Source organism: Pteropus medius, unplaced genomic scaffold (assembly GCF_902729225.1).
Source record: "Pteropus medius unplaced genomic scaffold, Ma_sr-lr_union100, whole genome shotgun sequence".
NCBI lineage: Eukaryota > Metazoa > Chordata > Mammalia > Chiroptera > Pteropodidae > Pteropus > Pteropus medius.
Genome location: NW_024354499.1, coordinates 5,604,556 through 5,719,332, shown reverse-complemented (window position 1 = coordinate 5,719,332; position 114,777 = coordinate 5,604,556). Strand labels below are relative to the sequence as shown.

Here is a 114,777-nt window from a genome sequence, read left to right as displayed (position 1 = left end):
CCGCAGCCACTTCCGAATAAAAATAATGCTTACATTTCTTTATGTAAACTCAGACTTGGAAACTATTCATCACAAAAAGTTTGAGAGGCTCGCTGCACCCCCAATGTCTAGCTGCTTCACTGCCCTCAGAGTCTTTGCAAAGGTTAAATGAGTAAGTTGTCAGCAGGTTTATGTGCCGAAGGCAACTAACCTGCTCCTAAAAGTTAGAGCTCCTAAAAGTTATTATTCTTTAAAACTTTATAGTGAAGTATAATATGTAGTGAAGAAAAGAGCGTATTATCATTAAGTGCACAGTTTTATGAAATTTTCACAAACTAAACACATCCCTGGTATCTGGATTCAGATCAAGAAATAAATTATTACCAGCATCCCCAGAATCCATTTCCCCGGCCAGTTACCAACAGCCTGAGTTCTAACAGCAGACATTAGTTTTGCCCGTTTCTTATGTAAATGAAATCATATAGTAAGTACTTTCATTCAACATAATATCTGTGAGATCTATGTTATGTATGTAGCTGTTCATTCATTTTCATTACTGTATAGTATTTCACTATGTCGCTATACCATAATATATTTTAACCATTCTATTGATGGACACTTGAGAGTTTCTAGATTTGGGCTATTATGAATAGCATTGCTGTGAATATTGAAAACGTCTTTTGGTAAAGTTAAGCATGCAGTCCTCTTGGGTATATACTTGTGAGTGGAATTGCTGTATGATGGGTTATTTGTATGCTCCGCTTTAGTTAATATTCCCTAATAGTAGATAGTTCTATAGTGTTGTACTATTTGACACTGCCACCAGCAGTGAGTGAGCACTCTGGTTGTTCCACATTCTCTCAATTGGTAGTGTAAGTTTTCTTTTTTTTTAAATTTTATTCCGCTTTATATAATGGCATCTTATTGTAGTTTCAATTTGCATTTTCCTGATGATTAATGAAATAGAACACCTTTTCATGTATTTATTGGCCATTTCAATAACCTCTTTTGTAGAGAACTTGTTCAGTCCTGTGCCCATTTTCCTATTGATTGTCTGTCTTTTACTTATTATTGTTATTATTCTTTATATATTCTGGATATGAGTCCTTTGTGAACATTTTCTCTTACTCTCTTCCTTGCTTTTAAAAGCTTTAACATTTTTTGATATGTAGTGTAAAGTAAGAAACTAAAATGTCTTTGCCCAAACGCCTATTGGTTATCTCAATATTAGAAATGATTCTATTACTCTTTATTTCTTTATGCTTGTTTTATTATGTTATACCATGCATAAAAATTCAATATGTTTCTTGGTCCTAATTCCAGATTCCCATGAGAGAATCTGATTGGCCCAGCTGTGCCCCAAAGATAGGGTCTCATTGAACGAAATTGAGTTTTGAGGCCACACCCCTGTGCATGAGGAAGGAGGGTGATTAAATAGATTATGAGCAAAAAAGATACCCCAAAAAAGGCAGTGATCAGTTTCTTCTGGAAGCAGTAAACAGAGTGTTGGCCAGAAGACAGTAAGTAGTGGCATGTTTGTGAGCAGAATTACATCCCACTTGCCTGGAGGAATGAGTCTACTTCCTGTTCCTGTGGAATTGTCAGATATCTGCCGGAGTTTATAAGAGTTGATTGGCTTATGTGGACTCTAATTATTCAGCATCCATTCCTTCATCTAATATTTGCTGAACATCTGCTATGTACCAGGCCCTCTGCTTAGTTCTCTCTAAGTGCTGCTCTAAAGGAATTACTATTTTCAAATATTTGTAACTACAATGGTGACAAAATACTGACCCATATTACAAATATGCTATGCAACCATTAAAAATGGGGAGATAAACATACACGAATGTGACCTTGACTTTCTTCTGCTGCTTGGATGTCTGGTCAGTTATATTCTCATCTCATCAAAGATATTCTAACATGCTAGATTGGGCTAATTCGAGTTGGAAGCTGGTTAAGTATGCTTCCAGCATTCCCTCCTGAGAGGGCTCTGAGTTAAAGGTGGCTAAAAGAGGACTTGGTGTGAGATTTGGAAAGCAGAATGGGAGTCTCAACCACTCCCCTGGAGAGATCTCCATTGTTAGACACTGTGACAGACAGATGTGCCCACAGAGATGCCAGCTAGTCCTCAAGTCTTTAGTGACTCCTCTCTGATCAGCCTACAGTTCATTCCAGACCTTCGCTTCCCCAGCTCCTCCCACCTTCCGGCAAAGTCTCATTCCTATAATAACTCCCTTATTTCCATAAGGCTCCTGGTGGCTCTGCTCCCCTGAATGAAGTCTGACTGATATACCTTATCATAAAGGGAAGCATACAGGGAGGTGGTTAAGAGTGTGGGCTCCGGATTCAAACAGCCAGGGGTGAAGAATAACAAAGATAATCCACACACAGCTTTTAATATAATGCATGACACACAGCTACCACCCAAAAGACGTTATATAATAAGTAATGGCTCCTTCAGTGCCTGAGACATAACTTCTATTTATCTTTAGTTGACTTCCTGTTGGATTTCCACTTTCCTCAAGCCATTGTAACCAATCCACTGAAGAATTCTAGGACAGCACTTCTTGAAGTGGGGCATGATTGGGTGAGGGAGGGAGGGGAACTACCGGTCAGCCTTCCCTTCTTTCCCCATATGGAGAGTCCAGTATGCCCCTCTATAGTGGGCGTGTCAGTGCTCCACAGCTCCATGGGTCCCTACTTGCACACCTGCCCTCCAACCTCCTCCCCGTGCTTTCTCTCCCAACAGCCATGGCTGCAGCTCTTCTTTGCGGGACTGCCCTCTGCCTACTGGAGCCCTTTCCCTGTTCAAGAAGAAAGCCTGGGACTACATTCTTGGAAAGCCCAGCTCATAGGCTTATTATACTACAGAGCTCCCTGGGGACCAGGCTGAAGCTATGCCTGAGAGTGCTGGGCTTCCTCTCCTTTCTTGTCCTGCCTTTCCCATTCTGCTCACCAGTTTCCCCTTCGTGCACTTCCTTAATAAGTCACTTGCATGTGAATCCTCACTTTAGGATCTGCTTCTGAGAATCCCTTTCTAAGACATAAACCCTCTAGGGCTTTTTGAATATATGCTTCTCCACCTCACCTTCAGAGGGAAAGTGCAGAGACGGCAGAGGAGGAAAGTCTGACATTTAGGTCCCTGCACTTCCAATGGGCTCTGTTGTCTCCAAATAGGTGTGCCTGGGAAAGCTCATGGACCTTTCAAAGTTGGATCTGCCCGGGATCATCAAGGATGGGACTTGGCTAGGTGAAGAGAGTGAAGGGTATACCAGATAGAAGTGAGGATCTAGTTCCACCATGAACTAGCTGGGTGATTGAGTTAACTAGTAGACTAGCTATAAAAAAGGAAGGATACTAGTATCTGCCTCATAGGGCTATGATGAGGATTAAATGAGGAAATCCATGTAAAGCCCTTAACCTAGTACCTAGCATATGGTAGGCACTCAATTAATGTTAGCTTTTATTATTGTCCCTTATTTTCTTATAGTACTTTGTGGGTGCTTCTATTTCACCTCAAATTATTGTCTTGTATGTATGTATCTGTCTCCCACTTTATATAGTGAGACCCCGATGGGCAGCAGTCATCTTTGTGGAATACATAAACCCCATGTGGGTAAGGCCACATGGGGTTGATGTGGGTAATTGTAGATGCCCAAAATTCTGTAAATACTTGTGAAATTAAACAAAATTGACCAAGGGCATGAATGGGAAGCAAATGACAGAGAGAGAGAGAGAGAGAGAGCGAAAGAGAGAAGAGAAGAGGAGAGGAGAGGAGGAGGAGGAGGAGGAGGAGGAGGAGAAAAGAGGGGAGGGGAGGAAAATATTTTTTTCTGAGGGTGCTGCAGCTTTCATGGTTGGTTTGGGGGCAAAGTACAACCCAGTCCTCAATGATGAAGGACCTCGTAGAGACTTCAAGCCCACTATGAACTTCCTTCACCTAAGTTCAAGTAATATTGTGTTTGAATCACTCATATGTCACATCCTATAAGCCTTGCATTTATTTCTCTTTCTGTTCTCTGCGTATCACCTTTGAGTACAAGGACTTACATCTCTGAAAGCCCTTGTCTTTTTTTTTTTTTTTTTAGGTAGGCAACTCTTGGTTGACCTCACAGATTGCAAGGAACTTGTCAGCTTACAATTCCTTATTTTTTATTTCTTATTTACTTTTTACACCTACAGCACCTAGGTGGTCTCCCATCCAAGTACTAACCAGGCCCGACCCTGCTTAACTTCCGAGATCAGACGAGATCGGGCTTGTTCAGGGTGGCATGGTGGTAGACTGAAAACCCTTGTTTCTTAATCGCCCCTCCCCAAGAGTCATTTGGCCCTCATTCTTACTCATGTTCAAGGGAAAGGAAATAAGACGATATAGTAGGAGTACTAATTAGCTTTAGAGTCAGCTACACTTGGATTTTAATCTTGGTTTTGGGCCAGCTTCAACAAGTTCTTAACTTCTCTGGGCCTCAATTTCCTCATCTGTAATTTGGGGGTAATTATATCACCTATCTCACAGAGTCATGTATGGATTAGAAATAAGGGATGAAAAACCCTTTGCACTCTGAGATACAGCCCAGGGGAATAAAGGAGCCCCACACAGAGAAGTAAGCCTTGCAAGTTTTAATGTTTTGTGAGTGGTAACAGAGCAGTCTTAAGGAGATTCCCAGACGACCTGTTCTGACTTTAGAAGCACTTCCTGTGGACAATGGAGGGCCCTGCCTCATCATACTCTGGCTTGCTAATCCACATCTGCTGGAAGGTGGAGAGAGAAGCCAGGATGGAACCTCCAATCCAGACGGAGTACTTCCGCTCTGGGGGAGCAATAATCTGCAAAGAATAAATAAAGTGAATCATGATCAGTCCCTAAGGAAATAGGGAAGGTGGTCCAGGAATCATCTCATTACACTGCCAGGCTGCCATGGAAAAGGACAGCCTCCATGATCAGAAAGGAACAGGGTAAACCTTGTGGTACATTGGACTATCGCTCAAATGTTCGCTCTCTTCCATCCCCCCTCTAGGAAGAGCGCACTGATCCACCCTGTCACTTTGGCTAGACCAATAAAATGTTAGCAGACATGACCCAAACAGGAGCTTAAAATACTCTTCAGGCATGCAGTTGGGCATGCTCTCTTGTGCCTCTGCCATCTTCCTGAGAAGAGCTTCCCTTGATGGGCTGCTGGCCCTTTAGCCTGGGTCCCATGATGAGAGATGTGGACCTGACCTGAGCTGGGTGGACCTGCAGAGATGCCTTGGCAAGCCTGACTTAGCTTAGCTGACTCCCAGCTGAACTACAGATGCACGAGCAATAAATGCTAATTGTTACACACCCTGAGATTTCATAGTTGTTTGTTATTCAGTAATAGCTGACCAGTACAAACACCTATAAGGGGAGTATGTTCTGTTCTTGCCTGGAGTTTGTATACATGGGTAGCTCAGGCTGGGCTTCCTCCATTCCTGAGTCTGAGCCAGCCTACTCAGACCCTGTCTTGAGCTTCATCTATATTGTATCTGAGTTCTCAAATTCATACATACATTTTCATTCTTGCCACGGGAGTCTGGAGCTTAGCCTTCAGAAATTGGTTGTCCTGTCAAACAACTTTGAACGCTACCTAAAAATGGATCTAGCAGGACTGTGATTCTTCAACTAATTTCCCAATTTTTGAAGGGTCTAAGAATCTAGCGCTACAACAAACCAGAAACTAAATCGACTTTTTGTGTCCTTAGAATCTCTCTACATATTTCCTAACTTACAGAGATCACAGTATTGCAGAATAAGAAGGGTCTTTAGAAGTTATCTTATTCAGGCAGACAAAAGTCACCCTATCACTCCTTGAACAGATACCTCAAGGAATGGCACAGGCACATATTTTATTGCTAGGCAGTTCTAGTTATGAGAAAACTCTGGGTTGTCTTGGGCCAGAGGTCCTCGGCTTCAGCCCCACCTGTACCTGATATCTCTTCTTCCATATCCCGAGACTTGCCTCATCTCCCCCAATTCCTCTACACAAATCCTGCTATCCAATATACACACACACACACCCCCCCGAGCACCTTTGCTCACTCTATGTCCCCTGCCTGGGGTGCTCTTTCTCCTCCTTTTATCTTACTTAAGTTGCCCTTTCATTGATCATGACTGCTAATAGATCCTAAACTCCTTGAAGGCTGGCACATATTGTTAAACTCAGGGCAGCGGATCACAAATTGGGACATGCTTTAAATCACTGGTGTTCGTTTATCAGTAGAGGTGGTGGGAGTACCTCAGCCCTGATGAACCAGAATCTGGGGTGAGGCTGGTATGCTGACACAGGGTCCTGATAAAAAGCCCCTGCTTCAGGCCTGGCAGGATGCCCCCCATGTGGCAGGCCTCAGTAAGCGTGACTGCTCCAGGGGCTCGGCTGCGAATAAGAGCCCGCAGGTTCTCACCTGTTTCCGCTTTGCTTCCCTGTGCTGAGCACTATCTGCTAGGCAGTGGGAAGGCCTGGGACAGCCTTCCTGTGTGAAGAAGGTTCTTAGAATACTGACAGAGAATATACTTCCTCAGATCAGGCCTACTCCTCAGAGACCAATTTTATTGGGAGACTTTGTAACTGTCAACCTATTTGTTATCTCTATTCTATTCCCCATTCTTTTTCTAAACCTGCTAGCAGCAAAGTTCCTAGAAGCCCTTAAAAAAGACTGTATTATTGATAGCCTATGGACCAGAGGCTGGGGAGAAGCAGTAAGACAAGTGGGCTCCCATTCTATTGAAGCCTATGAAGTGAGAAGCCCTGGGGAGACACCGTGTGGGGAGGGCTATGGCCCAGCTGGGACAACAGGCTGTCCAGGAATCAAGGAAAGTCTCTGTGAATTCTAACCAGCAGCCTGCCTCCTGGCTAAACTTTCTCTCTTTGAAACTTCCACCCTCTTCTGGGGTAACACTCAAGTCCTTTTTAAAGTTTAGAGATGCTGAAGTGTTGCCTCCTTTTCTTCCCCTCTATTTTCTTCCTCTTGATTTCCTCCTCAACCTCCTCAAGACTCTCTTCATCCCAAATTCTTTCACCCTCTTCTCATACGACATCATGTGATTGTGTTTGAGAGCTCATGCTAAATGTGTGTCCAGCTCATCAGTGCCCAAGGAACACAATCCCCCAAGATGAAATCTGGCCCAGACCAAGATGGTGCTGAACCCAAGAGACCACTGAGCTACAGGCCTGGCAGTGTGTCTGAGCATCTGACAAATCATTATATGAAGAACGTAATGGAAAGAACTGGGTCAAGAACCACCTTGATCTTCATGGTACTGGGGGCCAGGGCTGTGATCTCCTTCTGCATCCTGTCAGCAATGCCAGGGTACATAGTAGTACCCCCAGAGAGGACATTGTTGGCGTATAAGTCCTTGCGGATGTCAATGTCACACTTCATGATGGAATTGTAGGTTGTTTCATGAATTCCAGCAGACTCCATGCCTAGTGGAGATCACAATATCCATCCAGTCAGCATACATCACCCAAAAAATGCCCATACCTCCAGCTCCTCAAGTGATCATTCTATTATTGCAACTATGCTAGTTCAGCCCCTTAATCAACTCACTAAATGGATTGCAAGACCAGGCCTTCTAACTGGTCATCGCCCTGTTCTGAATGATCTTTCACATTGTTGCCTGGGGTATATTTCTAAAGGAACATTTTCATTATATCATCTTTTTTTCCAGCTTTATTGAGCTATAATTCACATACCATAATATTCACCCTTTAAAAATGTACACTTTCGTAGTTTTTAATACATTCACAGTGTTGTGCAACCACTGCCGCAATGTAATTTTACATTTTTAACAGCCCCCAAAGAAATCCCATAGCCATTAGCAGATACTCCCCATTTTCCTCTTTACCCCTTCCCCAGCTCTAGACAACCACTAATCTACTCTCTGTCTCTATAGCTTTGCCTATTCTGGACATTTCATATAAGTGGAAACATACACGGTGTGGCTTTTTGTGTCTGGTTCCTTGCATGTTTGCAAGGTTCATCCACCGTTATAACATGTGTAAGTACTTCATTCTCTTTAATTGCCACATGATATTTCATTGTATGGATATATCCATCATATCATCTTTGACAGTCCTCCATTGCGTACAGGTTGACATTTAGCTACCTTAGCCTGACACCAAGATCTTCCTGCATGCCAAACCAGTTCATCTCCACCTACCTGGCCTTCTCTATTTTAGTCTTTTGTCCATGTGATATAATTCCGCTTAGTAGATTGAAGAATCTTTCTAAAATACAAACCTGACCTTGCTACACTGATACCTAAAAGCTTTCAGGGGAGCTCCATTGCTGATATGATTAATCCCCACGTTCGCTGTGTGGCCCAGCCATTCTCTCCCATTTCCCCTGTATGCAAACACACAACACACACACACACACACACACACACACACACACACACACACACACACACACACACAGAATTCTCTCACGGTGTCCTAAATAAAACATGACCTTTCACATGTCCATATCTTTGAACATACCATTCCATCTGCCTTGTATGCCATTCTCCACTGTGCACTCTTTCCATCCCCAGATACCCTAAAATGATACTCATTCTTCAATGTCCTGTTCACATATTCACATTCTCTAAGAAGCCTTCCTTGTCCAGTTTGCTACTTCCCACTACACTGTATACCAACATTTGCTTATAGGCCTATCTCTTATACACCCCTCAAGAAAGTAGTTGTCCTTGTATTATTCTCTTATTTAATCCTCGTTGCAACTTTATCTAGTAGGTACTATCATCACTGTCACTTTATAGATAAGAAAACTGAGATTTGAAGAAGGTAACATGTCCAAAGTGACAGGGCTTTGAGAGGCAGAGTCAGGAGTTAAAACCAGGTCTGACCCCCGAGTCCATCTGTTTACTACTATAAATTTCAGCCCCATGGCCTAATGTTGAGTGATCCAAGAAATGTCTTGTATATTAATTTCATTCTTAGTTTCATATTATATTCCTTCTCCTGCTTTTTCTTTATCTTGATTTCTTTACCCTTTTATTAAAAATCTGATTTTATCTAGTCGTACTGTTAATGTATTTTTGCCTCTTCTTGGAAAAATATGGGCTATGTATAAACAATAAACGAAGTGTGTGTGACTCCTGATGTTTCTCTTCCTATCCTCACTCACCCTTCCACCCTCCCCACTCTTGATTGGCAGGGACTGGGCAGCACCTCACCAATGAAGGAAGGCTGGAAGAGGGTCTCTGGGCAGCGGAAGCGCTCATTGCCAATGGTGATGACCTGTCCATCTGGCAGCTCATAGCTCTTCTCCAGGGAGGAAGAGGAGGCTGCTGTGGCCATCTCATTCTCAAAATCTAGAGCCACATAGCACAGCTTCTCTTTGATATCTCTCACGATTTCTCGCTCGGCTAGAAGGAGTAGAAATGACAGAAAGCAGACACTTGGTTCTATTAGTTTGGTTGTCCCATTTTGATCTCCACGAAAATCTCCTTCTTACTTCTACTCTGGATTCAGTTTTAGGATGAATGTTAATTTTTTTATTTCTCTTCCTAAAGGGGAAGTTCAAAGTCTTGATTCTCAAGTAAAATGTTGCGCAAGCTTTTCTCCTTGCTGTCTTCACTCTGCCCTGACAATGCTGCAGACCTTCCTGAGGGCCTTGCAAGACACACTTCTGGTCTGGATGTAAGCTTATATGCTGTGACCTTTAGACTCTGGGACAGCCCCTACCTAAAACCCCGTTTTGCTCAGAGTGGCCACTGAGGCATGACACTTTCTCCTTAGATATTCAGACTTTATTTGTTCCATGTGTCCTCAGACAAATCATCAATGCCCCCAGGTAATAAAATGCATCACCAGGTCTTACTACCATTCAGCACTGTTAAAAACTAGCTCTGATCCTGGTGTGGACATGGACAGAGGTAGCATGTCCCAGGGGAAGGAGGAAATGCTGTGAAAGGGCACTTAAGGGGCCCATAAGAGCTCTTCTTACAATAAGTAGGCCTAAGCCTTGTCTCCATCCCCAGGGCATTTTGGTCGGGAACCTTCCTCCTTAAATAAGCCTTCCTAAATTATCTGGTCTTATCTAGAGGTCCAGCCCCAGCCTAGGGCCTTCCCATCAACCCAAATAGAGTTTGAGGACACAGAGCTACAGACTTTTCATCAGTCCTGAGAACTTCTCGTGGAGATCAGATCTGGTTCTGAACTGATCTTGGAATCAGACAAGAGGCTGGATACCTGTGGTCACAAAGGAATAGCCTCTCTCTGTGAGGATCTTCATGAGGTAGTCCGTGAGGTCGCGGCCTGCCAGGTCAAGGCGCATGATGGCATGGGGCAGTGCATAGCCTTCATAGATGGGGACGTTATGAGTGACACCATCCCCTGAATCCAGGACGATGCCTATGGTCAGAGGGGATATGACCGATGAAAGTCTTTCTTGTCTCATCTGGGACCAGTTCCCAATGATCTCCAACTGCCATATTTTTCTTTAGCAGCTGAGAAACACTATAATATTGTTATTTTATTATTATTATTATTTAGTATTGTCCTGGTGTTCTAGACAATGCAATAAGACACAAAATGAAAAAGAGTATTATTGTCAAAAGGAAACAGAACTGTCATCTGCCGGTTATATGGTTATATACCTAGAAGACCCAAGAGAATCAACTGGAAATGATTATAACTAATAAGATGATTCAGTAAGGGCTAGATGGAAAAATAAATATCCAGGGACTAGTAGATTAGTCTTGTACAAGGATGTTGATCACAGCATATTTTATAATAAAAAAGAAAATGGAGATAGCATAAAGGTCGAGCAGTAGACAAATGGTAAAATAAACAAATAAATTATGGAACCATATACAATGACTACCACATGGCCATTAAACATGATATTTACAACATAAAATCAAGTGCAAAGCACAGGATTCAAAACTGTATATACCCTGTACTTCCCTATCACTGTCTCTATCACCTACAGTGAAATTATCTTTTACTTTCGTTTCTCCCCCACTAGACTGTTCACTCCATAATGGTAGGGTCTGCCTTGTTTATAAGTGTGTGCCCACAGCTTGGTGCAATGTTTGGCACATGGCAGGCAGGAATGGAAAATATTTGACGAATAAATGAATGGACAAATCACTGAATACATGAATGAATGTTTGAATGATGTTCATGGAAGCTGTGAAGTCCCTGCTAAACATCACTTATTTTGAAGCTTCCTCTGTTTCTTTAAGCACCTTTCTATACCAAAGACACATACTTGCATAGTCACCATCACAGGTTTTGCTGCTGCTGTTTCATGAGCAGAAATATTCCGATATTTTTGGAAAGTGTATGTAAGTTCCTGGACTGACTACTGTGAGGGAAATGGTCCTTGCTGGATGTACTAATTATGGTTTGTTCATGTGAACTCTTTCCAGCTACACTGGGCAGATTCACATCCACATGGTTTCCCCTCTGTTATCCCTATGCGAGGTTTTCCTTGGACTTTGGCTATTCATTTGATTCTTCTGAGCAGAAACCTCTGCAGGAGCCCAGCTTTCCCTTCCTCCCCTTTAAGGACGATTACAGCAGGGCTACCCACCGGTTGTGCGACCAGAGGCGTAGAGAGAGAGCACAGCTTGAATGGCAACATACATGGCAGGGACATTGAAGGTTTCAAACATGATCTGAAAAGACAATGAAGAATTAAAGACTGTCTGGCAGAAATCACAGCACCTCTTGACCCAAAGAATGGTTTGCAATCTTTTTAAGGGCAGGAACTATGTCTATTTACCCTACTCCCACCCCCTACAGAGCCCAACATTGTCCTAAAAAAATTCTATTGCATTGATGCATGAATGGGAGAAAGGATCTGGCTGAACATCCATGTTGCATATTTGAGCCAGTGCTCAAATCTGCCTGGCCTCTTACCTGGGTCATCTTCTCCCTGTTAGCCTTGGGATTAAGGGGTGCTTCTGTGAGCAGGGTAGGGTGCTCCTCAGGTGCTACCCGCAGTTCGTTGTAGAAGGAGTGGTGCCAGATCTGTTTGGGACAAAAGTCAGATGAGTCCAGGAGACTTCCAGTGGGCTGGAAAGTCCCCATTGACATGTCCGTGCTGTGGAAGTGTGGTACAATGTTCTCAGGGTGGGCTGGGTCTGGGGAGGAGAGCTGTCAGCCCTGAGAATTTCTGATTGACCTTTAGAGGTTATATTCCTTCTCAGCAGAGCCCAGACAGGATTCAGACCTGGGGCCAACACACGTAGTGTATTGATTATTTCTATTAGACCTTCCCTCCTCTTTCCATTGGACTCTTCTCCCTTCTCTCCCCTGCTTTGTGCCCAGTGCGGCCAGACCCATTGCATTTCTTAGTGTTCCTTGCTTCCTGTCATCTGATTATGTTTGGCTGATGGATGGTACCAGCAAGAGTTGGGGAGTGAACGGAGGGAGAGCAGTCAGGGTGCTTCTCCTGGCAATGGTGGCCCTTCATCGGGTAGCCCCTCCTCCAGGACTCCAGCTCTCACCTAGTTCTAGTGACATTCCCACCTCTCACCCTCACCTCCAGTCTTAGGGGTGTAAGAGCTTCCCTCTGTTGCTAGTACCTGGGTGCCTCAACATCCCTTTCTGGTTCCCTAACTCTGTAAGTAGTCCTTCCTTAAATTAACTCACCAACCCCAGCTCAGTGTATACTGTCTCCTGCTGAAAACCTGACAGATATACTTGAACTTCTATTGTTGCTATTGATTGAGCTGGTGTGCCTTGGAGCAGGGTTTCTCAACCTCAGCACTTTGACATTTCAAGTTGGATAATTCTTTGTTGCGGAAGGGTGCTGACCTGTGCGTTGTATGATATTAAGCAGCATCCCTGGCCTCCACCCGCTAGATGCCAGTAGCACCTCTTCAGCTGTGTGACAAGTGAAAATGTCTCTAGACATTACCAAATGTCGCCGGGGAGGCAAAATAGCCCCAGTGGAGAACTACTGTTTTAGGAGAAGTTATTTCTTCCCTCTGCATCCAGTTCCCTCTTCAGTGATCCCAGACCACAAAAAGAGTTTTTTATTTTTTTTACTTCAAAGGTTTTTGGTTTTTTTTTTTTTAAATTTCAGAGAGATTTTATTTTTTATGTCAGAGAGATTCAGCAAAGAGTGTCAGGGACCTAAGGGCTTTGATCTCTTTAGAGGTGGGGCACAGGATCATTTGATTCCATCGTACCCATATGTTAACAGATGTCTGGCTTTGTGCTAAGATGGTGCTAAGTGTAAGGATGCCAGGCATGAACCAGACATGGCCCATAGATCCTACTTGCAAAGTCTGGAGGGGAGAAAGACAGACAAAAAGACAAAATACAAAGACATCCACATTTTATGTGAAGGTTGAGGAAGCAGTAGTTCGTTTCCTAGGAGATTTAGGTAGACTCAGAAGGCAAGGAAGGTCTGCACAGGATGAGGAGGCCATCTGAGGCAGAGCAAAAGGCACAAGCGGGAGGTCCTGGAGTTTGAAAGGGTCACAAAAGACGCGAAGGAGATGGCAATCAGTCTTAATGAGGTGATGTCAGTATATCTTCAAATGTGGGCCCCAGGCGCCTTCTATCAGCATCACTGGGAATAACTGCTCCAGGTGGGTACAGGTTCCTAGGAGTATCCCAGAGCCATAACTCAGAATCTTTGGGTGTTGGACCCAAACATCTGCATTTTATTTCATTTTGGGGGGTTTATATAAAGTCCTTTGAAAATGAAGGATATTAATAATGTTAAAATTGGAAAAAGTATTTTTAAGAATAAAAATCCTCCATATTTCTATCACCTAATAATAAACTGTTAATAACTTGCCATTTTTCTTCTTCCTAAATTTTACTTCTATGTATTTTCAAATTTATTACTGTTGCTATTCATTTATTTCATATACTTTTATTTATTATATTATTATTATATTTTTATGTTCCGTTTCATTTTCCTCCACTTTTCAGTTAATATAACAGAAATAATTTTCTTTTTCATAGTAAATATTTATCTTTAACAAATTCAACATTTATTTTTAATGCTTACACATCATTTCATCATATACTATTACCTATTTAATCATATTACTATTTGTGATATCTTCGACTTCTGTTTTTAAATAATCCTGTGATAATCATCTTTGTACATATTACATTTTTTTCTATTCAGGATATTTTTCAAAGAAAAGAATTCTAACAGTGGAATTACTGGGCTAAAGAGTATGGCAATTGGAAGACTTTTTGATTTTTATTATCAACAAAGAGGCTGAATTACTCTTTACTCCAGAAGGATAAAGTGCCTGTCTTACCCTAACCTGTATTCAGCATTCTTGCTCTTAAAATATGAAATAATTTGATAGATAAAAATAATACCTAGTTGTTTCACTTTTAGTATTTTTATTTCAAATGTATTTAAACAATTTCAAATTTGCAACTTTTTATCATTTTTTTTGGCAAATTATCTGTTCATATTCTTTGGTGGCAACTGTATTTTTAATTATCAATTTGCATTAGCTATTGATATTAATCCTTCACTGCACTTTTTGTGAATATTTTTTGCAATTTGTTGTTTGCCTTTTAAATTTGGTTTTATTTAAAAAAATAAATTTAGTTTCATTTTTCACATGCTGAAAGTTCTGATTTTTCAGAAATCGTATTTGTTGTTCTTTTTCTCTATGACTTCTTTTACCAAAATTTGATAAATACTCACACTATACTGTATTTTTTTTATCACTTGAAATTTTTATATTTAACTTTTATATTCAATTGATATGTGTTTGGTAAATGGTATGAGGTAAACGCAATAAACAAAGATTACTCACCCCCCAAATAAGTAATCAGTTGTCCCAGAATAATTCACTGAATAATATTTTTTTCCTCTCTGGTTTGGAAGTTTCATTTATCATGTAAATACATGAAAATTCTCTTTACCTTTGTGCTGGTACCAGTTTTAATTTTTATAACTCTATATTACATTTTAATATCTGGACATGGCAAGTCTCCTCTCATAGCTTTTCTTGTTCATTTTGTTTTAATAAATTTTTCCTTATTTCTTTCTCCAAACATACTTTATGATTATCTTGCATAATTAAAAATTGTGATTCTTTTTTTTGGTCAAACTCATAGAAGTAGAGAGTAAAATGGTAGTTACCAGGAGGTAGGGGAGAGGGAAATAGACAGATGTTGGTCAAGGGTGCAAAGTCTCAGTTATGCAGGATAAATAAGTTCTGGAGATTTAACGTATAACATGGTGATTATAGGTTACAATACTATATTGTGTACTTCAAATTTGCTAAGAAAATAATTCCTAAGTGTTCTCACTATAAGAAAAAAAGTCAGTATGTGAGGTGACAGCTATGTTTATTAGCTTGAATGTAGCGACTGCTACACACTGTGTATGTGTGTATGTATATGTTTCGGATCATCAAATTATACACATTAAGTGTATACAATTTAAAAATTATGATTTTTATTGAAATAGCAATGAGACAATAAATTAATTTGAGAAGATTTGACAACTTTATCCTATTCAGTTTTTCTTTTTAGGCACATCATATATTTTTAGGGGTTTCTTTAAAGAGTTCATATTGTTACTACTGTGAATAAAATGTTTTGTCTGTTATGTTTTCAAATTAGATATTGTTAAGAATATATGACTAGTATGTGCCATTTGTTGAGCATTAAGTATGTTCCCTGCCTTGGGGTTATACTAAGTATTTATCTCATTTGATCTCCAATGCAACCTAATGAAGAAAGTATTTTTATCTCTGCAAATAAGGAAACTGAGGCTTGGAGGGAAGGGTTTGCAACCAGATCTCCTAGTCACTGGCTCCAGTGTCTTTGCTCTTCACTGTTCCACTGTGTGAAGTGAAAGCTATTGCCTTTTATCTATTTATCTCACATCCAGAGTGACCGAATCTATGAGTTAGAGAGAAATATAGTGAATTACAGATTTCAAATCAACATTCTTTATTCCCAGGGGCGGTCTTCTCAATAAGCCCTCTATTACATTTCAAAAGGCAGTCACTGCAGAAACAAGAACTCTCAGCCAACTGTCAGCAGAATTTATCAAAAGGATATAAAAAGGCTCTATTAGCATTTTGCACACATGATTTTGTTGATCACAAACCACCATTTAAAAATTCCTCCCCCTCCCCCCACACCCTGGCCTGGTATTTCTTACACACACACACACACACACACACACACACACACACACACAATGCTTCTAGAAACCTCTATAGATTCCTGCTTAAAAATTTCATTAGAGAATCATCATAATAATATAGCATCAATGCCACTATCTGAGGTCATGACAGGGAAAATAAAAGGAAAAGAAGCCATTTACCTCTCTAGGGACAATAGTAGCATTTGAAAGAAGGGATAAGCCACTGGCTTAGAGTGAAAGCTGTGTGAAAAGATGAAGCTGGGAATTAAGGCAGAGCCAGGTCCTCAGAGGCCAGATAGGGAGTTCAGAACCTACTGTTGGTTAGTGAGGACCTACAAAAAGTTCTTGAGAAGGTGAGTGACATAACCTGATCTGTTTTTAGAAAGATAAGCTTTGCAGCAGTGCAGAGAATTAATTAGGTGGGTGAGGCAGGAGACAAATCAGTCAGGAAGTCACTGCAGTAGTCCAGTGAGAGAAGATGGCATCCTTGATTGGAAAATGGCCATGGGATGCACAAGAAGGAAAAGAGGATGTGAGAAGCATTTTAGAGGAAGAGTTGACAGGGCACAGAGGACTGTGGGATATGAGGGGCATGATGATGTATTATCATTAAAATAAGCACGTTAAAGGAGAAGTCCACTGATACCTTCTCCATGTCATCCCAGTTGGTGATGATGCCGTGTTCAATGGGGTATTTGAGAGTCAGGATTCCGCGCTTGCTCTGAGCCTCATCCCCCACGTAGCTGTCTTTCTGGCCCATTCCCACCATTACACCCTACAAAGCAAAAGAAGAGAAACGTGAATTGGCTGAGGGCTCACATTAGAAGGACTCAGGCATCAGAGGGTCTCCAAAGAAAGATGAAGATAGGAAAAATGTCCTTCTTCCCCAGGAAACAAAATAGCAGGAGACAAGGGTAAGGGAGATACCAGTGAATGAGGAGATGATGGGGAGAGAAGGTGGAGGGTTTCTTGTGGGCTTGTTTCTCTTCTCTTTCCTAAGATAATGTCCTTTTCTGAGAGAGAATAGGGCCCACTCATACATTTCCTCCCCTTACTTTACTAACCACACACACACACACACACACACACACACACACACACACACACACGACTTGTACTTGCCTTCCTCAGATATCCTGTGCTCGAACTTTACACCTCCAAATCTTTGCTTGTGTTGTTCTCTCCATGTGCCGAGATCCTCCTTAACCTTAGTTACCTTTTTTTTTTTTTTTTTTGCTACAAACGATTCCTGTTCCCTAGTCCCTTCATTCATATTTATTCTCTCCTTCCTCTGTGCTCCCCTGGTGAAATATTTTGCCTCTATTCCAGCTTGTGATCTCAAATTAGTTGTGGGTATATCTTCACAGAATATAAATTTCTTAAAGGCAAGGGACTTGTTTAATCACATATATTTTTAAAAGTTTTTTTTCAAACCTAGAAACCCCAAAGACTTAAGCCAGACATAGTAACATCATTGAGTGTCTGATGGATGTTTTAGAATCTGGATATTTCTATTTAAAGGGTCTTGCTCTATTAATCAGAGAGAGGCCACCCCCACACACACACACACACACACACACACACACACACACACACCACGAACAGCGTAACGTAGTCTCCACAATGCAGTGCTTACTCCTAGTGGCTCAAAGCCTTGTATACAGATAAGCACACACCTGGTGGCGAGGGCGGCCTACGATGGAAGGGAAGACAGCCCGCGGGGCATCATCTCCTGCGAAGCCGGCCTTGCACAGGCCAGAGCCATTGTCACACACAAGTGCAGTGGTCTCCTCTTCACACATGGTGAGTGTGGCCAAGTGAACCAGGAGCTGGAGCACCTTGGGGGTTGGGGGAGAAGAGAACTAGTCAGCCACTTGTCAAAATCATGTTGGAGACAGTCTTCTTGACTTAGGGGGGCTGACCCCACCTGCAGCCAGGGCCCATTTCCAGGAGAAACAAGTGTGTACCTGGCTTCCCAGTCTCTGGCACTTGGGCCTCTTCCCTCTACCTTGCTGTTATGGGCTAAATGGTGTACCTCCCAAATTCATATGTTGAAGTCCTAACTATATTTGGGGATAAGGCATTTAAAGAGGTAATTAAAGTAAAAATGAGGTTGTTAATCCAATATGACCGTTGTCCAATGGACTAATTTAATAAGATGGGTGACTCAATAAGAAGAGGAAATTGGAACACAGACATGCACAGAGGGAAGACCAGGTGAAGACACAATAAGAAGGCAGACATCAAGCCAAGAAGAGAGGCCTCAGGAGAAACCGAACCTGCTAATACCTTGATCTTGGACTTCTAATCTCCAGAACTGTGAAAAAATAAATTTCTGTTGTATAAGCTACCCAATCTGTGATATTTTGCTATGGCAGTCAGAGCAAACTACTGCTTCTTAAAGATCTGAAGTGGCTACAATGCTTTCATTCAATGGAGAGAATCTCTAAAAGACTTGAAGGTTAGGCAAGGAGTTGAAAAAATGTGCGGTATATATAGACCATGAATAGACAATTGACAGGAAGTCCAAATACCCAACAACTACATGAAAAGATGCACAGCTTCACTAGTTATCAGGGAAGTGCAAATGAAATAAGACCATTTTAACCCAGTGTTAAAGATTCAAATTTTTTATGATAGGCGTTGACAAAGGTGTGAGAAAACTGGCACTCTTTAACTAGAGAAAGACGCAACCACACGTCTTGGGGTAGTTTGGAACTACCCCAAGGTCTAAATTCTGGGATACTGTACTGAAGTTAAGAGAGGAGCCAGGCCTATCTTTAAGGACTAATGGCCAGGTTTCTAAACCATTCTACTGAGCGAACAAAGCGAGTTGCCAAATAGAATGTATAGCATAAAACCATTTGTATGAGTTCTTTTTAAAACAAGAAAACAAATATGGTGTATTTTCCATGATATTCTATTTGTGGATATAAACACATAGCAAAAGAGCTCTGGAAAAAAGTCTGACTGATCACCATGATTACCTCTGGAGGTAGAAAGTGGCTGGGGGCAGTGGTGCTGAGTTATAGTTATAATGTTTTAAATTTTTAAAAGGAGACTTATTCATGAATAGTTTATAATTAAAACCAACTTAACATGTCATTAAGAAAAAAAGATTCAGTAGTTATAGGTGAAACATACAATCCTAAGGAGGAAGGGGCAGCCTGAGAGGAAAGGAAAGCAAGAGATGCACGGTGGGACCCACTGCCTCCTGATGCTTCGGATGGAGAAAACAGGGAAGTCCTTCTTCCAGTGCTGATAGCTGAATGGAACGGCTGTAAATTGAATGAGGGAATTCATTTTTCCAACATCTGTTGTGGGTTTTCTTTCTTTGGGGGAGGTTAAAAGATAATATCTGACAAATCCTTGGCACTTAGTGATAGCGGAGAAGTAACAGACACTCAGGAGGCAGTGAGCAGATTGCCTCTTAGCCTGGGAACACCTGGGTGGCACAGGGTGGATGGGAGTGGGAAAGGTCCTAGCTGAAGGGTTGGGAAGGCCGGCTTTCAGGAGTCCAGAGAAAAGAAGCACCAGGCATGGAAAGAGAAGGTGGTGGCGAAGGAAGCCCCAACCAAGCTTCATTCAGAATGAGCAACCACAGGAGGGGAAGGAGATGAGTGCTAAGGAAACCTATGACTTTGGCCCTTAATAGCTTTATGCTGAACATGGACAATGAAGATGATGACCAAAGCAAAGAGGAGACAAAGCCATGAGCCAAAGTCAGAAAGGGCAAGTAGAGACTGAGCAAAAGCTTATTAACAAAACTTTAAGGGTAAAAGAAAGCCCTTTCCTGTTATGTTCAAAGCAGGGTTCATACTTCCTCTCCCTTCTGGACCATTAGACGAAGGGTCTGGAACACCCTTCTCCCTACCTGTTTGCTACTCTTAACTTCTATCACCTGCCAGACTTCTGTGTTGACACTGCATCTTCATGAGGCCTCTCTAGCCACTGATCCTAGTGGCCCCTCTTCTTTGCCCCATGGCACTTCAAACTTGCCCAAGCAATGATCAACTCTGCATATCCCGACTCATTTGCAGCTCTATTAAGGAAGGAGATGGAACTGTCTTGTTCCCCAGCGATTCTTCAGTGTACCTAATACAATATCTGGCACAGAGTGGGCTCTTTAAACATTTGTTATCAAAATGAAGGAGTGAATGAATCAATGGTCGTCAAGGAGAAAGCTTTTCGGAACAACAAGGATAAAACAAACAATGGTGAGAGAAGATCAAGGTCTGAGGTAAACTGGAGATTGAAGGAAAACACCTAGCTGCTCAAAATGATACTGTCTCTGGGTCTGGACAGTCTCTGGATTGCAGAGAAGATTCCCAACCTCCTACAATATTGGAAGAATGGAGAGGTGGTGAGATGTTAGAAGACTGGAGATGGGCAAATGTTCAACATTTAAAAGGGAAAAAAGGAAGATCTCTAAACCTCAGATAATCTTGATATGCAAGTTTGATACGCATTATTAAAGAAGCAGTGATTGCTTAAATTGGTAATGGCTTACCAAGAGCAAATGTTGTCAGGGTAGCAGCCCTCCCTTTCCTCTCACTGCTGGGCAGAAGGTGGGGGATGGTGAGCTTAACTTGATCTTGACATCTGACAAGTTCTCCTGTGATATCCCTTTTGATAAAGCCGTGTGGGCTGAACAATAAATCAATTAGGCATATTTGTAGCTGCCTGAATTACTGTCTCTGGAAGGTATTAATTGATGGGTCAGCATCAACCTGGAGACAGCGATATGCCTCAGGGCTCTACTCTTGTTTTTCTTTCTCATGTGACATTATAATAAATGAGTTGCATGAAAATATAGAGCACATATTGATCAAATTTTCAGATAAAACAGACCTGGGGAGAAAGTAATATTAAATATGTTGAATGGAAGAACCGAAACTTAGAAGAGAAAATAAGCTGAATCTAGTAAGATTAAATTTAATAGAATAAATATGACGTTTTGCATGTGAGTCTAAATAACCAAACTGTGAAAGTTCTCATTCAGCACCTGTGAGCAGGTCCTGGGGTCTCATCGATAGTCAGCTGCATTCTGAGGCCAGGATAAGTGCTAACCTCACCTCTAGTTAGAGTACTGTGTCCAGTTTTGGGGGACAGACCTGCTGGGAAAAGTGTGGGGAAGTGGGCTTGCATTCACTGCTGACGTGTCAAATTGTAATACTTTTTGGAAGAGGAATTTGGAAATGCTATTCAAAAGACTTAAAATGTATATATCAATATCTTTTGATATAAAATGTATATATCCTTTGACTTCATAAAGGCACTTCTAGGGATTTATTCTTGGGAAACATTCATGGGTGACTTCAAAGATTTGGCCAAGAACTAGTTTATCATAGGTTTGTTTAAAATAACCAAAATCAGAAACAACTTTAATATTGAAAAAGTTATTGAATAACAAATAAATTATTTTGCAAACCAATTGCCAGAAACCTCCATACAGTGGAGAGAGCAGAATATTTAATGCAGTGGAAAAGTTACAGCTGCTTTATTAGGTGAAACACAGCAGTATTTCAGTGTTTCCAGTGTTGAGTAAAAAAAAAAATGTATTTTTAATTTTAAAAAATTAGGAGCCCTTCACGTATATTTAATCTTCGTAAAGTCCTGAGGGAAGATATTTTTATCTTCGTTTACAGATTTGGAAACCAAGTCTTAGAGAATTGAGAAGAAACAGCCCAAGTTCTCCTAGCTGGGAAGAGGCAGGGCTGACATCGCCAGGACAGGTTCCAAAGCCTGAGCTTGTACCTTTCGTCACCACCTTTGTGAAACTGCCATAACTTCTCCATGTTTGGTGTTTTCGCATCTGCCTCTCTATCTCTTTAGAACTGTTAGCATCAAAGCCCTAAAACAAAAGGGTCTATGTTCTTTCCTCTCTCTGAGCCTCTGAGTCTCTCCAATGCCTGGATTACAATTAAATTTATGTTTATAGCCCCTGCCCCATCTCACTGTTTAGCACATAGTAGGTGATCAATAAATGTCGAATGACAATTCTACCACGTGAGTGGTGCCTACCCAGACCTGGTCTGCGCTGCCCCTGGTTTCCCTAGGTCCCCACAGTCCAGTCTCATGACAGCTTGGTTACATGGGCCTGATTTAGAACCACACAGGAACCGTTTTCTCTTTACAAGCTGTTCAGTCAACGGTTATGCCTCCCTGTTCTGGCAGGGGGTCCACCTTGAGGGGAATGCGACCTTGAAAGCTAGAAGGTGGCCAAGAGGCAAAGCCACACCCCGTGACTATCCCACTCTAGGGTCCCCTCAGGATCTCTCTCTTGCGATTTATAGCTCAAGCCTGTCTGGCTTTCAGTGAGCCCTTTTGTCTCTCTCTGAGTTCTCCCCCACCTCCCATACAGAAAGAGGGCGTTGGACTTTGTTACCCAGCATCTGAGACAAGCCACGAAATGACATAAAGCTGTCAACAGTACCATTCTGCAGCGCTTTGGGTGAATTTAAATCTGCTTTCTCAAAGGTGGTACCAAAGGAAAAGTGAGAGAAGCAAGGGAAGCGAAGGCGGGGTTAGGGCTGCTGGCCTGGACCGAAGCCTCTGCGGGGCCCCACGCTGCCCTGGGAAGAAGGGCTTTGCCATGGAGCCTGACTCCTCCGGAGTGTCTCTGCGGGGCGGGGGGAAATTCTACACCTTCCTCAGCTGTTTGCTGGTAACTTGTGGCTAGACTTGAGTGTGTCAGCTGAACCAGAGCCAAAGTCACTGTGGTTTCCTGGGGTCACAACTGCTTTATACTTGCCGAAAGCAGAGTAAAGTGTTCCGGCTCTGTCAGCTGGTACTACATCTGGGCTTCGTTGAGGATTTCACAAAGTTAGCTACCTGCCCCTCCCCCACCTCACCCCAAAGGTGGCCAAAAACCAAAAACATATTGAGTGCAAAGAATTTGCTCACTCACTCATGTCCCTACCCACCTCACAAGCAAGTACGAGGACAGAGGCTTTGAACCCACTCCCTGTCATTCTGAAGGTTTGGTGTCAGAGTTCCTTCCACCTCTCTTTTCTTTGCCCTTCTCCTCCTCCAGGCATCCCCTTCCTGTAGCCCAGTTCTTTGTCTCCTTCTCTGGCTTTCAGTTTCCTCAACTATGAAATGGAAACCATAGCATCTATCTCTTGGGGTGATGAATCAAATGAAATAATGGAAACGAAAGTGCTTTACAAATTGTACATCAGGGTTGGCAAACTAAGGCCTCTTTCTGTGTGGTCCATGAGCTAAGAATGGTTTTGACATTTTTCGATGGTTGCCAAAAAGCCAAAGAGAAATATTTCCATAACTCAAAGAGTTATATGAAATTCACATATCAATATCTACAAATAAGTTTTATTGGAACATGGCCATGCTCTTTGTTCATTTACATACTGTCTTTGGCTGCCATTGCTATGACAGAGTTGAACAGTTGCAACAGAGACATTTAGGTTCAGAAAGCCTAAAATATTTACTATCTGGCCCTCTACAGGAAAAGTTTGTCCATCCCTATAGTAAAAGTCTGCAAAAATAATACTTTTTATTTTCTCTCTTACTCTTCTCCGTCAAAACTTGCACCCAGGATGAAGTCTGTCATGCTGAAAGGAGCTGAATGATCCACTTCACAAATCAATGGTTATTAAAGCCTGAATTTATGTTAGTTTCCAAAGTCAGTTTGGAAATTAGCAGAAAGTTTAAGCCCTAAAAGGAAGGCCCGTCAGATGGTGAGACTTCAAACAATAGTGGGGAGACCTTGGAGGTGAGGGCTTCCAATGACAAGTAAGCAGCTGCCAATTATAATTTGCACACACACATATTCACATGATCAAAGAGCCTGGCAGAGGGAAATCACTTCATGAAAAACATTCCTTCAGTGAAAAATTCTAGTACTACCTATAATTAACTTCAGGGTATCTAGACTTGGTAGATATATATATATATTGATTAAATTTAAAATGATTCCTGGTGAGTGATATTTCTGATCCTCAGCATTCTGCTATTTGGACCTGCTCTGCTGGCTTTTCTCTGGGCCTCTCATTCATTCCCCTGGCTCAGTCCAGGACCCCCTCCTAGGCTGCAGATAGGCAGAGTCAGCTGCCTGCTGGGCATCTACACCCCATGCCCCCTGGCACCTCAACTCCACTTCCAAGACTGCTGTCCCCATCGCCACCCTCTAAACTGGAATCGCCCTTCAGAGAATCATGCCACCCTCCCTAGAGCCTACACCCAACACCCTGACTCCTCTCTCCTCCCTCCCAACCAATCCCTAGGCTGTCTTAATTCTATCTCCATACCACCCTGCATGACCAGTTCAGTACCACTTACACACAGCAGTAGCACTCTTGCTCTGTTCCGGTCAACTCTCCTCACAGCTGCCAGAGAAATCTCTTCAAAGGACAGATCTTTTCCATCACCTTTCTGGAGTTCCCCGTTGCCCAATCTTTTGGTGTAGTATATACAAAACCCTTATAATCCAGTCTACCTGGCCCTCTGATATTAGCTCTCCCTGTTTCCTGCCTTGAAGTCTAAATTCAGTAGAGTCGAGCCACTTAAAGTGTCCCAAAGATCATGCTTCCTCTCTACTGGGACAATCTCAACTTCGGGACCTCTTCCTCCAGGAAGCATTCCCTGATAACCCCTGGGCTGAGTGAGAAGCTCCTCTTGGAGCCTTTTCATACATTTACTTGTTCTATGGTTCTCACCTGTTTTTCTGCCTTACGCAATGATTGCAGAAGTCCCAAAACTGTCCCTAAGAAGCTGAGACAACGTCTGACCCATAATAAGTGCTCAATAAACGTTAGCGGAATGAATGAAAGGAAGGAGGAAAGAAATAGCACCTCAAGGTCAGAATGTCATACCACCTATCTTGGTTTCCCAGGCCAGCATGTAGAATCTCTCTGCTCTTGGCAGTTTCTCCAGCACCCACTCCTCTCTGTCACAAGAAGCTCTCTTTTCAGCCCAAGGGATAATCTAAAAGTCTAAACCATTTAAATAATAAAAGCAAGCACTTAAGAGCCTTCCTGTGTAAAGTGTGGTCCCAGACCTACAATCTCAGCACCACCTGGGAGGTTATTAGGAATGAGAATTAGCGGGCCCCAACCCAGCCTCCTGAATTGAAATCTGGGGTGCGGTGTATGCCGTCTGTGTTTTAACCAGCCCTCCAGGTGGTTCTTAAAGTTTGAGCACTCAGGGACAGTGCTGAGCCGAGCCCTTTATACATATATTGCCTCATTTAATCCTCACAACAGTACTGCCAAGTAGATAGTATTACTATTACTCTCATTTTACAAGAGAGCAAACTGGGGTTACTCAGTAACTTTGGTAGCTGGCAGTCTGCCTCCAAGGCCTGCTCCACTGCACCAGCTTGCCTCAGCCATAAAGAAATGTTAGCAGATTGATCACAAAGTGGAAACAGCCCCTTATTGTCATTTTCCTCTTAATTATTTGTGTGTGTGTGCGCGTGTGTGTGCGCGCGCGTGTGTGTGTGGGTGTGTGTGTGTGTGTGTGTGTGAAGTGGGGTGTGTGTGGGAGAATAATTGCATTGACATTGACAGGTGGTTTCACAGGTGGGTGTGAGTCTTTTGGACAAGTCACTTCGGTAGGCCTCAGCATCCTCATCAGAGAATGAATTAGATGGTTCTACGTTCCTTCTATCCCTAAAACTGCTCCATGCCACAGAATGCTCGTCCCTATGCTATCCCTAACTTTAAACATCCCCCAGTGACCCTGGAGTCTTCAAAGGATGAGAAAATTCTCTGTTCACCTAAGCCAAGCACAAATCGGAGGACAATGAGACCCGCAGGAAACTGAATACACTCTTATTCTGAACACAATCATCTCGCCGACACTGGACGTCATTGGCTTTGATACAAATACCCTGAGAAGAAGCGGGCTTTCCAAAAAGCATCTGCCCCCCTTAAGCAGTCTGCCAGACATTTGGAGTCATGATGAAGGATGTGAGAGTACAGACGTGCACTGCCCTTGGCAATCAGGGCGAGTAGAGACCACAGTGCAGATGTGATATTCTACCCACCACCCAGTTAGTAGGGCAGGGAGCGCTGTTCCGGTCTGCCCCTGCCCCAGGATGCCCCACGGCCAGAAATGCCTTTTACTGGCAGGCAGCAGTGTATTTGCAGGCACTTCTGCCCACCGAGGGCCTCGACGTGTGACCTGGGCCAGTGTCACGGAAGCCAGGCCAATCTAGAGATGCTCCTGCACCCAGGGGGCCAGGCAGCCCCAGGAAGGAAGAGCTGCCAGAAGCTGTATGGTACTCACCAAACGTATGAGAAGTCCTTCTCCCAGTGACTGAGGGCTGGTGTGTCTTGGGCAAAAATACCAGAGCAATATAAAACCCAGAGGCGGATCTTCTTTAAACAGAGTCCCTAAAAAGGCCAGCTGACGGTGTGTTAGCAATATTACCATATAAGGTGTTTTTTTCAATAAATCGGCCTTGAGGGGTGGAGAAGGGGGTTGGGTAGAGTGCATTATCATTTGAAAAATGTATGCAAAAGGACTTGAGTGGCAACAGCCCTGGTGCTGGAGGATTTGTTCCTTTTATGCTGCACTTTCATAAACAAAACTCACATCAGGCCTTATAAGCTGCCCAGAGTGAGGCCAGATGTAGCTCGGCTCCTGGAAAGAGAACCATACCAAGAATGGCAGTGGGCCTCCTCCCTCCACACCTCCCTACTAAGGCCCTGCTATGTGCCATCTCGGCTGGCCTGGGACACCCATGCAGTGTCCCCAATGTGGATGCAATTGTACCTGGTCTGGTGCAAGCCCAGGACAGCTAAAAGCTCAAGAGAAATGTCATCCATGCCTGGGAAAGAAATGTCCTGTGTCCTACTCACCTACTGCCCCTCACACAAGCTCCTAAGCCCTGGCTAAGTCACCTGGGATCCCAGGACACCTTAAGCTGTCTCTAGAACTTCACTGTCTCCTACCGTTTTCCCTTCCTTACTGGATTTCCTCTACCAGTCCCTAAATATTGGGAATCACAGAGCAAGAGAGCTGCCTTGGAGTTAAGCACACCTAACAAGACTCATGCGCTGGTAGAATTTTTCACAGTCCTGTGGTTCCTGCTCTTTTTATAATTCATGTATTCTTCCTGGACAGCTGCTATATTTCCCATATCATCAGCTACCACCTCTGTGGCAATGACCTTCAACTCCATATTCCCACAGTCCAACTACCTCATGCCCAATCCAGACTAAAATTACCAATTGTCTATGGGACATACCCACCCAGAGAATGCTGCAAAACTGAACCCTTGTCCCCTACCCTCAGTGCTGGTGTGCCTCCTGGGTTTCCTACCTGAGTCCTTCCACTTGGCCCTTCAAGCTAGAAACCCCCAGTCAGTCTAGACGCCTCACTCCCTCTCACGCTCCACAACCACCTGGGCACCTTTCCTGGTGGCCCTCCCCTTAGAAATGTCTCTCAGCTCTGTGTCCTCCCTTCCGGCCCTCCTGGTCCATCCCTGCTGGCCCTGCCTTGCTTCAGGCTCTGGTCCTGTCTGGCCTGGAGCCATCACAGCTTCCTGACTGGCCCTCCTGACTGCCCCATCTTTAAACGCAGCAGTTCCCAAAATATAATCCTTGTCCCAATGGAAGGCAGCATCAACTTGACCTGGGACTGTGTTAGAAGTACAGATTCTCAGGCTTCACCCAGATGACCCTGGGGGTGGGGCTCAGCTATTTGTGTTTTAAACCCCTCCCCTGCCCAAGTGCCCAGGATACCTACCCTTCACCAGAAGAAGCATGCATCATGCATTGAACACCTGCTTAAAGTGTCCTGGGACCCCAGGTGACTCAGCCCAGGGCTTAGGAGTTTGTATGAGTGGTAGCAAGTGAGTAGGACACAGGGCATTTCTTTCCCAGGTGTGGATGACATTTCTCTTCGGCTTTTAGCTGTCCTGGGCTTGCACCAGACTAGGAACAATTGCACCCACTTTGGAGACACTATATGAGAGTTCTGGTGGATTCCGGTGTTCTGGAACAATGGCTTGGTGCAGGTCTGTCTTCCCGTTAACCGAGAACTGAGGGGTGTGGCTAAGGAGTTCCTGCTGCTGAGAGAACCCCCTGTGGGGACACTGTAGCTATCATGGCACATACTTTCTCATCTTTTGACCACTGTCCTGCGTGCTTAGCACTAGGACTAAAGTCCAGGACTCCTGGGAAGCTTCCCCGAGCCTTGCAGGTCCCTGAGCCTTGCAGGGAAAGTCCTCATGTGGTGGTTTGATGGGGGCATGCGAAGCGGACACTGAGGTGGGAGCTGTCCAGCAGGAACAGATTTGTCAGTCCTGGCTGGCAGAGGCAACTAAGAGTAGTACCAAGATGGTGATCTCCCCTCCAAGTCTCCCACCCTGGGCGGGGATGGGGCGCCAGTCTCCTTTGCCCTGATCAGGGGTCCAGAGGGGCATTGTTTCCCTTCACTGTGGCAGGGTTGGCTCCACTCCCTTCTAATCATTCAGCACTGAGGCCAGGTGGACCTTTGCACCTTGGTTGGTGCAGTAAGCTGATAAACAATAAAGAGCCTGTAATCAAAGGGAATCTGTTGTGACTCAGGGTCCACAGAGCTCAGAGAACAGAAAGGAAGGCTGTCTGAATAAACCGGAGCCCATAGGAAATGCTTAGGGAGGTGGAGTCTGCCTTGAGTTTGATAGAGAGAAGGAGGTAGGGGAGGTGGCAGGTTAACCCAGGTGCCAGAAGTACTCATTTTTTTTCTAGTATGAGCAAACCCACCCTTAGCACTTTTTTCCCCCTGGTTTCAAAAGTCAATGCAAAAAAATTCAAAGAAGGCAAAAATGTTCATTTTAAAAAGCAAATGTCAGTCTCCAGCCATGCTACCCTGAACAAGCCCGATCCCGTCTGATCTCGGAAGCTAAGCAAGGTCGGACCTAGTTAGTACTTGGATGGGAGATCACTAGGAAGACCAGGCGCTGTAGGCATAAAAAATAAAAAAACAAGGGATTGTAAGCTGACAAGGTCCTTGCAATCTGTGAGGTCAACCAAGGGTTGCCTCACCTAAAAATAAATAAATAAATAAATGATATAAATAAATAAAAAATATAAATAAATAAAAAGCAAACGTCCCTTACAACCTCACACAGGCCTGAGTCAGAGATGGCCACTGTTAACAGTATGGTGTGTATGCTTTCAGATTGTTTTCAGATTTTTCCAACGTTTTTATATTACTTCATAAAAATAGGATTATGTTATAACATATGTTTTTACAACAGTTCTGAAACTCGCCATGTTTTTTCAATAATATTCTCGGCTGTCTTTCCAAATCACTTTAGGTAATTTTAAAAACCCTGCCATAGTTTTCTATAGTAAGCATATACCATAAATTATTTAACCAATATCCTATTGATGAGTTCTTGGGTCATTTCTAATTTTTTACTTACACGAACATTGCTGCAATTTCATAATAAAACTTTATATGCACCTTTGTGCATGTGTGAGTATATTTATCTGGTAAATTTCTTAAACTGAACTGTTCGTTAAAGCAAGAACATTTGAAATATTGATGGAAACTGCCAAGCCGTCCTCCAAAAAGTTTGTACAAGTTTACACTTCTGCCAGCAGTATGTGAGACCACCTCTCCACACACTCTCAGACACTGAGCATCGATGTTTTTTGTCCAGTACATTTGTTTATAACATGTGGAAACTTGTTAATTTTCATATGACTCACCACCTAAGAATTGTTTACCTTTTTTCCTGATTATAATAGTAATACGTCAATGGTTTAAAAAAAAAGAAAAAAAGGAAAATGTGAAATAGGTGTCAACTGAGCCACTGTGCTCAGCTGGCTCTCCTTGTGCCCAAAAGAACCATGTGGAACATTGGCAATTATTCATCTTTTCAATTTTTCCTAATCTGAAAGGAGACACTTAGCATCTTCCTGTTCTAAAATTGAAATTTGAAATTATTTGGTAACTAATGAGAATGAATACATTTGGCCTTTATTAACTTTTTTGTCTTTCTCTGAGAATAGCTGGTTCATTTTTCTCTTAGATTTTTCACCTTTTTCTTTTTGAGTTATAAGTGTCCTTGGCATAGTACATTGGTGATATTATCAGCCTTTTGCCTGTCACAAAGGTTGCAAATATCCCCCCATCCTCGATTTAATTTTTGCCTTTTGATTTTGTCTGGTATCATTGGCTTTATTGAAGCTTAATCAAATGTCTTTCCTTTTCAGTGTTTGAGTTTCTTAATACCTAAGGAAGGCTGAGCACTTCTTATTTTATTTTTAATTGTGGTAAAATACACATAACATAAAATATACCATCTTAACCATTTTAAGTGTGCAGTTCAGGAGTGTTAAGTATATTCACTTTGTTGTGCAATCTCCAAAAATTTTTCATCTTATGAAGCTCAAACTCTGTACCCATTGAACAATATTGCCACTTTTCTCCCTCCTCCTAGCCCCTGGCAACCACCACTCGGTTTTCCAACTTTATGAATCTGACTTCTTTAGATACCTCATGTGAGTGGAATCATGCGGTACTTGTCTTTTTGTGACTGGCTTATTATACTTGTGTAATGTCCTAAAGATTCATCCATGTTGTGGTATGTTTTAGAATTTCTTTCCTTTTTAAGGCTGAATAACATTCCATTGTTTGTATATCCTACATTTGCCTATTTATTGATTCATCTGTTGAAGGATATTTGGGTTGTGTTCACCTCTTGGCTATTTTGAATAATGCTGCTATGAGCATGGGTGTACAAGTATCTCTTTGAGACTCTGTTTCAATTCTTTTAGGTCTATATCCAGAAGTGTAATCTCTGGATCATGTGGTAATTCTATTTTAAATTTTTGAGGAACACCCATACTATTTTCCACAGTGGCTACACTGTTTTACATTCCCACCAACATGCACAAGCGTTCCAATTTCTCCACATCCTCACCGACACTTGTTATTTTGTTTTTTGGGTTTTTTTGCTTTTGTTTTTGGATAGTAGACAACCTAATGGGTGTGAGGTGGTATCTTATTGTTTTTTTAAAAAATTAGAATTTATTTTTAAAATTGCTTTAGGTTCACAGCAAAATTGAGCAGAAAGTACAGAAATGTCCCACATCTTAACCAACTCCTCTGCAACATGCATATTCTCCTCTACTATCAACATCCCCAACCAGAGTGGTATATTTGTTATAATCAATGAGCCTACACTGACACATCATTATCACTCAAAAGTTATAGTTCAATTTAGGGTTCACTCTTGGTGTTGTACATTCCATAGGTTTTGACAAACGTACAATGACATGTATCCATCATTATAGTATCATGCAGAATAGTTTCACTGTTCTAAACATCCTCTGTTCTCCATTTATTCTTCCCTCTTCACTCACACCAACCCCAGGTAATCACTGATCTTTTACACTCTCCATAGTTTTGGTTTTTCCAGAATGTCATGTAGTTAGAATTGTACAGTAGGTAGCCTTTTCAGATTGGCTTCTTTCACTTGGTAATAGGCACTCAAGGTTTCTTCATGTCTTTTTATAGTTCGATAACTCATTTCATTTTAGTGTTGAATAATATGCCATTGTCTGGATGTACTTCAATGTATTCATCCATTCACCTATTGCAGAGTATCTTAGTTGCTTCCAAATGTTGTCAGTTATGACTCAAGCTGCTCTTAACATCTTTGAGCGGGTTTTCGTGTGGACATAAGTTTTCAACTCATCTGACTAAATACCAAGGAACGAGATTTCTGGATCATATGGTAAGAGTATGTTTAGTTTTGTAAGAAGTTTCCAAATTGTTTTCCAAAGTGTCTGTACTATTTGCATTCCCACCAGCAGTGAATAAGAGTTTTTACTATTCCACATTGTTGTGGTTTTGATTTGCATTTGAGCAATTCTTTTTAATGTCAAAAAATTTCTCTCACTTGACAGTAGATCTTTTAATTTCTTTGAGGGAAAGAAATAGTGAATATTAGTTATTCAGATATTCTTTAAATAAAATTTTTGTCATTTTATTTTCATCAATATAGAAATTGACTTATTTCTTCTGATTTAAAAGGAATACTCACTCAAAACATTTCAGAAAAAAAATGTATGAAGTAGAAAATAAAAAACTCCCATCATCCAGATAACCACTATGAACGAAAAATTTTCCCAGATATTTTTCAATGTAAATACACATTTAGAAAAATGGTATCATACTATAACACTGCTTTATATATTACATAATTTATTTCAATGTTTATTATCTTTCATTTGCCACTAGAACATCAACTCCAGGAGGGCAGTAATTTCTTTTCTTTTTTGCTCACTGCTGTATCCCCCATGCTTAGAGGAGAGCCTGACCCATGTGGGCACTCAATAAATACCTGCTAAATGAAGAAATAAATAAATCGTACCTTTACCACTTAAAAATGTCTTGGAATTCTTTTTTCTGTGTTCATTAATGTAGATTTTCAGCACCACCTATTTTATTGACTGTACATATTTCAATGTGTTTATCAAACCAGTCCTTTATGGATTGATAGCGTAAGTGGTTTCCAATTTGTCACTATTATAAATGATACTGTAATAAATGTTTTAATTTGTTTGTGTACCTGTGAGATTCTCTCTTTAGAGCATTCCAAAAAGAGAGATTTCTTGGTCAAGTAGAATGCACATTTTAATTAAAAATCATTTCGCTAAGTCAAATGTCCAGAAAGTAATTGCAATTTATTCTCCCGCTCAGGTATGAGAATATTAATTTCCTGACAATCCAGATAGAGAGCATCAAATCTTTTAATCTTTGTTTAACACTTAAAAAACAGTGCTGCACTGGGTTCTAATTTTCATTTATTTGCTTATTAGTGAGTTACATATCTTGTTTCTCGACCATTTGTATTTCTTCTTTTGTGAATTGCCTGTTTCTGCTTTTTGTATCTGTATTAGAGTTCTTAATCTTTTCTTATTGATTTACAAAGTTCTTTATATATTAAAGATACTAATTAACCTTTCGCAAGTCGTAAATGTTGTAAATATTTATTCCTAGTCCACCATTTCTTCCCAAATTATTTTCACTGTTTCTTTTTTCAAACAGAACTTTTATCTATTTTTTAAAACTGAGAGATAACATACATACAGAAAAATACACAAATTTTAAGTGCATAATGAGTCTTTACACCCACAAAACCACTACTCAAATCAGGTTTCCATGTAACTTCTCCCAGCCAATAATACTCCCAAGGTAAATGCTATTCTGCTAAAGTTTCAACTTTTATCATAATAATATGTCTTATCCTTCATGGTATCTATCTTTAGAAAAGCATTCTTCAACTCATAATTATGTAAATATTCACCTACATCTTATTCTGGCAGATTTAATTATTTAATTTATTATATTGAAATCTTTAATTCAGCTGAAATGTATTCTAATGTATTTTAAATGTATTCTAAACCATGATATAGGGATCAAACTCTCCTGTATTCTCTATTCCCTCAAGGGCTAATACTTAACACCATTTATTAATCATCCAACATCATTTGTAAATTAGTCAACACCATCTCCATGATTTGAAATGTTCCCTCTTTCTATACTCTGCTATCTTCTTTTGTCTGTTTATTTCTGAACCAGTATCTCACCATTTTAAATATAACTCTAGATTTTAATTATCTGCTGAAGTAAATATTGCATCAGCACTCTCTTTCAAATATTTCTTGGTTAGTATTGCTTATTTATTCTCTCAGGAAAACTTTAAAATCATCTTGTGAAATTTCGTCACTACATCCCCTGACAAAGTTGAGCTCTTATTGGATTTGCAGTGAATTTATAACTAATTTAGAAAATATTTATAACTTTACATTGTTGGACTTTCCATTTGTGTCTTCCCATTTATTTAAAACTTTATGTTCTTCAATAATCTTAAAGTTTCCATCATATGGATCTTGCACAGTTCTGGTTTTTTAACTAGGTTTTTATATATATTTTTATGCTACTATATGAACATTTTGATGTATTTTCTGATTACTGACAAATAGGAAAATATATATACATATAGGTACACAAATAATACTGAAGTATGTATTCTCCCACTATACTATTAAGAGCCCATTAAATATTATTCAATATAATATGCATTATTTTATATTCAGAAAGTATTACTTCATTTTAGACTTATTAAGAGTTATTAATTGGGAATTGGATTTAATAAAATGTCTTTTCAGTATCTCGATGATCCTCTTTCTAGGATAAAATATGGAAAAAACATGTTTGAATACCAGAGAACTACCAATGAAGACAGGATGTGAGAGGCCAGGTTTCTAGAGAGAAAAATCTCTTTTGGGTGAACCTGACATTCTAATCCATTTTCCTCTTGAGGCATCTTTCACTGTTAAAACAGCACAGGAAATAAGTCAAGAAGTTGAGCAAGAAGCAGTAACTAAGGGACTGTGAAAGTTATCAGCGCTTTTGTCAGACTTATGGGGCTGGGGAGAAAAATAATGAAGTTCTATATGAACTTTACATATAGTGCCCACCGTGGAAGAGGGGCACTGGTAAACACTCCAGGCTTTCCACAGGGACCTGTGATGGTTGATTTTACTGTCAACTTATCTAGGCTACAGTATCCAGATATTTGGCCAAATATTAATTTAGATGTTTCTGTTAAGGTATTTTTTAGATGAGATTAATATTGAAATCAGTAGATTTTGAGTAACACAGATTATCCTCCATAATGTGGATGGGCCTCACTCAATCAGTAGATGGCCTTAATAGAGAAGGACTGATGTTCCTGAAAGAAGAGGGCTTCTGCCCCCAGACTGCCTTTGAACTCAAACTGCAACTCTTCCTTGGGTCTCCAGACTGCTAGCTGCACACACACGCACACACACAGAGTACTGGTTCTATTTTTCTGCACAACCCTGACCAATACGGTTCCTTTAAAAAAACTATGTACTAAGAGTAAGAGCAAGCCAGAAATAGAAAAGGACTTACAAAGACTGAACACAGCTTTGTATAAGTTTAATTCCAGATTGAGATAAGGTGATCTCTAACTACCTGCCAAAATCTAGAGTGAACATATATGAGAGAGAGAGAACAAAAATTGTCTTAAAAAAGGAGAAAAAGAGAAATTTGCGATCATAATGGACGATTTTAACACAACTTTCTCAGTAACTGAACAAGGAGAGAAAAATATCAGTAAGGATACAGAGGATTTGAACAAGGGGATTAAAATTTACCTGTGTACAGAATGTTGAGTGAACATTCTTTCTTCTGTTTCCCTGAAATTGTCGCTATGGCCCCAGCTGCAAACATCAGGCTCTAGGAGATGGCTCAAAATGGAGGCCAACACCTCCCCTAGGGGTTACTGAGGAGCAGCTTTACAGTGGGCCCCACCCGCTAGGTGTCCATGCAGGAAGCCCCAGGAGCCTATCTTCATTCCAGGAGACAGGAGTAGCTTGGGGGGCAGGATGATGGGGGAAGAGGGACTAGAAGGCTTTAAAAGCAGGGGTGGTAGCCTCCCTCCTGGATGGTTCTTTTAAAAGTCAAGTTGTACTTGAAACACAGGCCTGCTCACTCAGAAGGGCAGCTTTTAAATGGAAAGCATTTTGTGTTAGGGACTCAGCTGAGCCTGGGCTGTTAGGATCCTCTGCCCATCTCTCTAGGCAAGACAAGGATGTTCCCTTCAAGACTAGAATCCTCAAAGGGCGATTCGGTGTGAACTACAGGCCTCAGGCCTCATTATTTTTACTATTATTGCTATTTATTATTATCGATAGCTGCCATTTATTGAGTCGTGTCTACATTCTACACGTTTTACTAGGCCCTCTGTATACATTCTCTTATTTAATCCTGGTATTATTCACATTTTATGGAGTTGAGGACTTTGAAGGTGGGGAAGATAAGACACTTATTAAAGTGACACAGGCAGTAAGTGAAGAAGCCAAAAATCCATCCCAGGCCAGTCTAGCTCCAGAGCTTGTTTTCATAACCTCAGTATCCCCCAGGACTGAGGGAAAAAATACACTTATAACTTGGTATTAGCCGAGAACTTTTAGAAGCATCATTTGTAGTGTTCTAAAGTTGAGGTTCTCCCATAACAACATAACTCCATAATTTAGAATTAGTCTTAATTTCAAAATGTTACCATAAATGCAGGTCCTGGTTTTCCTACATGCGGCGTGAGAATTCTTAGGTAACCAACATAACCTTTAACAAATCAAATGAAGCTGTGAAAAACCAAAATAGGAAGAGGCCACTCAGGACCTCATAACAGTTAAGAATACATTTTTCACGGTCTTAAAAATACTTTACTTCGATAACACCTTGTGGTGAGAATGGGATCTGGCAACACGGTCAGACTCCAGAAGAGGCTTTTATCTTGAGCCTTTGTCTTGGAAAGTGAGTTTGCGTGGGACCAAACACTGAATAACACCTAGGAAGTTCACTTCCTTGGGCTCTCACAAAACAGTCAAGCGCCCCAATTTTTGTAAATATGAGGCCAGTCTCTGACTAGGACCCAATTATGGCCCTTCAATGCCCAGACGAGCTAAATAAAGCCCTTACGGGGGACTTTTTGCCTTTGGAGTTCTTAACAGTTCTCCTGAATGGTGAGCTTCTGTCTTCGGTTTTATTTTCCGTTTTATTTATTGATTGTATTTATTATTTATTTTCTTTTACTCTATGGACTTAGCTCTGTTTGGCGATACCCAGAGTCCAAATCTGTGCCTCTCCTAACTCAAATTAAAGGTTTATTTTTTTTATTGGTCATTTTACCCAAATTCTATGCCAGCTCTTTAACAAGTCGTGCAGATCCAGGATTCTCAGATCAGCATTTGATATAAGGAACAGATGGGCTTGGAAGAACAATTCCACCACAGGTCACTGCCATAATTTTTGTGCTAAAGTGGCAAGAATAATATCAAATTGTCTGTAACTTCCATTGACCTTTCCTCAGTCTGCACCATGGACAAATTGATTCAGTGCTGCTGTTCTACTTCATGGGCCAGAGCTGGGGAAAACAGCTTTCCTGAGGGCCGATCCAGGCTGAGTTCTGGCACCAATGTTTTTCCACTTGTTAAGAAAAAAAAAAAATCCGATACTATCTTTGGATAAGCTGGCCGCATAGCCCCTTGCTATAAAAAAAAAAGGAAGGGAGATACTCTTTTTACTCTGATGATATGAATTTATTTTCTTGGACAAGGGATGATCTGTATATAAATGTACCCTGCTAGCAAATTAGGACAGAATGAAAGCCTACAGATCAAAACCTTTAATGTTAAAGTAATTGCCTAGGTAGTTATTCCTGTGTTATTCCCAAGTACATAAATAAGGAGAAAACCACACTGTCCAAAACTTGATTTCCTGAATTTGCTCATACAGAAATCCTTTGTGGTTACTGCAAGTTCCTTTTCTGCTTAAAGTGGAAATCAATATAGTAAGTGGGCCAGGAGCTCTCATACTCCACCTGGATGAGCTGTGCTAACACAAAACAAAAATGATTTGAAAGTCGAGAACTTTGGCTCTTACTCAGCCACCAATAAAGAATGGCAGCTGCATCCCAGGCACTTGCCAAAGATTACAATTCCGAGTTCCCTGTAACTAAATATTTGGTAAAATGTCACCAAAAAGAAACTTGGAGTTGTTTATAATCCATGCAGTCCATCCGAGCTCTCAGATATGGTAAAATGCATCCCTAGGTTCAACCAGATTAGCAGCTGGCTAGGATGTGAGCTGAATTATATTGCCCTCACCCCTGCACCTGAGTTTCAGCAGAATTACTTCTACTATACTGTGCTTTAGTGAGATGCCATCTTTTATATGGAAAAACAGAACTTTCTATGTGCTATTTGCTTATTACACAAATGTTTATATTACTTATGACATCACACATCATGTGGCCCATCCACGGTAGAAATGTAAGTGATCCTGGTTTACATTTTTTCCTCTATTACTGGATCCATTTTGTTGTATCCCTGTATTCTATATTCCTTTGCCCTTATGTTCAATTTATGTCCTCTTTGTAATATTTTACATATCCTGGAATGCCTTTCTACTAAGTATCTGAAGGCTAGGATGGGGCTTGGCACTTAGCAGGCATACAGTAAATATTTGTTGAAATAATTAAAAGTGGAGTACAAATAAATTATAAAGAGTATAAATTAAATTATAAAAGAAGAGTATAAATAAATTAAAATGAAAACATTTATTTCTCCCTTACTGGGGTTCCCGCAATACTTATGCATAAAGTTGGTGCTCATCCTGTGTACACTCATCAGTTATGAAGAAACTGCTCTTGTTATTTCATGGGCTTCTTTATCTTACTCAATTATATTTTCTTTGAAGCCAGGGAGCATAATGTCTACTTCCTGTGTACTTTGAACAGAGCTCTGCACACAGTAGATGCTCAATAAAAACAAATTAAATAAATAAATGACCCATAGCCTGGATATGTGACCCACCTTTTTTAGGATTGAGTCAACTGCTATTATCCAAGCCAGTAGCACCTGGTGATCCCATTTATATATTTTTAGCTTGCTCACCTTGGGTCATACTGCCCATATGACACAAGTGGTAATGGTAGTCCCTAGGTTTTTCTCCCATGCACCTGTTAGAGACATCTGTTGCTTCAGCCTGCCCAGCATCCACTCTCCCTTCTACTGTTAATGCCATCATGATTTTTCTTTGGAGAGTGAATGCTCCCCCACTCTCAGTGCCTGTGGTTCAGATGGGGTGTAGGTATATGACTTGGGCCTGGCCAATCAGAGCATTCCATTCCCCTGGCCAGTGATTGGTCCTAGGATGACTCATAATCAGAGCCTGTCCCAGTCATTCAATTCCAGAACTTTTGTTGGAACTGTTAGACACAGAAATTCTTTTTCCTGCTGGATTTTCCAAGACAATAGGGTACAAACCTATAGCTGTCAAAACTACCATATTGGAAAAAATCTAATTAAGTGAATAAACACAGAGCATATATGAGCCAGAGAGAAATACAAAATGAGTCTCAATGACAATGGGCACTAGATCTTGCTGTGCCTGAATACCAGTTGGAATTGAGTTTTCTTTCAGTGCAATGAAAAGGATTCAAACTAGCACAGCATTCTGTTTTCATTATGTGGTCTCTTCCTAGGCGATGCTAAAGTCCCAAGTACCATAATTAGAGGCCTTGTACTTACAGAGTAACACTGGGACTGAGAACTAAAATATTTGTGTCAATGTATCTTGAGCTTACCATGGTTCAATTAAAAATAATTTAAAACTCCAAAGACATGGAAAAGGTGTATAACACTAGGCTGGGTGAGAGAAGTTCTAGACACAGGCGCTTAAACATAGTGAGCAAGGGTGTTAAGAGCTGTTCAAAGTGGCAAAAGGGGCAGTGCTGTCGACGGTATGGACTGTATTTTGATGGAATTGTGCTTGAGTATGATGTCATTGGCTTGTTTTAAGGTGAAGTGAGGTGAAGAGAGAAGACTGCCAGGGATGGGGGAGCTAACTACAGGGAATGACTTAGGAATGTCTAAGAATAGTCTTACTTCTTTTAGCCTAGGTGATATTTCCACTTCTTTCACCCACAAAGAACCCATTACTATTTGTCCAACACAAGTAAGTAACATCCTAGGTTCTTAATCAGGCCCAGGAAAAAGACAGAAATAACTCTGAGAGTTCTTTTTTGGAAGAGGGTGAGGTGGGGAAAAGTAAGCCTTCCCTAGGACCTGATCACAGAGGAGACTGGCTAAGCCCAGATAGTTACATTAGACTTCTTCAGGCCATAAGCACAGAAGTTTTCTCTTCATTAGGTCAGTTCTTTCTTAGCTCGTCACCCTCCAGGTTTGGTCCAAAGAACTCTGCTAGCTCTTGAAGGCAAGGTTTATGTTGAATGGGTTCCCATGGTGAGGTCATCTTCGTGGAAGGTTTCCATATATGACATGCTTCTGCTGCTGTGCCCAAGAGCATTCCCAAGGCTCTTCACTGATGCTGTCCAAGAATAAGGTTTTGGCTGGACTCCCACATTGGAGGGAAGTGGAGCTTTGGTTTCTGAAAATAGTAGAATTGTTCTCTCTGTCCAATTATAAAAGCAATACAAGTTCCCTGTAGAATATTTGGAAAATTCAAAAAAAGTATAGCGGGGGAAAAAAGATCACATCATAATTCTATCACCTAAAGATAACTAATAATAATATTTTGGTGTACTTATTTCTCATGGTTTTTATGAATGCATGTATCTATGTATATTTTAGGAGGATAGTATTGCATCATGGTTAAAAATGTGGTTTGGAAGTCTGACACTACTCATTTAGAGTTCTGTGGGCTTTGGCAATGTAATCTCATTAAGTCTTACCTCCTTCAACAATAGTTTGTGAATTCTTAATCTAGTACTCCAACAGCATAATATTATTTTAATTTATAGGTTTATAATGAGTTAACTGGTAATAAAATTTTCCCCAACATTCTTCTTTCAGTTTCTAAAAATGGTTATTTCATTCATTCCAGATTAATTTTAGAATAATCTTTTCAAGATAAAAATAAATATTTTTGTAGACTTGCATTTAAAGTTATTAAAGAAGGATTAACATCTTTAAAGAATTGTCTTCTCTCATGGAATATAGCATATCTGTCTTTTCATTTATTTTCTTCATGTCTCTCTGCAAAGCTTAGTAATTTTCTTCATGTAAGTCCTATACATTTCCTACTAATTTTGTTCCAAGGTAATTTATAGTTTTGGTTGCTAGGGTGAATGAGATTTTTTTTACTCCCTAATCACAACTGGCAATTACCTATACTAGAAAGTTATTTTAAAAGTTATACATATATCACATGTATATCTTTTGCTGCTCTCTCGTTAGGTCTGTTTTTCATGATTACCTTCAGATTTCTAGGTAGATATCTAGTTTGAGCCAAAAACTGTCTCCTTTCCAATAGCAAACTCTTTATCCTGCTTAATTACAGTGGCTAGTTATCCTTTCCGGACACTGTTCAATAATAGTAGTTAGAATGGGTCTGTCTTGTCCCTGACGACATTATCTCTATTAAAATTGATGCCGGGTGTTGTTTCAGAAGATTTATTTTATCCTGTTAATGAAGCTTCTTAACTTTCCTAATTTATTAGGGGAGTTTTTAAAATAAAAAATGTGTTGATTTTCATTTTCCAATACTTTATTATCTATGAGAGATTCCTGGGTCTGATTTTTTCCTTTGACCTACTTCTGTGATGCATTACGTTAGTGGATTTCTTTTATGGGGCCATCAATAACTTCTCAACAAACTCACCAAATGCATAGTGGGCTCTGGAGGCAGACAGACCTGGGCTGCCTTCCTAGCCCACCATTTACTAGCTGGGGGGTTAGGGACAGGTTCTAAATGGGGATTAACAATAAATGCTGGCAGTTATGATACATTTCCTTTCATATATTGATGAATTTGTTAGCGCTTTACTTAGGGTTTTTGCAAGGACCTTGTCATCTTACAATTCCTTATTTTTTAAATTTTTTATGCTTACAGCACCTGGTCTTCCTAGGTGGTCTCCCATCCAAGTACTAAACCAGGCCCGACCCTGCTTAGCTTCCGAGATCAGACGGGATCAGGCTTGTTCAGGGTAGTGTGGCCATAGACCAGAGTTTCAGTTTTGCAAGATGAAAAGTTTTGGAGGTCTGTTTCACAATAATGTAAGTACACTTATTTAATTAATATGACAAATTTTAAGTAATGTGATTTTTTTATAACAATAAAAAACGGCGTAAGAATTATCTGTTCCTTGAAAGTTTGAAAGAATTTATTCATAAAAGCATGTGGAGATAATACTTGCACATTTTTCCATTTCTTCATTGAATATTGATTTTTCAAGCCTTCCAGTTATTTTAAGATTTTAGTTTCATTCATATATATATATATATATATTTTTTTTTTTACCAGAAAAATCATCTACTTTGTTGAGTAGCAAATTCATTTAGCCTAGTTCTATATAGGACTTTCTTATCATGTGCATTTATTGTATCACCTTGTTCATTTCTAATTTTTTTTCCTCTTTGGCTACTTGCTTTTTCAAAGAATGATATTATGAATTTATCTACCAATTCTATTTTAAAATTCAGTCATATTTGCTTTAGTATGTCTTCCTTCATGGCTTTTCTAGTATATTTTGGTATTCTTTTTTCTAATTTGAGTCATATGCTTAATTTATATCTTTCGATTTTTATTGAATAATTAAAGCATTTAAAGTTCTAAATTTCCTCCTCTGTTCAATTTGTAGAATTTCCAGAAGTTTTAATTTGTGATACTGCATTATCACTAAATAAAAACAAATGGCTATATATGTAGTATTTATTTTCTCATGCTTTCCTTCTTTTACCTTCAAAAAAGTAACTTTTAATAATTAACTTGTTAAATTTTAAATTATACAATCTTTAAAATCATTATTTAATATGTGTCTACATTTACTTCTCTGTTTCCCCCATGAAACCAAAGCTTTCCCACTTATTAACTGGGTGACTTTGGACAAGTCTGTGCATTTATTCTCTTATTGCATGTCAGGCACTATTATTGGAGCTGAGAACACAAGGTGAACAAAACAAAGTTGCTGTTTTCAAGGAGTTACTTAAGGAGTTACATAAGCTAGAAATAAACCAACAGGATGACTTTAGCAAATGACAGTGCTGTACAGACAGTAAAAGAGCTGTGGTAGAATGATGGGGTGGAGATGTTTTAGAGGGGTTGCCAGGGAAGACCTCTGCTAACTGCCAGATCCCATGGACTCATCTTGGTCCTTAGCCCAGAAAACCTCTCCGGAGCCATTTGACACCACTCCTCTCCTTTCTTTAAACTGTTGCCTTCCTTGGTTTCTGCAACAAAATAGCAATGTCATTATCTTCTGGTTTCCTTCCACCTTTTGTGAGTTCCCCCTTTAGACTTTATTGCTGGCACACCTTCCCTTGACCACACGTTAAATGAGCCTGCTAGGCAGGTGAACCATCTATCCTGGCAGCTGGAAGGAGAACTCAACTACTGGCTCCCTCTGCTGAGAGCTCTTGCTCGTATTCGGACCTTCGGCACAGGTTATACTGGGTGATAGCACAGGCCCAAGATATGATGTCTAAGTCAAGGCGTTAAGATGCCTTCCCACAAGGTGAAGATGGAGCTTCTCAAGGTTAGGGCACAGGTCCAATTGGCTTCCTAACACATGATTCTACATCAAGTACAGTATTTCAAGAAAAAGCTAAGCAAAGGAAAGTAAGGAAGTGCTGATGTAAAGGCATTTAACACAGTCTAGAAAGCAAACATGGTCCCTACCTCTACATTACTTGACAGTTCAAAGACATGACTCACATAAGAAAATACTGCAAAACAGCAAAAAACAAAACCAACCAAAGAACACCACACATCAACTTGTGGGAAACAGGCTATAAATGCCATGGGAGTTCAAAGAAGTAAGCCCTTGGAGAGAATTGACCAGTGAGAGAAGACACTGGAGGGTGAACTTGAACCAAGCCCTAGGGGAAGCAGGTTTGATCACCGAAGGACACAAGAGCCCTGGTTATGCAGAGAGACAGGGCTGGATTCTGGATCTGACAGGCGTAATGAATGATACTGGAAACATCCTGTAAGCATAATGCTCTGTTCTAACCCAAAGTAGTCTAAGGTTAACAAAAAATTCAACCCTGGATGAAGGAGTGAAGACTTCTGTAAGGAGGGTCGAAGTTTTCTTCCTCTTTCATCTCAAGAAGCAGTTGGAACAACAAAACTGGGAGGTTCAAATCAGAGTGGGGTAGAGCCAAAGGATCAAAGACAGTGCAATCTCTAGGTCCTGGCTCTGCTCTGAGTCTTAGGGGAAATGAGTAGAAATTTGGGATGTTTCTTCTGGCTCTTGAGATTCTGTTTTCCAGCTCAGAATATCAGGGCAGACCAGACAAGATACTTGGAGCTGAGGCCCAGCTATTGATAAGAAATGTGGATCTGCCTGAAGAGTCCTCTAGCTGGAAGTTAGATGGGGTAGAAGTCTAATAGGTGAGAGCCACTGACCTCAGTTCTAACATTTCCAGAGATACAAATAGCAAACACCTTAAGCCTTTATAGCAGCTTAAAACGGTAGATGTATTAGACTGACCTTATTGTATAGATTATAAAGAAGTTTGAGAAGTTAAGTGACTCGCTGGTGAATAAATAGCTGGGCCTAGAAACAAAGTCTTAAATGTTTTATCTGGCACTTCTTCTTGAAAGTATAGGTTCCAATGGTCCTGATCCAAACAGGCCTTCTCAGTGCCCCAAGCAAAGCTCTTCGCAGAAACAGGCCTTGACTCAGAAGTACCAGTCGGGGCTCATAGGCTTGAAAGATTCTTGGTCAAACTGGTCTCTTTGTGGAGTTAAAACACTGAGATACTGGGGGAGTGGGGTTGGGGGGGCACAATACCTATTGACAAACTGTTCTATAGGGACCAGCATCTGGTCTGGTCCTAAAACTGTTTTAAAATCCATTTGAAACAGACTAAAGTTATTTACTGGGCCTTCATGTCACTAAAGCTTTGTTCTTGGCAGATTCCATTCCTTTCAACACCCACATGAAAAATACCTCCTTCCCTTGGGGTAACTGAAATCTAGAAGAAGCAACCAACACTTAAAGGGGATATGTATTATGATTTTAAAAACCAAGGTGCCAAAATGAGAGTTGAAACCCTTGCCTCTCAAGCTACAAATATCCACAACACTACCTCAACTGGGGTCTGCTTTTCCTCAAGCTGCCTTTTAAGTATGTGAAAATGATCATCTGTAAAAACCCAGCCTGGCCCCAACCTCCATATGAGCTTCTTTCCTCTGGTTTCTTGGTCTGATTTCCTTTTATTTGCAATATTCCTTTCCTCCTTTCTTTACATCTCTGGTGTCTTCTCTCTTTCCCCTGACTTCCCAGCCTTCCTGCTTCTTTGTGGGCTGGCTTGATACCACAAGAGTCTCTCTCACAGAGGTGGGGTAAAGAGAGAGACATTGAAACCATGCAAAGTGCTTCTGCCATGGCTAGACTACAGCAGGTACAAAGAGGGCATCTGCAGACTGATTTCGTGTGCCCATCCAGCCACTGAGCTTTCTTGTGCACAGGTGCAGAGGCAAGGGGATGTGGCTGTTGATAAACAGTAAGTGATCAATGTGGTTGCAATATATGATACATTTAGTTCACTTTGGTTCAATGAACAGTTGCTGATTATCTCCAATGTGCAGAGACTAATAAGAGAGCTCACCATTTGTAGGTATAAATGACTAGTGCAGTGGTTTTCAACCTTAGTCACACTTGAGACAAAAACAAAATAAAACAAAAATAATTTCTGAGGTCCCCAGATCTCACTGGTGTGGGGTAGAACACAAGTATCAGTATTTTTTTAAAAGCTTTTCAGGTATTTGAATGTGTAGCCAGGGTTAAGAACTTTATGTGACCATATGTAGAAAGTTCTGAATAAAGACTAAATTTAGGTTTTAGGCAATGGAAAGCTTTTGCAAGTTTTTGAGCAAGAGAGGAAAGATGAGGATGGCTATAATGTGGGAAGTTTCTCCTGAATGTACTAGGCAGAACAGACTGGAGCCAAGAAATACTGAAAACAGAGAGGCCTGGTAAAAGCCTATTGTGATAGTCCAAGTAAGGGGTAATAAAGTCCTAAACTAAGTAATAGCACTGAAAATGGAAAGAAGGGATGAATTTCCTGGAAAGTATGAGGCCGGGTAATGGGAGGACTGTCAGGCAAGGTAGACAGCCCAGGCTGCCTTGCAGCCACAGTAGGAAAAGGAGGACAGTGACAGGAGAGGCACTCTTCCCTATTTGGCCCCACATTCTCTCCTACGCCAAAACTACAGAAGAAAGAATTTCCAACATCTTGGAGGTTAAGAACCCAAGAGAAGAGCAAGAATATAGGGACTTGGCTCTTTCAAGGGAAAAGTTCAAGGACCACCAAACTAAGTGATAAAGACTGAACATATTCGGGACACAAAATTTTGAAATGAAGCAAACTCCATACAATTGCAGACTTTTTTCCCCACAGATTTTTGATATGAAAAGAAAGTATTCCTCTCCTCTTCAAGTTTACTCGTCTGTGCCCCCATCTAAGGGGTCACGAACACCATTATTTCTAGGCCACCTTAGAACACTGGGCTCAGCTCATAGAAAGAAAAACGCAGGATCCACTGTAGCTGTAAACATCTTCCTAGATGTTGCCTAAGTTAGAAAAGAATAGTCAACACAATAAAATTGGTAGGGTGGGACGGCAAGGGAATGTAATTATTTATTTGGAGTGTAACCTGGCACTCCAAATAAAGGCTCTATTATTTTCTTCTGAAAGCTTTTAGGGCATAAGGAGGAAGTGAACGGGATGACCCACTTGAGACAGCACCAAAAGAACAGATGACTTCACAGCCCTGGCTGATGGCAACAGGCAGACAAAAGGCACTGAACCATTAAAAGTGAACTGGGACACACCTTCAATGGTAGTATATCTCAAATTCCATTTCCCCTCACCTTTCCCCAGACCACCAGACCTTTTAGTTAGCCTGTTTAGACAATATTTGATTAAACAGATTGCTCTAGAGCACGCATGTGCGCGTGCACACACGCACATGTAAATAAATTAACTGTTATTTTATTGTAGAGGAAAAAATATCCTGAAATATTTGTTAAATAACAATAATTCCTGACAAAAATCACTTTTCAGGGTTTTCAAGCCTCAACATCTGGTCAGTCATAGCGAGCTGTCCCTGGCCCTTATAATAAACCATTGTCATACATCACAGGAAAACCCAAAGATTTTCTGAATGGCTTCCAAATTTCTGCATAGATGCCCTTAATTAGTCCAAAGGTAGACAATAAACGAGTTGGCAGAGAAAACAGAAGGAGAGCTGAAAGAAAATAATGTTAACTGTTGGTGACTCTAGATCAAAGAGTATATGAGTATTCATTATACCATTCTTTCATCTTAGTTTTTTAGTTATAGGCAGACTGAAAAGTTGCCTTAGCATGATAGTGCTATTTTCCAGAGTTGCCAAAATACATATTCAATTATTTCTTTTCAAGCTAGAAATAGAAAATCAGTTCTCCCCTAGGTAATACTCATTTTCTATTCTGTCTAAAAAAGCTTCCAGTACTTTCTGGAAAGTTTAAATTAAGGGGCTACAGTACACTGATGTAGTTTTATAGTTCTTGACAGGTGTTTGAGTCAAACTCTCATCGAAGGTCTGTGATGGTCACTGCTCTGTCCACAACAGTCACGTGGCTGCAGCTCTGTAACAGGGAAAAAGAAAGGAAAAGTTTGGAAAATTCTGAAAAGTCATTTTTTAAAATTGCTTATTTAACATGCTCATTCTGGCTAGTGGTTCCCAACCTGAAACCACTGCTGTTTAACTGGTAGCTATAGTAAGGAGTCTGGGGATCATTACTTTCGCCAATCCCTACCTGTAGCTTGAATCAACATGGGCCCATACGCTCTCATTTATTTTTCAAATGTATCTATAGTTTAGAGTCATTCATAAAGTATACATTTATCTAAAAGAATTGCAGACAATAAAGCACATCTACTCTCACATGAGAAACGCTCACTTTTGGTATGCAAAAGGGGTCTTTATAACTGAAAACCTGGGCATTCTGGGGGCGTTGTGCAGCCTCTGTCGCAATATCCTGGTACCTAGACATTTATTACATTTAAGGAAGACTGACCTATTTTTTAATAGATTTGTCAGAAAATTCTTTCTCATTCTTAGCCAAAAACTGTCATTCTACAAGGCCTTAGTTTTAGTTCTCTGTGTCATAAGAAATATGCTCAATACCTTTTTATACAACACTTAAAGTCAGTTCTCAGATTCTCCCTTGGGTTTCTCTTCTAAATAGCCGCAGTTCCTTTAATGTGACAAGGTTCTGAGTCTCTTTTCCATACTATTCATTTTTCAGTGAACCCGAAAGAAATAATAATACGCCATGGCCAGCATGGAGAGAAGCAACACCATCACATTAGATTTGAGGGGCAAACTGAAACACACTGATCTTATCACCAACTGAAACTTTTTATTCAATGCAACTTAGAGGGAAAAAACTTCCTAAGAAGGTCATAAAAATCCCTCTTATTTAAGCATAATTCCAGAATCAAAAATACTTTACCCATCTTAAGTGGCTTTTTCCCTTTGAATTCAGATCTCTTATTGAAATACGCTTAGCGACTCATGATGAAGAATAAAACTAACACTTAATAAGCCAGCTCACTGCACTAGATAGTTTCTGTACATTATTTAATTTAATCCTCTCGATAATCCTATAAAGTAGGTGTTATTATTATCATCCCCATTTACAGAGGAGAAAGCTGAGGCCCAGGAAGGTTAAGTAGCCCAATCAGACACACAGTCTTTAAGTGGCAGAGCTAAGACTCCAATCCGTTCCTATCCCACACTGCTTCCCATGTATGTCCTTATTAGGAAGAGCTGGAAAGCTGAGTGACAAGGCTAATCTATGTGTGTCATCAGCTCTGTCTTCTCTGCTTGAGGCACAGCCCCCGATTTCGTCTAACAGTTACATACACAGAAGAGAGGTGGATCCTTGCTGTGTGGATGAAATCCCTTCTGGCGACAAGAAGAAATCTCTTCTAGTCCATGGTCAGTTAATTTAAAGAATCCAGTTCTGAAATAAAAAAAAAAGCAGGCCCAGAATCAAGCAAAGGAGGCCTCCCAGACCCTAACACACACACAGCAAGGCAGAGCTCATTTTGGGACAGCTTCAAAAGTACGCTGGCTCACATAGGTCTCTTTTCTGGTGAATGAATCAGAATTACAGAATGACTCATCACTGCCACCGCGCTAATTTTGCTGAGAGATTTCATAGTAAATAACAGGATTTAGAATGAAAAAGAAGTTAACACTGAGATAATCTGTTTGATTTTGAAATTCTCTAGTCTGACGTCAATCTCTTGAAATTCCTACTGCTTCAAGTCAAACACTTCAAATTTCTTTGTCTTTTTCTTAGAAAAGCACCTAAATTGTTGCTTGGATATCTTTTTAAATAAGCATAAAACAGATTTATCAGGATATGGGGCTTAAAAAGAAGTCTTGTAGAAAAACCAATTAATACCACAATCTATATATTTTATAGAGAACAAAGGGCCTAAGAATAGAGACCTTATCCTCTGAAGCTTTTCCCCCACTATCTCCTTGTAATGCCCTGAACTGCATCCTATATACTTACTCCTGGAACTTGGGGGAGCAAACAATGGCTATTGACTCTGGCAACATCATCTGGTAGGAGCAGTGAGTATGTAGGTCAACACTGGAGAGGAAAGCGGTCTGTGTGGGATGAGTCTGAGAAGAGAAAAAAGTAAGAGACACCCTCAGTGAGAATATTCAGCCATGAAGGAAGCTAGAGTCAGATAGTTCTCAACAGCTGGACATAATGTCTTTCTTAGCTATTTGCAGCCATGAAGAGTATGCCTGAAGTTCGTAATAAGTAATGAACTTCCTTTCTAGCATTGTAAACAAGTTTAACATAAGTGTGTGAAGAAACTCATAATTTCTAATTGACCATGACTTACTTGGCTCCTCACAAGCTCTCTCTGTACAATATCCCATTCTGGAATAGACAGTACATGCTGCCCAATACTTCAACATGATAGAAGTCAAGGATGTAACAAACCACAGTTAGATGAATGATTCTTCTTCCTGATAGAGGTGTTACATGAGTCTGGGGTTCTAAAGACAAAAGTGGCAAAAGCTATCCTATGGATAAAGCATATTATCTATGAATATGAGAGGCAGGGGGGTGACTGGGATTTCAGTGGGTAGTAGTTAAATCACACAAAGGACTCAGTCTTGTTTGGGAAATGGATCAAGATATTGAAATTTGAGGGTAATTTGTTAAAGCACCATCTAAATGCGCATTCGAGTTCTTTCATTTGTTTTCAATTATTTAATGTGTTATTGAGCATATTCTTTGTGTACAAATGAACAACTACATAATGACTTATGTTCACCTTAGAGGGGGTGTGATCTTAGATAACAAGAATGGAAAAAGAAAGACCCAATATGTCTCAAAAAGACCACCAACTTTCACTGACAGAAAAGCACAGAGAACAAATAGGTATACTTGACAGTGTTTTCAAACCTGCTGTGCAAAAAATGAAGCTCTTGGGTAGCTTTTCAAAAGCACAGGCTCCTGTGCTCTACCCTGGAAATATCCACACTGAAGGGAAAGTAGTTTTCTTCTTTAAAAAAGCTCATTAAATGATTCTTATGTGCTGCCTCGTCTGAGAAACACCACTCCACAGAATGCTGTGACGAGCTCACTGCAGAGCAGGTCTGTGGGACAGGAACATTTTAGCTGAGTGCTGACAGGAAGTCTGCACACAGGTCTTCGTGGGGCAGGTAAGAACGTTGGTGACCATAAGGGAAAAGTTTTCGACCTGATAATAATTTGATCTTATAGACTGCTAGGGACAAATGGCCTGTGCCAACACATTTCACCCCACAGTTAGAGCCAGGAATTCTAAATAGGAGCAAATGAGGCCTACACAAGCTGATCTAAGTCTCTGATCTAGAATGGTTGGCTAGGACAATATAAAGACACACAGCAGGGGCTCAATAAATAATTGTTAAACTAAATCAAAAAACCTTGCCTTGAGCCTTTGCTTCCCTCTTTCTCCTTCCCTTCACAGTTGAGTTTCTTGAAAAAATAGTTATGTCCACTGTGCCCACCATGCTGGAGACAAGAGAAGGCATTTTTGTGAAGAGAAAACAATACACCAAAGGAACAGAAAGGAGCAAGGGGAGTGAATGCTGAGGGCGGCCTGGGCACCCAAATGGGAGTGGACTGGCCACAGTAGAGCACTGCTGGCTAAGTCAGGCTGAGAGTACATGGAGTTCTCGAATACTGGGTTGGGGGTTACACAATAGTTGGTGATCGATACAAGACTATGCAGTGCTTTTGACCAGTGAACCTGATTTATAGCTGGCAATATACAGAAGGAAGAATTCCTCTTTTGTATTCTTCTCTTGCCAATTATAAGATCTAAGCATACTGTGTGGTCTGCTATTTGTTTTTAATCCCAGGTTAGGAAGGAATAGTACAGAAATATCATGAGGAAAAAAAGCTGAGACGCTATCAATTTAGGCTCTAAATTTGTTCTTAGGTAGGCCCTCAGTAATATTAGAAATCTTTTTATCCATTTGTGGCTCAGGTCTACCTGAAGTCTAAACAGTAATTATTCCAGACTTTCCCCTATCTACTCCAGTTTCAAACCCACTCTGGCTCCCTCCCGCTGGGCAGTGGATCTAGAAGCCAATCTTGTTGAAATAAAGACCTCCTCAACCCCTCCAAATAAACCTCAAAAATCCCTCTGTGTCTTTCTTTTTTCCTTCAATTCTATCTCAGAGGAATGTTTTCTCCCCCATATAAACATCAATGTCCTTATTGTACTTTTGATTTGATACATTCCTACCTCCACATTACCTGTCTCTCCTGCCCTCTCACATCTCTTCCACTGACTCACTGGGCACTAAAAACACATTCGACTATACACAAGAATGTAGGTAAACCTTAAATATGTTAAGCAAAAGAAGCCAGACACAAAAGAGTATATATTATAAAATTCTATTTATGTAAAGTTCAAAACCAGGCAAAATTAAACTATCACATTTAGGTGGTAAAACTATAAAGGAAGCAAAGGATTTCCAGAAGTCAGGAAAGGGATTACCTGTACCACGGAGGAAGTGTGGCTAGGCAGGAGCAAGGGGTGGGAGTGTGCTTCTGGCAATGTTCTTTTTCTTGACCTAGGTAGTGTGTGTACATAGATGTTTGCTAAATGATTCATAATTCAATTTATGTACTTTCTTATGTATGTTGTATTTCACATATATAAAGGTCTTGGAAAAAAAAATCAAAACAAAACACATGGTCGAGGCTTTCCCATGAAAACATAAATCAAGCAAACTTTCTCCCAACCTGGCTACTCCTTAAACCACCATCCCATTTCTTTACTTTCAAGCTGAGTATTTCAAAAAATTAGTGTGCATTTCACTATCACCACAACCTCAATCCCCATTACTTCTTAAATCTTTATAATCTACTCCTACCACTGTTTAAAACCCACTAAATCAAGGTCATCAGTGACTCTGCCAAATTCAACAGGCCCTTCCAGGTCTTTATCATTCTAGAGCTCTCTGCAATGTGTGATATAGTTAATATCCTGAGATTTCTTCTTAAAATATTCCTCCTCCTTTGGCTTCTGTGCCTTAACACTACCCTCACCTTCCTCTTACATCTCTTTGCTTCATTACTGCGTACTCCCTATGATCCCCTAAGGAGCCTGTACCACAAGCTGCCAGTGAATCTCTTCTTGCTCTCAGTTCTGAGGCTTCCCACATCAGCTTTATGCAGAGGTCTCCCAGATCTCTTTCCTGCCTTGGCTTTGTTCCCAAGTTCCAGCCACATTTCCAACTTCCTGATAACTATCTCCACCGATTTCCTGTCTCACCAGTACCTTAAATTCAACATACTCAGAAGTGATCACACCATTTACCCCATTTCCAATACACGTTCTCTTCTTTGAGCCCCTGTTTCTGCTTATGAGATGATCACTGCCACTCCCATGAGTCAGGCCAAAAATCTCGAAGTCATCACTGACATTTACTCATCATCCTCTCTTACTCATACTCCCACAACCTCTGAAATCCTACATTCATCGCCTCCTTCCCAAATGCTATGCCATCACCCACGCTCTCATTATTATGAGATTTTATCACCACACTGATCTCTTAAATGATCTCTCTGCCTTGACCTATCTTAAAACTACCTTTATTATCAATCTTCTAAAGTATAGCTTTGATCATCATTCATTGATCTATCCAAAATGTCAAATCACTATGTTGTACATCTGCAAATAATATAATATTGTATGTCAACTACACTTTAATTAAAAAAAGAAATCATCATGAATACAGAGGAAAAAAACAAAAAAACCTTTAAGAGTTCTCTACTTACCAAAAAAGAGAACTATTCTGCCTGTTCACCCAATGTATCATTTTAATGCTTATCTACTATCCATTTCCTGATAGGAACCTCAAACTCCAGCAAACTGGACCACTCAATGCTCTAGGAACACAGTCTGCCTATTCCAGTGCTTTCCCTCCATAGGGAACTCCCCTTTACCCCATTTGTAAAAATTCTAGTAAACTGGTATGACCCTCCCCTCCTCTGAATTCCAGTGCTCTCTTTGCACCTCTTGAGGCACTTGGCACATTCTGCCTCACATGAAGAGTTATTACTCGTCTATGTGTCTAATCTCCTTTATAAGACTAAAATCGTATCTTACTCAAATTTGTATCTCCTGACAGGTAAGGAACAAGTTTTCTATCTCCCACATACTATAATAGGGGACACACAATAGAAGGCAAATATTCATGTAATTAAACTGAAAAAAAAATGACAGAGGCACAGGAATTTCTCACATTCTAACATAGAAGCTTGTGTAATCTTCCCAAATCCAGAAATGAGCTGACTTGTTTGTATGTAACCCTGTCACATAAAATGAAAAGCAGCTCAGTCTATGAGAGTGAAGGATTAAAAAGGAATAGCAAGAAAAGTTAAGAAATAATCTTTAGAGATAGAATTATATTTTACCTAATTATTGTCAAAAGACTACATAAGATATGCAGACACTTAAAATCACCTATATTGGGGGCCCCTCTGGATTACATAAAGGTATATGTTACTTTAAGAAAAACAAATGCAAGCATCTGATTAATTTCCTTGGCTCATGTAAAATATTGTGATTTATATACTTTTAGGAACATATATACTATACATGAAGTAGATGTAGTCAATGTGTACATCTATTCTAGGCTAACGTCCCATCATCATTCGTACTCACAGAGAAATTGTAACTTTAGGAAAAGAAGTTTATTTTTATTAAAGAAATTTTTTTAAGTAAAAAAATTAAAAAGCCCTAAGTAGTTCCCAAAAATCAATACCAGAGTACAAGCAATCAAGTATGGTGGGGAAGTCAAGCCTGAATCCAAGAGAGGGAAAAATAATCATCTAAATAATCTGAATATGATTTACTTTGCTTAAAGAAAGAAACTAGCAGTGTGTTTGTAACATTGTGAGAGAAGAGACCGATCCTTAGAGAGCTTGGAATTGCTTACATGAATCCAGCCCAGTGTGATGAGGCCCTGCTGATCCTGTATGAGAAAAAGCTCTTCTTCATTCTCGGTGTTACAATAATCAGATCCAGCACTTTGCTTGGGGATGAGAACATGAGTGATGGTAAATTCATTCCTCATCTGTTAAAGGAGAAAACAGCTTGTCACAATTCCCTGGAGCTTATGCAACCCCACTCTGTCACAGCAGTGGCAAATTAAACACCCATGAAAGAGAAGGCCTTTCCTACCCCAGTCTACATCTTGCTCCCTGAGTCCCTCACCTCAGTGGTTCACAGACTTGGCTGCTCATGTGCACTGCCTGGGGCTGCTCTGCAAAGCCACAGATACCCACAGCCCTGGGGAATTTCCTGCTGCAGTGAAATGGGTTTACTCATGGTTCTTAACAAGTTCCACACATAGTACTTCTCTTCCTTTGCTCATGTCTAAAGTAATTTCCCTTTCATTGTTTCTTTAAGTCTTTCTCATCCTCTAAGGCAGTCTAATTCTATTCCACTTCATTCATTTGTTCATTAAGGAGTTAGTAATGGGTTCTGTAAGTGCCTCCATTCAATGATTTTTCCTTCTTCAAAAATTCCTAGTCCTCTTATTGTACATACTATCTGTCATGTTATTTATCTTTTGGTGTATATCTCCCATTTCTCCGGAGCGCTCAGGTACTTTGTGTGGACATGTGCTATGTGTCTTACATATTTCATATTTCCAGGTCCTACCATAAAGCAGGTTCTCGAAAAATGATATAAAGGTGATGAATGACTGGATCTCCCTATCAAGTTTAGAATTAGGTATTTCTTACTGCTAGCATTAAAATAATCAGTTCAATTCAATGGACTCTGAAAATCAATGAAATACAAGGTCACCAAATTCAAAGTGACACTGCATTATGCTGTCCATAGTCCCTTCAGTGCAAAGAGTAACTGACACTGGATATCTTCTCTGAGAGTCACAGGAAGCCAAGGGGAAAGAAAGAGTCTCAGCTCAGGAAAGCATTTTTACCAGTTTCCCACAGAGAATTCCACATGTCTCTACTCCTCGTGCAGTGTTGGCACTGGCTAACTGGAGAAACTGCGGGCAGAGCCTCCCGGGTACCACCACGTGGCGCAGTCCATCAATCGTAGGAGCTGTAATGGAGAAACAGGAAAAGTCTGAGACCGTGGGCAGAGCCTCCCCAAGTAGACTCAGAGTTGGCAGCCCTGAGAGAGCAATCACTGGGAACACCCCAACTTCGGGCAGTGAGTGGGAATTTCATCCTAAATGACAGAGAAAGAGGATTGTAAAGTCTCTTCTCCAACGTCTGGCAACAGCTGTTTGGGAGTACATTATTTCAAGAAAAGAAGAGGGCCTGTAACCATTCAAGTTAAGATGGGTAAATTTAAAAGACGTTTCTGAGTTATTCAGGAATTCTGACACCATCTAATATAAATGATTTAAAATAAACCTCATTCAACTAAATTTTTATTTTTATTTTAAATCTCTTTTATTTTAGAGAAGAATATCAAAGAATATGACTTTCAAAGAAACACACCAGGCTATATTCTAGATAACAGGAAGTAATTTGGGTAACTACTTACTTCTGAATTTATTTACTTAGAAGAAAATTAAAATGGTAAAATGAAACAAAAAACATACTCTGGTCCTCAAAAAGGCACTCATGAACAAAGCAGCTCATAAGCCTGGTTCAGAATGTCAAGAATGAACCCAGGCCCTGAAATCTAGGGGGAAACTCCATAAGAGAGCCAGCAGGCTAAAATCAGAGGGCATCTTTCACAGTCACATTTTCTTAAAAACAAAAAACAAAACAAAACAAACAACTGAAAAAGGATGTTCTGCTTCTGCACATTCGACAGCAAGATCTGAAATGCTAGAGGGGTAACCACTTCGGACCAGGAGCCAAGCAGTCACATGGCAGTCTGATGACAGTATGTGAGGAGTCCGGATTAAGGTTTGGCACAGTCCTTCCCTTTCAATTCAATAATCACTTACCAAATGCATATCAAGTAAACACTGTGCTCAGCCCACAAGGAACACAAATAGGAATAAGACCCAAGCCCTAACCTGCAAGAAGTTAAAATCTAGTTATTGACAACTAATTACACTATCAGGTAATGATCTCCACTATATTACAGATAGTAAGACTTCTGAGAGTTTTAAGAACAGAATCAATCAAATTGAAGGGAAGTGTACCTAGAAAAACTTTAAGAAAAGCAGGGAAGGCAGAGATAGAGAAAGAGGATTTTACCTTCTGGGCAAATGTTAACAAATCTCCTTGGGTAAGACAGTCCAGGGACTATTTTGGGAACATGAGAGTCCAATTTGACCAGAGTACAGAAAATGTATGAAGGAATAGTAGTGAGAGACAAGTCTCTCTTGTGAGAAGAAACTCTAAAGGCCGGGCTTCAGAGTCCAGCACCCTTTGCCCACTCTTACATTGTCCTCTAAGTGGATCTTCTGCAAAGCTGACATCCTTAAATGCCTACCTGAAAGGATATTCCTATCCAAAAGTATCTATTCTAATAATCAAAGTATACTCATCATTTTACAGCTATTGTTATTTTCTCAGGTAGTCAATCAATGGTGAGAGGAGGAAAGACTGTCAACAGTTTTTATGGCTAGAAAGAATTATCACCAACTACATATAATATTTACCTTCACTAAGCTCCTTAAAGATTAGGAATGCTTTCAGGGCAAGCACAACTCAGTAGGCACCCCGCCCTCTCCCTCTTAAAGTTAGTTGTTAAAGTGCAAAGTGGTGCAATAAATTTCAAGTTTTCTTTACAAAAGGCTAACAGTGGTCTCTCATTCAGTGAATATTTCAAATCTCTATATAACTCTTAAAAGCTGAAGGTGTGACTTTCAAGGATATTATTAGCTCTTTAGAAAATCAGCCTGGGCCAGGGTAAATAACATGGCTTAAGCAAAGGCCACTTTCATAACATAGCCAGTATTATAGGACACAGTATGGCAATGCCGATAACATGCGTTTCTGTGACCAGAGCCTAATGAGCAGAATCATGGAGGTAATCTTAGGCTGAATCCCCTGGAATGTCATCCCACTTGGTTGCAGCTGAGATGGAAGAGGACATGAGCAAAAGGACTCACTACTTTCTGAGTTGCTCAATGCTCCAGGTTTCAAGGACCTGTCCACCACAGGTGGCTTGGCAGGCCTTACAGTTGTATTACAGTCCGAAGGCTGTGTGGATGCGACAGGTGCTGTGGGGGACACATCTAGGGAGGGCTTCTCCAAGTCAGGCACAAGCGGGCCGGCTAGGCCAGGGTCCACCTTCCCAAATTCCTGTACAATTTTTAGTCGCTCTTTTTCTAGCTCCTGATTCCGGATCATCTCCTCAAAGGCATGGAACTGTTCCTGCTCCAACTGTTGCTGCTTCTGTTGTGCTACCCTCTCTCTCTCCTTTTCCAGCTCCTGCTGGATGGTCACATTCCGGGCAAATTCCTCTGCTTCCTTCTTCTACAAAGAAAGAATAGGAGTTAGGCTAACACTACACTCAAGCGAATGCATACCTCAGGAGGACAAGGCTTTTACAGGGGGAGTTCCCAAAATGTATTTTTGCTCTGGCCTGATTTCCTAACACAGAATTCATGCTTCCCTCAGTACCTATACACACACAGAAGAGTCACCACTCCTGTCTATCTAGCCACTGCATAACTATTTTTCAAGGACAGTTAAAGCACCAATCCTCTCAGTACCCTTCTCGATGACTCTAATTAATGCATTTTCTTCTTTACTGAAATCTTGATGCAACTTATTGTCTGCACCTCATAATTAGTATCATATGCAGTTTTATTCTCTAACTGTGCCATGTATACATTCTATCCCAAGTGAGGCTTTAAAACAGGACCAAATCCAAACTTATAGCTGCTATGTTGGGTGTCTCTACTGAATTTTAACCTCCGAAAACGAAGCCTCTGAAATTTTTCTGGTGATCAGTTCAATATAGTGTGACATTTTTAATGAACAAGAAATTCAGGTAATAATCTCTTTCATTAAGGTTTTCACTCACTTGGCACCTTAGAAATATATGCCCCATAGCTGTTCACCCCTCTGCTGATTTTTACCATCAGAGTCTAGAACAGAGCTCAGCAGAGTGCTACAAAATAATGTGGAAGTGCTTGCAGTGTGTATTCACATCTGACACAGACCACTGACGGTGCCTTGGGATTTTCTCCACATGCCTGAACTGATTCTTCCTAAAAAGAATCATTTGAAAATGGCTTGGAAAAAAAATCAATTATTTCAAACAGTTATAGCCTGTTTCAGGTATAACCAAATGTGAATCAAGCCTGCCAAATTATCTAATCTGAAAACCTATATTTTACTGAGAATTTCCATTGTTCTCAGGTTCTTGCTCTAGATACAGCAGCCAGGCAATATATTTTGTCCCTAAAGTTGCCCTCATGGATAAGCAGGCTAAATCTGTGTTAGAATCCTCAGCCTAAACACTTATGTTCTGTTTTTTTGAGCTTCTGGCCTTTGCCAAATAAAGTAAAGTATCACATTCAAATCACATGATCTGCCGAAATATTGTTTTATAATCCCAGGGCACAGCCTAAGAAACCAAAATAATTTCCTTTTTTTTGTTGTTCTATACTTACTTTTTCTTCATTATATTCGGTGTATTCTTTGGTATATCGTTTTAACAGCTCTGCCTTCAGCTCTTCTGCTTTGGGAAATGCAATCTCCTTTAATTTCTGAGACACACACGAAAAACTGAGAATTAGAACAATTCCCAGCTAATTAAATAGAAAAGTAAAAAGAAGCCTTAAGTCAAATTTACAAAAGCAACGTTTCTGAAAGTGATTTAAAATACCCCCTACTGTACCATATCTGTTATTCATACTGATTAGGTGAAATGGCCTCATTTCCTTTTGCAGGATTTGATGCTCAGATATAGACACTATTACTTTTACCTTGAAGTTAGTGTGTGCCGCATTGAAGCTTTTAGATGGGAAACGGTGAAAGTGAAGACCCACCTTTACTGTGTCTTTCTTTTCAGGAATGACAGTCGATTTGTAATCTCGATGCTTTGGTAATTTCTCAATAAATAGCCTAAGGGAATAGATCAGAATGATTAAGATACAAAGAAAATGTCCACATGTTCGAAAGACTCCTAAGAAGTGCGACTCCCTTGTTCTGCAGCCACTGCTTGATGAGTTTCCAGATGTGCAGGGGAGAGGTGACAGGCACACCCAGACAGACCATATTCCTCAAACCATCTCTAGCCCTGTAAAGAGCAACAGTGTTTTCCTCTTCTCCCAAATCGGGCCTGCAGCAGCAAGCACCAGACTCTACAACAAAAAAAGATGGAAAAAAAGAAAAGCCTATCCTGTGCCCCAAAATATATCTCCAAAGAGATTCTTTTCATGATGTGACAGTGATAGGCTTCCAAAGGAAAGGGCCTCTGTCACAAATCATTTTTCAGAGAACCGTTTGGCAGCCAATGGCTAAAAGACAGCCCATGTTCTGTTTCTACTCCTACCACTGTGTGACCTTTAATTTTTTGGCTTTTTTCCTTTGGGATTCATGTTCCTGCAAAGAAGACTGAGCATACTGAGAACGTGTGTAATATGTGCATGTTACATGTCTAATGTGCACTATGATCTCTAATGAAAAGTGTTTAGAGAAGCATAAGTGCTAGATTTTCTCTTTCAATTCTTGTCCTTGGCTGTAAAGCTCAGTGGGAAAAATAAACTGACCCAATTCACAGACCTCTAACATTTAGGATGTCTACTTGGGGACATTGAAAATGAATGGAAGTCCAGTATCCTGTCAGAGCCTGACAGTATCCTGTCAAAGTGGCAAATTCAGATTTCACTATCAGCAGGCCAGCTCCAGTCTACTCTTTTAACCACCACACAACACTGCCTCCACATGGCTCCTGGAATGTCCACGACTATTGGACGGGTTCTGAACAAAGGGGTCTTTTAAGAGAATTAGTTTGTAATAAATACAAGCCAAGACCCAAAACATATAAATTGAGGTTAGCTTGCCCACAGCCCTAAAATACTCTGCTGTAGTTGAGATTAACTGACTCTTTTCCATTTTCTGCCTATGGGCAGGAGAAAATGGAGGAGGAAGCCTCAGTAAAGGGAAAAGAAGGTGGCTTCCCTCAAAACAAACCCTGTATAGATAAGATTTCCTCCTTCAGTTCTATATTTGACATGTGAAAATTTTACTTCAATCGAATCTGACAAGACTCCTCAGGCAGGGAGGAATTCTAAAATCGAAATGATTCTAAAAATCTTCCCTTTGGGTTTATGAAAAAGATGTAAAACAGTTTCCTTGCAGTCTATATTTAAAAGGAGTACAGATTTATTTGTTCAGTCATAAAGTCCTAAGAGGATATTAAGATAAAAAGACACAGTTCTTATGTTTAAGAGACTTATAATTCAGTAACTCTTTCGCCTTGACATCAAAGACGAAGGTACACATTCACTTTAGCAGGCTGAATGTGCTTCATATTGAAGCCTGAATCCGCCAAGAAAATCCATGTCATATAAACCACCACACTTTATGTTCACTTACACTCTCAACTTGAAGAGATAGACTGTAATGTCCCTGAGGCCAGAGATGACTGTCTTATGCTTCTTAGTATATTCTTCTAAAATCAGCACAGTGCCTTGTATAAAGAGGCATTCGATAAATATCTAATGAATAAAATAGACTTAAAATCTCTGGATGAGCTGAGTGAAGGAAAAAAGTATAAAAAAGTATATATAGTATTCTACCTCATATGTGAGAAAGGATAAAAATTATATATATGTATATAGATATCTATCTATTTACTCTATCTTTAAATATCTAAAGAAACATAGAAAGTATATACAGAAACCAATAAAAATAGAAGGCAGGGGAAACAGGGTGGATGAGACAAGAGTGGGAGTGAAACTTGTCACCATAAATCTTTTTATATTATTTAGACTGTGAAGCATTCGAATCGAGTTTATAAGTAAGGATAAAACTTCCAGACCTGTACATGAATACTTTCCCTTGTTTTCAACAACTGTTGTCCATTTTCTAAATGGGGACACATGGGAAGAAGGGTCTCTTGAAAGAGGAGAATGGGGAAAATAACCCCTTTCCAAACTGGAGGAAACAGAGCTTAGTGGTTAGGAGAACAGGCTCGGGAGCCACCATGTCCAGGCTCAAATCTTGGTTTGGTGAGTTACTAGCCATGTGACCTATGGCAAATTACTTAATCTCACCATCCCTCAGTTTCTATACACACACACACACACACACACACATATATGAGAATAGAAAATATTACCATTGATAGGGTTGCTGGTATGCTTAAAAAGATAAAAAAAAAAAGTGCTAAGCAAACATAGCTAACATCTACTATGTGTTTACATGGTTGTTTTTACACATAAATAAACAAAAAATGTGAGCAAGAAGAAGAGATGAAGATGCTAACACCGGGACTAGAAACGTTCTAGGCACAGAATAGTTATGGCCCAGATGTACACTGTTCTCTAGGGTTATATCTGGCTACAGCCCAGAGTGAGGGAACGTGCCAAAGCAAATTAAGATGCATTGGCAAAAGCACAAGCAAAACAACCTAATAGAACAATAGAAAAACAAAGATAAGGAGAAAAGGTTAATATAAAAGGTGAATAAGTGACGAGGTGGCCGAGTGGTTAAGACGATGGATTGCTAAAAGGTGAATAAGTTTATGAAATGGTACTCATAACAAAAGAAACTGAAATTAAGATATCATTTTCATCCATCAGATTGGCAAGGACTTAGAGGTCGATTATAACCAGTGTAGGCAAGGGTGTAGGGAAATGAATGTCCTTATACACTCCTAGCAGGACTGTAAGTTGATATTTTTTTCTTAGGGGAGGGAGGCAGGTGGGAGACAACTATTAAGAACTTTAAATGTGTATATCCTCTAAACTCGCAATTCCTTTTCTAAGAATTTATCCTACACAATAGTATAAAGATATATATATAACTATTCAAAGAGCATTGTTCATAAAAAGTAGGGAAAACTGAAAACCTAAATGTCCACCAATAAGGAATTATTTAGTAAGTTATGGTGTACCCAAATGTGATAAGCAACATAATCATTCATTCATCCATTCAACAAATATTTATAGAGCATCTACTAAGGCTTCAGGCATTATTGTAAAGGCTGGGGATTTGACAGTGAATGACAGTCACGAATTCTTCTTCAGAGTGTATATCACAGTGGGGAAACAGACAATAAACAAAATAGAAAATATATAGTAATCAGTGCAAGAAAAAGTCATTAATAGGGAAGGCAAACAGGAAGTGATGGGAGGATTGAGATTTTAGATAGGGCTGCTAAGGGTATCACTGGGAAGGTGGCACTTAAGTAAGGACAGGAAGAGAGTGAGCCATGAAGAGATCTGGGATAAGACTGTTCCAGGCAGAAGAACGAGCCCTGAGGCAGAGTGAGATAAACCATTATGAGCAGATATGGAAAGACAGGACTGTTAAGAAGGCAAGTTGTAGAACAGAATATATTGTATGACTTCATTCATGCTTTGAGAAAAAAGGATAAACATGTGAGTCCACGTGCTTACACGGGCATAAACATTTTCTTGTACACACAAGAAACATAACAGTGGTTATTTCCGGTGGATGAGACTTTTCACTTTAATAGTTCCTTTGCTATATGTTTTGGGAAAAAAAAAAAGCAAAAAAAAAAACGGTTTTAATCATGAACAAATATTGTGTATAAAAATAACTAATTAAAACGTCAAGTGGAAATTATATAACATGAAAGTATTAAGGACTCTCATTTCTTCCAATCTTTAAAAAGTTAATCAGAAAAGCATAATCATAGATGAAAACTCTCTTTAGTTTATAAGTCCCAGTCCTAGCTGTGACCATTTTCAGTGCAGGTGACAGAACATTTTCAGAAAGCAAGTTGGTGTTATAGGAGGCTCACACAGCAGACAGGAATTGCTTAAGTCTTCTGCAACTCCCTTCTAGTCAATGACCATAAAAAGCTGTGAAAGAATCCACTGCTTGGATGATTGTCTATGCTCATCATGAAAATATGTACTGCTTTAATATGATGGATATCCTTCTATACCAGGGTCTGCAAAAGGCAAAGCATTCCTACTTCAGGGAAAATCTCTCAGGGGGTAAATGTGCTTGAGATCATCAAGATGCCTGAACTGCTCCTGGGAAAAGAACAAACATGCCTTTTAAACTTCTGAGTTAAAGGATCCACAAAAGATCTAGAACAGTGACTCAATAGTGGGGGAGGCAGGGGAGTGGAGAGGTGAATGCCTGCCCTACTCCTTCCTCTCTCCTCAGTTTAATAATTGTCAAAGTGAGCCATTGTTACTGACAGGAATAGACCAAGTAAAATGCAATAGAAAGACAGGCCAAGAATACTAAGCTAGAACTTTTTTCCTACTCTTAGGGTTTGTCACTTCACAGAATCAGGGTCCTGAAGATATCTGCAAGAAAAATGGAGGTAGCTACTTTTATTGATTCAGGTCACACTAATCCAACAAAATCCCAAATTAAACCCTAAATCTAACAAATAAAATAAATGAGCATCTATATCCCATCCCCTCTTATGCAACTCTCCGCCAGGCCTCATCCATCATATTAAATGGTCCTATTAGTGAAACCACATACAGGGACAGACTCTCCATATGTCTTACCGTTAACACTGACATTCATGTCACTCAAAGTAACACCAAATCACAGAAAAATATCAACTGCTTGAGAATCCATGTACTCTTAATCCTATCCCCTCTTGCCTATTTAGGAGTTTATTGCTACAGTTAAACTCTCTTTTCTGTAACATCAGCCTATCCTTCTCCATCAGCAAAAAAGTATGATCTAGAATTTCCCATCTTAAAATATACACCACACATTCACATACTCCTTGTCCCCCTTCAATTACTTCTTTTTCTATTTTACTTCCTATCCAAACTTCTACAAAGAGATGTCTACACAATATGCCAGGTCTTGGCAAACTATGGCTAGTAGGTCAAATCAAATTCACTACCTGTTTTCTTAAACAAAATTACATTGGAACACAGCCATGCCTACTTGTACATATATTGTCTATGGCTGCTTTGTAAAGCAGAGGTTGTGACAGAGATTAAATGACCTGCAAAGCCAAAAACGTTTACTATGTGGCCCTTTACAAAAAGTTTTTGCTGTCTCCACTTTCTTATTGTCCATTCACCTTTCAACACACACTAATCTATTGTCTCTCTAACCCTTCTAGTGAAATTGCTTATCAAAACCACCAATGACTTCATGTTACTATACCCAACTGTTCACTCATCTGACCTATCTGACCTATCTGACCCTGCTGGCTCCTCTCCTGCGAACACTGACCTCTTTTGGCTTCTACGACACCACTGACACCTAGACTTCTTCCTGCCTGTCAATTTTCCTTTAAAGTCTCCTTTGCTGGCCCTCCATGTACTAACCAATCTCAGGCTCAGTTCAAGGCTCCTTTTTTTATTCTACAGTCTCATTATCAAGGATTCTTGATCCTTTTATGTGCTGTGGATCCTTTTGGTATTTGATGAAACCTATGGACTCCTGAGAACAATTTTTTAAAGGATAAAACATAAACTGCAAAGGATTATAAAAGAAACCAATTCTACTGAAATACAGTTTTCAAAATATTAAAAAACTGCGGTGTGCTTCTTTATTAATGCATTTATTAATGTATTATTAATGTATTAAAAAACAGGATCTAGTCATGGGTGTAAATGCTACCTTGAAATATCAGCAACAATTGTAATGTGATATGAAAATATCTTGCTTTTTATTGATGACAAAATTACAAATACAGGCATACCTCATTTTATTGTGCTCTGCAGATATTGTGTTTTCATCAATATTGAGGCAAGATCTTTAACCAGCAAAAAGATTACAATTAGCTGAAGGCTCAGATGATGGTTAGTATTTTTTTAGCAATAAAGTATTTTTAAATTTAGGTATATGCACTGTTTTTATTAGAAATAGTGCTATTGTACACTTAATAGACCACAGTATAGTGTAAATATAATTTCTATATGCACTGAGAAACCAAAATATTCATGCGACTAATTTTATTGCAAAATTCACTTTATTGCAGTGGTCTGGAACTGAATCTTCAATATCTCCAAAATATGCCTATATTACTACCACTGTCATTTGAGTCCTATATTCAAAATTGAAGAAAATGCTAAATTTTAATTAGAGGTTAGTAAAAATTAAGAAAAGTTTTCCCATTCAAGTTCATGGATTCCGAGTTCTATCAACGAACCTCTGTGCTAGAAGGTCTCAGTGGTTCTCAGGGCTTCAGAATCACTGTATACTGAGGATTCCTGTGTTTGTATTCCCAACCCAGACATCTCTGCGTTCAGACTGGTACATCCAAGCTCCCACTGGACATCTCAACTTGGATTTCTTACAGATATCTCAAATTTAACATCTTAACAAGTCAAAAAAACAAAACAAAAAAAACCAAAAAACCCCACAAAAACATAAAGATATTATACATATGCAGTGTGGAATCTACCCACTACCCAACTTCTTTCGATACCACTTTTCCCATCTCGATAAGTGGACCACCACATCCTAAGTTACTCGAGGTCAACCTTAATACCACCTTTCTCAAACTTTTTAAAATAAGTCCCATGGTGTTTACCTCTAGAACACCAAATCCATCCACTTCTTTTCATAATTCAGCCCTGCTTGCCTCTCTAACCTCATCTGAAAGTCATTCTCTCTCCTTACTTGCTACACTCAAAATACAATGACCAACTCTATTGCATCTTTCAAGTCTCTGTTTAAATCTTATCTTCTCAGACAGACCTTACCCTGACTAGATATTGAATTAGATATTGGTTATTCTCTGTCACAGCACCTTCTCTGTAGCTTTCATAGCACTTTCCTCATTTTGTGACTATGTATTTATTTGTTTACCTGTTTACTGTCTTCTCTCACAACTAGAAAGGTACACCAATGAGGGCAGGAGCCATTTTACTTACTACGTATCCAGGACCCAGCACAGTGCCACATAGATAGTAGGTCTATGTGATACATATTTGTTGAATGAATATGGTCCTTGCCCTTGAAGCACTTTCTGTGTAGGGCAACAGGACACAGAAAACCCTTTAGAAAATATCTGGTAGAGTGATTCCACAATTCTACTGAACTTTCCCAAAGGAATTATACCCCTGGGTCTCATTCTGGGAGAACTATCCACAAGATTACTGGAAATATACAAGAATACTATTTCTATCAGCAGCGGAGTATATGAAGAGGGCCAGTAGCCAAAGAGACTTCTCAGGAAAATAAATTTTGTGTCCACTGTGTCTAGGAATGAAAAACTCAAAACAGCAAAGAGAGGCAGAAATGTAATTATGATTATATGAAATTTTATCATCATTGAGATCACTTGATAAAGTATGATGGCATGGACGGAATGACAGATTTTTGAGGAAATAGGCACCATTTCTAAAATTAAAAAATAAAACAAAACAAAAAACAGTCCCTTTTCTCCTCTCTAAAATTACAATATGAATCCTAGGCTGTTCACTCTTAATACCCACTTTTCTTTAGAGCATTGATTCTCAACTGGGGCGATTTTGCCCCTCAGAGAACATCAGGTAATGTCTGGAGACATTTTTGGTTGTCACAACTGTGGGAGAGGAGGTGCTACTGGCATCTGGTGGATAGAGACTAGGGACAATAAAAATACCCTAAAATGCACAAGACAGATATCCCCCTACAATGTCCCCATGACAAAGAATTATTCAGCCCAAGATGTCAATGATATCGATGCTGACATACTCTGCTTTAGAGTAGTATGTGATCAAAAACTTACTGTGATATAATTGATGTGCATATATCATCTCTGGGAGGACATACAGGAAACTAAGTGGGAATGTCTCTAGGAGGGAAATTGAGGGTTTGGGGGGAAAGAGGAATAGTAGGAGACTTTGCTTTTAGATATTTATACCCTTTTGTGCTTTCCGAATTCTGCACCATATGTACGTGTTATCTATTCAAAAAACAATAATAAAAAAAATAGTCAGTGTGGCTTAAGGCTATGATCTCAAAAGACTACTTTCAACTCAAACAACACTATCAAAAAAAAAAAAAAAAAGAACAGGACTGATGTTGTAGAATGAATACTGAATTTAGAGTTTGAAAATCTGGGCTTTGTCACTCCAAACTGTGGAACAAATCATATCACTAAACTCTGAGTTTGTTTCCTTATTTATAGAATGGGAGAATACACAAGAATACTACTCAATGTACACAGAACTGTGAAGATCAAATGAAATAACGCAAGTGAAATACTCTATGAACTATTCAGATTTAGAGCCATACAAATACATTGTAATCATTATTATCTTTTAAAAGGTCCTGGTATTACAAAAGAACAAGTCTGGGAATTAAACATTATTCCTTCTTATATTACACATCATTTCATGATCATGGGGACTTTAGAAGTTGTTCCCTATTAATTGTACAGAAATCTTCCATTTTTGCTGCCCACCCTGAGATGCTAAGCAACTCAAGGGAAAGGTCTTATGATAAGCCACACAAACTGTAGGTGGTCAATACTTATTTGATGATTTGCATGATTATGATAAAGGTTAAGGAGAAAAAACTTTTTCTTGAATCATTCAATTTACTAGAGGTGAGGAATTTTTGCTCTGCTAAGTCTCAGCATTAATCTTATGATTGGCTGCCTTAATAGGGAGAGGACAGGAAAAACATTCATCAACACAAAACATATGTGGTTTAAGCACCAAGTCTCTTACCTAACAGCTGGGCCATGTGGGCACAGGCCAAAGAGCTAGGTCTCTTACTCATGAAACTATTGAGTCATTAAAATAACACTTTTGAATGTCAAAGACAGCCAATAAGTAGGAGCTGCCAGAAAAAAATGATTAATGATAATAATGTAAAGTTCTCTAGCTTTAGCAATTCTGAGCAAATGAGCACAAGAGCAAAATGAGTGAGGCATCAGTCACTGAAAATAAAAAGGTAACTGGAGGTGTCTTACGTGATATACTTGTTATAGAGGATGAAGGCATGTTCAATGTTGCCTTCCTCAGAATAAATGGATGCCATTCGGATAATCTCAACTCCAGAGCGGAAGTACCGACGGGGTGGAATGTCTTCATTTATCTCCACCGCACTACCCATCTGGGAGAGCGCCCTCACCCGGTCTTCGGGAGGTAGGCTCACATCTCCATGGTCAGACATCAGGACCAAGAAGTTCTAAGACAGAAAAGAGAAAAAAGAGGGCATCAACACCATGGCCCACATCATCTCAGCACAAACTAGCACACAGTGTGTTTATCTTGCAAACTTCTACTTTACAAAGACATTAAGAGAAAAATACCATATGCTGTGGCTCATATTAAATAAGGTCCCTTTCTCATAAGAAGGCTGGGAACATCAAAGAAGCCCATATCACAATGATAAAAGGATTGGCACACTCAAAAATCCACAGTCCCTTTGTCATAATTAGGTAGTATGAGGAGTATAACTGTAATGGGCCACAGAGGATTCACTTCTACACATCATGCCAATCATTCCCCGTTATTAGGTGGCCCTGTCTCAGCACCCTAAAAGGAGGAACAGCATCTTACATTTTTTGCCTTATTTCTCCTCCCACTACTCACTTCCATCCTCCCCAGTACTTGAAAGAGGAAAGTCAATGAACTTTCATGATGATTGTTAACTGACTTCAAGTTTGATTTTTATTTAATCTGAAAGTAACTGACATTTTTCTGTGGTATACTTTTCCATATTTGAGCACAAAGTTAGGGGAATTGGTCTGAGAATGAACGTTCATAAGCCTCACTTTGCTCACTAAACCACTATTCCAGTCAATCTACATCATTCATCAGGGCAAGGAACTTAAATCTTGAAAAAAAATTATTCAAATCTATCTTCAAAGACTAAGCCTTGTTTGACTAACGAAAAAAAATTATTCAAATCTATCTTCAAAGACTAAGCCTTGTTTGACTAACGAAAGGGTACAATGGTAACTTGGAAGCAAAAAACAAAACCCAACAAAAAACCTGGGAGTTTTCTCTCCCCAGGTCTCAAACTGCAGTAATTCTACAACCTTTCTAGATATTGTTGCTATGAGAATCAGATCCTAGCTTCTAATCAGATATCACTCTACAACATTTCCAAAAAGAATCTGGGTATTTGATACACACTGAATTAAAGTACATCCTAACCGGCATTCTTTAGAATATACATGCTATGGTAGAATTCATTTTGGAATTCAAGGCCCTGTGTCAACTGGCCCTTTTTGCCTTTTCAATCTTAAACTTTACTTTTTTCCAATAGAGATAGATTGCTTCAGTCAGGATTCCGATCCTGTTTATCTACTGTTTTTCTGTTTCCCACTGCAACTCTTCCGTCAGAGATAGTCTTCTCCTGGCCAGTTGTCTAAGTCACACTTCCTCCGCCAAGCTTCCTTTCTAAAACACCCTAATAGTACAAAAGCTGTGGATACTGCCAGAGATGCAAAGGCATTCCATTTCCCACAGACGGTCTTATACAGCTGCTAGCAAATCGACCACACATACACACACACACACACACCCCAAATTGTCTACTAAGTAAATTCAGTCTGGGGCCCATTAAAGCTGACTGAAGCAGAGGATGCTTGTTGCACCTCAGTACCTCTCAGGAGAGGATCTTTGGAGTCCAGAATGAAAACCCCTCCCAAGGCCAGCAAGCGGTGCCGGGTACTACAGGGCCGAGCAACACTCCAAAGAGATCAGCATCCGCAAAAGGGGGGGAAGGTGTGGTGAAGGGCTGATGGCGAAAAGACGACGAGAAAGGAAGTAGCAGGAATGAACGGAGGGGGCGTACGCAGTGAATAGGGATCTCCTGACAGCTGCTTGAGGTCCCTATCTTGAAGGAACTCAGGCCCAAATTGCCAATCCGGGACAAAATCATCCCCGGTCTTCGGGTATTTCAAGTGCAATAGGCGGGGACGCGCTGGGCCTGGCTGGGGACCGGAGCCGCCAGGGGCCTCGCGCGCGACGGGCTGGGCAGGGGACCAGGGGGCGGCGAAAGCTGCAGGCCTCACACTCACAACGGTTACTCCGCTTGAGTCTGACCACGGTCAGTGCCCCGTCCCCACTCGATTCCGGGGACCCTTTCCCACCTGTCCCTGCGGACGGCACTCGGCGTTTCCGTGAACGTCACATCCGGCGTCCGCCCCACCCACTACCGCTGGTCTGTAAGAGTTACAATCCCAAGAATTTAGGACACCGTGGGCAATTGGTGGGCGGGGCTAGAACAGCCACCTGCTGAAAATCCGACCAATGAGGAGAGAGCTCGACGGCGGCCATTTTGGTAAAGGAAAGCACTTGTTTTTTAGAATTATTTTCATTTGGGGTGGGGCTGCCTGTCAGTCCCTCTATCACGTACAAATCCAGCATTGAAGAGGAATTGCTGATCTGAAGTACCTGGCTAAACTAACCAGGGTTTCTAAATCAGGGAAAGGAAAACAGAAAATTTTGGCTTGTTTGTGTTAATTTCTACACAAAATTGATGGCCTGAGGTATTAGGCAGTCACTTTTTATAGCCTAGAAAAGAACTTAAAGTTAATTTGTAATGTCAGAACACCAATAAAATTTATTTAAAATGGATGTTTAATTTCTAAGGGTCACTGTACAGAGCAATAGGGACACAAAGATCTGTATGACACAGGTTTTGCCTCTGTGCCCAGGATAAGACGGTTATTTACACCAAATACAAATAGAGTAGCACATTCTGTGTGTGTATATGTGTATGTATGAATATATGAACAGCCTTTTCCCAAAAGTGTCCTGCAAGCTAGAAAAAGATATGGGATAAGCTATTTGAAAAAAGGGAAATGCAGCAAGTGCACTGGGATCTTTTACACTTGTGTATAACAAATGAACGCAAATTATGTTCCTTTTCAGTTGGAGCTGGAATTACCTGATGAAGAATTTCCTTGAGAAGGCGGCTACAGTAAAACTAGTAACATTAGGATGAATCTCAGAGTTGGAGCTCCACCTACAGTTTGTTTCAAGAGTGGTATCTTCTGTCAACAAGAAAAAATCTAGTTGGGAAAATGAATTCTTATGCGTGCTTGGAAAGGTTTTCAATATATGTGTATTAATGCAATGCTTAAATGTGTACATAAAGGGTCAATTTTATTTGAGACGTATTTTCTTTTGTTACCTGCTATTTAGGTGAATTATATAATTTATTTCCTAATAACTCAAAGCCTTTTTAAGTAACAGTGCCATTCTCAAAATTACAAATTTCAGCAAGATTTAAATGAAGTAAGGAATTTTAGGGCTATTCTAATTGGACACTTTGGATTGAAGGATTTTGTCATTTTATATTTGGTCTATGTATTTTCTTTGCAAAAATATCGGTGTATGACCAGGCACTATAACTTTGAATGTGAGATAGAATTGCACATATTTCTACTCTGAAAAACATCCATTCCATCATTCAACTAACATTTATTGAGTACCTGCAATATTTAATAAATATTAGTTGAATGATGGAATGAATGTGAATTACCTCTGAAGTCCGACTAGTTGAGTTCAAACCCCAGCTCCCCCAATTGCTAGATCTTAATCTTGAGCAAATATTTGACACTCTCTAAGCCTATCTCCTTATCTGTGAAATGTGTAATTTAGCCTGGTGCTGCCTGGCACAAAATAAACTTTCAATAAATGTAAATTATTAGTGGAAACAACTCAAATGTCCTTCAACTGATGAATGAATAAACGAATGTGGTAGATCCATATGATAGAATATAACACAGTTATAAAAATGAAGCACTGACACATGCTACAACATGGACTTTGAAAATTTGACACTGAAAGAAGCCAGCCACAAAAGTCACATATTGTATTATTTTATATATATTAAATGTCCAGAAAAGGCACATCCATAGAGACAGAATGCAGATTAGTGCTTGCCGGGGACTAGAGCCAGAAAGGAGCAAGGAGTGACTGCTAATGGTTAAGAGAGTTTCTTTTTGGGTTGATAAAAATGTTATGTGTTAGATAATGGTGATGGTTGCACAAGCTTGTGATTGTACTAAATGCCACTGAATTCATAATTTCAAAAGGTGAATTCTATGGTATGTAAATTAAATCTCAATAAAAAAATAAATTAAAACATTTTCTCATGGTGATGATCTCCATATCTCCCCTTCCTCTACTCCATTCCCTTTCATGCCCACCCACCCCCACTTTCCCCGATCCCTTGCTTCCTCCAGCGGCCCGCAGGTCTCTGAAGAAGCGCCTTTGAACTGACTGGCGCCTGCGTCCTCTGGGCTATTTCAGCAGCAGCCCAGTGCGCATGCGCGCCCATTGCTCTCAACCAGTGGACATGGACGCTTCCGGCGGGTTTTTCTCGTGGGCTTCAGTTGATGGCGGTATTTAGAAAAGGTGGCACGTGCGGGCCGGTTGATGGAGGGGGACTTGATCGGCCCCTCAAGTTAATATGTAGGCCCCTTCCGAAGTTTGATCTCATTTACCAGTAACCTCTGGATGCTGTGCTCTGAAAGCTATGTTGGCCCCCTACAGACACTTGCAAATATTGAGGACTTGGGAAGGCATATAAGCCTCCAATTGAGGCTTTGCTCCACCACATGCAATGTTACCTCAGCCCATTGCTGAACTTCACTCGAGGCATAGTGACACTGGCCTTGCATGTTGTGAAGGTTAACTGAAGTACTGCATTAGTGGGCCTGTTGCATAGGTGTTGAGTAAATGATCATTTAGATCCCATGCCTGCTCTGGGTGGGCCTCCTGCTGTAGCAGTTCACTTGACTAGGACCCTGTTAGCAGCTTCCCCAGGAATAACTCTGAGCCCTTTCCACTCTTTCCACTCGTCTGATTCCCCTGATTTGTACTCACTTTTTCCAACTACAGTTATACATGGAAAAGGCAACCCAAACCTTTTGGAAATGTGTCCTGAATCTGTTTTCTAAAATACCTATCTGGTGGTTGTGAGACATAAGGCCTGCCTCCACGAGAGACTTTTTACATTTCTCCTGGCCAACCTAGACTCATCTTCTGCTATGTTCACCCTATTCAAATTTTACTCTTTTAACCCTAATCTCAGACCCTGCCGCTTCTGCCATTTTCCCCACTCTCGCTTCTTTTTGTAAACTTAGAAGATCTCTCCACTTTTGGCCCTGGACCAAGTTTCTTGCTCTTTCCTCAATTCTTATCGCCTTGCCCTCATTCTCTCATCAAACTTCCAATTCTTTCTCATACAACCTTTAATCCCCACCCTCACCAAAGAAAAACCACAGTTAATAGCATTTCAAAACTCAAAAGGCTTCTTTATTACTCATCTATTAATTCTATTACATTTATTTTAGTTTTATTGTTTTAAAATATATCAGAATAAATAGAGAAATTATATCTATCTATGGAAAAACAGCTGGTATCTAAAGGAGCAGCAACAATCCTAGCACTTTATATTGCATAGCCGTAGTATCGAGCAATTTCCATATCTTTTTCCCTCTCAATGAAAAACTGCACTTTCCCCAAAGAGGTGTATTTGGCAGCATTCTCACGCTCTTGTTGAGCCTTCCTTTTCATGGCCTCCCGCTCTGGCCTTTGCTCTTTTGTGATGGGCTTTGACATCACTGGCTCAGGGACGTTCGGTTTCCTCCATGGAATTGGTTGGAAGCCGAAGTCTTGGATAAGATATTGGGTTTGAGGCTTAGGTGGAGACTGGACCTTGGTTACAGCAGTGGGAACAGGCTCCCGCTGGAGAGAAGTGCAGGATGATGTTTTGTAGGGCACAGGCCTAGAAGCAGCAGACTGAGAGACACTAGGCCGGGTAGGGTTCGTCAAACCTGGTCGGGTTGGGTTGCTCAAAACTGGCCGAGATGGTCTGGCAGGACCTGTTAAAGATGCAGGAGCTGGCCGGGATGAATTGACTGCAGTAGGTTGAGATGTGTTAGTAGAACCAGGCCTGGCATTGTAAGCCACAGCAGGCCGATGCGATGCCAGAGACTGTGGCCTGCGAGAAACAGGTCGAGCCTGAGGCTTGTCCAAGGTTGGAAAAGGCAAAGGTACCAACTTGACCTTCCCAGGAGGTGGCAGCTCATACTGGGATGGAGATGAACATTCATTTTCAGAACTGCCATCTGGTTTCTGGGGTTTGACTTGAGTTTTCTCAGGCCCTTTGCACTCACATGGGGTATCCAGCCATCGTTTGATAGCTGGGGATGGCTGAGGGCCTTTGGAGTTGCCTGAATTTCCCAGGGCCCAGGAGGAAGAGAGTCCAGTTTTCTTATCACTCTTCTTCCCCAGTGCATGAAAAACCTGCACAGACTCCAGCATGTGCATGCCTAGGCAGCTTCGAGGCTTTTTGAAGGTCTCTTGGCTCAGTTCAGGTTGATTTTTTTTCCGCTTCATCTTGGGAATGGTTGGCTTCTCTTCTGCTTTTGCTTTGTTCCCTGACTGCTTACTCTCTTCGGCTTTCTTGGAGTTGTTTTCTCTGTTCTTTTTGGTCTTTTCCTGCCCATGGTTCTTAGTTTTGCTAATCCTGCTGGATGCAACTTTCTGAGGTTTGCTGTTAGAATGCTTGGCCATATTCACAGGAGCCCTGTCACTGGTTGCAGCATTGCAAATAACCACATCTCCCCCTAACAGGCACTGTGGGTTCTTAGCCTGGATTTTGGCCTTGGGAGCACCACTGATAGGCTCAGAGGCTTTATGTTTGTTCTTCCTAGCTTGATCAGAGGGAGCCTTTATGACATTTGACTTTTCCTGCACCTGGTTCAACTCGATGGCTCTGCTATCTTTGACTTTGATCACTTTGGGACTTTTGGATTGATCAAGGTCATTCAAGGAATTGAAGAGTTGAGGAAGGTGAATATCCTCCACCAGTGTAGTAATGTCTGCAAAATCATCATTAGATTCAATCCCATTTTCAAGTGTCCCTTGGTCCTTAAGACTCAGGCTATTCTTTCCCAGATCAGCATTTTCAGAACCAGGCAGCTCTTCTTGGCCAAGGGGATCAATGCAGGCCAGGAGCTGGTGAATATCAGGGATTTCTAAAGGGAGCAGTGGGGGATCGTGGTTTTCTCTTGGAATCTGGTAGGCATCCAGAGGCTTTGAAAGTTTAATTTTAATATCCAAATTCTTATTCTCTTTTTGTTCCTGGCTTGGAGCTGGAGGCAGTGCTAAGAGATTGTTAGAACTCTGGACTGGAGCTACCATTGAAATGTCCCCAAGCTCAGGTGGTGGGTTACTCTCAAGTATCTGGATATTTCTGCTACTGCAGGACTTGGGCAATTCTGGAGTTTGTGGTAGACAAAATGTTTGGCTTGGAGGTTGCAATCCCAGGGACGTCTCCATCCCCAGGGAAGTTTCCATCACTACAAAGGAACCAAGGAAGAAGTCAGTCCCTGGTAAGATGCTCCCCCTATCACCAATGCAGCAATCATGCACCTTCCGACAATGGGAAAGGCATTTCTACCAACTCTTCCTAAGGATCATGGACAGCGCCCTATGCTAAAATATAGGAAGAACTGTTCTAGTTCTTACTGGTGAGCATTTATGTCATTGTTTCTTGGTTTTCTTTATATTTCACAGCGTTTTGATACATCAAATAAAAAATAAAAGTGATTTCTAAAATGTTTTACAAGCTTAGCATTCTCATATGGAATCTTGCAATTCTTTCCACTTTCCTAAGAGAATTAAGAATGCTTCACACCATAAACTAGGAGAGGGAATGGAGCTCTTCCTGATGAAATGTATAAGCAAGGGCAGATTCTCAGCCTGCTTGCTCTGGGCAAGATCTTGGAACACAATGTCCCGTTGTAAATTAAGCAAATGAGGGAAAGTTAGACTGACGCTATCAAAATGAGAATTCTGAAATGCCTTCCAAAGATACTAAAGCAATAGATCAGAGAAGGGAGTTCATTACTGTGTGGTAGTGCAGTGGGACTGATCGGGTATGCTCTTGGGGTTCTCATATATATAGCATACATGGCCATTGCAATGTCCCACCTTACTACCTCTATTAGATGTTCTTATATACTGTCCGAAAGTGGAGAGCACTGAGTGAGGGCAGTGGTTATTGAAATCTCAGGACTTAAATTCTACCTATCTGTGGACTCGCCACTTCCCCGCTGCAGATCTGCCTTATTTTTTAAGGCTGACCATACTTCTCTCTCTTTTTGCTGTTTGTACTCACCTTGAAAACTTGTCTCAGTGATGGGTTGAGCGGACACAGAGTAATAGATTCCAGAGGCGGAGGCTGGTGGTAGGACATTTGTAGGCTGAACCTCTTTCAGTACCATGACCATTTCTGGTTGAGGGGCAGAGGCCCTACTCCCTGTGTATGATGTGGAGCCACAGGGTTGCAGGCAGGGGCCAATTTCTCCAGACAGTAAAGGCCCCAGTGTGCCTTGATTATAGTAATATACCTGACTTCCTTCCTGGTAGGGAAGTGACAGGCTATGTCCCTGATTTGGAATCTGAGATGGTGTCCCCTGAACAAGACTGGCAGAAAGGGATGGATACAGAGGGACCATGTTGTTGGCATCCGAAGTTTTATCATATGGGGATGCCAGAGACATGGAAGAAACAGCTGCATCCTGATCAATAACAGTTACAGTGAAGTCTCCAAGTGATGACGACTTCTTTTCAGTGCCCCTTGTGATATCCCATTCAAAAATCCCTGGATAGGTAGCGGCTGAAGTGGAAATCTGGCTCTGACCAGTAACTCCAGACAACATAGTTGTGCTACAATGTTGGTAAAGGTAGGCACTACCCATGAGTGGCTGAAAAGAGGTGCCAGAGGCTGATGGCAGTAGCCATGCTGAATTGACAGCTGGAGCAGAGACTCTGGAGAAATTGCAGACACTTCCTGTTAGAGATGCTGCATTGCTCACTACAGGAAGTGAGAGCTGCAGAGAATTTGGAGTTCCAAGTAAAGGTGGATTTTGGAAATTCTCTGTAGGGAACAAGAGGGTGATGAAAAAAATCAATGGGCTTGATAAACTCTTACTATATTTGAGGAGTAGCATTATCTTAAGGTTGTTACTATCGGGAAGTCTCTAATACCAATACTCACTGAAATAGCAAAAATCAAACAGTTTATGGTGGTTGTAAGTATTAGAGCGGTTTGCTGCTCTTTTGTATTAACTGTCTGTGCTCCCATCTTTGGCACAAATGTGCAAAAGACCCAAGTGGTATGGTTCGTACATGGTTTTCTAGGCTAGAAGCAAATGCTCCCTGCCCTATCTTTTCCTTGAGGCTGCACTAGTATTGACTTGTATGCAACTTCCTAGAATTGAAACATTTTAAACCCAGGAGTCTTTAGAGAACCTCTGCTCTAACATTCTCATTTTATAAGTGAGGAAACTGAGACTCAGATAGGTCAGATAGACTTGTTCAGGTTCTCTCATTATGTTAATACCATCACCAGGTTATATAACCTAAGCATCCTGACTTCCTTGCTAGGACTCTGCTCTGAGCATTATATTGCTCCAAACTGGGAGCAATAGAACTTCTAAATAGGTGTGTTTTTTTTTGTCCATTAGAAGACAGTACAGCTATTACCACTGTAATCTTCAGTGTCTCATTTTGCTTATGCAGTTCACATGCTGTTCCCTAGAATTCACATATAGCTCATTCCAGTTGGTAAATTTAAAGGGTCATTCTTATCCGCTTCAAGCTTGGTTTCTGATCCTACCTCAAAATGACTATCAGAGAGTGAGTTTCTCAAGAAATTCTTTTTGCGAGAAAAATGTTATTTAAACTCTCTGAGCTTTAGGTTACTCATCTATAAAGTGGTTATAATAATAATAACAATAATAATTCATACATGAATAAGTGATATATTACATATGATTTATATGAAAAAAGATACAATAAATTCTAGAAAAACAAAGAAAAATCATGAAAAATGTATCAGAATGAAGAAGAAATATAGAGATAATGAAAACTGGGGTATGTAGCAAGCATCAAAGCATAATAAACTTACTAATAAGTGAAGTTCTGTATCATACATACAATATTAAAAAAGTGAATATTACCTACTCTTTTAGTGAATACTGTTAACCAAAAAACAGCCCACAAAAGATGATGATTTTGAATGAATTCCTAGACATTACATACAGAGAAGATATATCAGGAAAATTGCATAACAAGCAGCAAAACGCAATAAATGTGAATGGATAGGTAGCCCCAATGTATGTAGACAAATATTTTGGTAAAAATTAGTACAAAGCAGAGAGCTAAATAAGTGGCAAGAAATTCCATCATTGTGCTCATTCATGTTTTTCTGAATGTTACCCAGCAAGTAACAGATATTAAGCCTAGTAGAAATATATATTTCAATTAACATAACCACATAATAAACAGAAAAGAACACTTAAAAAGTATTGTGAAGATTTTTGTATTTATCTTAAAACCTAGATTATAATCATCTTCAACATCCAAGGAAGTGTTATCTCCAAAGTCTTAAAATCCATCATTGCTAGAATCCAAGTTTAAAAAATTAATGTAGGAAAACCCAGAGGAATCCACAAAGTTGTTTTTATTTTTATTTATTTATTTATTTTTTAGGTGTGGCAACCCCTGGTTGACTTCACAGATTATAAGGACCTTGTCATCTTACAATCCTTTATTTTTTTTTTTATTTTTTATGCCTACAGCACCTGGTCTTCACAGGTGGTCCCCCATCCAAGTACTAACCAGGCCTGACCCTGCTTAGCTTCTGAGATCAGACGAGATCGGGCTTGTTCAGGGTGGCATGGCTGTAGCAAAACTGTTTTTAGATAAATGTGAAATTAGAGATGTGGGGCTTGACTTTTTCTTTTTCCTTTTAGGTAGCTAAAAATCTAAACAGAGATGATGGCTGTTTGTTAGTACGCTCTCTGAGTTAGGAAGAAAATAACTGAAAAGATGAAAGCAGCTTTGACTTGGAACCTGCAGTAACACAAAGGAATTAGTCCTTCTGATTCAAGGTAGGAGATATAATTTAAAAAAATCTTAATTTTATTTTTAATAAGCAAAATATCTGCATAGTTTAAAAATCAGAATGAAATGAAACGCTGGAAATTCTGTTTCTTCCAGCCTCCTAGATAACTACCTTTATTAGTTTCTTGTGTATAGGAAGCATCATTTCTAAAATATATTTCTAAAATGTTTATATTTAAAACTGTCAAGTGCCATCTGTGTTCAGAGAGGTAACAGAAAAACACAAACACAAACCGAATATGACTTCTTTGATAAGATACTTTCCTAGTAATACCCTATTCTGGCCTTACTTTCCTTTTTAGTCAATTAATGTAAGCATTTGCTAAAATCAACTTTATTATATCCTGCTCTGAGCAGATTTCACCCTGTGCTCTTTCTGCTTTAATTTAAAATCTTCAGTTCCCTTCAACATTCCGTCATCCCAAACTACCTCTTCTTTTGTTCTTGAGAGCTCCTCTATGCTCTCCCTCTTCATTTTTTTATTTTTTGTTCCCTCATTCTTATATTTTCTTCTCCCTCTTGGTTCCTGTTGGGCTGTGCTGATGAAAACAATCCTAAACTTCCTTACTTTTTAATACTTGCCTCCCTATAGCCCAGCACTCTCCGTACTCTTTCCTTATTTTCTCTTTTCACCTAGTTTAGATAGAAAACTTCAAGACAGGTGAATATTACTTTTTGAATAGCACTTAATTTAAAATAGTAAAGTTGAAATATTAGTGGTGGGAGACTATTACACATGAGACTTCGTGTACATATTGCTGGTTTTCTATGTCACCCTAGGTTTTCTCTCTGTTTCTGTTGAAACACTCTCAAGAAGTCTTTGATTTCATTTTCTATATGGGTGTCCTTTAAGACTTAATATTAGAAAAGAAAGGGATTAGAGGTAACAACCAATCTAATATCCTAATGTAACAGATGAGGAAAAAACAGATTTTGTAAGAGAGTCAATGACTTGTCCAAAGTCACACAGCTAGTAAATGTCAAAATCAAAACTGAAATTAGGTTTCCAGATTTCTAGTTTAATACTTTCCCCCATTATTCTATGTTATTTTGACTCTACTGCTATATTTAGGGACAAAAAACATCTAATGAAAAACTTTAAAAACTTTCTTTTCTTACCTGACATGGTCAGAGAAGAAGAAGAAACATCAATTGCAGATACAAGGGATGATGGGATGATACTAGAGGACGTCTGAGTGGCTGAAGCCAAAGTGCGCATGTGCCCAATAAGAAGGTTACTGGTCACACTGGTCACTGGTCACTTGCGATGATCCAATTTTATTTACAGACAGCTCCATGGAAACTCCTACCTTCTACCAGGTGGTGGTAGGTTTGGTGGGAGAATGATGTCACAAAGCAGGCAGTTTAAAGGTATGACAGAACCAATAGGGAGGTCAGATTCCCAACAAGAAGACAGGATTGGGTGGAGGGAGTGGTAGGGGAGTTAAACCACACCTAACTGGCTAGGCTTCAGGGATAGATGTGATAGTCTACAAGACAGATATGATAGTCTCACTTTCCCCAGGCTCTTATGTTAGGGAAATAATCTCAATGTTTCTTATGGACATTCATTAATATAATTAACTAGTAGTTGCTTATATTCTCTATATTATACTTTATAACACATATTATATATTTACAATTATACATACTGTTAATTAATAGGAAGAAAAGGGACATCTAGGTTGCACAATTAGAGTTGTTCTGATAGCCTATTATCCCATCTGATTAGTGAATTTACTGCAGCTGTAAAGGAGCAAAGGATGGAATTAAGGAGCTTCTTTTGTAACTTGGTTAAAGAGTAGGGAGAAGTTTGTTGAGTGCACCTTGTGGAAAATGATGTGGTCCAAGGCTCTGTTCTTTCAGTTTGTTTTTGAATTCTACCTTCCTTGGGCTGGGCTGGGCTGGGCTGGGCCACATCGAACTTGCATCATTCTTCTGCTCTCCTTTTTTCCTCTTCTTCATTATAGACATTGCTTCTGAGACAAGCTTGGATTTTGCATTCTTACACTTATGAATCTTGCGTCCTGTCGCCTACCAGCAGCAGGGGTCTTCTTTTCAGTGCCCGATGTTTCCAAAAATGAACTCTGCCCATTAGAAGCAAATAGCAGAGAGCTAGGAAACACAGCTGATTGCACATCTTTCCTTTTCCAGCCTTTGGTTGCAATTCTTTTGCCCATAATTTGCTACCTCTGGTTTCTTGGGCCACAAAGATATCCTGCCATCCTGCTCTTTCGTATGTGAAAGGCATTCACAATACTTCCCTTTTCCTTTCTCACATAGGTTTATCCAGTGTGGCAGTTATTGTAGTCTTCTTCCCCTTTGCAAACAGCCACTGTAGAATCTTGGGACTCTAGAATTCTCTGTCTGCTCATGGTTAGGTTCAAGGCCAGAAAAAATGAAGAGGAGAATAGTTAGAGAAAGAAGAGGACATTCATGGAGAATAGGGAACAGGCAAGGTGAAAGGGTACAGCTAAAAAGAGATTCATGTGGATTTTTTGGTTTCTGTGAGAAACAAGCTGACACATTTTGGTTTCGTTTTGTTTTAACAGAATAGAAAATTTAATATATATATTTAATGTAAATATATATATTTATATTTATGTAGCTAAATAGTGTAGCAACTGTCACAAAGTCTGTACACCTAAGAGAATGATCTTAAATATATTTTTCACTTTGTTTTATGTCATATTATCTCACTTATATCATTTTTTGGTATGTTTGTGGAATATAGATTGTTTTTATGCTCTGTATCAATGCTCTGGTTTTATCTACATGTTATTTTTCCTTGTATCTTTAAAGACTCCAACATTGTAAGACATGTTGCATATATTTCTTTTTTTATTTTAAATTTTATTTTATTATTAGTTTCAAATATACAGTACATTGGTTAGACATTTATATAGTTTATAAAATGATCCCCCTAATTGCTCTTTCTCTTCTCTGGCTCTACACATAGCCATTACATTAATGCTGACTGCATTCCCTATGCCGTGCTCCTCATCCCCATGACCATCTATCAACTACTAATTTGTACTTCTTTAATCCTTCATCCCTTTCTCCCAGCCCTGCCCCCGCAATGTCATCCCCTCTAGCCATCACTAGATTGTATTCTGTATTCGTGATTCTGTTTTTGATTAGTTTGTTCTTTTTGTTCCTTAGATTCTGCATGTAAGTGAAATCATATGGTATTTATTTTTCTCTGTCTGACTTATTTCACTCAGCATAATAACCTTTAGGTCCATCCATGCCATTGCAAATGGTAGGAATGCATTGTTAATGGCTGAGTAATATTCCATTGTATATATGAACCATAACTTCTTTATCCAACTGTTTATTTAGGGACATTTTGGTTTTTTCCTTATCTTGGCTATTGTATATTGTGCTGCCATGAACAAAGGGATGCGTAGATCTTTACGAATTATTAGTTTTTTGGTTTTTTTTTTTTTTGGATAAGAACCCAGAAGTGTAATTGCTGGGTCAAAAGGTATATCCACTTTTAAGTTTTTTGAGAAACCTCCATACTGTTTTCCATAGCGGCTGTACCAATTTGCAATCCCACCAACAGTGTATGAGGGTTCCCTTTTCTCCACGTCCTTGTCAAACACTTGTTGTTCTTTGATCTATTGATGATAACAATTCTGACAGTTGTGAGGTGATAGCTCATTGTGGTTTTAATTTGAATTTCTTTGATGATTATTGACCTTGAGCATCTTTTCATATGTCTATTGGCCATCTGTATTTCCTCTTCGGAGAAATATCTGTTTAGATCTTCTGCCCATTTTTTAATTGGATCATTTGTTTTTTTGTTGTTGAGTTGTATGAGTTTTTTATATATTTTGGATTTTAACCTCTTATCAGATGTATCATAAGTGAATATCTTCTTCCATTCAGTCAGTTGTCTTTTTGTTTTTTGATGGTTTCTTTTGCTGTGCAAAAACTTTTTAGTTTGGTATAGTCCCATTTGTTTATTTTTTCTTTTGTTTCCCTTGCCCAAGGAGATATGTCCAAAAATAAATTACTAGTAGCAATATCAGAGAGATTACTGCCTATGTTTTCTTCTAGAAGTTTTACATTTAAGTCTTTAATCCATTTTAAGTCTTTAATCCATTTCTATTCTTGTATAAGGTGTAAGAAGGTGGTCCAGTTTCTTTTCTTTTTGCATATATGCATGTGTTTCTTTTGATGATTGTTTATTTTGAAGCATCACGAACTAACTTGATCTGATGGATTTTTGTGGAGAAACTTAAAAAGGAGTCTGTAACAGAAACATTGTGGTGAGTTACACTGTACACTCAAGCATAAGGAACAGCTGTCTGCAGTCAGCCCGACTTGGCGTGGATTGCCTCTGTTTTTTTTCATCTAGTTAGTGCTTTTCTCAATAACCACTCTTGTGGCTGAGTTAGGGAGCAAGCTGGTTTGGGGGAGGAAATCCATGGGTCTAGTCATTTTCCTTGGTGGTAAGCTTTTTAAGGGTGCCTGATTGATCTGCCTGGGGATTTTTCTAGTGCCAGTGAGTAGGAAGTGTGTGATACAAGATGCCAAGAGCCCACAAGAGAATAGCTCATAGATGGGCTCTCCAAAGAGATTTATTTCATTTATAGGCCTATTTTTTCCTATTATGATACATGAGTTTTTTCAATGATGGATATGATGCTTATCTGAGAAGAAACTGTGAAGGGTGTTAACAGTATAAATGTATAGCTTAAACGTATAAATTTTTTTCAAGGTTTCCCCCTAAGCTTCATACCTCAGATAGCTAACTTCCATGATGCTAGTATATAATATGAGGCTAACAACATATGCTAAATATCTGCAAGCCAGATCAGTCTTTTTTCTATGTTCTCATGGAAATCAAGGGAATCCATCCCTACTGCAGGTTAGGATGGTTGGTATAAGACTGGGAGAAGTATGGTAAGACAAATTCTGGTAGCATTAAAATGTTTACATGTTAAAATACTCAGTTCCAACATTCAATTCTATTTAGGCAAATGCTGAGTTAGGCCTTTTCTGGTTCTCAGCCTCTATAACTATCTTCTCTCTGTAGTTCCAGCTATTTAACTTTAGCTTGCAGGATCAGCATCATCTTAACCTCTAAAAGAATCTTAAGGGTAGGAAGAAGAACCTAAAGAACTGTAGTCCAGCACTCTGAAACTTAGCATCAAGCCTTATCCTGACCTAAAGCCTTATCTTTATAATTAGGTTAGTGTCTTATCCCATAGATCCACTTCCTGCATTTTGTTCCCACCCCAAGCTTGTGTCTTTTAGCAAATTGAAAATGCAAGACAAATATAACTTTTTAAATTTCTGATAGATTTATGTCACATTTCGTATGTTGTCATGTTTGTAGATATTTGTACCATTCATATTTTTTTGACTACTACATACCTACTGGATGATTTTTTTTTCACAAATTTAAAAGAATATTTTATGATTTAGCACTGAATTTGAATGTGCCTAATTGTAAGTTTGCAAAATGTGCCTTGCTAACTTATGTCTTTACTTTCTCCAAACAGCAATTTACTAATATTGACCATTTTTAATTGTTTTCAGAACTGTAAATGCTTGTATATCTAAAATTGGTTGTAATATGGCTGTCCCAGAAATGTAAAACGTAGTGCTCTTTCTGCCCATTTGTTCACTCATTTATTCATTCATTCATTCAGTAACTCTGACCTTTCTGACTCTCCATTTACTCAGCTCAAATGGTTGTGAAGATTACTAACAGTATAGGTAAGATACTTTCAGAAATTAGAAGCTGAGAAGTAAAAAAACACACAAAAACATTTGCTATTATAATTATATACAGTTTAGCCTGGAAATTAGTACTCTATTCTGCCTTCGGACCTACTGTAGGACACGCTGTCCTTTGCTCTTTCACTTGTAGCAGAATTCAGAGTTTTTCTAACAGGTACAAATCCCTATGTCCGACACTGTATGGAAATATTAGACTTGAGCTCCACTCTTATTTCTCTGTTATTTTTTGTATTCTCTAAAATGTAAATACATGCTATCATCCTCTAGCATGATACGTGGCACCTGATAGGAACCAGTAAGAATTTCATTGTGAGTGGGAGTGTAGATTGATACAATATTTTTGGAGGGTAATTAGGCAGTATCTTTCAAAAATTTGTTTGCATATCCTTCATCCCAGCCATTCTGCTTCTAGGAATTTAGATATATTTAAGGATGTTTACATTGCATCGTGTTTGTAACAAAGAACCAAAAAACTGAAAATGGTACTTATAATCAGTGGAATACTATTCAGCTATTAAAAATAATAGAATGGATGTACACATAAATCGGGAAAATCTGTATCCAAGATATATTGTAGCATATGTATAATATACTGCTTTTGTATAAAATAGAGAATACATGTGTATGTACAAATATTTATATACAATATAGAATAAGTGTGAATATAAGCCCTTGGAAATATCTAGAATAACCACACAAGAAACTGTAGGAATAGGTGTTAACTTTTCATTCCTTGTCCTGGAGTATTTGAATTCTGAAGGGTATGAACGTGAACTCATCGACCTGTGCCTCCTGCTGCGGGCTAAGGAAGGCACTGTAGCCACCACAGTCCTATTTATTAATCAAGCTTCTCAGCCAGCCGGTCTGATGACGTCATCATGAAGAGCGGTGGCGCATGTGCAGTGGCAAAGGAGCCTGGGAACTGCGTGGGTTGCTGCCTAGGTGCTTCCTGTCTGCTGTCTTGTTTTGGCACCGAGGGAGTTGTTCTGGCGTCTTTGGTGCTCTTGGCATTTGGTGGGCGGCATCTTGGGGCCCACATGAGCCAATGGCATCGTGCCCGCGGTGGTTGGGGCCAGGGTCGCGTCTTTTCTGGACGTTCTTCAGCCAGGAGGAAGGGCGGAAACCACATCCCGGAAAGGTAATATGCCTCGGCCCCTGGACATAGCCCTTCGAGCTCGTAGCTCTTGGGCCCGGGCTTCATCTCTTGTGGTCTGCCTGCTACTGCCGCGCGCTTGGCCCGTCCGTCCCTTGCTAGCAGGTACTGACCCACTCGCCACTCCGCCCACAGTAGCTGAAACGGACCGTCTGTGATGTTCGGATTTCTCTTATCCTTTTAAAAGAGAGGCTCTGGTCATTGCCTCTCTGGTAAAATGCAGAGGGACTGCTTTTTAAGGTGGGACCGTCAGTGTTGGGGATACCCTTGAATTGCCAAAATGGAGTCCCCCCGAATTCTTGAAGCTGTGTTGTTTTGGCACTGAAAATGTGAGTAATAACTAAGTTTGAGTGAAAAAACCCACCAGTACCGCCGAACTTCTTACCGAAAAAGTTGGTTTGTATTGGTTCCAGGAATCACAAGGGGCGTACTGTTGCTTCCTAACCGGTCTTATTTGAAATACCTATTTTTATAGGTTCAAATGACTAACTTTGAGGTTGCTCATATGTTCAGTGAACTCTTCTTTATTCCTTGAGACCTTTCTTCATCTCATACCTCATTAAGTCTCCTTCATTTACTCTCCTGAAAATCTTTTCAATCTATCACCTCCTTTCTGTCAGCATCTTAATACAGACGTTGCCTGATTTATTGCAGTGAGGTCCTAAGTAGTGTACCTATATTTGCTCATTTCCTTCCAATCCATTCTTCACATAAGAAATCTTTGTAATAGGCAGATTGGACCATTGCTCATAAACGTCGCTCAAAAACATTGTTTCAAGGATAAAAACAAACTCTTTACCTTGACCTTTAAGACTGTGTGGTCTAGAATCCTTTCTGCTTCTCCAGTCCCAACTTGTGCCAGTTTGCCCTCACTTTCTATGCTTCGGATATGCTGAGTTAACTTTAGTTAGTTCTAACTTATCCGACAGAAGTCAGCTCAAATATTACTTTTCACTGTGACTCCTAGAATTAGGTGAAACTTACAGTCCCTTTTCTATCTGGTTTTCTTTTAAAACATCAACTTGAATTTCCCTACTGATTGAATTTGATGGAATCAGTTGTATGAGTACTAAAACTTAAGTGAGGGAATTTAATTTAAACTATTTCAGTCAACATGTGGGTATTAATGACACGTTCATATTTAGGACCAAGCTTGATTTTATCAGGGATACAGAAGTTCTGCTATCTCTGGTTTTAGATATGCCTTATTTGTTAAGACCTTTGCCCTGTTTTGTTGCCTTATGTCTGTTTTTAAGATGGGGAAAGAGGAACAAAGGAAGTACAGATTGTTAACTAGGTGGGGTTGAATTAATGGAGCAGCAAAATGCAGAGAAAAGAAGGGACCTACTGTGTGAGCTGTGATTTCCCTTTTCAGGGAGTCTTCAGTCTGTGCAGGGAGACAGGCCAACATAAAATTTGGCTAACAAAAAATGTATTAATAGGTGGAAGGACTATCTCCCAGTTGGACAGCGGATGCCTGGGACTCGTTTTATTGCTTTCAAAGTTCCTTTAAAAAAGGTAAGCAAAAGTTAATTCAGTATTCCTTCAGAAATCTAAATTAACCATGTAAAACACTGATTCTCATTCCCGTTACACTCCATTTTCTTTCTTTATAGCAAATACTTTGTAATACACCCTTTACTATCCTGAAATGAAATTCGTAGATAAATACGACCTACTTCCATACTTAGTTTTAAAGAAAAAAAATCAGTGTAAGTATAATATGAAGACTAAATAAAAAATTTATAATGAAAAATTATTTATTTTATGTTTCAGTATGTAAATGTTTAGGCATGACTATACTGGAAATAAAGAAGTAGTTACTTGCACCAGGAATGCCAAAACTGCAAATAAATACTGATCTAAATGGGTTATATTACTTTAGTGGTAGGAGTTTCCATGGCAGTGAACAGCTCTGAGTAGACTGCCAAATAAAACAAAGTACAGTCTTCATTTGTTTAGTAAGGTGATTGCTATCCTGGAAAATCCGATGTACATTAAAACTGTGTAAAAACCCTTTGTTTCAGTTGTGAAATGGAGTTAGTTTCTAAGGCTTAGATAATTATGAACAGTTTTTCACCTATGTGAATGTTGAGTAGGACATTCAAGAGTCATTCAGGTATGAGACACATTTGTAGGACTTCTGAATTTGGCCAGATGTCTAGCGTCTATGACCCCAACCTCTAAGTGTCAGTAAGACCCCTTTGCTTGTATTGTCATAACCAAAAACAAACAAACAAACAAACAAACAAAAAACCCCTGAATCAGCAAGGTCAAAATTTCAGCATGAAAACTCTGAAAATTGTGTTTTTGTTTAAACTAAGAAAGGAATAAGTGGGGAAAGCATTTGACCAATATAAATAAGATGAGAAGAGATTCTATGTCTCAAACTGCCCAGCATAGCATGGATTAGCATCAGGGAAAGCACACTTTGAATTTATTGGGAATTTATTTAATTTGTGACTTAGGTCAGGGTTCCTTTTTCACTTATATGTCAATTCTGCATCTCTAGTCTTAAAAATTAGTCATTTCATAAAGATACACATATGGTTCTCATTCACATCCACCAACACCAAGCATACTGTTTGACATATAATAAATACTTATCAAGTCTTTGTTGAATGAATGAATGGATTCTTACCCACATTTGCAGTTGCTGTGACATTTCTCCTTTATTCCTCCTCTTCTCTATGCAGTTGTCCTAACTCCTCAAGTCCCTACTCCATGGCCTCTAAAAGTGGATTCTTGAGATTTTACAAGAGTCCCTGCATAGCTCATGCCTGAAAGTACATCAGCAAGAGAGAAAACAGACTTCAGTTTCCTTTCTTCCACACAGCCACAAATCTTTACTGTATGATTTCATAAAAAGCCTCTTCTAGCTCTGTATACTCAAGTGATTTTATTCAGTGTTGGGCTTGTTTAAGGTACCATAATGAGAATGACAAAGCTGTATAACCTCTCCCAGTGCAGTCCCTATTCATGCAGTATACTTACACTCATGGCAGTGAAGTGTGGCATTGGTTTCCTGTGTGTTTATGGAAGTCACTCAAGGAAAAGCATTCTCAATACTTAACAGTCACTACTCCAGCACACTGGAATATAAAATAGAATACGTTAAATGTCAAATAAATGCCATGGCAAGAAATACCTCGGAATTCTCAGGAGTGGGAAATAATAACAGGGTTAATCAAGGAAGGCTTCCTAAAAGGTTGTGACTTTTTTAGTTATCTAAAGTTAGTTGTTTAGATAGCTAGAGGTGATAATTGACCCATCAGCTCCAGGTCTTAAAGAAACTGACTGGAAAGATTGTATGTCTTGTAATTAATTTACTCTTCAAAACTTACAATATTATGCAAAAGACTCAACATCATAAATCTGTTAAATCTTCGTAAGTTATAAATTTAACAGCATCTGAAATAGGCTGATTCTAAAACTCATATAGAAAAATAAACATAAATAGCCAGGAAAATTCTGAAAAAGAATAATGGTGGAAGGGAGTCATCTAGCCCTACCAGATATGAAGCCATATTAGGGCAGTGAAAGTGTTGCTATAAGGGTAAATACATGTCATACATAAATTGGTCAGAAGTTTTGGAATTACAGCATTAAGAGTGACTCAATGTAAAGTATGGACTTTAATTGATAATGATGCGCCAGTGTTGGTTCATTGATTCTAACAAATGTACCACACTGATATGGAATGTTGATGGTGAGATAGGCTGTGTGGGGTGAAGGAGAGAGGGTACAAGTTGTAACTTCCTGTACTTCCTGCTCAGTTTTGCTATGAACCTAAATGTGCTCTAAAAACTAGTCTGTTAAAAAAAAAAAACAACTTGCTGGCACTTGAATAACCAATGAGATCAATGGGACAGAATACATAAATAAGTCAAATATGTTAAGAATATTTAACAATAAGGCCCATTCTTCGTATGTATAGACATTCAAGGTGTATTTATAAGTGCCTATATATAGGCATTCCACTTGGAGCTGAAGATACAGTGGTGGACAAAATAGATGTGGTCCCTGCCTTCTTGGAGTTACAGTCTGGTTAGGGGACCAATATGAAACAAACACAAACATATAGATGTGAGCTTATTTTCTTCCCTCCACTCTGGAAGAGAGGATTGTAATATAACTTGTAAATTTCAGAAACGTGAAAACATTCCTTTGAATCTCATTGTATGTTAGCATCACAAGGCTTGAATAAATGAATAATAAAGGATTTTAAGCACATCTTTGCTATTTCTTATTATTTCTTCTCTCTGACAGAGTTTTGAAGAGAATCTTGCTCCAGAAGAACGTTTTTCTCCCTTGGATCTTTTTGACAAAATTCAAGAACAGAATGAAGAACTTGGACTGATTATTGACTTAACATATACTCACCGCTATTATAAACCAGAGGTAAATAGAAACCTTAATTGAAAAGGACCTTCTGTTTGATACTATAATAATTCATAGTAATTAGTAATTATCACCTTATGCTAAGGCGAATCCAGGTTTTTAGTGGGTAATACTTCAAAAAGGGAATCAAGTGGTTTCTTTTGTTACACCTTCCTTTTTCTTTTCTTTTTTCCTTTTTCTTTCCTTTCCCTTTCCTTTTCCCTTTCCCTTTCCCTTCCTTTTCCTTTCCTTTCCTTCCTTCCTTTCTTTTAAATTTATTTAAATTAGTTTCGAGTATACAGTACATTGGTTAGACGTCTGTATAATTCATAAAACGATCCCCACAGTTGCTCCCTCCCTCCCCTGGCCCTCCACCTAGCCATCATATTAATGCTAACTGCATTCCCTATGCCATGTTCTCCATCCCCATGACCAACTATCAACTACTAATTTGTACATTTTTAACCCTTCACCCCATTCTCCCAGCCCTCCAACCCCCCTCCCCTCTGTCTGTCACCAAATTGTCCACTATATTTGTGAGTCTGTTTTTGATTAGTTTGTTCTTTTTGTTCCTTAGAGTCTGCATATAAGTGAAATCATATGGTATTTATCTTTCTCTGACTTATTTCACTCAGCATAATAATCTCTAGGTCTGTCCATGTCATTGCAAATGGTAGGATTTCATTTTTTTTTTTTAATGGCTGAGTAATATTCCATTGTATATATGAACCATAATTTCCTTATCCAATCGTCTGTTGACAGGCATTTAGGTTGCTTCCATATCTTGGCTGTTATAAATTGTGCTACCATGAATATTGGAGTGCATAGATCTTTACAAATCATTGTTTTGGTTTTCTTTCGATAAATAACCAGAAGTGTAATTGCTGGGTCAAAAGGTATATCTATTTTTAATTTTTTGAGAAACCTCCATACTGTTTTCCATAGCAGCTGTACCAATTTGCAATCCCACCAACACTGTATGAGGGTTCCCTTTTCTCTGCATCCTCACCAACACTTGTTTATTGGTGATAGCCATTCTGACAGGTGTGAGGCGATATCTCATTGTGGTTTTAATTTGCATTTCTCTGATGGTTAGTGACCTTGAGCATCTTTTCATGTGTCTATTAGCCATCTGTATTTCCTCTTTGGAGAGGTATCTGTTCAGGTCTTCTGCCCATTTTCTAATTGGATTGTTTTTTTCTGTTGTTGAGTTGTACAAGTTCTTTATATATTTTGGATATTAACCCCTTATCAGATGTATCATTAGTGAATATCTTTTCCCATTTAGTCAGTTGTCTTTTTGTTTTGTTGATGTTTTCCTTTGCTGTACAAAAACTTTTTAGTTTGATATAGTCCCATTTGTTTATTTTTTCTTTTGTTTCCCTTGCCTGAGGAGGCATATCTGAAAAGAAATTCCTGTTAGTAATATCAGGGAGTTTACTGCCTATGTTTTCTTCTACAGGTTTTATAGTTTCAGGTCTTACATTTAAGTCTTTAATCCATTTTGAGTCTATTCTCATATATGGCGTAAGAAGATGGTTCAGCTTCTTTTTTTTTTTGCATGCATCTGTCCAATTTTCCCAACATCATTTATTGAAGAAACTGTCTTTACCCCATTGTATATTCTTATCTCCTTTGTCATATGTCAAGTGAGTGTATAGGCGTGGATTTATTTCTGGGCTCTCTATTCTGTTCCATTGATCAATGTATCTGTTTTTATGCCAGTACCATGCTGTTTTGATTACTGTAGACTTGTAGTATAGTTTGTATCAGGTAGTGTGATACCTCCAACTTTGTTCTTTTTTCTCAAGATTGTCATGGCTATTTGGGTTTTCTTATGGCTCCATATAAATTTTCGGATTCTTTGTTCTAACTCTGTGAAAAATGCCATTGGTATTTTGATAGGGATTGCAATGACTTTATAGATCGCTTTGGGTAGTATGGCCATTTTAACCATGTTGATTCTTCCTACCTATGAACACAGTATATGCTTCCATTCATTTGTATCTTCTTCAATTTCTTTTTTCAGTGACTTATAATTTTCTGAAAATAGGTCTTTCACCTTCTTGGTTAATTTGATTCCCAGGTATTTTATAGTTTTTGATTCAGTTGTAAATGGGATTGTTTTCTTAATTTCTCTTTCTGAAGGCTCATCATTGGTGTATAAAAATGCCACTGACTTCTGAATATTTATATTGTAACCTGTTACTTTACTGAATTCATTGATCAGGTCTAACAGTTTTTTGGTGGAATCTTTAAAGTTCTCTACATATAGTTTCATGTCATCGGCAATTAACGAGAGTTTTACTTCTTCCTTTCCAGTTCGGATGCCTTTTATTTCTCTTTTTTGTCTTATTGCTGTGGCTAAAACTTCCAATACAGTGTTGAAGAGGAGTGGTAAAAGTGGGCATCCTTGTCTTGTTCCTAATCTTAAGGAAAATGCTTTTAGCCTTTCTCTGTTGAGTATGATGTTAGTTGTAGGTTTGTCTTACATGGCCTTTATTATGTCGAAGTATGTTCCTTCTATTCCCACTTTGCTGAGAGTTTTTATCAGAAATGGATGCTGAATTTTGTCACATGCTTTTTCTGCATCTATTGATATGATCATATGGTTTTTATCTTTCGATTTGTTAATGTGATGTATCACATTAATTGATTTGCAGATATTGTACCAACCTTGCATCCCAGGAATAAATCCAACTATCAGCCTATAGTTTTCTTTTTTTTGTAATGTCTTTGGTTTTGGAATCAAGGCAATGGTGGCCTCATAAAAGGAGATAGGGAGCCTTCACTCTTCTTGAATTTTTTGGAATAGTTTGAGAAGAATAGTTGTTAATTCTTTGAATGTTTGGTGAAATTTGCCTATGAAACCATCTGGTCTAGGACTTTTGTTTTTTGGGAGGTTTTTGATTACTGATTCTATTTCAGTGGTGGTAATCAGTCGGTTCAGATTTTCTGTTTCTTGACTCAGTCTTGGGAGATTGTATGTTTCTATGAATGTGTCCATTTCTTCCAGATTGTCCAATTCGTTGGTATATAATTGCTCGTAGTATTTTCTTATGGTCCATTTTATTTCTGTGGAGTCTGTGGTTATTTCTCCTCTTTCATTTCTGATTTTATTTATTTGAGTTCTCTGTCTTTTTTCTTTGATGAATCTGGCTAAGGGTCTATCAATTTTGTTTATCCTTTCAAAGAACCAGCTCTTGATTTCATTGATCTTTTGTATGGTTTTTCTAGACTCTTTATTTCTCCTCTGATCTTCATTATTTCCTTCCTTCTATTCACTTTGGGCTTTGCTTGCTGCTCTTTTTCTAGTTCTTTTAATGGTAGGGTTAGAGTGATTATTTGAGCTTTTTCTTGTTTCTTGAGGTAGGCCTGTATTGCTATGAATTTCCCTCTTAGGACTGATTTCACTGTGTCCCATAAATTTTGAGTCGTCATGTTTTCATTTTCATTTGTCTCCAGGTATCTTGATTTCTTCCTTGATCTCATTAATAACCCATTCGTTATTTAGTAACGTGTTATTTAGTCTCCATGTGTTTATGTATTTTCCAGTTTTTTTCTTGTAGTTGATATCTAGTTTCATACCATTGTGATCAGAGAAGACGGTTGATATAATTTCAGTCTTCTTAAATTTATTGAGACTTGTTTTGTGTCCTAACATGTGGTCTGTTTTTGAAAATGTTCCATGTGCACTTGAGAAAAATGTATATTTTGCTGCTTCGGGTTAAAATGCTCTGAAAATATCTATTAAATCCATCTGTTCTAGTGTGTCTTTTAGGCCCATTTTTTCCTTGTTGATTCTTTGTCTGGAAGATCTGTTCATTGGTATCAGTGTGGTGTTAAAGTCTTCTACTATTAGTATATTCCTATTGATCTCTCCTTTTATGTCAGTCAATAATTGCTTTATGTATGTAGGTGCTCCTATGTTGGGTACGCTTATGTTTACTAGGGTTATGTCCTCTTGATTTATCGATCCCTGTATCATTATGTAGTGCCCATTTTTGTCTCTTATTATAGCCTTTGCTTTAAAGTATTTTATTTGATATAAGTATTGCTATCCCGGCTTTTTTTCATTTCCGTTTGCATGAAATATCTTTTTCCATCTCTTTACTTTCAGTCTGTGAGTGTTGTTTGATCTGAAGTGGGTCTCTTGTAGACAGCATATGCATATGTTTTCTTATCCATTCGGTTACCTTATGTCTTTTGATTGGAGCATTTACTCCATTTACGTTTAAAGTGATTACTGATAGGTAGATTGTTACTGCCATTTTATTATTCATATTTGTTATTTTTATTTTCTTTTTTACCCTTTTTTTTTTATGGAAGACCTTTTAACATTTCTTGTAATGCTGGCTTATTGGCGATGAATTCCTTAAGCTCTTTCCTGTCTGGGAAGCTCTTTATCTCACCTTCCATTTTAATTGAAAGACTTGCTGGGTAGAGTATCTGTGGTTGTAGATTCTTATTTTTCATAACTTTGAATATTTCTTGCCATTCCCTTCTGGCCTGCAAAATTTCCATTGAAAAGTCAGCAGAGATTCTTATGGGGGTACCCTTGTAAGTAACTAGCTTCCTTTCTCTTGCTGCTTTTAAGATTCTTTCTTTGTCTTTGACCTTTGGCATCTTAATTATAATGTGTCTTAGTTTAGGTCTGTTGAGTTCCTCTTATTTGGGACTCTGTGCTTCATGAACTTATATGTCTAATTCCTTTGCCAGGTTAGGGAAGTTTTCTGTCATTATTTCTTCAAATAGATTCTCAATCCTTTGCTCTCTCTCTTCCTCTTCAGGTACTCCTATGATCTGGATATTTTTATGCTTCATGTTGTCCCAGAGGTCTCTTAAACTATCTTCATTTTTTTAAATTCGGTTTTCTTTTTGTTGTTCTGATTGGGTGTATTCTGCTACCTTGTCTTCCAATTCGCTGATTCGATCTTCTGCTTCATCCAATCTACTGTTGAATCCTTCTAGTGTATTCTTCATTTCAGTTATTGTATTCCTCATTTCTGTCTGTTTTTTTTATGGTTTCTATGTCCTTTTTTATGCTGTTGAGGTTCTTATTATGCTCATCCATTCTCCCCAGAAGTTCATTGAGCATCCTTATAACCATTATTTTGAACTCTGTCTCTGGTAGGTTGCTTGCCTCCATTTCATTTAGCTTATTTTCTGGAGTTTTCTCCTGTTGTTTCATTTGTGGCATGTTTCTTTGTTTTCTCATTTTATTAGCCTCTCTGTGTTTGTTTGTATGTGTCAGGCTTGGCCAGATGGCCTAATGTGGAAGGTGTCTTGTGTGGCCCAGTGGTGCACTCTCCCTGATCCCTTATGCTGGGGCCTCTGGATGTGATCTTTGGATTGTGTGTGATCTTCTGTTGTTGCCAAGCCTTTATTGTTGTTAGTAGATCAGTGGATGGGATCAGTGCTCAGGCTAACTAATTGTGGGAATTGGCTGCACCCACAGGGTAAGAGTTGTTATGTGGGGGCTGACCCCACTGAATGGGATTTGCCCTAGCAGGCTTGTGTACTTGTTGCAACCACCCTTTGTGTCTATCACTAATGGGACTAGTCAGGAGTTGCTCCGTTGTGATGCGAGCCTCCAGATGTGTTAGTTTTGTGGCCCCTTGGTAGGGCCTCTCCTGTAGGCCAAGATCAGCCACTGCTTTTGATTGCTCAGGGATACCCAGTGAGAACTACAAAGCGATCCGCAGATGGTTGTTGCTTATGCTGTATCGGCTTTAATGTGGCTCTTTTATATTATCAGACGTAGGTGTTATGATCCGTTGGACTTCAGGTGATTCTCCATGTTGATTATTTTATAATTTTGTTGTAATTTTAATACAGACCTGAGGGGAGATGAACCCTGCTTTTACCTAGTCCACCATTTTCCTCTCTGTCTCTGTTACACATTTCTAATTGCTGTCTCAAAATGAAACTAAAGACATGATTTGAACTCTAATATTTGGCAGTAGGCTCCATATGTGCTTAAGAAGTTCTTTAAGCTTCCATGTTCTATATTTTGAGAGTGAAGTAAGCTTTTAGTAAGAATAGTCATAGTTTAAAAGAAAGGAATATTCATTATGTCTTCAGCACTTATTTTAAGCAGTTGCCTGAGCATGTGTAAGCATCACAGTAAAAGACAAGTTGTTCTCCAGGTTGTATGCTTTCTTTTCCTAATATCTTTTGATGTAATACAGAAACCTATATATTCTGTTGGCCTGTGTGACATGTCAGTGGGAAAGAATTGTCCTCCTTCTGACCAGTTCCACCACCTTGGGAAACAATAATACTTAATGTTTGTTAATATTTGTTTAGCAGTTTGCCATTTAAAAAGTACTTTCACATACCTTAAGTTAGTTAATCTGCACAAAAATCCTTTGCTGATGAAGTCGTAGTAGTACTGATATCTCCTGTTGAATGCTTCCTCTATACTAAGCTCAGGATAAATGATTACAATTACTAATTTTTCAGGTTGTGAAATCGATACTCAGAAAAAGAATTAAAATTTGAACTCAATTATTACTCTTTTTTATTGTAAAATATATATAAATAATAATTATCATTTTAACCATTCATACATGTACAATTTAGTGGCATTAAATACATTCACAGTGTATGTAACCATTACCACTGTCTATAACCATAAATTTTTCATTATCCTCAACAAAAGCACTATAACCGTTAAACAATAACAACCTCATTTCCCTTCACCGCAGCCCCTATTTTCTGTCTCCGTGAATTTGCCTATTTTAGGTACCTCATGTAAGCGGAATCATACACTATATTTTTCTGTGTCTGGATTATTTCACTGGACATAATGTTTTCAAGGTTCATCCACTGTTACAATATGTAACAAAATGGCATTGCTTTTTATGGCTGAATAATATTCTCAGTGTGTATATGTCATATTTTGTTTATCCATTTATGGATACTTGGGGGGTTTCTACCTTTTGGCTTTTGCGAATGATGCTGGTATAAATATTGGCATACAAATATTTATTCAAATACCTGCTTTCAGTTCTTTTAAATGTATAGGTAGGACTGAAGTTGTTGGATCACACGGTAGTTCTATGTTTAACCTTTGAGAAACTTCCAGAGTGTTTTCCAGTGTCTTCTTGTTTTAAAAAATTATCATAAATTTTAAACATATACAGAGGTAGACATAATACTGTGAGTGTTTGTTGTACACCATTGAACTCATCCAGCTTTAGTATCACCTGTTACTGTATTTCATCTATACTTCTACCTGTTTCACCCTTTTCCATATTGTTTTGAAACATTCCAGATATTATATTATTTCACCTGTACATTATTCGTATGTGTATTTAAAACATAGGACTTTTATTCCTTAATGTCATTCTTTAATATTAACTATCCAGTCAACATGCAAATTTGCAATTGTCTTCTACATGTCATTAAAAAATCATTTTTAAGAATTGGAATTCGATCCACATAAGGTCTACACTTTGCATTTGATTATGTCTCTGAAGTCTTATTTAATCAATAAGTTCTCTCTGTGTGCCTCTCTGTCTTTCACTTCTCCCCTGGAATTTTATTTTTTGAAGAAATCAGGTAGTTTGTCCCATATAGATTTTCATGATTGCATTCCCATGTGTTGTTAACATATTCTTTAGTCCTTTTATTGTAAATTGGTTGTTGGACCTAGAGGCTTGATCAGATTCAGGCTTGATTTTTTTTTTCCAAGGTACTTTCGTGAGTGATAATATGTTCTTCCACGGAGATATATAAGTAAATGCCTCTTTCTGTAGTATCAGCAGTCACTGATGATTGATACCTACATCCATTAATTCATTTGGGGCTTCAAAAATGGTGAATTCTTTTGTTCTTTTTTCATTCGTTAGCTGATTATATTTGTCAAGAGAAGCATTCCCTAATTAACTGTTTGGTTGCCCAGTTACAGAGGCATGATAGTTTTCAAAATAATGAGTGGATTTACTAATAGTTTTCAAAATAATGAGTGGATTTACTAATATTCTCCAGTGGTGCCCAAGTAGATTTTATTTTTGTTATTTTTTGTGTCATTATGGACTTTGTTGCAGTTATTTTTATTGAGGCACAAATTGAGGCCCTATCTTTGGCCAGTTGAAACTTCTCAGTTTGGCTCTTGAGTCCTTTTGACATGACATGACATCAGTTGTTCCTACACTATTTCAGTGGTCACACTTAGGAAATGTGTTTTTATGTTTATTTTTAATATAAAATATGTCATAGGTTCATACTGATACTTTTCCATTAAATTCAGAACTATAGGATTTTCATTTAACTTCTTCTGGCTTTTATCAGTATCTACTATCTCCTACCCCAAGAATACCACTTCTCAGTAGTGCCTGGTATTTGCTCTGTCTCACAATTCAAATCCAAGTTCTTCTGGCTCTATTCTATTTAAATCATAGTAGCTTGATGGCCCTTGAAATGTAAAATATTAGGTAGAACTGTTTATACAATATTTTGTTACATTCATTCACATAAATTTTGCTTTCAGTTTTGTATACCTATTGCCTATTCATTCTGCAGTTTTAATGAAAATCAAGTGATACTTTCTGGTTGAAGCAGCTTTGGAAAAAATGGCTCTCATCAGAATTACTGACAAACTAAGTTTATTATAATCTCTTGGTTTATACTCTGGCTCTTCTAATTAATTTTTAATTCTTTCCCTACAAATGAAATAACATAAGTTTTCATGGTTTTGCCTTATAGGACTTACCAGAAACTATTCCTTACTTAAAAATTTATACAGTTGGGCATCAGGTACCTGATGATGACACTATTTTAAAATTCAAATGTGCCGTTAATGGGTTTTTGAAAGAAAATAAAGATAACGGTGAGTTTTTTTTTTTCTCTACCTGAACTTTGGTTTGCATTTTGAATGGGGTTGGGGATTTTTAATATTTTTAATAGTTCTGACATTCAACCTGTTGTGTTTGATAATGTGGACATATCAGGGGGTGCTAATGGAGTAAGGTGTTTTTCCTTTTTATGGTCGCAAATAAACAATTTAGTTTGGAAACTGAATTTAGTGCGAAATATGAACTGAACTAGCTCACTCATCTCTTTTTTTAAAAATTTGAACAGAAAATATGTAATAAAATAAAAATGTTCTTTTGTCTTATTTGTTGGTTAAGAGGTGAGAGTTGGGTGGAAGAAAAGATCAGAATCTCAGCATCTTAGAGTATGTAGAAGAAAGAAAAAAGGCACGGTTTGGAGTGAGATAGACAGCTAGAAGCAGAACAAAATGGAATGGACCAGTGGAGTTGCATCCTCATCATACATATTTAGGATATTTCTGCTGTTTTTCCACGTTGGGTACAAGTAAGGAAGGACACTACCATCTCTTATTCTTAGACTTCAGACAGGAAGAACTCAAAAGGGGTGGTGTTTTCTTGTTCCTGCTTTGAGATCTACCTTACTCTGTTGAAAATAGATCTTAAAAGCTTGTGAATTTTAAGGATTCAGTTGCCTCTTTCTGGCAACTATCTATCAGGAGGAATGTGATATTGCTATATTTTAAGACAAGTATCTTTTTTCTTTGAAAAAGTGTTTGTTTTGCCCTCTTTCTAAATTTAGTTTAAGGAATATACTCTTAAGTAATTCTGACAGGTAGTAAATATGCTATATATATATATACACACATATATATGTACACACACACACACACACACATATATATGTATGTATGTATATACACACACACATACACCATATATATATATATGAATGAACAGGGAGTAGATGGAGATGGGAAAATAGGGAATGGGAGGTGAGAGAGAGATGGGACCAGTGGGTTTTAAGATAAATTTTCAAACTGTAACATGGTCGCTTAATGTAGGTACTAGCTATTAACTATCTTAAGCCTGGTCACAGACCTCCCTTGTACTTTAAAACTTGAGAGGCTGGACTTTGCCTTTGATAAGCACAGCATCTACAGGGGAGGTAAATTATCATTTGTATAAACCATAGTCATAAAAACATTACCTCTTAAGATGTTAGAGTCCAACTGTTGGCCTGCTCACCGTTTCCAGGCTCCTTTGTGGGAAACCATTTTATACAGTGTTCCATCTGTATGAGATCCGTATGAGAACATGAGAACGTATTTGTAATTTTGGTTGTTCACCTGTTACACTGAGTGTTGTCTATTGCGTAGGCTGACCCCCACATTGGTCCTCTGCTTGTGTTATGCTGACTTTACTGTGTCTTGCAGTGCTCCCTGCCATAGCGGTCCTGGGATCTGGCTTATGATCCATTTGGCTACCTCTGCTATACGCCCCTCCTACAGATACCAAACTCACTGATGAAGGGAGAGCCCTACACAGTCCACTCCCTAGAACTGGTAGGGACTCAGAAAATAAATTGATTCAGTAACCACTTGAGAGCCTTTTAGGTTTATGATTAGGGTACAGGGATTCAGAGGTGAATAGCAGTCTTTGTTCATTAGAAATTCATACTTATTTAGGAAGAGAAATGTGGTAATTATAAGACAGTGGGTTAATTATAATAAAAGAATAAATTAAATGTATTGGGAATATAGAAGAGAGATTGAGGAAAGCCTTCCTGAGGAGTCAGTGTTCGAGCTGGGCTGAGTGAAAGAGGATTTTGCCAGAGGATTTTAAAGGACAGCTCAGGTATTGGGAACAGGTACAAAAGGCTCAGGACTTGAATTTGTAGCATGGAGAGGTGGTTTCTGGTGCCACTAGAGAGTAGTCTGAAAGGGCATAGAATTCATATGTTCATTTTCAACAAACATTTATATAACACCTTTGAAGTTGAAGGCACTGTTGTAGGAAGTAGGAACAGGAGAAAGTTCTTGCCTTTATATACTTTACATTCTGGTGGCAGAGAGAGAGAGAAAGGAGTGAATATATGGAATGTCAGATGGTGATAAGTGCTTTGGAGAATAACAAAACAGAATAAAGAAAGAGGTGAGAGAATGTAGTAGGTGATCAGGGAAGACCTGACCGTTAAGATACCATTTTAGCAGAGCCTTCATGGAAAGAAGGAACCAAGCCATTGGATATCTGGGAAGACAAGGCGGGTAGTGTTCTAAAGCAAAAGGAAGAATAGGTACAAAGTCTCTGAGACATGACTGTCCTCAGCATGTTTGAGGAATAGTGAGGAGGCCAGTGCGACTGGAGAGGGGAGAGTGAGTGAGGTCAGAGCAGTAGAAAATGAGATCAGAGAGGTAGGCAAGAAGCAGGAGGGAGGTGTGTCATGTGGGTCCCTGTAAGTCATAGTTCAGATCATTGTGCACTTAGAGTTCAGTTGGAGAGACAGATTGATACTCGTTTATTAAGAGTTCTAAATGCCGTGCCAAACATTTGGGCTTTAATCTATGCAAAATGAAGATTTGTAAGCAAGGGAGCAGCCCAGTCAAGTGTATATTTTAGAAAGGCAATATCTTCCATGTGGAGGATCAGTCAAAATAGAAGAGATTAGATGTAGGGAGGTAGTAATCTAGGCAGGAGATGACAAGTACCTTCCTACCAGACACCATCTAGTCATAGGCATAAATTTTGCAGAGATCAATTACGTGTGGTGGTTTTTATAATTTCTCATAATTTTTTAAAATGATGGACTAAGAAATCCTATTGCATAGTTGGAAAAATCTTAAGATTTGATTCTCGTCTTTGTTCTATTCGCCTGCTGTGTAACCTGGGCTTACATCACCAAGTCTTGCTTTTATAGTTTACCTGAGTGCGTACTTCACAGGACACATAACCTGTGGCAGGTGAGAAGCAGCAAATGAGAGAGGGCATGGAAGCGCCCTGGGAACTCAAGAGTACTACCGAAACTGTACTTTCTTTTTAATATTCAGTATTAAAAGTGAAGGCATTCCATTTGTTTCACTCAGAAGCAAATTTCATTCTTTTTATAGCCTGTTTTTCTTTACCTCCCTTTTTCTATAATTAATTCAGTTACTGATGAACACTCTATATTAAGACAAATGGGTTTGTGTTAATGCATTTTTACTGTTAGTACCTGACCAGGCCTTCACCAGTTTATACTATTGTGTCTAATTGAGGGCTATGCAAAATTTCTCAGAGACAATGAATTTTGACTTTATATTAGATAATTCTTTATAGTATGTTCTTAAAAAACCATACTTCTCTTCAGAGTTATTTTCGGGGTAGTGGTAGAATTGTGGTAACTAATAAATGTTACTCTTCAAAAAATTGTATAAGTTGTTTTTAGGGTATCTACTTCATTTAACTCTGTTTTCTTTGTTTTATAGACAAACTTATTGGTGTTCACTGTACCCATGGTTTAAACAGGACTGGCTACCTCATCTGCAGGCGAGTGGCCAACCCCAAGAGGCAGACCGTGTTTAAGTTGTTTTCTTTAAATAGTAATGTAATCAAGTTGCAAAAATGCAATCAGTGTAGAAATGTATGAAGTAGGAAACAGTCTTGTCCCTCATTTAGATTACCACAATAATAATTTAGTGCCTTTTTTTCAGACTTAAAAAATGCAGCTATAAGCAAATATGTCTAATTTAATAGTATAATATTTAGACATTCTGTTTTATAATTGCATATATGGTGGACATCTTCCTATGAAAGTATTTGGAGACCTCATTCTTTTTAAAGACATTGTTCTTTTGCTTATTGATGAATATAAAGTCAGAAGATTTTGATATAAAACATTGAAATACTGAATATTCCTCTGTGAACACCTTTGAATATATGTGTTATTGTCTCAGAAATAATTTAACTTGGAATGGAACTTCTGAATCAAAGAGTGTATGCCCTTATGCTTTTTGTGGATGTTGCTACAGTGTAGTGATTTCTGTTTGTTCAGAAAATATTTATTGAATTTCTCTTATGTGTAAGCACTATGCTGGATGCTAGCAAAAAAACTTGGGAAACTTCATGAACAAAGAGACTTGACCTGCTCTTTGTGGACTCTAACAGTCTAGAGAGGGAATACCTATTCAAGAATCACACAGATGCATATAGAATTACAGCTCTGACCATACCAAGAAGAAGAGGAACGTGGTACTATGAGAGCATATTAATAGGATTTAACCGCATCATGGAGATTAGAGAAGGTTTCCCTGGGTATGTTTGAGCGGATATCTGAAGGATGAGTAGGTATTAATAGGATAGGGACATTGAGGAGAGAATTCAGGAACAGTAAAGACCCTATAACAGGAAAGCATATGCTCTTGTTGGAGTGATTGGCCAGGGAGGCTGGACCAAAGGGGAAATATGGCATTAAAATGGAGCTGGAAGTATGGGTAGCAGCTAGATCATGGAGGCTTATTTTTAAGGTTTTGGACTTTAACTTAGGAGTGATAGAATATCATTGAACTTTTTTTGTTGAGGGTGAGTGTGTGGAACATAATCAAGTTTTTACATTTTCAACCTGTCATTTTGATATTCAGTGTGAATACACTGCAGGGGGCCAAAGAGAAAACCAAGTAGACAAGTTAGGAGGCTTTTGTGGAAATCAAAGCATGATGGTGGCTTGGACCAGGGTGTAGTGGTCATTTCAGTGGAAAGATGTGGACACATTCTAGAGATATTTAGGTAATATCATTACTATTGATGGTGGTTGAAGATGAGAGTAAGGAAGAAATGGCTGACAGTGATGGTGACTCCTAAGTTCCTGGACCATACTTTCGGTTAGATAATATTTTTTAGATATGATAATAGTATTTTTCCCATTTGTCTTTTGCTATTTGTTGATTCCTGGTAAATACTCTGTCATATTAAGTAAGTTTCTTCTTTCATTTATTAATTAATTTGTTGTATTATAGTCAATAATTTTATTAATAGATTTTCTAAAGTTGAGACATCCTTGCAATCTTGGAATAAAACCTTTTTTGTGGTCATGGTGTATTATTCTTTAATAATTTTTGGATTGGATGTGCTGATATTTTCCTAGGATTTCATATCTATATTTCTAAGTGATTTGAATCTTTTCTGAAAATTATTCATGTTTTTCTTTTTATATATAAATGACTCAAGTTATGTTGTTTTGTTAGATATTTGATTGATGTAGAAGACATGAGGCCAGATGATGCAATTGAATGTAAGTATGAGGGTTATCACTGTTTTTCCCTTTTTATAAAAGTTGAAGGTAGAAATGTAGATGAATTTCTAAAATTTTATGAAAAAAAAAAGGATTTTAATTCATTTGTTCTGATATAAGATAATCTATAGCCAAAAGTTTATGAAGGGATGTATCTGGAAATAGTGAGATATAACAGCCTGCATAATTAGTCAGTGGATTTCAGCTTTGATCTGCTTTCTCTGGAAAAGATTTACTTTTTGTTTAGTTATCTATAACAGTTTTTCTACTTCTTAGTATTCAATAGGTGCCGGGGACATTGCTTAGAGAGACAAAACTACATTGAAGACCTTCAGAATGGTCCCATCAGAAAGTAAGTTGCATTTTATATGTGAGATTTGTGGTAGGAGATCTGTTTTTACATTTAAGTTACACATACCCCTTCTTCTTGTAGCTTGTGTACCTGCTCAGGGAAACCTAAACAAATAGTAATGGGGAGAGGGAGAGACGGGGAGGATGGGATTGTTATTTCATGGGCCGAAATATAGACACTCAATTGGCTACTAAAATTGGAAACCAGTAACACTGTATGTAAAAACATTCTCTTCCAGGGACTGGGATTCCAGTGTGTCTAGATCAGGTGGCTGTCACTACTCGACATGTGTTCACACCACTAAGCACATCGTTAACCGAAGACCAAGAAATAACATGCACTGGGCCCAGGACCACCCAACACCTCCTCGGCATTTCCACTCCCGGACCCAAGACATGCTGCAGTCAGTAAGGTATCTTTGCTTTCCCTTTTTCTAGAATCAAAATAGGAGTGAGTAATGTTATTAATTAGTACAAACATATTATGATAATGGTGAGGACTTGGTGCTTTCTTGCTGATCAGTGTCAACCAGGAGGTATCTTTTGCTCCATATTTTGCATTTAGAGTTGGAAAATCAAGTATAGGGTGGGAAAAGTGTGATTTTTCAGAGGCAATTAGGAATCGGACTTAGAAATTTTCACTGATTCTAAACTTAGTTTAACCCAACAACAATTTGGTGACTGCCAAAAAGGATCCTACATACTTTGGCTACATTAATAGTGGTATAGTTTTCAGAATAAAGAAGGTTGTTATTTAAAGAGGACATAGAAATTACAGGGGAAATAGTAAAATTTCAGTAAAGAAATTTGCAAAGGATTCGAACAGATAAATCACAAAAGAGTTTTCACTTGGGAAATGGGAAAAACAGTTATGATAGCCTATTCTTAGCCTTTTAATTTAGCGATAGATTTTGATAAAGCAGTCCAGTGTAATGGTTGTCAGGCTAGACCTGGATTTGCATCCTGGCTCTGCCATTCACCTACTGTGTGATCTTGGATAATATCTCTAATTTCTACTTTTTCGTCAATTTGATGGAAATGTTTACTTACTCATAGGGATTGTTATTGACTATTACATGGAAGTACTTTAGCACATTGTATGTAAACACTTTCAAAAAGATGTTGGCATTTTTAGAAGATGTAAACTTTTTAAAAAAATATTGCTTGTGTTGCCAGTGGCTTGTGTTGCCAGTGAAAATTGGTATCCTTTTGAAACGTAATTTTAATAGCTGTAAAAATGCTTCTACCTGGTAATTCCATATTAAGACTGGTACTGCAAAATATGGAGAAAGTTAAATTCAGTCATTCAGCACATTTCTCAAACCTCCCTACTATGCATCAGACACTGGACTACGTGCTCAGGATATGATATTACGTGTTCTGAGATGGTAATCCCAGCATTATTTATAGTAGTGAAAAAATAGATAGTAGCTTGCATAACTAACAATGGAAAATAGGTAGGCAAATTATTATGTCTATACTGTGACATTTTATAAAGCCATTGAAAGTGATAGGTCACTTATAGTAAGTGAAAATAATTGGTTATGATTCAGCAGTCAAAAAAGATGCTAGGGGGAAAGAGCAAAAGGAAACATTACCCATTGAATTAGATATCCATTTACTTATAAAGAGAAAGCGGCTTTATATTTTCAAAAATAAATAGCTTATTCTGTCTCATGTCAACCTACCAGACTTGGAGAGAAAGTATCTGATTAGAGTAGTGTCAGCATTTATCTCTTTAGAGAAAGATAGAAAGGCTCCTGGGAACCCGCTGTGTACCGAGACATTACGGTAGGTAATTTAAGTATGTTTTCTTAATTTATCTTCAAAACAACCCAGGAAGATGGAAGGTGTTAATAACTTCATTTTATAAAAAAAACTAAGAAGTCCAAAGATTAAGCAGTTTATCTGCTGAGGTCACACAGATAGAAAACAGTAGAACTAGAGTGTCTATGTATTATTTTATAAAGCTCACTGTGTATTTTTTAAAACTAATAATAGTTTATTACTTTTTGTTTTAAGAAAATGTTCACAGAATCAGAATGTTTACCAGAGAAGTCATAACCCTCCTCCTGGTCCCCCTGGAGAGGACCATTCACAGAGGAGGTACTCTTGGAATGTAAAGCCAAATGCCAGCCGAGTAGTCCAGAATCAGAGATGGTATTCTGGCAGTTACCACGGACTGTCCTATCCAACCTATTGTGGATGGACTGAGTGACACAAACCTATCCTGGAAATTTATCTGGAGACAGAACAGGACTGAAGATGGCTGGGGTGATTTTTTATAAGATCAGGTCCAATGACGTTTATAATCTATTCTATTTCTCCCTTATGTGTTCAAACTTAAGGAAAAATTATATTGATACTTATTAACTCTTTGCTGATAAACTCGCGGTATTTGCAACAGTGAAAGAAGTAATCTGTCCTTTCGGCCTTAACTTTTTTTTAAGGAAGATGTTATTTTATAACAAAGTAATAAAGAACATCCCTTGAACATAATTTTTTTTAATTTAAATTATTTTAAATTCTAACTTTTCTGTGTATTTCCTTTTGACTAGACTTGTGATATGAATGTGTGTATACAAAAAGTTTTAGTCATGTTCTATTCTGTCATGTTCTGTTATTGACCCAATCATTAAGAGTATCATTTTTTTGCCCCTCACTGTTCAAGATTTCTATTAAAATCTACCTGGGAGACAGTCTCTTTGAACCTAATCATTATTTGTAATTAGTTCTGGTCCTTTTATGATTAGAATTTTTTTTGGCAGTCTGTTGTGGGACTTGACCAGCATCCTTTCACTGAATTGTCAGATATACCATCTAAAATAGGAGTGGAGAAACTTTTAGGGATTGGTTGTCACAACTGGGGAAGAGAGATTGATTGATAAACCAGAATGCTGGGCAATTTATCTGACAAGGTATTGGTGTCAACTGGGTAGAACGATTCAGACAACTTGAAAACTTTCATAAGCTATAAAGGTTGCTTACTGAACAGACTAGGATACCTTTAAAGTCTGGGGTGTCTGGGAAGACTTGCATGGCTCCTTGTGTTTTTGCTGCTCTGTTGAACGTAATTTGCTGGGATCTATCTCCGCTTGCCTCTCACAGGGTAATGATGCCTTGACCTTGACTTTTTCTAAATTGTCTCTTTTGCTGGTATATCTCTAGGACACATAGGTAGATCACTTGGAGAGTGGTAATTATTTTTAGCTGTAGAAGCTAGAAACTGTTGCTTAAGTATGTGTCTCACCATCATGACATCATAAGCCTTTGTAGGTATTTAATGAATATACTTGGGTAACTTGGCTTCATTTTTTAAACCCTCTGATTTTGAAAATTTATATCAGAATGTGTGATGTGGTAGTTATTTTCTCTGTTTTCTTATATATAAGCAACATGTGGAACCTGACCCTAAGAAAGTAGTCTTTGATTAGCTCAGTCAAGTTGCTACCCTTCATCTAAGTGATGGCTTATATAGTTTTTCTCTGCTCACCACATTTAATAGAGATATGAGTCTTTATTGCTAAAAGACTGTTCTTGTGGAATTGTTCCCCAGGATACATCATGGGAGCTCGACTGGATAGAAATTGGGAACAAGACAACTGGTGAGGCAAAAAAGAACAAGCAGGAGCAGGTATGGGAATCTAATGAGTCTAATAGTTTTAAGGAATTCCTTGGCAAGCAGTTTCTAGGGAGGACGTTGCCAGAAGACCCATCATATAAGCACTGCCACCTTCCAAAATCCTTTCTTGACCCTATTGTCTCCTCTATCCCTTCCCCCTTCTGTTTCAGCTATCAATAAGTCTTGTTAAAAACTAGTCTCCTTTTGCTGTCTCCTATCTCATTTATTCTTCAGCACGCTATAGTTCTGGCTTCAGCTCGTACCATACCATTGAAAGTTTTCTGGCTAAAAGGACCAGCCACTCCTTTTTCAAAAAGATTTTTAGTGTTCTGTTTAAGCTTTTAAAATTTATTTTTATTAAAACAAACGCACGCGCGCGCGCGCGCACACACACACACACACACACACACACACACAGTTTAAAATTCAAATAGCTCTACCAAGATTACCATGAAGAATAATCCCCAGCCACCAGCTACTCGATTATCACTCCCCAAAGGCATTCGCTAAGTATTTGCAGTCTTCTAGTATTTGCCTGTATATTTAAATGTCATGCATATGTTACCACTTATTGAATTTCCAATTTGTGATATTATCTATTGACTTCCTCCTGTGGAACATGAGGATTTAGCTTTTTAACAGTGTCTACCCACGTATGCATTTCTGTTACCTCATCTTTTCAGTGTAATTATTTTCCCAACTTTTGGTTAAATCAATACTCTAAGTTCAAGTTATTTGCTAGGTAAGTATCATTCACCCCCGAGCCATAGTATACCACGATTATGTTTTTCTTATACCTCTTTTTCCCCCTCTTCCTTGCCTCATTTGTTTGCCTCTTTTCTGTGCACCTGTCACTAATTAATCCCCCAGCTCTCTAATACTATTGTAACAGTTCTAACGTGGATAGGAGAAACACATCAGACTTGTTTTTGTTTGAAATCTTTCCAAATGGCATTTTTTCCCAAATACTTCATTGAAAAAAATCTTAGATATTAATATTGCAAGGAAAATATGTCCTGACAAATGATTATCACCACTAACTGTAACAAGTACACATTAAAACCCCAATTTTTTTTTATCATAGTCCTCATCCCTATTTTAAGATTTACAAATACACAATGTCAGTGATGTACATGTTGGAGGAGCGTGTATTTGTGAATTGATTCTTTTTTAATGAATGTATTATTTTTCTCTGAAGTTATCAATTATGTTTAGATTATTCTATTCTTTTTCCCCGTTTTGCTGATGCCTATCTCTCATATTGAAGGTGTTACTGAAATATCTGGAGACTTTTACCCATTTTTCTGTACTTAGGATTGAGGCATTTAAGGCAGATGGAAGCCCTGGTTGTGTTGTGGATTTGGAGTAAGGTGGTTAGCTTACTTCGTGTTTACTTTCCCATGCTTTACACACTTGAGTTTTATTTTTCTCCATTGTGACCATTACCATCTCTGATAATTTTATTGTTCTCTCTCATGTACCATTTGTTATATCTCCCATTTTCTTCTGAGTTTTTCTTCTGTAAAAATTCCTTTACTGTCATTTTGAATAGGGAGTAGAGATATAGGTATGAGTTCAACCCAGTCAATGTAATGAGACTGTAAATAAGTCAATAAAATTGGGTTTGGGGTTTACCCTCAGTCTGGTAATCTTAATTTTTATGCATCATGTCCTGGGAGTATATGCCATTGAATACCCTAAGTCATGATTTGATCTTAGAGGATCAACCACAAACACTTCTACTATAGAGGGAGACCCCATCCAGAGTCTTCTCTGAACCACCTTTCTAATGTACTTCTAAAAACTGCCCCCAAATTATGTCCTGAAAACAAGTTCATTCATATTATTCCTCTCTTGGAAATCTTGAGTGGCTATTGGCTTTCAGAATCCACTTCTGACTCCTTGTCGAGGTTTTCTGTGATCTGACTCCCAGCTGACTTTTCAAAGTTTCTGTCCTGTCTCACTCCATTTATCAGTGTGCCAGCCATTTTTTGAGTATGTTATGTTGCACACATTTCTGCCACCATGTTTTTCTCTTACAGGTTGTTGCTTGGCTGTAATAGCTCTCCTGTGGTCTCTGTGAGCAAATCATTCTCATTTTCGAAGCCCCATTCCCTCAGTAAAACCTTTTTCCCAACTCTATTCCCCTACTGATTATTTTTCTTTACGGTACCTACTTTCAGCATTTAGCATTGATTTAATTTATATCTCCTGTTATATGAAACAGATTCTAAGCCCGGTCTCACATGTCTTCAACCCTCTCTTTCATGATTGTGCCATCTGTCACCTAGACCACACTCTTCTTTATTGCCTTGCCAGCAAACCTTATTGTGCTCTCTAAGCTGACCAGAGCCCAGGTTAAACTGGGCCTGCATGGTTGTCATGACACCCCCAGCAAGCCGTCTCTCTGCTCAGTCATCCCTCCATTTTAGGTTTGGAGGAAATGCCTCAGGATCTGAGTGAGATGATGATCAGAAGTGTGGAAGAGTTAGCTCCCACAGCCGACTTGATAAATGGAACACAAAAGACAGGAGTTGTTTGGCAGGTAAATTCCCCCTCCTATTTCCTATAGACCACTCTCAGGAATGGTTTTTCCTTTTAAGTCCAGAAAAGTCCAGCCTGCTGAGTGAACAATCATGCCAACCAGTGTGTCTTTCTGGCTCATTATGAAGTCGGCCAGTGAGGAAATCCATTACCTTACATTGCTTTGCATCTTTCCTTGCTTCACTTTCCTTTTTCCAAACCCCTCAAATAAAACACCAGCCCTTTATTCCTTGCCTTAGGCTCTGCTTTCTAGAGGATCTAGGTAAGACAGTCAAGTATTTGTTAATCTGGCAGAGTCGTTTTAGTTGGTCAACCATGCATATAAGAGTGGGAAGTATCAGAGTTCTTCTACCGATTTGACATTGAGGTCCTACAAATATTTATACCTTTTAGGAATTGAGAAATGTCAATTACATCCAAGGTAACAGTTTTTCAAGAAGTACAGGTTTCATTTTGCAGGTTATTTTCACATGACATGGGAACAGATTTTGAAGTCTGGGTGTCTTCCAGGATCCACTTGTTCAGATAACACTACCAAGGTTAGATTCATTTTAACAGATGGTAACAGTTATGCATATTTATGCAAGCCTGTATATTACAGAAGAGAACAAGGTTGATTTTATGAAAGTTCTCAGTTAACACTTCATTAAATCAGATCTTTTGAACTAATTTTATGATGCATAATGATCTCTCTTCTGCAACTTTAGGTAGAGATCATTTTAACCTCTGAGATGACTTTAAAAAACAGTAAAACTCATTCTTTTTTTAGTGTATAGTTCTATGAGTTTTGACAGATACATTCAGTTTTATAACTATAATTGAGTACAGTTTCATCGCTCCCGAAAATTCCCTCATGTCACTTTGCAACCTACTACTCCCAACAACCCTACACTCTGGCAACCACTGATATGTTTTCAGTCCCTGTAGTTTTGCCTTTTTTGGAATGTCATGTAAGTGGAATCATACAGTATATAACTTTGTGAATGTGACTTCTTTCATTCATTGTAATGCTTTTGAGAGTCATCTATGTCACTGAGTGATCTATAGTTAATTCCTTTTTCATTAGTCAGTATTCTGTTATATGGATCTACCACAATTTGTTTATCCTTCTGCCAGGCAAAGGATTAGGTTATTTCCACTTTTTGACTCTTGAACAAAGATGCTAAAAATATCGTGTAAAGGTTTTTATGAGCATATGTTTTCCTTTAGAGCGGGATTGCTGCTTTGGAGTGTGTTCGATTTTATAAGAAACTGCCAGAGTACAATTTTACATCCCTGCCAACAAGGTAGAGGAGTTCCGGTTACTCATATTCTCACCAGCACAGTATTGTCAGTTTTTTCTTTTATTCTTGTTGTTCTAATACAGATGTAGTGTTGTCTCATTGTGATTTTTAAAACAGCTTTAGAAATATAATTAACACACATTACATTGTACATTTTTTAAAGTGTACAATTTGATACATCTGACGTGAAACCATTACAAGATAAAACATACCTATTACCCCAAAGTTTCCATGTGCCCCTTTGTAATTCCCCTTTTCCACTCCAGGCTCTTTAACCAAGCTACCACTGATCTGCTTTCTGCCACTATAGTTTTATATAAATGGCATCATACAGCATGTACTATTTTTATGTCTTTTTTTCATTCCCCGTAATTATTTTAAGATTCACCCGTTATTATATGTAGCAGTAGTTGATTTATTGCACAGTTGCAGTATAATCCTTTGGACAAACATTTTCATTTCTCAAGGGTAAATACCAAGGAGTGAAATTTCTGGGTATGGTACATATATTTTATAAATAACTTTTGATTATTAAATTATATGTAATTTGCCAAGAAACTGCCAAAGTCTTTTCTAAAGTGGTTTTATGTTTTCTTGAGACCAACAATACTTGAGGATTTCAGTTGTTCCACATGTTGGACAACACTTGATATTCTCAGTCTTTTAAATTTTAGTCATCACATGGGTGTTTGAGTAGTCATCTCATTTCATTTTCAATTTGCATACCTCTGATGGTTAATGACGTTGAGCATCTGTTCATGTTTTTGTTGACCTTTTATATATCGATTGTGGCGTGTCTGTTTAAATATGTCTCCCATTCTTAATTAGGTTGTTTCTCTTGTGTTTGAGTTGTAGGACTTCTTTACAGAATCTGGATACCAGTCTTTTATCAGGATAAATAATTTTCTCCCATATATATTCCCATTGTGTTCAAGCCACACGCTTCTCTTTGCTATCCCGAAAACAGGCTAAGGCCTTATTATGTGTCTCAGAGCCTTTGAACTCTCTTTGTTGCCCGGAATGCTGATTTCCCATATACACACAGCTTGCTTCCGGACCTCCGCTAGTCACTGTTCAAATGGCCCTGTTTGGTGAGATATTTCTTAACCATTCTATTAAAAATAGTAATACACTCACTTCCGGACTTTCTCCCATTTATTTTTTCCTCCATAGCACAAATGCACACAACAGCTGTATTTGTTGTTTACCTGTCTTCCAGTGTAAAGGAAGGCAGCTGTGCTCACCCCTATAAACCAACGCATTCCTGTGTAAAGGAAAGTATTGACTAAGATGAGCCCCAACCTATAAAGAACATGGAAAATATTCTCTACAGCTTATTCAGGGGGTTACCTCCTCTCAGCGATGACAAACCAAATTCCAGAGCCTGGTAGATGAAGAGAGGTTGACTTTATTAATGTAGTCATTGATCTCTTAAGTACTCAGGGCAAATCGCCAAGCATGGTGGGATATACGAGATCCTCCCTAAATGAACTCTAGGAAAGCAAAAAGGTAGCTTGAGCCCCACTAATTGAGGAGAGGAGGATTCTGAAAAATGCAAAGGAAAAGGCTTGCAGAAATGACTGACTCAGCTGGTTAAAGCCAATTCCTAACTGCCCTCTCCCCCTTCCAGGACTCTCAGCTAACATGCTTTCCCATAGCTACCTCCCCCACCTCAAGGACTCTCCAGCTCACACCTGTTGATTCATGGCTTGCCAGCCAACTAATGTCCTTATTTCAGTAGCTGTGTAGGAATAACAAACTATAAAACTGCCTGTTATGTTACAATTGGGGCTCAGCCTTTGGATAGCATTCTGCTGAGCAGGTGCTGGTATTAATAAGTGCTTCCTGCTTATAGCCTCGGTGTGGAGTCTCTCTGTTTGAGAATCCTGTAACAGTGCTGATAAGCCAATGTCGCAAGATAAACGACCTGTAAAAACAGTGGCCTGAAAATTCATCCCCCCAACACCTCCCACCGGAAGCTCCCCATTCTATCCTGAGTCATGAAGCACACGTGAAACCTTAAGGGAATCACGCGCCCCTTGCATGGACACTGCATTGGTAAATAAACTGTAATAAATCGAACCAAAGCGAGCTCCTGCACGGTGGTGGTAACTCCACGCACTCCGCCGGCCAATAAAGTCTCCTTCCTCTAACACGGTTGTCTGAGAGTCGAATTTCCTCTGAGGGGTGTCGCTTCCTGCAACACCAATTGCCCTGGGGGGAAAAAAAAAAACTTGAATGTCATCTAGCGGAGACAAATGTATGTAGAGCACACGTTGACCAAGATTTTGCACAGGAAAAAAGTAAAGACGTCGCGTCCAAGGCCTAGTACCGGTGAGAGTCAAGGCCGAGACTGGCACCTAGACTCCACCCCGCATCCTTTCCGCACAGCGCAACCGTCAGAAGTGATGATCTGAGCTCTGGCTCTCACTCGCGTCGGTTCACAGGACTCA

At 39.1% G+C, this 114,777-nt stretch overlaps 4 protein-coding genes and 4 pseudogenes across 7 annotated transcripts; 2 read left to right on the top strand and 6 right to left on the bottom strand.

The window, feature by feature from the left end:
• Positions 1-4,146: 4,146 nt before the first annotated feature.
• LOC120594709 (uncharacterized) lies at positions 4,147-4,265 on the bottom strand (annotated as a pseudogene).
• A 322-nt stretch (positions 4,266-4,587) lies between these two features.
• On the bottom strand, positions 4,588-26,481 carry ACTG2 (actin gamma 2, smooth muscle). The gene is made up of 9 exons (XM_039852494.1): positions 26,362-26,481; positions 17,787-17,948; positions 16,757-16,885; positions 11,880-11,990; positions 11,551-11,635; positions 10,203-10,364; positions 9,185-9,376; positions 7,246-7,427; positions 4,588-4,809 (listed from the first exon to the last, which is right to left on the bottom strand). The coding sequence occupies exons 2-9, from the start codon at positions 17,910-17,912 to the stop codon at positions 4,666-4,668; spliced, it is 1,131 nt and encodes a 376-aa protein (XP_039708428.1). The 5' UTR covers positions 17,913-17,948; positions 26,362-26,481; the 3' UTR covers positions 4,588-4,665.
• Positions 26,482-28,914: 2,433 nt separating this feature from the next.
• LOC120594672 (uncharacterized) lies at positions 28,915-29,032 on the top strand (annotated as a pseudogene).
• Positions 29,033-41,520: 12,488 nt separating this feature from the next.
• LOC120594755 (uncharacterized) lies at positions 41,521-41,640 on the bottom strand (annotated as a pseudogene).
• A 4,975-nt stretch (positions 41,641-46,615) lies between these two features.
• Positions 46,616-70,445, bottom strand: STAMBP (STAM binding protein). Of its 4 annotated transcripts, none has more exons than XM_039852375.1 (10): positions 70,350-70,445; positions 68,217-68,434; positions 59,173-59,248; positions 58,795-58,890; positions 57,283-57,649; positions 55,180-55,304; positions 54,169-54,306; positions 49,220-49,332; positions 48,559-48,658; positions 46,616-47,275 (listed from the first exon to the last, which is right to left on the bottom strand). In XM_039852375.1, exons 2-10 carry the CDS (start codon positions 68,417-68,419, stop codon positions 47,219-47,221), a joined length of 1,275 nt encoding a protein of 424 aa, XP_039708309.1. In that variant the 5' UTR covers positions 68,420-68,434; positions 70,350-70,445; the 3' UTR covers positions 46,616-47,218. The 4 variants fall into 4 exon arrangements, with proteins under 4 accessions (XP_039708309.1, XP_039708308.1, XP_039708311.1 ...); XM_039852374.1 differs by having other exon boundaries at positions 70,278-70,404; XM_039852377.1 differs by lacking the exon at positions 70,350-70,445 and adding an exon at positions 70,272-70,295.
• A 3,217-nt stretch (positions 70,446-73,662) lies between these two features.
• On the bottom strand, positions 73,663-80,410 carry CUNH2orf78 (chromosome unknown C2orf78 homolog). The gene is made up of 3 exons (XM_039852772.1): positions 80,311-80,410; positions 76,400-77,161; positions 73,663-75,578 (listed from the first exon to the last, which is right to left on the bottom strand). The coding sequence occupies exons 1-3, from the start codon at positions 80,408-80,410 to the stop codon at positions 73,663-73,665; spliced, it is 2,778 nt and encodes a 925-aa protein (XP_039708706.1).
• Positions 78,858-78,976, bottom strand: LOC120594754 (uncharacterized; annotated as a pseudogene).
• Positions 80,411-85,807: 5,397 nt separating the features above from the next.
• Positions 85,808-107,590, top strand: DUSP11 (dual specificity phosphatase 11). The gene is made up of 9 exons (XM_039852784.1): positions 85,808-86,086; positions 87,544-87,619; positions 90,371-90,502; positions 99,194-99,317; positions 102,723-102,783; positions 104,478-104,524; positions 104,801-104,876; positions 105,115-105,288; positions 106,898-107,590. Exons 1-9 carry the CDS (start codon positions 85,827-85,829, stop codon positions 107,091-107,093), a joined length of 1,146 nt encoding a protein of 381 aa, XP_039708718.1. The 5' UTR covers positions 85,808-85,826; the 3' UTR covers positions 107,094-107,590.
• The last annotated feature ends 7,187 nt before the right edge of the window (positions 107,591-114,777 follow it).

Excerpts from the sequence above, each read along its gene's own strand:
- ACTG2 (XM_039852494.1), bottom strand. The coding sequence starts at position 17,912 with ATGTGTGAAGAGGAGACCACTGCACTTGTGTGTGACAATGGCTCTGGC. Across the intron at positions 16,886-17,786 it reads TAGGCCGCCCTCGCCACCAG|GGTGTAATGGTGGGAATGGG; the intron begins GTGTGTGCTTAT and ends TTTGCTTTGTAG. Across the intron at positions 10,365-11,550 it reads CGCCTCTGGTCGCACAACCG|GCATCGTCCTGGATTCAGGG; the intron begins GTGGGTAGCCCT and ends CTCTGACCATAG.
- STAMBP (XM_039852375.1), bottom strand. The coding sequence starts at position 68,419 with ATGTCTGACCATGGAGATGTGAGCCTACCTCCCGAAGACCGGGTGAGG. Across the intron at positions 54,307-55,179 it reads GAATTCTCTGTGGGAAACTG|ATGAGGAATGAATTTACCAT; the intron begins GTAAAAATGCTT and ends CTCCTTTAACAG. Across the intron at positions 48,659-49,219 it reads TGCTCCCCCAAGTTCCAGGA|AACTGGATTCTTTAAATTAA; the intron begins GTAAGTATATAG and ends TTTTTATTTCAG.
- CUNH2orf78 (XM_039852772.1), bottom strand. The coding sequence starts at position 80,410 with ATGCGCACTTTGGCTTCAGCCACTCAGACGTCCTCTAGTATCATCCCA. Across the intron at positions 77,162-80,310 it reads TTCTTCTCTGACCATGTCAG|AGAATTTCCAAAATCCACCT; the intron begins GTAAGAAAAGAA and ends TGTTCCCTACAG. Across the intron at positions 75,579-76,399 it reads CACTGAGACAAGTTTTCAAG|TGATGGAAACTTCCCTGGGG; the intron begins GTGAGTACAAAC and ends GTTCCTTTGTAG.
- DUSP11 (XM_039852784.1), top strand. The coding sequence starts at position 85,827 with ATGAAGAGCGGTGGCGCATGTGCAGTGGCAAAGGAGCCTGGGAACTGC. Across the intron at positions 87,620-90,370 it reads TCAAAGTTCCTTTAAAAAAG|AGTTTTGAAGAGAATCTTGC; the intron begins GTAAGCAAAAGT and ends TCTCTCTGACAG. Across the intron at positions 105,289-106,897 it reads GACATGCTGCAGTCAGTAAG|AAAATGTTCACAGAATCAGA; the intron begins GTATCTTTGCTT and ends TTTTGTTTTAAG.